This window comes from Boleophthalmus pectinirostris, unplaced genomic scaffold (genome assembly GCF_026225935.1).
Source record: "Boleophthalmus pectinirostris isolate CB_2022bp ecotype Guang Dong unplaced genomic scaffold, ASM2622593v1 HiC_scaffold_18, whole genome shotgun sequence".
NCBI lineage: Eukaryota > Metazoa > Chordata > Actinopteri > Gobiiformes > Gobiidae > Boleophthalmus > Boleophthalmus pectinirostris.
Window position 1 is genome coordinate 1,983,822 of NW_026571133.1, and position 141,679 is coordinate 2,125,500.

General features: G+C 41.5%; 1 protein-coding gene across 1 annotated transcript; it reads left to right on the forward strand.

Moving 5' to 3' along the window:
* The first annotated feature begins 37,602 nt into the window (after nt 1-37,602).
* rassf8b (Ras association domain family member 8b) lies at nt 37,603-106,862 on the forward strand. Its single transcript, XM_020929056.2, has 10 exons — nt 37,603-37,687; nt 75,794-75,964; nt 84,019-84,196; nt 84,919-85,088; nt 87,658-87,863; nt 89,193-89,396; nt 92,793-92,867; nt 96,282-96,404; nt 99,578-99,704; nt 106,747-106,862. Exons 2-10 carry the CDS (start codon nt 75,853-75,855, stop codon nt 106,860-106,862), a joined length of 1,311 nt encoding a protein of 436 aa, XP_020784715.2. The 5' UTR covers nt 37,603-37,687; nt 75,794-75,852.
* Nucleotides 106,863-141,679: the final 34,817 nt, after the last annotated feature.

Genomic DNA, 141,679 nt, shown 5'->3' on the forward strand with positions numbered 1-141,679 from the left:
CGCAAAAAGAATGTCTCAAAAATACATCCTAGAGGAAATCTGTGAATCCACAAATGCAAATCACATTTTACAAACTGAATTTTCAGTTTTACAATTTTTTTTGCAAATGAAAAAAGATATATTACAGATACACATCTATTTGTAAAGACTGAAATACAAGTTACAAATATTAAATTTTCATTTGTGTGGATCAAAACATATGTACAAGCCAATGACTCTTTGTAGCTCAACCTCTGTGCATTTATGAATATTAATGAGACAAAAATTATCTCACGTACGTCTGTTGTAAATGTCATATGAAAGACTTTTTTGTCCAGACAATTTTAGTTTTTGATTCATGCAACTGAAACCATAAGATGTGTCCTTTGTTTTGACCTGTAGGGGGCAGTAGTGCTGCATAGACAACTCAGGCCAGAATGACAAAAACTGTAGCCTGGTTTAAAGTTTAACAAGAACCCCACTATAATCATGTTTATATATTTATAATTATTTAAAACCAAGATTAAGAAACATAAATGATGCTTTTATTTGTATTATACAATTTAAGCCTTTTGTAAACTTTTGTAACAGTGAAAGAGTTCAGATCCTGGTACAATAGCTCCTTTGTTAGAGAAGTGGAAGAAGTCAAATTCCTAGTTCACAATTAAGCACTGTTACTTTAAACTGCTTGTCTCCATGGAGATGTTACTGCTTTACATTCCACAATATGGCATTAAACTTCTATATCTTACATTTATTCAATTACAGCTGTTTTAATTGCTAAAATTAATAAATAAAAAAAAACAAAAAAGAAAACATGCAGATCTAAGCAACGTGGCTTTATTGGTTTGAGAAATATTTATTTAAAGTCATACTGACGAACATATCAGGCAGAGCAAAGACATTTCCATAAAGACAATCGTGTGACAGACCCCACCAGAAATGTTACTGTAACAAACAGGCTGGTTTGTTACCCTAGAACCACACTTAGCACCTTCACCCTTCACTAGAGCACTTTAAAACACTGCACTTTCCTAGCACACAGCACTTTTAACATATTTGCACATCACAAAATAAATTGCACACAATTGGTTTTAAAAAATATTTATTGGCTTTCCTTTAACCATTTTTTTATTCCTGAGGCACAGTGACACTTTAATTGGAAGTTGCTTGTCCCTGGAGGAAAAGGGAGACAATAACAAATTACATTTTAAAATTGACTTTGTGCAATAAATATGGTGCAATATCTGTTTTAGAATGTTTTAAGTGTTGATGTGTTTAGTGTATTTTATTGTGTTTTAATGAATGGTGTGAATCTACTTTTACTTACCTCCCCTTTTTATCTTCTGTCCAGGTGTGAAAAGAGTCCCCCGGAAACGAGCTCCCTCTTTTATGGTTCCGGGCTGGACCACGTGTAACATTTTGTACAGGGGTTTTAGGTTAGGTGTTTTATTGGTTTATGGGTTTTAACATTTAATTGGTGTAATGGTTTTAGGGTTTTATGTATATAGTTGGTGGTTTTAATAGTTATCTGGGTTTTGGGTTGTTTTATGGAGGTTTAGGTTTTAATTTTACGCTAATGATAATTTTAACCATCCCTGTTTTAGCATAGTGGTTTTATCCAATCAGTAGGACTGGCATAAAAGGCGCCTTCAAGATCAGTCTGTGTTCTGCTGCTGGAGAGGAAACTGCTGCCTGCCTCCGTTTTGCACCCTGCACTTTTTGCACTTGCACTTTTGTAATCATTGAAAAAACAAAAGTAAACTGTGGACCACAAGTACCGGTCTGTGTCTGGATTTGTTTTTTACCTTGCTCGCTGAACCCCAAGCCGCTCACGGTCAACCGACGTTACAGTTACACAGTGCACCTTTAAATGCCCCATATTACGTTGTTTTCTGATTTGTTATGATGTTGTTTCTTCACCAAAAACACAACTATATCTATTTTATCTGTATATTTAGGCTGAGTTTTTTTTGTTTTTTCAGTTTTCGATTTTGTGAGATGCCGGACGTTTGGACCGCATACGGACTGAACCAGGACTAAACCAGGACTAAACCAGGACTGAACCAGGTCCGGGACCAGATCGGAACCAGACCGGGACTGAGACCGAGACCAAGACTGAGACTGAGACTGGGACTGAGACCAGGACCAGACCAGATCGAGACCTGGGACTGAAACTGGGACTGAGACTGGGACCAGACCGGGACCAGACCAGAACTGAGACCGGGACCAGACCGGAACCAGACCGGGAGCAGACCGGGACCAGACAGGAACTGACACCGGGACCAGACCAGGACCGAGACCAGGACTGAGACCAGGACTGAGACCAGAACTGAGACCAGAACCAGACCAGAACTGAGACCGGGACTGAGACCGGGACTGAGACCGGGACTGAGACCGGGACTGAGACCGGGACTGAGACCACGACTGAGACCAGGACCAGACTGGGACTGAGACCGGGACCAGACCAGAACTGAGACCGGGACTGAGACCGGGACTGAGACCACGACTGAGACCAGGACTGAGACCAAGACTGAGACCGGGACCAGACCGGGACCACCAGGATTGAGACCAGGACTGAAAATGGTTTAGTCCTGGTTCAGTCCTGGTTCAGTCCGTATGCGGCGCAAAAGTCCAGCATCGCAGTTTAAGTCAGTTTTTTCCATTATTCATTTAAACACAAAATCGAAACAAACCATTATCTGTTTTTTCATTTTGGTTTTGGAGACAAATGACGAAGAAAATTGTTGTTTTTTCGTTTTCTTATTTTTGCTTTTATATCGAAAAACAAATGAACGAATGACACACAGACTCATCCACATTATACCACGACTCAAAGCTCACAAGAGTCCGTTTTGCGTAATCCGGGACCTTTAACGCTGCCGTGAATCATGAGCCTGTTCGTGTAACATTGAGGTCACTGCAGTGGCACAAATAACAGGCCGTTGATATAAGCTTGTGTTTGTCGTGAGCTCTGTGATCTCTGAAGAATGTGAGGAATGAAGCCAGACTCAGAGCGAGGCGTTCAGGGACCCTGGGACTTACTACACAGCTCCTCTTTGACTGGATTTGAAATGTGAAAAATATGCACAGATTCAGACACTGTGCAGCATTATACAGCGACGTTCATATTTACAGCGATCACTTATCCAATCTAAAGCCTCCACAGTTTGGCCTTAATCCTATCAGATGTTCATTTACTTTTACGTTTTTTGTGTTGAAAAATGGCATTATTGAAGATTAACTGCACGATCTGATGTTTTAAATAATAACAAATAAGTATAGAGAGCTGTGGGCAGGGATAGGGGGTGGGGAAAAACTGAAAATTTCTGAGCACGCAACCCTCAAAAACTGGACAATACATGATTTTTCAAACAGGTATTGCCATTTTTCCATGCCAAGTGTTATGTGTTTCTGTTAGGTTTATCTAAACATTGTAAACAAGAAGAAAGACAAGAGATTAATTCAGTTTTACTCGCGAGGAGAACGGGCAGAGAGTGGGCATCAAAACCAACAGTCTCCACACGTTCTGATGACTCAAGGCCGTTCTCCTCCTTTTTATTTCATTAGGAGGCCCTAGTTACAGAACGATAATTCTCAAGGGGAAGGGGAAACAGCCAAGACATAATAAGAAACTGGTGCAGCTATGCATAGTACAAACACATAAAACATGATTAACAATCAGGAGGTGCCTTAGGTTTGGTCAGACACCATCATAACTCTTGCATGTGTGACAGTGGAAGTTGGCTTCATCTCGAGGTTCACTAGAGCGATAGGTCACTGCACACAGTTGTCAAACACACAGAGGTTATTCAACAAGTGACAAGTGATTGGTACATTATAAATCAAAGAATTGTAGTACATAAATGGTTAACTCATAGGCCTAGAATATCACACAAGTATTTAGCAAATATGGGATAATAAAATTATTCTGACAGTTTCATTCAGACAGGTTTCATCACACAAATCCTGCATATTCAATTCAAGTTTATTTTTATAGCACATTTAAAACAACTTCACATACAAGTCAACAAAAACAGAAACAGTTACATATACATATATACAGAAAACATGTGAAAACTGCAATAAAAACACCAAGATGATCTGACTCAATTGTACTAAATACCAGGGAGAAGAGGTGAGTTTGAGTCTAGTTGCAAACTGTGTTACAGACTGAGAGGATCTGACAGGAAGAGGATTGTTGTTCCACAGTCCAGGTGCTGCCATAGAAAAGGTTCTGTCACCTCTCGTCTTGAGTCTAGTTTTGGGCACGACCAACAGGAGCTGATCTCAGGGCTCTGGGCAGAGTACAGAGCTGCGGTATTTCCCTCACATAAACTGGACCTATAACAAGTTTACCAAACTCTCCATCTCACTCCAAATCAATAAATCCATTCAATTCTTCATCCTCGGTGTCACTTCTGAGCAACTCCGCGACTCCCAGAGGTAAACAGAGCGCCGCTTCCTCTTCTGTGTCGCTGTCGTCAGACTCAGCATCAGTTCCAGTTAGAATTATTCCGGTCTTCCTGAATCCCGACAGGATGGTTTCGGTGTCACTGAAGTCCAGGCTTTGTCCATCCATCCAGTGACTTCCAGGAAAGTTGCACGCACCCTTCTGGTTGCTGTGAAGCTGTGTTCTCCTTCCCCGCTTTCCGCTTTCCCTCTGTTTTACTGTATTGTACTGTATATTACTGCATAGTACTGTGTATTACTGTAGTACATTTGCGGACACCATATCACAGCACCGCATGTATCAACTGGAAAGAGAAAAGTATTTTCTAAAAACATATATTTAGGAGAAGTATCATCAAGTCTTCTTAAGTCACGGGGCTCAAGTCCGAATCAAGTACCAAGTCCCTGACCTTCAAGTCCAAGTCGAGTCCCAAGTTTTAGTCCATTTTATCAAGTCAAGTCTTAAGTCCTAAAAATAGTGACTCAAGTCTGACTGAAGTCCAAGTTACAACTCGCAAGTCCCCAACTTTGACACAGTGTCCACAATCACCCAAGACAAGAGGAGGACAGAGGGCCAGTATAGGAATATATAGGCAATACAGGAAGTGCTCCACTGTGTTTTTAAACTCCACACACCCTCACTAGAATTATTTGGATAATTTACGTCCTGGAATTGCCAAACTCTACTGAACTAAAGATAAAAAGTAGCTGAAGTTAACTTGAAAACTAATGTTTCATGACATCACAAGGTGGAACAGAGCATTTTGAGCTTTGATGATGTAGACAGACTAATAATAAAGAGTTGCTCAAACATGTGAATGAAACAAAACACAACTCCAGGTCTGTTTTTGAGGAAGTAACAACATTATAACATGACTTAAAGGTTGTATAGAGGATTTTCCAAGGAACGAGAAATCCAGCGACTGTTTGTCCTTTTTCAAATGTTGCGCATGCGTGAAACCCCCCCCCTCCCCTACAGCTCCTACGTAGAAACACCTTCTCCCGCCTCCTCTTTACGCCAGAAACAGGTTTGTTTACAGCCGGTGCACTGCACATGACTTGTAAAGAACTAACTACAGTGTTGGTTAGGCAAGACGGAGAAGTGAGGAGCGGGGGGAGCGGGTGTGCGGACATTTCGTTCGCGGACGAGAAGAGCGGAGCAGGGAGCAGGGAGCAGGGGAGAGGAGAGGAGAGAGGAGAGAGGAGAGGGGAGCGGTGAGCGGAGATTCCGTGCCCGGAGAAGTGAGGAGCAGGGGGAAGAGCGGATCGGGCAGCGGGGACAGGAGCAGGAAAGGGGTGCAGAGAAGGTTGCGCGGAGATTCCGTCCGAATGAACTAACTACAACACGCAGCAGCAAGCGGACTCTTTCTTTGCCTTGAAAATTACGTTTTCAGACATAGGATATCGCTTTCGTGTCCTGAAAAACGTTTGACTAGCTCTTGGAAATAAAGTACGTTTTCATAATAAGCAGAAGTGACCTGTCCAGGAGTAATTTGTGGACCAGTGTGTCAGTCTTTAGACCCTGCGTCTGCTTCAGTCGCGCCATCGCTGGAATGAATCTTCAAGAATCACCTTAGTTTGGCTTCGCTGCTTTTCCCCTTGTCTTCTTCTTTCAGCGACCTCAAAAACGGACTTTCTTTTGCGGCGAACTGCTCCTGGATTCTTGTCGCCATTGCAACAAACTCTGTGCGAACTGCGAGGAAGATATAGGTCAAAAAAAGCCGCTAAGAACTGTTGCGTTGGTGGAGTAAACAGCGTCTGTGCGTCTTGCGTCTGTGGACTGCGTGACAGACGTACGTAAACCACGTACCGGCGGCGCGCAGGCAAGTCAGTTACGCTAGAAACGTAGGGAGATTGATTGACAGCCTGTCAGCTAACAGATAACGAGGCAGTGTCGTTATCTATTGGCAAATGTTTAGCCCCACCACGTCCAGAGTTGATGAATTTTTATTCTCTTTTTTTTGGTCATCATAATTACAAGGCTACTGCATCTCTATAATCTATCATTGACAACTTGAAACAAAAAACAAAAAAATAAATCCTCCATACAACCTTTAAAGCACACAAGAGTCCATTTTGCCAAACATATTACTTTTATTATATTATTATATTGTGGAACATTTCAGGCAAAGCAATAACATCTCCACGAAGACAAGCAGGTAGCTGACCCTCCACCAGAAACGTTACACAGTGGAACTTTAAACTCAAAACTTTACGTGCTTTTCAACTTTGCACTGTGGTTTGTGGCGTTACCTCTTTCTCATTAGCTGTTCTCAGAATCGTTGGTCTGAAAGTACTTTGCTGAAATCTGACAGAAATCCTGTGATCTGCTAACATGGTGTTTTTAATTAGGCGACTCAGACCTGGCCCTTACAAAGACGGGATTAACTCTGCACACACACAATGGGGCCGCTCTTTAAACTACACAGCGCAGGTTCTACGATTATAGTGAAAAGTCCAGGAGCGTCGTTAGCAATGGGGCAAAAATAGTGCAAATTGGAAGGAAATCCGGTGTGTGACAAAGTAAAAGGATTTCAGATAGAGAATAAATTGCGATTTTTCTGACCGATATTACAACGGAAGGTGCACTAGGGAACTTTTCAGGTGGAGGGTCCGTCACCTGCCTGTTTCTGTGGTCATTGCTCTGCCCAGAATGTTCCGCAGTGTGACATTAAACAGCTCTACCTTATATTTATTCAATTACAGGTGGTTTTATAACTCAAAAATACCTAGAAAAACACATATTTTGACTTGTAACTTTGTCTGGTTTGGTCTCCATGAAGATAGAAAGGTTTAATTCCACACAAAGCAATAACATGTCCATAGAGAAAAGCGTTTGACAGACCCTCCACCAGAAAAGTTACACAATGCACCTTTGGTTTGCATTAAAATCTGATCCCGTCCACACTAGTTCGTATTTGAGTTGTTTTCGTTGTGGATGCAGTGTTCGTTCACACTAATCCGATGGAAAACGGCTCCAAAAACAGAACGATCTGGTGCCGCCAGCTCCCACGAATTCATCTGAGTACAGATTTGATCCGACACTGTGTGGACGCCTGAAAACGCTGATACGCTGATGTAGGTCTGTGCACCGTGAAGTAATTCATCGCCAAAACGCTAAGAGGCTAGAATATATGTCCATTCATATAAACGTGTGTCTGTGTGTGCGACCTGCAGACGTATAATCTCTGAAAAGTTTCACATGAACCATCTTCAACGCGACAGAAACACAGAACAGACTCACCATCAGCAGAACACCCCTCTGTCACAGAAACAACACTCATATTCCACTGAGTCGTGTCTTTCAGTTTGATAGAAGCTGAACTGCATCAGCGCACAATAGCGATCTGTTTTTTTAAGCGCTTAGAAAACAAATATGCTCAAAGCTGTGTAGATAGGGAAGGATTGCGGACACAGAAATGACATGTGTGGACGCAGATAGTTTCTGATACGGTGATTTGTTTCAGTGTAAACGTAGTCTCTGTGTTATTTTATGATTCTTGAATCAAACTCCTCAAGACTCCTCAGTATGGAGTAAGAAAGCTTTCAGAAATTTCAGTTCTGGTTTAGTCCTGGTTTAGTTCTGGTTTAGTCCTGGTTTAGTCCTGTTTCTGGTTCTGGTTTAGTCCTGGTTTAGTCCTGGTTTAGTCCTGGTTTAGTCCTGTTTCTGGTTCAGTTCTGGTTTAGTCCTGGTTTAGTCCTGTTTCTGGTTCAGTTCTGGTTTAGTCCTGGTTTAGTCCTGTTTCTGGTTCAGTTCTGGTTTAGTCCTGGTTTAGTCCTGTTTCTGGTTCAGTTCTGGTTTTAGTCCTGGTTTAGTCCTGGTTTAGTCCTGTTTCTGGTTCAGTTCTGGTTTAGTTCTGGTTTAGTCCTGGTTGGTTTAGTCCTGTTTCTGGTTCAGTTCTGGTTTAGTCCTGGTTTAGTCCTGGTTTAGTTCTGCTCAATAAATAAAGCCTGTGAAGTGATGACGTATTTTCGACAGTCGAGTCGCGTCTGTAAATTAGTGAAAGCATAATCGTAAATTTTCATTTCGTGATTGTAATTCTTGAAGTCATAACTTTTCAATTCTTATTCTGAGGGATAAAACACACACAACACGTTTTATGTACAACTGGACTCATTTGAGAGTTTACGAATATTTATTTTATGCTCAACTACAGAAAATATGCACAGATTTCTATGAACACAAATATTTCCGAAAGCTTTTTTACTGCATACTTCAAGACATGCATTCGGAGTTTGTTTGTAGAGGTTTAAACTAGGGTTAAAAGTTGTTTCAGTTTCAAATATCATCCAGCCTTTGCGTTTGTAGAAATGCTGTTAAATGAACCTTTTTAACTTCATTTCATTGTGTCCTTTGGCCCTTGTTACAGACGTCGCCTCCAGCTCAGATTCTCTTAAACCTGCTCGTCTAATCCAGGTTTACTCCGAAATCCAGCCTGAGTCTGAAGGGGAGATTACATCCTCGTGTCATTTACATTTTTATGAAAATTACAAAACGGATCTCCTCACTTCAGAGATAAACTTTCGACTAAAGCCAGATCCGAAATGTACAGCACAAAATTCATGTAATAGAAACAAAACAACAAGTAAAAGTGTGAAGTAAGTGTGGATTTATAAAAGTACAAGTGGTTGTTTACTGCTCCACGTCACTCAGTGTAAATGTGTGTGTTTAAGAGATTTAGTTGGTTGTTTTGATGGTGCACATTGGCAGGATTGTTGTGGCTATTGATACTTTTTGCAGCTGATTTCGTCGACATTTCCTGGTGGTGTGAGGCAAACTGGAGGCACTGCTCTGTCTGAAGCTCTGTGACTCAAGTTAGACTTTAATCTGAGCTTTATTTTTTACACAGTCAATTACAACTGCTCTTTTATCTCCTCTCTGTGCCCCCCCCCCCCTCCTCTCTCCTTTGTGCTCTCTTTCTCCTCTCTTTTCTTCTCTCTCTTCTCTTCTCTTCTCTGTGCTCTTTCTCCTCTCCTCTCTCTCTCTCTTCTTTCCTCTCTCTCCTCTCTTCTCTTCTCTCTCCTCTCTTCTCTGTGCTCTCTTTCTCCTCTCATTTTTGTCTTCTCTCCTCTCTGCTCTCTGTCTCTTCTCCTCTCTCTTCTCTCCTCTTTTCTCTCCTTTCTCTTTTCTCCTCTCTTTTCTTCTCTTCTCTGTGCTCTTTCTCCTCTCCTCTCTCTCTCTCTTCTTTCCTCTCTCTCCTCTCTTCTCTCCTCTCTTCTCTGTGCTCTCTTTCTCCTCTCATTTTTGTCTTCTCTCCTCTCTGCTCTCTGTCTCCTCTTCTCTCTCTTCTCTCCTCTTTTCTCTCCTTTCTCTTTTCTCCTCTCTTCTTTCTCATCTGTGTCCTCTTTCTCCTCCCTCTCTCCTTCTCCTCCTCTCCTCCCCTCTCCTCTTCTCTCTCCTCTCTGCTCTTCTCTGTGCTTTCTCCTCTCCTCTCTCTCTCCTCTCTCCTGTGCTCTCTTTCTCCTCTCCTCTCTCTTCTCTTTTATCCTCTCTGCTCTCTCCTCTCCTTTCTCATCTCTCTCCTCTCTCCTCTGTGCTCTCTGTCTCCTCTCCTCCCTCACGTCGCTTTTCTGTGTTCTCTATCTCCTCTCCTCTCTCTCTCTCTCTCTCTCTCTCTTCTGTGCTCTCTCTCTCTTCTCTTTCTCTGTGTTTCTCTCTCTCTCTCTCTCTCTCTCTCTCTCTCTCTCTCTCTCTCTCTCTCTCTCTCTCTCTCTCTCTCTCTCTTCTCTCTCTCTCTCTTGTGCTCTCTCTTCTCTCTCTCTCTCCTCTTTCTCTTTCTCTTCTCTTTTAGCTTTTTGGAACTACAACAGGTAGCTGATTTGGCAGTTTGGTGAGAAAAGCTGCAAAGAAAAGTACAAAAAAATAAAAATACCGAAATTAGCAGTGAGCTCTAAAACAGGACATCTCTGCCCAAAAACTCTGTCCAAAATCTACACATTTTTGAGACAAATTAAACAAAATAAAGGCGCTGTAGTTGATTTTTATTAGTCTAATCCATTTTGGAGTTTAAAATCCTTATACAGATTTCGGTGGGAGGCAAAATTCAGTTCCACTTTAAGCTCGTGCGTGAATATGTCCGTAATTATCTTAAACAGGCGACGTAAGCCTTTTCCTGCTCCAGAAAAAAAGCAAGACATGTCTGAGAAACCCACAGAAGAGACAGGGGCAGGTCCGGATGAGTCATTTCAGCGTCCGGAAACCCTCAACGCAGCAAAAGGAGACGGCGAGGAAATATAAGCCGGAGCTAAAGCTGGAAACAACATACAGAGAGAGCCATATGTGACCGAATAATGAAGGCAATTTAAAGAGCACCTGCAGAGAGGCCCCGCTGAGATAAGTCTGTGGAGCCCGAGTCGTGACTGTGGAGCAGGTCAGACGCGAAGAAAAGACGAGCACAAACGAAGAGGAAGGAATGAGAGGCAGAAATGGTTTCACTCTTAAAGGAAATGGACGTGAGAGTTTGATTTCAAATGCCATAAAGTTAAAGGAGCATCGCACGACTTTTCTTTGAGAGAGACGGAGTGTGTGTTTATTCATTACGAGTGTTTATGTTGCTCAAAAATACAATAATTCTCTCTGTGAATAAAGGCGCCTCTCCACAGATCTGACCTGTAATGTAGCCTAGAGTTGTTTCCCTTGAGATGGATCATTTTAATTAGGGCTGGGCAAAAATAAAAAATATTAATCACATTAATCGCATGAGTTCGAGTGTGATTAATCGTGATTAATCACATGTTATACGCAAAACCAATTAATGAATTAAAAAATGAATTAAAAAACCCTCAGAGCCTTCAAGGGATTCAGTGAGGAAAAAATATTGAAAGAATTTTTGTACTACTAATATATTTTTTCTATATTTTTTTATTCAGTGAGTAATAAACACAACACTAGCAATAATTTCTATTCTCTATTCTATTGTTATAAACTTGGACTGATATTTCTTGGGAAACAAAGGGTTAATTTAATGGAATGGAAATGGACCATTCACAGTTTTTCGTCCAGTGGTATCTGGGTAAATCAGTGACTCCCCCTGCAGCGCTGAACTAAACAAACACCTGCAGGACGTTCGGTGGCTGGAACGAAGATTGAGATTGACAGTTGTCTGAGCCAATCATATTTCATTGAGTTATGGGCGGGATCATGTCACAAAATCTTCCGGGTCTTCATGAATATCCTATAATAGCGTTATGTAAGCGAGACCACAGTGACAAAAACCGCACTGGACATCTGAATTTGGAGGCATCAGGGGCGTCTGGAAGAAGGAGAAGGAGTTCGCGAAAGCTCAGAGCCCAAGGCTGGTCCGGCCGGAGCTGGCGCCAGAGCCCACGGCCCGCAGAGGCTCGGACACTTTGCATTTCACGTGGTCAGAAAAAAGTGAAAAAAGTGTAAAGAAAAGACGTCAAACTTAAAGAAACGCTCGCTCAATTTTCATAATAAAAACCATGGAGCAACAGACGTTAACAATAAAAAAAATAATAATAATAATGATAATGAAAACTGCGTTAACGGCTTTAAAATAATTGTCGGTGATAACGAATTAATTAGTTAACACAAAATTAACGCATTAATGTGCCCAACCCTAGTTTTAATATCTGAACAAAGCAATAACATCTCCATGAAGACAAGAAGGCGACGGACTCTCCACACTGATATAAACACTTAAATCTATCAGAAAATGACTGAAATTATGTGTCCATGCAGCAGGATCATTTTACAAGTTATTTTAAAATAAACGACCTCTAGACTAGAATTAACCGTCTCAGAACTCATAAGTAGATAATAAAGCTGAAAACAAGATGAATAACCTGATATAAGTTTTAAAATCTTGGACAGATCAGAGAATTTTGCAATGCACCAGAAAAGTTTCGTAATGCACCTTTAACTGTATAAACATGTTCAAATCATATGTGGCTTTTACTGATAACAATTCTAATACTGATTTATTTTTAATTACAAAATACATTGGATAGAATGTTCCATTTATTTATGTTAAAATTTGGTGTTTTGGTTCAAGATGATTATCCAATCAGAAAGCAGAATGAATGACTTTTTCATTTTTGCTATCAATTTCAGTGCTGAAATCCATCCATCCATTTCCTTCTGCTTATCCAGAGCCAGGTCGCAGGAGCTCATGACCATAGGTGAGAGTAGAAACGAAGACTGACCGGTAAATCAAGTTGGTTTAAACCTTAAATATGCCTCTCTGTCATCTAAACTCTCACTCTGTAAACCCCAGAAGTGACAGTCATGAACCTAGTGCAGACAGTGCAGATCAGAGAGAATTCTGGATTTCCTGAGCTTTGCAGAGCCTGACTAAATTGAGAGACAATAATGACAAACTTAAAGACGTGTCTCTATCTGCAAGTCAAAGGGACAGTGCAGAATTTTGGACATAGGGCTTCAGTGATCCTTGGAGAGTGTTGGAGACACTTTTTTAAATAGTCCATCCAGTCCTTGTATTTGCAGAGGTCACTGGTGTTAGACTAGTGCATGTCAATGGTCATATTTATCCTGCCACTAAAAACAGTCTTACCCACTCCACAAAACACCCGAAGAAAATCTATTATTACACCAGACTGTCCATGTGAATGTCTGTGTTGATAGAAAAATGTCTGAAATAAAACCAGCCTTGCATTTGAAGGATTTATATCTGAGCAGCAGCAGCGAGTTGTACTTCCTGATAGAAAATTCGGCAGCGGCGGACTGATATATGAAAAAATAGTCCCTCAACATGTGACGGTTAGTTTTATTTCAAACATGATTCTATCAACACAGACATTTACATCGACAGTCTGGTGTAATGATAGATTTTCTTCGGACTGGATGGGATATTTAAAAAAGTGTCTCCACACGTCTCCAACACTCTGGCTCACGAGGAAATGAGGTCCTATGTCCAAAAGTTCCAGACTGTCCCTTTAAGACTCTGGAGACAGTTGCGACTGTAGTATATTTTTTTAAACCGTAAGAGCACAGGCTTCAGTTCCTTTAAAGCTTATCTTATAAAAAGTCTTTGGAGATTCTCAGTGTGCTTTATAATACATTATTCATTCACTCCAAATTCTCAGCAGTGGTATTTTTCTCTCTGTCTTTTCAACACTATCACCACCAGTTACTCTTGCACGGAAAAGGTGGGTGAAGTGTCTTGCCGAAGGACACAATAACTGTGATGATTTCAGCTCACTGCCCTTTCCTGTCTCTGATGTGCATGTTTTGAGTAGATGGGGACTGGACTGAACTGGACTGAAACTGAGAATCCACCAGAATCTCTTTAACAATATTTATTTTCACATTTCTGGCCCTGCTGCATTCGCACAGACTCTGTCCTCCTCTGATCCATGTTCCTCTTCTTCAAATTCTCTTCACACACTTCCTCCTCCAGAAACTATCCAGACATCATCTCCCATTCTCTTTTTCCTCTCTCCTTTCTGCCTTCTCTCTCCTCTCCTCTTTCCTCTCTCCTCTTCTCTCTGCTCTGTGGCCTTTCTCCTCTCTCCTTTGTGCCCCTTTCTCCTCTCCTCTCACCTCTATCTCTTTCTGTCATCTTTCCTCTCACCTCTCTCTCCTCTCCACTCTCTCCTCTGTGCCCTCTTTCTCTCCTCTCTCTTTCTCTCTCTCTCTCTCTCTCTCTCCGCTCCTCTCTCTTCTCCTCTCTTCTTTCTCCTTTGTGCCCTCTTTCTCCTCTCATCTCTCCCTCTCTCCTCTCTTCTCTTCTCTCTCCTCTGTGCTCTTTTTCTCCTCTCCTCTCGTCTCTTCTCTCTGCTCTGTTCCCTCTTTCTCTTTCCTCTCTCTTCTCTCCTCCCCTCTCCCTTCTCTTGTCTCTCTCTCTCTGCCCTTTTCCTCCTTTCTCTCTCTCTCTCTCTCTCTCTCTCTCTTCTCTTTCTCTCTTCTCCTCTCTCTCTCTCTCTCTTCTCTCTCTCTCTCTCTCTCTCTCTCCTCTCTGTCCCCCCTTTCTCCTCTCTCCCTCCTCTGTTTCTCTCTCTCATCTGCTCTCTCTCCTCTGTTCCCACTTTCTCCTCTCTTCTCTGTTCCCTCTTCCTCCCTTCCTCTCTCTCCTCTTTTCCCTCTCCTCTTCTCTCTATTCTCTCGTCTCTTCTCTCTCCTCTGTGCCCTCTTTTTCCTTTCCTCTCTCTCTCTCTCCCTCCTCTCCTCTCTTCTCTCCTCTCTCTCTCTGTCCTCTTTGTCCTCTCCTCTCTTTTCTCTTCTCTCTCCTCTGTGCTCTCTTTCTCCTTTCCTCTCCTCTCCTCTCTCTCCTCTCTTCTCTTTTCTGCCTCCTCTTCTCCCCTCTCCTCTCCTCTCTGCTCTGTTCCCTCTTTCTCCTTTCCTCTCTCTTCTCTCCTCCCCTCTCCCTTCTCTTGTCTCTTCTCTCCTCTCTGCCCTTTTTCCTTTCCTTTCCTTTCTCTCTCTCTCTCTCTGTCTCCTCTCTTCTCTGTTCCCTCTTTCTCCTTTTTCTCCTCTCCGCTCCTCTCCTCTCTTCTGTCTCTCCTCTCCTCTCTTCTCTCTCTCCTCTATTCTCCTCTCTCTCTCTCCTCTCTGTCCCCCCTTTCTCCTCTCTCCCTCCTCTCTTTCTCTCTCTCATCTGCTCTCTCTCCTCTGTTCCCACTTTCTCCTCTCTTCTCTGTTCCCTCCTCTCTACTTTGTGCTCCCTTTCTCCTCTCCTCTCTCTGCTCTCTTTCTCTCCTCTCTTCTTTCTCCTCTCCTCTCTCTTCTCTTGTCTCTTCTTTCTCCTCTGCGCCCTCTTTCTCCTTCCCTCTCTCTCTCATCTTCTTTCTTCTCTCCTCTTTTCTCTCTCTTTTCTCTCCTCTCTCCCCCCTCCTCTCTTTTCTTTCCTCTTGTCTCTCCTCTCTCCTCTGTGCCCTCTTTCTCCTTTCCCCTCTCTCTCTCCCTCCTCTCTTCTCTCTCCCTCCTCTCTTCTCTATGCCCCCCCCTTTTCTCTCCTCTCCTCGCTTCTTCCTCCTCTCTGTCCTCTTTGTCCTCTCCTCTCTTTTCTCTGGTCTCTTCTCTCTCCTCTGTGCTCTCTTTCTCCTTTCCTCTCCTCTTCTCTCCTCTCCTCTCTTCTTTCTCCTCTGTTCCCACTTTCTCCGCTCCTCTCTTCTCTTTTCTCTCTTCTCTTTCCTCTGCGCTCTCTTTCTCCTCTGTCTTTTCTCCTCTCTTCTCGGTGCCCTTTTTCTCCTGTCCTCTTCTCTTCTCTCCTCTTCTCTCTGCTCTGTGTCCTCTTTCTCCCCTCTCTCTCTCTCCTCTCCTCTCTCCTCTGTTCCCTCTTCCTCCCTTCCTCTCTCTCCTCTCCTCTTTTCCCTCTCCTCTCCTCTCTATTCTCTCGTCTCTTCTCTCTCCTCTGTGCCCTCTTTCTCCTTTCCTCTCTCTCATCTTCTTTCTTCTCTCCTCTTTTCTCTCCTCTGTGCCCCCCCCCTCCTCTCTTTTCTTTCCTCTTTTCTCCTCTCTCCTCTGTGCCTCTTTTCTCTCTCTCTCTCCCTCTCTCTCTTCTCTCTCCCTCCTCTCTTCTCTATGCCCCCCCCCCTTTTCTCTCCTCTCCTCGCTTCTTCCTCCTCTCTGTCCTCTTTGTCCTCTCCTCTCTTTTCTCTGGTCTCTTCTCTCTCCTCTGTGCTCTCTTTCTCCTTTCCTCTCCTCTTCTTCTCCTCTCCTCTCTTCTTTCTCCTCTGTTCCCACTTTCTCTCTCCTCTCTTCTCTTTTCTCTCTTCTCTTTCCTCTGTGCTCTCTTTCTCCTCTGTCTTTTCTCCTCTCTTCTCCGTGCCCTTTTTCTCCTGTCCTCTTCTCTTCTCTCCTCTCCTCTTCTCTCTGCTCTATGCCCTCTTTCTCCTTTCCTCTCTCTCTCCTCTCCTCTCTTCTCTCTCTTTTCTCTCCTCTGTCCCCTCTCTCTCTTTCCCCCCCTCTCTCCTCTCTATTCTCTCGTCTCTTCTCTCTCCTCTGTGCCCTCTTTCTCCTTTCCTCTCTCTCTCCTCTCCTCTCTTCTCTTTCCTCTGTGCTTTCTTTCTTCTCTTCTCTTCTTTCTCTTCTCTTCTCTCTTCTCTCTCCTCTCTTTCCCCTCTTCCCCCTCTCCTGTTGACAGCCGGAGTAAAACCAGTCCAAATGCGCCACAGACGGTCAAAAATCCCCGACAAACGTGAGCCGGTCTAATCAAATCAGAAAGTGTCTGATAATCAGGAAGTGCTTGGTTATCTTTCTAGCTGTTGATACCTTTACCCTGATGCCTAAACTCACCGAATAATTAAGATAAATACGGTAAGTGAGGAAGAACTTTGGACGGACCACTGCAAACTGTTTTCTTTTTTCTTTTTTTTTTTAAGGCGGTAAAAATCAGCCGCGGCGTCTTTAAGTGTCTTGGCCAAGGACACAGTGACAGGACGCGGCGCCGGGAGTCAAACCACCAATCTGCCTCCGTAATAGATCCACGACGCTAAACTCCTCCGCCGTACGGGACAGCTCTTCAAAAGAAACGACGCTTTTGTGCGCGTGTCCTTCTTTAACATTCAGGTCGATGCCCGTGTCCCTGTAACAGCGCGTGGATCTGCAGACCCGCGTTTGTGCTGAATCGGCAAAAATCACAAAAAGCTTTTCAGTTTGGAGCAGATTCACTGTCTCCCCCTGACACAATGATAAAAGAGGGCACCCGCTCACACTGTTGCCACATGTGGGACTCATCTTTAACCGCTTCAGACCACGAAATGAAAAATATATGAGGGAGCGAGAGTGTGATGCAGGCCGAGCTGGAGACGGGCCAACGCTGGAGTGGTATTAGTGCTACTTTATAAATATTACTCAAGGAAAAGTATAAAAGTAGAGATAATTAGTCAAAATGATGCAAAATTGTCCATCTATCCATTTTCTTCTGCTTATCCGGGGGCAGCAGTCTAAGCAGGGACTCCAAGACTTCCTTCACCCCAGACACTTCCTTCAGCTCCTCCAGGGGGACCCCAAGGTGTTCCCAGGCCAGCCGAGAGACTTATGCTACGTTCAGACTGCAGGGCTTAACGCTCAATTCCGATTTTTTTTGTGAAATCCGATGTTTTTGCGAGGTCGTTCACATTTCCAGTTAAATGCGACTTGTATTCGATCCGCTGTGTGAACGTTAAACGGCCCGAAAGTGTCCCGCATGTGCACTGGAGACACGATGACGTCAACCGCAGCGAGCGTCTCTGTGTTTACGGAAGTTGTCCAAACATGGACGCGAGCATTGAGCACCTGGAGATTTTAAAGTTCCTCTCGTACCGGAGCCAGAACATGAACAACTTACTTGTTTTAAGGAGGAGATTGAGAAGGAGAAGGACGAGGTTTTTGGTCGTGGTGTTTTGTGGGGCAGCGGCAGCGACGTCCGTTGAAAGGAACGTGTGGATGTGGAGACGGAGCCAAGAGTGGTGAGTGGTGATGTGCTTCACTTCAGTGACACGGAGTTCATTAACAATTTTCGCCTACTTCAGCGCAGAATAGTGACGTTTGTGGCTTGTTGATAACGTGTAGGTGGATGAATGTGCTTTGGCCGTTCAGACTGAAGTCACATGTCAAAAGATCAGATATGTATCGGTTTCAGGAGCACATATCCTGGGGCTGGGGCCTGGGTCACATTTGAAAAAATCTGATCTGTGTCGTTCAGACTGACATTAAAAGATCAGATACAGGAACATAGGGGCCAAAAAATCGGATTTGGGTCACTTCAGGCTGCAGTCTGAACGCAGCCTAAAATGATGCAAAATTGTCCATCTATCCATTTTCTTCTGCTTATCCGGGGTCAGCATTCTAAGCAGGGATTCCCAGACTTCCTTCAACCCAGACACTTCCTTCAGCTCCTCCAGTGGGACCTCAAGGCGTTCCCAGGCCAGCCCAGAGACATAGTCCCTCCAGCGTGTCCTGGGTCGTCTCTGGGGCCTCCTCCTGGTGAGACATGCCCGGAACAGTTCCCGAGGAAGGTCGCTCAGGAGGCATCAGGAACAGATGCCCGAGCCTCAGCTGCTCCTTTCGACGTGGAGGAGCAGCGACTCTACTCCGAGCTCCTCCCGTGTGACTGAGCTCCTGTAAATGTCTGTGTCGGTAGAAAAATGTTTGAAATAAAACCAACCTTGTATTTAAAGGATTTATGTCTGAGCAGCAGTTTTATTTCAAACATTATTCTGTCAACACAGACATTTACATGGACAGTCTGATGTAATAATAGATTTGCTACCACCAGGACTGAACCAGAACTAAACCAGGTCTAAACCAGGACTGAACCAGGTCTAAACCAGGACTAAACCAGGACTGAATCAGGACTAAACCAGGTCTAAACCAGGACTGAACCAGGTCTAAACCAGGACTAAACCAGGACTGAATCAGGACTAAACCAGGACTGAACCAGGACTGAACCAGGTCTAAACCAGGTCTAAACCAGGTCTGAACCAGGACAGGTCTAAACAGGTCTGAACCAGGAACCAGGTCTAAACCAGGACTGAACCAGGAGGTCTGAACCAGGACTGAACCAGGTCTAAACCAGGACTGAACCAGGTCTAAACCAGACTGAATCAGGACTGAACCAGGACTGAACCAGGACTGAACCAGGACTGAACCAGGACTGAACCAGGACTAAACCAGGACTGAACCAGAACTAAACTAGGACTGAACCAGGACTTAACCAGGTCTAAACAAGACTGAACCAGGACTCAACCAGGACTAAACCAGGTCTAAACCAGGTCTAAACTAGGACTAAACCAGGACTGAACCAGGTCTAAACCAGGTCTAAAACTAGGACTAAACCAGGACTGAACCAGGTTTAAGAAAGGTCTAAACCAGGTCTAAACCAGGTCTAAACCAGGACTGAACCAGGACTTAACCAGGTCTAAACCAGGACTGAACCAGGACTGAACCAGGACTAAACCAGGTCTAAACCAGGTCTAAACTAGGACTAAACCAGGACTGAATCAGGTTTAAGAAAGGTCTAAACCAGGTCTAAACCAGGTCTAAACCAGGTCTAAACCAGGACTGAACCAGGACTAAACCAAGTCTAAACCAGGACTGAACCAGGACTGAACCAGGACTGAATCAGGACTGGTTTGATATCGTATTGTGAAACATTCCAGACTAAGCAATAACATCTCCATGGAGAAAAACATTGGACGGACGCTCCACCAGCAAAGTTACACAATGCACCTTTAACAAAACAGTTTTTATTTAACATGTGACATTATTTTCCCTGCGTGTGTGTGTGTGTGTGTGTCGTGTGTGTGTGTGTGTGTGTGTGTGTGTGTGTGTGTGTGTGTGTGTGTGTGTTTTTCCGCCCACACACAGGATCACATGTAAAACCGGAGCAGACCTGGACTTGGTGAAGGTGCCCATTTCCTCGGCTTTTCCTGTGCTTTTTCTCTGGGAGCAGGAGATTTACACGTGACACATTTAAACTCAACATGTAGTTTTGGTTTGTTTGTGCGGCTGAAACAGCGTGTAACTTTGGCCGTGGTCTTGGTTTTACACAGACGCGGTTTAGAAAACACTGGACAAAACCACAGAACTATATATAAGAGAATATGCAGCTATAAAATACATTATGAGCCTGGGAAATTATGTCGCTTAAACAGTTTAGGGGGTTACTTATAGCACTGAGAAGTCTGGGTAGTATTCGTTTATTTGTTTTTCAAAATAAAATAAAAAATAAGAAAGTAAAACAAAATTTCAGCACAACAATTTTCAGTTTTCGTTTTTGTGTTTAAATGAATAATGGAAAAAAGTCAGTTTCCGTGACTTAAACTGCAATACTGGACTGAACCAAGACTAAAACAGGACTAAACCAGGTCTGAACCAGGACTAAACCAGGTCTACACCAGAACTAAACCAGGACTACACTAGGACTAAAACAGGACTGAACCAGGACTAAACCAAGACTGAACCAGGTCTAAACCAGGACTAAACCAGGACTGATCCAGGTCTAAACCAGGACTAAACCAGGACTGAACCAGGATTAAAACAGGACTGAACCAGGACTAAACCAGGACTAAACCAGGTCTGAACCAGGACTAAACCAGGATTGAACCAGAACTGAACCAGGACTGAACTAGGACTAAACCAGGACTGAGTGTCTGGACGGGCCTGGAGGTGCGCCCGCGTAGACTGTCGGGTGATCAGGATTGAGACCGGGACTAGACCAGGACCACACCAGGACTAAGCCAGGACTGATCCCAGGACTAAAACAGGACTACATCAGGTCTAAACCAGGTCTAAACCAGAAATGAACTAGGACTAAACCAGACCCCAGTCTCAGCCCTGATCTGGTTCTGGTCTGGTTCTGGTCTCAGTCCTGATCACCCAACAGTCTACGTGGGGGCACCACACAGACGGGCCCAGAGGTTCAGTCCTGGTCTAGTCCTGGTTTAGTCCTGGTTCAATCCGTTATTCGTTTTTTTCCATTTTTCATTTAAACACAAAATCGAAAACCGAAAAAACAAATCATTATCTGTTTTTTAATTTTTTTGTTTTGGAGACAAATAATGAAGAAAACTGTTGTTTTTTCATTTTCTTATTTTTGATTTTATTTTGAAAAACGAATGAACAAATGATACACGGTTTCTTAAATGTTCTGCTGTATATTATCCAAGTTTACTCAGAAGTTTTAAGTCATGTTATAATGTTGTTACCTCCTCAAAAACAAACCTGCAGTTGTGTTTTGTTTCTTCACATGTTTAAATAATCCTTTATTATTAGTCTGTCTACATCCAAAGCTCAAAATGCTCTGTCCCAACTTGTGATGTCATGAAGTGGTCGTTTTCAAGTTTACTCAAATGAAACAGAAAACGCACACTAAAGTTTTTGTAGAGGTGCAAATGCAAAGAGCAGCTATTTAAAAGTGAAAAAACACATAGCACACTCAGATGGCCGATGTCCAGAAGCTTTTCGGCAAAAATCCTTCGTCAGTTTGTTTCTCTTTTCTTTTACTTATTGTTTTCTTTTCTTTTCTTATTATTAAAAAATCTGACGAAGGCTTTTTTGCCAAAACATTGTTCAAAAAAAAAAAAAAAAAAAGAAGCTGGACATCGGGCCTCAGAATGTGCTATGCATTTTTGTACTTTTAGTTTTCAAGTTAACACCTCGAGCAGCTTCTGTGCAGCAGCTGTGGCTACAACCGCAGAGAGTGGAGTGAATGAATCATGCACAAAACTGTAAAGCGTCTTTAAGAGTGGAAAAGTACTGTATAACACTAAGCCTTTATTATTACCTCTGTTTGTTATTAATGATACGTCACAAAACCACAGAAAAATATGGCAGTACAAGAACTTTCTTTTCCCATAAAAAGACACTTATTATACTTCTGTCCTGTTTTAGTTGAGATTCAGTTCAGCTTCAGTCCTAGTTTAAAGGGCCCATGTTACGTTATCAGTGGCGGAGTCAGCAATTTGGGGGCCCGAGGTGAACTTTAGTGTGGGGCCCTCACTATAATGCACTGTTTTTTGTTTTGTTTTTTAAATATATGCCTATCATGTCAAATGGTTATGAGCTCTGGATAATGACTGAAAGAACAAGATCACGGATACAAGCGGTCAAAATGAGTTTCCTCCGCAGGGTGTCTGGGCGCTCCCTTAAAGATAGGGTGAGGAGCTCAGTCACACGGGAGGAGCTCGGCGTAGAGCCACTGCTCCTTCACGTCGAGAGAAGCAGCTGAGGCTCGGGCATCTGTTCCGGATGCCTTTCCTCGGGAGGTGTTTCGGGCATGTCTCACCTGAAGGAGGCCCCAAGGAAGACCCAGGACACGCAGGAGGGACTGTATCTCTGGGCTGGCCCGGGAACACCTTAAGGTCCTTAGGGGAGGAGCTGGAGGACGTGTCTGGGGTGAAGGAAGTCTGGGAGTTCCTGCTTAGACTGCTGCCCCTGTGACTTGGCCCCGGATAAGCGGAAGACAATGGATAGATGGATAAAAATATATTTATTGTCTGTTTTTCCCATTGTTCTTGAAACATGCACATCTCTATTTAACACAATTACAGTTTTGTTTACATCTAATTATACATCCATCCATCCATTACACATGATTATTATTATTATTTTTTAAAAGTAGTCTACCCTCATTTAATGTCATATTGACAGAAAATCGAATTGGTCTGAGGCATTAGTGGCACTGAGGGCAACTGGTCAGGGGCCCTCCAGGTTTGGGGGCCCTAAGCAGCCGCCTACTTTGCCTAATGGTACTGTAGCTCTGTATGATATTTTCTGATCTGTTCTAATGTTGTTTCCTCATCACAAACAGATCTGGAGTTAAGTTTTGTTTCATTCACACATGTTTAAAACACTCTGTTCCATTTTGTGATAATGTGTGTGTGTGGTAAATGGTGCTCCACTGTTTTTAAACTCCACACACCTTCACCAGAATCATTTGGATAATTTCAGATCTGGAATTGACAATCTCTACTAAACAATAAAGTAAAAAGTAGCTGTTAAGTTGAAAACTACCGCTTCATGACATCACAAGGTGGAACAGAGCCTTTTGAGCTTTGGCGATGTTGGGAGTAACTCAAACATGTGAATGAAACAAAACTCAAATCCAGGTCTGTTTTAGTTTTGTTTTTTTTGGTCTGTTTTTTGAAGCTATATTTGGTACTTCGATTTAAAGACGTGAAATGACTTGAAGCTCAAGGAAGATGACTTGGACTTGACTTGGACTTACAGGCCACTGACTCGAGATTCAACTTGGGACTTGACTTGGACTTGAGGTCAAAGACTTGAGACTTACTCCAGCCTTGCAAAACAACGACTTGGTCCCACCTCTGGTATGTTGTAATTTTATTAGAACAAATAGCGTAATTTTCATATAGGTTAGTTTATTTTTTATTAAATTTTTAGGGTAGTTTTATTTTTTGTTTAATAAGTACGTAAATTTCAAGTGCATACTCAGGGTTTTTGTTTAGTTTTCTTTGGCACAGCGGTGTTTATGATCGTGCGTACAACCCTTACATACTTTATAAATACTCATAAATAAATATACTTGGATTTTTTTTTAAGTACAATTTAGTTTAAAATTCATATAAATTGCAAAAATCGAAGCTATATTTGGTACTTCGATTTAAAGACTTGAAATGACTTGAAGTTCAAAGAAGACGACTTGGACTTGACTTGGACTTACGTGCCAGTGACTCGAGACTCGACTTGGACTCGTCTGTATTTGACTTGGGACTTGACTCGGACTTGAGTTGGACTTACGTGCCAGTGACTCGAGACTCGACTTGGACTTGTCTGTATTTGACTTGGGACTTGACTTGGGACTTGACTCGGACTTGACTTGGACGTATGGGCCAGTGACTTGAGACTCGACTTGGACTCGCCTGTATTTGACTTAGGACTTGACTCAGACTTGACTTGGACTTACGGGCCAGTGACTCGACTTGGACTCGCCTGTATTTGACTTGGGACTTGACTTGGACTTTACTTGGACTTACGGACCAGTGACTCGAGACTTGACTTGGACTTGTCTGTATTTGACTTGGGACTTGACTTGACTTGAAATTACGGACTAGTGACTCGAGACACGACTTGGACTCGCCTGTATTTGACTTAGGACTTGACTCGGACTTGACTTGGACTTACGGGCCAGTGACTCGAGACTCGACTTGGACTCGCCTGTATTTGACTTGGGACTTGACTTGGACTTGACTTGGACTTACGGGCCAGTGACTCAAGACTGGACTTGGACTCGCCTGTATTTGACTTGGGACTTGACTTGGACTTTACTTGGACTTACGGACCAGTGACTCGAGACTTGACTTGGACTTGTCTGTATTTGACTTGGGACTTGACTTGACTTGAAATTACGGACTAGTGACTCGAGACACGACTTGGACTCGCCTGTATTTGACTTAGGACTTGACTCGGACTTGACTTGGACTTACGGGCCAGTGACTCGAGACTCGACTTGGACTCGCCTGTATTTGACTTGGGACTTGACTTGGACTTGACTTGGACTTACGGGCCAGTGACTCAAGACTGGACTTGGACTCGCCTGTATTTGACTTGGGACTTGACTTGGACTTGACTTGGACTTACGGACTAGTGACTCGAGACATGACTTGGACTCGCCTGTATTTGACTTAGGACTTGACTCGGACTTGACTTGGACTTACGGGCCAGTGACTCAAGACTCGACTTGGACTCACCTGTATTTGACTTGGGACTTGACTTGGACTTGACTTGGACTTACGGGCCAGTGACTCGAGACATGACTTGGACTCGCCTGTATTTGACTTGGGACTTGACTTGGACTTGACTTGGACTTACGGGCCAGTGACTCAAGACTCGACTTGGACTCACCTGTATTTGACTTGGGACTTGACTCGGACTTGACTTGGACTTACGGGCCAGTGACTCGAGACTCGACTTGGACTCACCTGTATTTGACTTGGGACTTGACTTGGACTTTACTTGGACTTACGGACTAGTGACTCGAGACATGACTTGGACTCGCCTGTATTTGACTTGGGACTTGACTCGGACTTGACTTGGACTTACGGGCCAGTGACTCGAGACTCGACTTGGACTCGCCTGTATTTGACTTAGGACTTGACTCGGACTTGACTTGGACTTACGGGCCAGTGACTCGAGACTCGACTTGGACTCGCCTGTATTTGACTTGGGACTTGACTCGGACTTGACTTGGACTTACGGGCCAGTGACTCAAGACTCGACTTGGACTTGCCTGTATTTGACTTGGAACTTGACTCGGACTTGACTTGGACTTATGGGCCAGTGACTCAAGACTCGACTTGGACTTGCCTGTATTTGACTTGGGACTTGACTCGGACTTGAGATCAAAGACTTGAGACTTGCAAAACAACGACTTGGTCCCACCTCTGGTATGTTGTAATTTTATTAGAACAAATTGCATAATTTTGATATAGGGTAGTTTATTTTTTATTTATATTTTAATTTTTTTAGGGTAGTTTTATTTTTTATGTAATAAGTACGTAAATTTCAAGTGCAAACTCAGGGTTTTTGTTTGGTTTTCTTTGGCACAGCGGTGTTTATGATCGTGCGTAAACGGCGCATGGGACACCGTGACGCAGCAGGCGGACCACGTGACCCGCTGGCGTCTACTCTCCAAAAGCTCGTGTTTGGATGTGACTGTACCAGAGACCAGCACGACCAGCACCACCAGCACCACCGCAGACCCCCACCCCCCAAACCCGAGGCGAGGGGCGCGTGCATGCACCCACTTTACGCCGCTCCCTTCACGTCGGCAGCTTTCCGAGGGAGTCCGTCATGCTTTGCGGTGTCCCACTTCTGCGCGGGTGTCATTTACGAGTCGTGCACGTTTTTGCTGCTCGCGAGCTCACGCCGTACACCTCGTAGTTTACCCCGAGGAGGAGGAGGAGGAGGAGCGCGAGGGAAGCGTGTCGTTCGGATGTCCCGTGCTCTGTTTACATCCGAGGAACGACCAGAGCGCGCGACACCGAAGAGTCAGCGTAACGGGACCGACGCAAAACTGGCATAAATAAAAGCTCCCGTACGATTCCAGAACGACGCCGAGGCTGTTGATTTGACGTTTTGGCTGACGTGCGCTCGGAAAGGTACGTAAACAGTGTGTGCATGCAGGGAAGTTGTTGCAAATCTCCAAAAAGGCAATGCTGAATGTGCAGTTAAGAGTGGATAAAACGCCATAGCAAATAGGTTGCGCTCACTTGACTGGTTGATAGTTTTAAATGTCTTACATTACACAAAACTGACTAAAAATTGAGATTTAAGCCATGTTACCTCCTCAAAAACAGACCTGGAGTTGTGTTTTGTTTCATTCACACATGTTTGAGTAACATTTTAACACTAATCTGTGCATTTCCAGAGCTCAGAATGATGCTCTGTTGCACCTTGTGATGTCATGAAGTAGTAGTTTTCAAGTCAACAGCTACCTTTAGTTTAGTAGAGATTGGCGATTTCAGGGCCGAAATCATCCAAATGACTGTAGCGCAGGTGTATGGAGTTTAAAAACACAGTGGAGCGCTTGCCTGTGTTACCGCATGACATCACAAAGTGGACTCTAAATAAAGTAGGGCTGCTGGATTATGGAAAAAAGCATTATCACGATTATTTTGGTCAATACTGAAATCACGATTATTCAATTTAGTTATTTATTTTAGTTACACAGTGCATTTATTCAGCATTTCTCAAAAAAAAAACAAAAAAAAAAAAACATACACTTTGTTATTCATAATTTACGCAAAACTTTAAAACTGAAAATAAATATAGGCTACAAATTAGAACAGTTTAGCAATGTATAAACCATAAAATGATTAAAATATACTTTGAACATGAAATAAGGCACAGAAAAACATCAATGTATCCAAAATAAACCATATCCAGCTGATCTACATCTCTATATTCAAAAAAATAAAATAAATATACTTATTTATATTAAAAAATATACCAAAATAAACTTTGTTAAGCTTTAAATTGTTTCAACTTGATTATATGTTATGATATTGGAGATCGTTTGACACACAAATTGAAATCACGATAAAAATTCAGTTAATTGCGCATACTTGCATTAAAACCTAAATATGCAGGATTTGTGCGTTTTAACACGTGTGAATGAAACAAAACACAACTCCAGCTCTGTTTGTGATGAGGAAATTATTATTGCAGGTCTGGGGCAGTGGGTGACCAAAGTGGGACCCACCTTAGACAAACTTTATTGATCCACAAGGGAAATTATTTGGACACAGTAGCTCACACCTCACAATATATATGTAGGATGACCAGATTTTCAAAGTTCTAAACTGGGACACTCACCTGGGTTGGGATGGTTGGTATAAATAAAACTGTGAAAAGAGCGTGTAACATTGTGCATCCTCCAGTCACAGTCTGAGGTAGACAAGCTGCCACCACCTAGTGCCTCCGCTCAAGTTCATTTCTCTTCAGCGACTAGGTCAGGAATCGGAATAACCTAGACGGTTTGGAAGAACCCTGGAAGTTGTAGACCGCAAATGAGCGAAGAACTGTGAAACCATCACGTCAAACTCAAGCGTCTGTCTGTGTCCCTTTTGTGGAACGGCACAACAGTAAACAAAGCGACGAGATGGATGTAGACGAAGACAGACATTCTGTGTTGGCAACTATTCCCAAGATCGAGGATTTAAAGCCAGAACAAAGAGAATGTTTGGTGAATTTCATCAAGGGGAAAGACTTTATTGTCCTTCTTCCTACGGGATTTGGCGCATTACATACGTCACGACCAAACCGCAGCGACTGGTTAAATAAAAAATGTACCCAACCACTGTCGAGCGAACAAATCCTAATGCTCCGAGGTCAGACGGTTTCCACAAAATGAAACCGGCTGATGAATCAGGCTAAATTTGAGGGGCTTCTGTCGCTGCTTTTTTGCTTTATGGTCATTCGCAAACACGTATTTCTGTATTTTGGCAAAACAAATGACAGTTTTTGCTCCTCTTTACTGTTGACGAAAATCACACTAGTCAAAAATTGTGATCGTCCTGTTTTAGTCCTGGGTTAGAGTTGACGTAGTCCTGGTTTAATCTTAGTTTAGTCCTGGTTTCGATCAAATTGGTCAAAAATAGGGACACCTGGGACATTTCTTGTATAAAACTGGGACAAATCAGTGGTTTTGGTTAAATCTGCTGGGACAGGGGACACAGGGCTCAAAACTTGGACTGTCCCGGGTACACAAAAATAATATAATAATGAAGATATATATATATATATATATATATATATATAAATGGTAATAATAAATCTGTAATATTTAGTTTCCCATTGATGTAAGAAACCCAGATGCCCTAGAGGAAACCCACCCAGACACAGAAAGAACATGCAAAATACATTAAAGCTCCACCCAGCCTGGGAATTGAACCTTTGACCTTTTTGCTGTGAGGTGACGTTTGCCACTCAGACTCTTTTGTGAGCTTTAGGTTCTGCTTTGTGGTTTGGACGTCCACGTTTATGAGATTCTGAGTTTCAGTGGGACTTCTCTGGTTAAAGCTAAAGTAATTTTTCTGGTGGAGCGTTTGCCACCTGCTTGTCTCCATGGTGATGCTGTTGTTTTGCCTGGAATGTTCCACAGTAAGACATTATCGTCGTGGAGACAAGACAAGGTACAGGTCAGTCAGATCTGTGGAGAATTGACCACTGTAAGAATTCATGTTTTCAAAGGTATTTTCATCAGAAATAAAAACACGTGTGACTTAATAATTGCAGCATACTGTCGTTTAATGCCGTACTTTGGAATATTTCAAGCAAAGCAATAACCTGGAGACAAACAGCAGCTCCATATTGTCGCTTTAAACAGTAGTTAAAGGGTAAAAACAGAACTGGAGTTGAGTTTTGTTTCATTCATGCGTTTAACACCGACCTTGCAGATTCAGGCTTCTTCTTCTCTCAAACTAAAACACCCTGTTCCACCTTGTGATGTCATGCATTAATACAGGAAGTGCTCCACTGTGTTGGTAAATTACATACGCCTTCACTTGAATCATTTCCCGTCTAGACCACTGCAGCTCCCTCCTCTCCGGCCTTGACTCCAAATCCATCTCCTCCCGCCTCTGACTGGTGCAGAACACAGCAGCTCGACTCTTCACTGGCTTTAATCAAACATCAATACACGACCCCTGTTTTACTTCCCTTCACTGGGCCTGTGTGTGTTTTACAATCGATTTTAAGGTTTTGCTGATCACTTTTAAACAAGGACGTAGGTTTGGTCTCAGCTTTGGTGCGGACATTATCAGCTAAAACCCCATCCCCAAGTCCAAAATAAGTGAGAGGTGGTTTCGTTTTTTCAGTATGTGTCCATTGTCCTTCTAAGATGATTGTTTAGTGGATACAGCGATGTAGAAGTTTGTAGCAGATTTCTCTTTGCTTGTTGGTGATGAGAATTTTGTGAGGTCATGTCTGTACATTTTTCATGGAATATTGTCAGTAGAGTCGGGCTCTCACAGAGCACGAGTAGGGCTCCGTTTGGGAGGAGCACTTGTGGTGATAGTCGCGCTTTTTCTGCTGCGATTCATTATAATAAGGCAATTATAAGGCAAGTTTAATTGAAGATGAAGTCAAGTAAGTTCCTTTTCAAAAAATTTTCAAAGTTTGGTGCAGCGTCTTCACTCACGTCTGCTCAAGTCGACATCTTAAGGTGCGGCCCTGTCCTGCCGCATCCACAATTTAGACTCCTGAACTAAAATGTGTTAAATTAATAATATTGAGTTTGGAAAAATATCTGAATAAATTTATATTTTTGTTTATTGTAATACATCCTACCTACACGCCACAACTGAACAAAGCCCAGAGTCACTGTGAACGCCACAAACAAACAAAACCACTGACCCATCCAACTGTTGTGTTTCATTTAAAGTCCAGTGTGGTTTATTTGTGGAAAAAGTTCAAAAATAGACCATGTAATGACGCCTTATACGGATGGGCATTCGATGAAATTTTCTTAATCGATCGTCGGAAGAATTGACGATCGATTATCGATTAATCATTAACGTTTTTATATTAAAATGATCATCATTATTATTACTATCTGCACTACTAATCTGCATAAATAAATTCAACTTTACGACATATAAACCGTAACGACTCTAGAGCCACATCAGCCCGTTTGACATTATAATGTGTTTAATTCAGTTTTGCTCAACTCTCACAGAAACGGAACTTAAAACCGCATCGCTAATTTGCATAAACTAAGCCAAGATAAAACTACAGCTCTTGTGTCGCTGATGTGGTTCAATTTCTGTCAGATTAAAAGACATGACTCAGGTGAATACAGGTTAGTGTGACCATATTTGCGTTTGTCAAAACCAGGACACCGTACGGGGGGAGGGAGGTGGGGACTCGTCATCCACATTGAGCGACTCTCACCTGGTAAAACTTTTTCCCACTGGACACAGAAACATATGTGCTGCTTTATACACTGTGCACATGGACTCACACTTGTCCCGAACACAACAGAAAGCGTGGAATTTCTTGTACAAGTCATCGTTAAATACACATTTGTGCTTCGGCACGTTGCAGACTGACCGACTGTTTGTGTCTCGCTCCATCTGAGTGCAGAGAGACACATGTACAGACCCTGTTTGGTCACACTACACTCAGCAACCTACATTCGGTTTGTTGATTAAAATTAACGTAATTGATGAAATTCTTAATGATCAATTATCGATTAATCGACTAATCATGCCCATCCCTAGCGCCTTATAATCCAGAGCGCCTAATAGCCCGGAAAATACGGTAGTTCTAGCTCCGCTGTTTCCCGTATGTCTCTGGTTTGTTTAAACTATTTTCCACAACGAGAATCAGGAAGGCGCAAGTCACCGTGACGTGGTCCAGTAAGGACACAACTAGAGCTCCTACATCAGTGTTTTCAGGCGTCCACACAGTGCCGGATCAGATCTGTACTCAGATGAAGTCGTGGGAGCTGGAGGCACCAGATCATTCCGTCTCTGGAGCCATTTTCTATCAGATTAGTGTGAACGAACACTGCATCCACAATGAAAACGACTCAAATACGTACTAGTGTGGATGGCGCATAATAATTAAGTGTTACTCAAACATGTGTGAATGAAACAAAACACAACTCCAGCTCTGTTTCTGAAGAGGAAACTACGGAAGCCGAGAGATGTCACAACAAACGCAAAACGCCGCAACAAATACAAATGCGACAACATAACAAAAAGCCACAACAAACCAAAAGAAGCCACAACAGAAATGACCGTGGGACTCTATTTTAATGCAAACACCGCAACAAATACAAACACCACAACACAAATGTAAATGCTGCAACACATTAAAAAGCCACAACACATCAAAAAGCCACAACACATCAAAAAGCCACAACGGAAGTGACCACGGGACTCTATTTTCCGACAGACCGATCAAGCGGCAAGTGAAGAAGAAGAACTACAACGTGAAAAGTAAAGGAACGGAGAAGTTGGAAACAGAAGTAAAAGTATTTTATTGTTTTTTATCATTATTCATTTCACATTGTAGTTCTTCTTCTTCACTTGCCGCTTGATCGGTCCGTCAGAAAATAGAGTCCCGCGGTCACTTCCGTTGTGGCTTTTTTTGGTGTGTTGTGGCTTTTTAACGTGTTGCGGCTTTTTAAATGTGTTTGCGGCGTTTGTATTTGTTGCGGCGTTTGCATTAAAATAGAGTCCCGCGGTCATCTCCGTTGTGGCTTTTTTTGGTGTGTTGTGGCTTTTTGTTATGTCGTCGCATTTGTATTTGTTGCGGCGTTTGCGTTTGTTGTGACCCCTCCCGGCTTCCGTAGGAAACGACATTATAACACGACTTAAAGCTCCCGAGAGTCAACTTTGCATAATATTGGACCTTTTAAAATAAACTTAACCCAAAGTCCTCGCTCCTGTTCCGTCCGTAACCTTCAGAGACGGATTACGGCGGCGCTCTCGCGGTCAGCGGGACGGCGTGCGGCTCATATGAGTGAGTGGTGTGGATGTGAGGAGGCCGCCTGCCAATGATGAATCTCCTAATAGAGTCGAGCTATAAGTGCCCCGTCAGCAGCGCTTTTAATCAGACTGCCTTCCACTCACTCTCACTCCTCCCTCGCTCCCTCTTTCACTCCATCGTTTACACTGTAGCCCGGACAGAGGAGAGAGAGGGAGGAGAGAGAAGAGGAAGTGAGAGAAAGAGTCAAGGAGAAAGGGGAGAGAGAGAAGAGAGACTGAGAAGAGATAGAGGGGAAAGGAAGGAGAGTGAGAGTGAAAGAGAAAGAGAGGAGAGAGAAAAAGAGGGAGGAGAGATGGAGAAATAGGAGAGAGAGAAAGGAGAAGACAGAGAAAGAGAGGAGGGAAAAAAGGGAGAGATAGATTGAAATTAGAGGAGGACAGACTGAGGAAAGATAGAAGGAGAGAGAAGAGAGAGGGGAGAGGAAAGGGGAAGAGAAAAAAAGAGAAAGGGAAGAGAGATTGAGGGAGAGGAGTAAAGAGAGGGAGGAGAGAGGGAGAGATAGGAGAGCGAAAGAGAAAAGAGGCAAGTAGGAGAGGGGAGAGAGAGAGAGGGGAAGAGAAAGAAAGATAGAGGAAAAGAAAGCGGAGAGAGAGAAGGAGAGAGGAGAAGAGAGAGGGGGAGAGGAGAGGGCAAGAAAGAAGAGGGATTGAAGAGAGTTTGAGAAGAGATAGAGGGGAAAGGAAGAGAGAGGAGGCAAGTAGGAGAAGGAGAGAGAAAGAGAGGGAGGAGAGATGGAGAGATAGGAGAGAGAAAGGAGAAGAGAGAGAGAGAGAGAAAGAGAGAGGAGGGAAAGAGAGATTGAAAATAGAAGAGGAGAGGAGGAAAGAGGAGGCAAGTAGGAGAGGGGGAGAGAGGGGAAAGAGAAAGAAAGACAAAGAAAGCAGAGAGAGAGAAAGATAGAAGGAGAGAGGAGAAGAGAGAGAGAGGGGAAGAAAGAAGAGAGCGGGAAGAGAGATTGAGAAAAGATAGAGGGGACAGAGGGAGAGAGAAAGGGAGAGAAAAAGAGAGGTGAGGAGGAGGGAGGGAGGGAGGAGAAGAGAGGAGGAAGAGTAAGGAGAGATGGAGAGAAGCAGCAAAGGATAAAGGGGAGGAGAGGAAAGAGACGAGAGAGAGAGAGAAGAGAGAAGAGGGAGAGAGAGATTGAAATGAGAGGAGAAAAGAGGAGGCAAGTAGGAGAGGGGAGAGAGGAGGAAGAGAAAGAAAGATATAAAAAAGAGAGAGGAGAGAGAAAGATGGAAGGAGAGAGGAGAGGAAGATTGAGGAGAGAGAAGGAAGAAAGGAGAGAGGAGAGGGAGGAGAGAGGGACAGATAAAGAGAGAGAAGACGGGAGAGAGATTGAAATGAGAGGAGGAGAGAGGAGGCAAGTTGGAGAGGGGGAAGAGGAAAAAAAGACAGAAAAAAGGAAAGAGAGGACAGAGAAGGAGAGAGAAAGGAGGGAGAGAGAAAGATAGAAGGAGAGAGAGGAGTAGAGGGAGGGAGTCCTTGAGTACACGTGTGATTCAGACAAGGGCACAGCGGCCTGGGACACTGAAGTGAACCAGTTACAACACAAGAAGAAGGTAAAAAACCAACACTGAAAACAGTTACAGCACAGTTGGTTCAGTCCTGGTTTAGTCCTGGTTCAATCCTTCTTCAGTCCTGGTTCAGTTTTGGTTGAGTCCTGGTTTAGTCCTGGTTCAGTCCTAGTTCATAGTGATTTGTTTTGATCTGGTTTCGTCTTGTGATACTGGGGAATCCTGTTTCAGTCCTGGTTGAGTCTCGGGTTCAGTCCAGTTTGAGTCTTTGTTTAGTATGCAGGCTTTGTCTTGTGATACTATATAAAAAGTCCTGGTTCAGTCCTGGTTCAGTCCTGGTTCATAGTGATTTGTTTTTGATCTGTTTTTTTGTCTTGTGATACTGGGGAATCCTGTTTCAGTCCTGGTTACCTTATGTACTGGTTGAGACTTGGTTTTGGTCCTAGTTTAGTCCTGGTTTAGCCCTGGTTGAGTCCTGGTTTAGTCCTAGTTGAGTCTTGGTTGAGATTGCACGCGTTGTCTTGTGATACTATATAAGAAGTCAGGTTTCAGTCCTGGTTTAGTCCTGGTTAAGTAGTGGTTCAGTCTTGGTTAAGTCCTGGTTTAGCACTGGTTAGTCCTGGTTTAGTCCTGGTTTAGCCCTGGTCTAGTCCTGGTTCAGTCAATTTATGTGTGCGCGCGTGCGTGTGTGTGTGTGTGTGTGTGTGTGTGTGTGTGTGTGCGCGTGCGTCCTTGTGTGTGTGCGTATGTTGCGAGTGGGTGTATCTGTGTAGTTGGGCAGGTGTGGGGTTGGATAAGTGGGTGGTGGATGAAATGTGGGATTGTTAATCACTGTAAAGCACTTTGTGTTACGTTTTTGTATGAAAGCCTTTATAAATAAAGTTTGATTGATTGATTGATTGATGATTGATTGATTGGTTCAGTCCTGGTTCAGTCCTGGTTTAGCACTGATTTAGTCCTGCTTTAGTCCTGGTTTAGCCTGGTTTAGCCCTGGTTTAGCCCTGGTTTAGTCCTGGTTTAGTCCTGGTTTAGTCCTGGACTGGTTTAGCCCTGGTTTAGTCCTGCTTTAGTCCTGGTTCAGTCCTGGGTTAGCCCTGGTTCAGTCCTGGTTTTGCCCTAGTTTAGTCCTGGTTTAATCCTGGTTTAGACCTGGTTTAGTCCTTATTTAGCCCTGGTTTGGCCCCTGGTTTATCCGGGTTTAATCCTGGTTTAGTCCTGGTTCAGTCCTGGTTTAGCCCTGGTTTAGTCCTGGGTTAATCCTTATTTAGTCCTGGTTAATCCTGGTTTAGTCCTGTTTAGCCCTGGTTTAGTCCTGGTTTCCTGGTTTAGTCCTGTTATCCTGGTTTAGTTCCTGGTTTAGTCCCTGGTTTAGTCCTTATTTAGTCCTGGTTCAGACATAGTTTAGTCCTGATTTAGACCAAAACCAGTTCCCTTTTAGTACTTTCCTGGACATTCTAAACCTTTGAGAGCAGAGGACGGTTTTCTCCCAGTTTAGTTCAAGTCCAGACCTGATTTCTGGTCCGTTCGTCGTCTTCTAGTCTTTGTTTTAGTTATTTTTAGTTTTATGAATTCTTTTGCATAATAATGTTGCTGACTGTGTGTAAACCCTGATCTCAGGTGCGCTGCATAAATGTGACCGTCGCATCTTAAGCTTTGGGTCTTAAAGGGTGAACAGCTCAGCCCCTTTAAAACCTGATTAACTTCTGAGACAACAGACTCCCCACGCAGCTGGTTAATTGGTAATACTCTTCAGCGGCTGTGTTCACATGTAAACTGAAATCTGATTATATTCAGATTTTTGGACTTTTAACGTTATTTAGATGGAATCCACACCACAAATCTGATGTGTGGATGATCAGAAAGAAATGAGCTGATTTTGTTGTTTACATGTTATTTAATATTCTTACATGGCCTAAAATCTCGTCATAATCAGATTTTGAGTGTGCATGTAACCAAAGCCTAGCCTGATTCATCAGCCGGTTTCACTTGGTAGAAACCGTCTGACCTCGCAGCATTAGGATTCGTTCGCTAGACAGTAGGCTGGTACTTTTTTTATTTAACCAATCGCTGGCATTTGGACGTGACGTATGCAAACGGGGTTAACTGGTATATTAAGGTTTTCCCAAATCCCGTAGGAAGAAGGACAATAACGTCTTTCCCCTTGATACAATTCACCAAACATTCTATATGAGATAAAATTAAATTATGTCCACCTACTGTTAGGTGTCATACTGTTTAGACCTGGTTTAGTCCTAGTTTAGACCCAGTTTTAGTTCTAGTTTAGACCTGGTTTAGTCCTGGTTTAGTCCTAGTTTAGTTCTGGTTTAGTCCTGGTTTTAGTCCTAGTTTAGTCTGGTTTAGTCCTGTTTTTTAGTCCTAGTTTAGTCCTGGTTTCCTTTTAGTCCTAGTTTAGTCTAGTTTTAGCCCGGTTTAGTCCTGTTTAGTCTGGTTTTAAAGTCCTAGTTTAGGCCTGTTTAATCCTGGTTTAGTCCTGTTTTAGGTTTTAGTTTTTCCTGGTTTAGTCCTGGTTTTAGTCCTAGTTTAGTCCTGGTTTAGTCCTGGTTTTAGTCCTAGTTTAGTCCTTTAGTCCTAGGTTTTTAGTCCTAGTTTTAGTCCTTAGTTTAGTCCTAAGGTTTTAGTCCTAGTTTTAGTCCTGGTTTTTAGGCCTGGTTTTTAGTCCTAGTTTAGTCCTGGTTTAGGCCTGATTTAGTCCTGGTTTAGTCTAGTTTAGTTTCCTGGTTTTAGTTCCTAGTTCCTAGTTTAGTCCTGGTTTTAGTCTGGTTTAGCCCCAAAATGTGAAACAGGAACATTACCACCATGTAATCCATTTATTTCAATTAAAGTATCTGTAATCCAATTACCACTCACTGAAACAGTAACTGTAACTGAATACAGTTACTCATAATTTGTACTCTGATTGTGTAACTCCGGTACATGTAATCTGTTACTCCCCGACACTGCCCATAAGCAACATATTTACTGTACTGCCCTAGTCGTGAATGTTCATATGTTATGTACGTTAGCTTTATCAAACTTATATTGCAGTTGATTCAGGGGTGTTTGAATCCCACAAATCTCTCTCCACCCTTTGCTCTGTGATTATATTTGAACAATTATCCAACAGTTCAGACTCTGACTCATACACGCAGGATTAGTGTGGTCACGATACTAAACATTTCACTAATGAGTAGACTTGATACACAATGCCCATTCTGATACCACAATAAATCAAAAACAGAATTCCTACAATAGAATGTGGTTTTCAACATTAAATCATAGTAATTATATCTGTGTAATCTCCCTCAGTGGTCCATGGGCGTATACTAGTCTATGTGCTCTTATACTTGTTCTGATACATCTTAAAGGTTGTATAGAGGATTTTTTTAAGGGAAGAGAAATACAGCGACAGTCCTTGTGCGCGTTCAGAATTACTGTTGAAGTTTCCTGTCTAGAAGTAATTCAGCGACCGACGCGTCAGTTTTTAGACCCTTCGTCTGCTTCGGTCGCGCCATCGCTGGACGAGATCTCCAAGAATCACCTCAGTTTGGCTTTGCTCCTTTTCCTCTTCTCTTCTTCTTTCAGCGACCTCAAAAACGGACTTTCTTTTGGGGCAAAACCGGTCGTGGATTCTCGTCCGACATCGCGACAAACTTTGTGCGAAATGCGAGGAAGCGACAGTTCGAAAAAAGCCTCTAAGAACCGCTACGTAAACCACGTAATCCCCGCGCTCTGACGAGTCAGTTTACACTAGGGAGTTTGATTGACAACCTAACAGCCAATAGAAAATGAGGGAGCCTCGTTTTCTATTGGCTGATGTTTATCTGGCCTCAACACGTCCACAGTTGATGGTTTTTCGTTCTTTTTTTTTTTTTGGTCATCATAATTACAAAGCTGCTGCGTCTCTGTAATGGTATTTTTAATCTTTCACTGACAGTTTGAAACTAAAAAAAATCCTCCATACAACCTTTAAGATCGTTCTAAAGATATTCAGGAAAGGTTTCATTTCTGTGTCCTGTGAATGTGACTTTTTTTTTTTTTTTTTTACTATCGATCCCTGAGTATCTACTGGGTCCGTGTATCATTCTTTCTTTTGAATTTCAATTAAAAACGAAAAAAAAAAAAATAAAATGGGAAAACTTTTTTTTTTTAGTCCAATGAGGTTCATTTGGTCTTCCGATAACTTATGTTACTAGGTTCTTTTTTCAGACCATAGGTTTGTTTTNCGACGCAAAACTGGCATAAATAAAAGCTCCCGTACGATTCCAGAACGACGCCGAGGCTGTTGATTTGACGTTTTGGCTGACGTGCGCTCGGAAAGGTACGTAAACAGTGTGTGCATGCAGGGAAGTTGTTGCAAATCTCCAAAAAGGCAATGCTGAATGTGCAGTTAAGAGTGGATAAAACGCCATAGCAAATAGGTTGCGCTCACTTGACTGGTTGATAGTTTTAAATGTCTTACATTACACAAAACTGACTAAAAATTGAGATTTAAGCCATGTTACCTCCTCAAAAACAGACCTGGAGTTGTGTTTTGTTTCATTCACACATGTTTGAGTAACATTTTAACACTAATCTGTGCATTTCCAGAGCTCAGAATGCTCTGTTGCACCTTGTGATGTCATGAAGTAGTAGTTTTCAAGTCAACAGCTACCTTTAGTTTAGTAGAGATTGGCGATTTCAGGGCCGAAATCATCCAAATGACTGTAGCGCAGGTGTATGGAGTTTAAAAACACAGTGGAGCGCTTCCTGTGTTACCGCATGACATCACAAAGTGGACTCTAAATAAAGTAGGGCTGCTGGATTATGGAAAAAAGCATTATCACGATTATTTTGGTCAATACTGAAATCACGATTATTCAATTTAGTTATTTATTTTAGTTACACAGTGCATTTATTCAGCATTTCTCAAAAAAAAAAAACAAAAAAAAAAAACATACACTTTGTTATTCATAATTTACGCAAAACTTTAAAACTGAAAATAAATACAGGCTACAAATTAGAACAGTTTAGCAATGTATAAACCATAAAATGATTAAAATATACTTTGAACATGAAATAAGGCACAGAAAAACATCAATGTATCCAAAATAAACCATATCCAGCTGATCTACATCTCTATATTCAAAAAAATAAAAATAAATATACTTATTTATATTAAAAAATATACCAAAATAAACTTAGTTAAGCTTTAAATTGTTTCAACTTGATTATATATGTTATGATATTGGAGATCGTTTGACACACAAATTGAAATCACGATAAAAATTCAGTTAATTGCGCATACTTGCATTAAAACCTAAATATGCAGGATTTGTGCGTTTTAACACGTGTGAATGAAACAAAACACAACTCCAGCTCTGTTTGTGATGAGGAAATTATTATTGCAGGTCTGGGGCAGTGGGTGACCAAAGTGGGACCCACCTTAGACAAACTTTATTGATCCACAAGGGAAATTATTTGGACACAGTAACTCACACCTCACAATATATATATGTAGGATGACCAGATTTTCAAAGTTCTAAACTGGGACACTCACCTGGGTTGGGATGGTTGGTATAAATAAAACTGTGAAAAGAGCGTGTAACATTGTGCATCCTCCAGTCACAGTCTGAGGTAGACAAGCTGCCACCACCTAGTGCCTCCGCTCAAGTTCATTTCTCTTCAGCGACTAGGTCAGGAATCGGAATAACCTAGACGGTTTGGAAGAACCCTGGAAGTTGTAGACCGCAAATGAGCGAAGAACTGTGAAACCATCACGTCAAACTCAAGCGCCTGTCTGTGTCCCTTTTGTGGAACAGCACAACAGTAAACAAAGCGACGAGATGGATGTAGACGAAGACAGACATTCTGTGTTGGCAACGATTCCCAAGATCGAAGATTTAAAGCCAGAACAAAGAGAATGTTTGGTGAATTTCATCAAGGGGAAAGACTTTATTGTCCTTCTTCCTACGGGATTTGGCGCATTACATACGTCACGACCAAACCGCAGCGACTGGTTAAATAAAAAATGTACCCAACCACTGTCGAGCGAACAAATCCTAATGCTCCGAGGTCAGACGGTTTCCACAAAATGAAACCGGCTGATGAATCAGGCTAAATTTGAGGGGCTTCTGTCGCTGCTTTTTTGCTTTATGGTCATTCGCAAACACGTATTTCTGTATTTTGGCAAAACAAATGACAGTTTTTGCTCCTCTTTACTGTTGACGAAAATCACACTAGTCAAAAAATTGTGATCGTCCTGTTTTAGTCCTGGGTTAGAGTTGACGTAGTCCTGGTTTAATCTTAGTTTAGTCCTGGTTTCGATCAAATTGGTCAAAAATAGGGACACCTGGGACATTTCTTGTATAAAACTGGGACAAATCAGTGGTTTTGGTTAAATCTGCTGGGACAGGGGACACAGGGCTCAAAACTTGGACTGTCCCGGGTACACAAAAAATAATATAATAATGAAGAAAAAAAAATAAATAAATATATATATATATATATATATATATATATATATATATATATATATATATATATATATATATATATAAATGGTAATAATAAATCTGTAATATTTAGTTTCCCATTGATGTAAGAAACCCAGATGCCCTAGAGGAAACCCACCCAGACACAGAAAGAACATGCAAAATACATTAAAGCTCCACCCAGCCTGGGAATTGAACCTTTGACCTTTTTGCTGTGAGGTGACGTTTGCCACTCAGACTCTTTTGAGCTTTAGGTTCTGCTTTGTGGTTTGGACGTCCACGTTTATGAGATTCTGAGTTTCAGTGGGACTTCTCTGGTTAAAGCTAAAGTAATTTTTCTGGTGGAGCGTTTGCCACCTGCTTGTCTCTATGGAGATGCTGTTGTTTTGCCTGGAATGTTCCACAGTAAGACATTATCGTCGTGGAGACAAGACAAGGTACAGGTCAGTCAGATCTGTGGAGAATTGACCACTGTAAGAATTCATGTTTTCAAGGTATTTTCATCAGAAATAAAAACACGTGTGACTTAATAATTGCAGCATACTGTCGTTTAATGCCGTACTTTGGAATATTTCAAGCAAAGCAATAACCTGGAGACAAACAGCAGCTCCATATTGTCGCTTTAAACAGTAGTTAAAGGGTAAAAACAGAACTGGAGTTGAGTTTTGTTTCATTCATGCGTTTAACACCGACCTTGCAGATTCAGGCTTCTTCTTCTCTCAAACTAAAACACCCTGTTCCACCTTGTGATGTCATGCATTAATACAGGAAGTGCTCCACTGTGTTGGTAAATTACATACGCCTTCACTTGAATCATTTCCCGTCTAGACCACTGCAGCTCCCTCCTCTCCGGCCTTGACTCCAAATCCATCTCCTCCCGCCTCTGACTGGTGCAGAACACAGCAGCTCGACTCTTCACTGGCTTTAATCAAACATCAATACACGACCCCTGTTTTACTTCCCTTCACTGGGCCTGTGTGTTTTACAATCGATTTTAAGGTTTTGCTGATCACTTTTAAACAAGGACGTAGGTTTGGTCTCAGCTTTGGTGCGGACATTATCAGCTAAAACCCCATCCCCAAGTCCAAAATAAGTGAGAGGTGGTTTCGTTTTTCAGTATGTGTCCATTGTCCTTCTAAGATGATTGTTTAGTGGATACAGCGATGTAGAAGTTTGTAGCAGATTTCTCTTTGCTTGTTGGTGATGAGAATTTTGTGAGGTCATGTCTGTACATTTTTCATGGAATATTGTCAGTAGAGTCGGGCTCTCACAGAGCACGAGTAGGGCTCCGTTTGGGAGGAGCACTTGTGGTGATAGTCGCGCTTTTTCTGCTGCGATTCATTATAATAAGGCAATTATAAGGCAAGTTTAATTGAAGATGAAGTCAAGTAAGTTCCTTTTCAAAAAATTTTCAAAGTTTGGGTGCAGCGTCTTCACTCACGTCTGCTCAAGTCGACATCTTAAGGTGCGGCCCTGTCCTGCCGCATCCACAATTTAGACTCCTGAACTAAAATGTGTTAAATTAATAATATTGAGTTTGGAAAAATATCTGAATAAATTTATATTTTTGTTTATTGTAATACATCCTACCTACACGCCACAACTGAACAAAGCCCAGAGTCACTGTGAACGCCACAAACAAACAAAACCACTGACCCATCCAACTGTTGTGTTTCATTTAAAGTCCAGTGTGGTTTATTTGTGGAAAAAGTTCAAAAATAGACCATGTAATGACGCCTTATACGGATGGGCATTCGATGAAATTTTCTTAATCGATCGTCGGAAGAATTGACAATCGATTATCGATTAATCATTAACGTTTTTATATTAAAATGATCATCATTATTATTACTATCTGCACTAATCTGCACAAATAAATTCAACTTTACGACATATAAACCGTAACGACTCTAGAGCCACATCAGCCCGTTTGACATTATAATCAGTTTAATTCAGTTTTGCTCAACTCTCACAGAAACGGAACTTAAAACCGCATCGCTAATTTGCATAAACTAAGCCAAGATAAAACTACAGCTCTTGTGTCGCTGATGTGGTTCAATTTCTGTCAGATTAAAAGACATGACTCAGGTGAATACAGGTTAGTGTGACCATATTTGCGTTTGTCAAAACCAGGACACCGTACGGGGGGAGGGAGGTGGGGACTCGTCATCCACATTGAGCGACTCTCACCTGGTAAAACTTTTTCCCACTGGACACAGAAACATATGTGCTGCTTTATACACTGTGCACATGGACTCACACTTGTCCCGAACACAACAGAAAGCGTGGAATTTCTTGTACAAGTCATCGTTAAATACACATTTGTGCTTTGGCACGTTGCAGACTGACCCACTGTTTGTGTCTCGCTCCATCTGAGTGCAGAGAGACACATGTACAGACCCTGTTTGGTCACACTACACTCAGCAACCTACATTCGGTTTGTTCGATTAAAATTAACGTAATTGATGAAATTCTTAATGATCAATTATCGATTAATCGACTAATCATGCCCATCCCTAGCGCCTTATAATCTAGAGCGCCTAATAGCCCGGAAAATACGGTAGTTCTAGCTCCGCTGTTTCCCGTATGTCTCTGGTTTGTTTAAACTATTTTCCACAATAGCGTCACATGACTGACGAGAATCAGGAAGGCGCAAGTCACCGTGATGTGGTCCAGTAAGGACACAACTAGAGCTCCTACATCAGTGTTTTCAGGCGTCCACACAGTGCCGGATCAGATCTGTACTCAGATGAAGTCGTGGGAGCTGGAGGCACCAGATCGTTCCGTCTCTGGAGCCATTTTCTATCAGATTAGTGTGAACGAACACTGCATCCACAATGAAAACGACTCAAATACGTACTAGTGTGGATGGCGCATAATAATTAAGTGTTACTCAAACATGTGTGAATGAAACAAAACACAACTCCAGCTCTGTTTCTGAAGAGGAAACTACGGAAGCCGAGAGATGTCACAACAAACGCAAACGCCGCAACAAATACAAATGCGACAACATAACAAAAAGCCACAACAAACCAAAAGAAGCCACAACAGAAATGACCGTGGGACTCTATTTTAATGCAAACACCGCAACAAATACAAACACCACAACACAAATGTAAATGCTGCAACACATTAAAAAGCCACAACACATCAAAAAGCCACAACACATCAAAAAGCCACAACGGAAGTGACCACGGGACTCTATTTTCCGACAGACCGATCAAGCGGCAAGTGAAGAAGAAGAACTACAACGTGAAAAGTAAAGGAACGGAGAAGTTGGAAACAGAAGTAAAAGTATTTTATTGTTTTATCATTATTCATTTCACATTGTAGTTCTTCTTCTTCACTTGCCGCTTGATCGGTCCGTCAGAAAATAGAGTCCCGCGGTCACTTCCGTTGTGGCTTTTTTTGGTGTGTTGTGGCTTTTTGACGTGTTGTGGCTTTTTAACGTGTTGCGGCTTTTTAATGTGTTGCGGCATTTGCGTTTGTGTTGCGGCGTTTGTATTTGTTGCGGCGTTTGCATTAAAATAGAGTCCCGCGGTCATCTCCGTTGTGGCTTTTTTTGGTGTGTTGTGGCTTTTTGTTATGTCGTCGCATTTGTATTTGTTGCGGCGTTTGCGTTTGTTGTGACCCCTCCTCGGCTTCCGTAGGAAACGACATTATAACACGACTTAAAGCTCCCGAGAGTCAACTTTGCATAATATTGGACCTTTTAAAATAAACTTAACCCAAAGTCCTCGCTCCTGTTCCGTCCGTAACCTTCAGAGACGGATTACGGCGGCGCTCTCGCGGTCAGCGGGACGGCGTGCGGCTCATATGAGTGAGTGGTGTGGATGTGAGGAGGCCGCCTGCCAATGATGAATCTCCTAATAGAGTCGAGCTATAAGTGCCCCGTCAGCAGCGCTTTTAATCAGACTGCCTTCCACTCACTCTCACTCCTCCCTCGCTCCCTCTCTCCCTCTTTCACTCCATCGTTTACACTGTAGCCCGGACGGGAGAGAGAGGGAGGAGAGAGAAGAGGAAGTGAGAGAAGGAGTCAAGGAGAAAGGGGAGAGAGAGAAGAGAGACTGAGAAGAGATAGAGGGGAAAGGAAGGAGAGTGAGAGTGAAAGAGAAAGAGAGGAGAGAGAAAAAGAGGGAGGAGAGATGGAGAAATAGGAGAGAGAGAAAGGAGAAGACAGAGAAAGAGAGGAGGGAAAAAGGGAGAGATAGATTGAAATTAGAGGAGGACAGACTGAGGAAAGGAGGAAAGATAGAAGGAGAGAGAAGAGAGAGGGGAGAGGAAAGGGGAAGAGAAAAAAGAAGAGAAAGGGAAGAGAGATTGAGGGAGAGGAGTAGAGAGAGGGAGGGAGGACAAAAAGAGAGAGGGAGAGATAGGAGAGCGAAAGAGAAAAGAGGCAAGTAGGAGAGGGGAGAGAGAGAGGGGGAAGAGAAAGAAAGATAGAGGAAAAGAAAGCGGAGAGAGAGAAGGAGAGAGGAGAAGAGAGAGGGGGAGAGGAGAGGGAGAAGAGATAGAGGGGAAAGGAAGGAGAGTGAGAGTGAAAGAGAAAGAGAGGAGAGAGAAAAAGAGGGAGGAGAGATGGAGAAATAGGAGAGAGAGAAAGGAGAAGACAGAGAAAGAGAGGAGGGAAAAAGGGAGAGATAGATTGAAATTAGAGGAGGACAGACTGAGGAAAGGAGGAAAGATAGAAAGAGAGAGAAGAGAGAGGGGAGAGGAAAGGGGAAGAGAAAAAGAAGAGAAAGGGAAAGAGAGATTGAGGGAGAGGAGTAAAGAGAGGGAGGAGAGAGGGAGAGATAGGAGAGCGAAAGAGAAAAGAGGCAAGTAGGAGAGGGGAGAGAGAGAGAGGGGGAAGAGAAAGAAAGATAGAGGAAAAGAAAGCGGAGAGAGAGAAGGAGAGAGGAGAAGAGAGAGGGGGAGAGAGAGGGCAAGAAAGAAGAGGGATTGAAGAGAGTTTGAGAAGAGATGGAGGGGAAAGGAAGAGAGAGGAGGCAAGTAGGAGAAGGGAGAGAGAAAGAGAGGAGAGGAAGAGAGAGAAAAAGAGAGGGAGGAGGGAGAGATAGATTGAAATTAGAAGAGGAGAGAGAGAGGAGAGGAGGAAAGAGGAGGCACGTTGGAGAGGGGTGAGAAAGAAGGAAGAGAAAGGAAGATAAAAGAAAGCAGAGAGAGAGAAAGATAGAAGGAGAGAGGAGAAGAGAGAGAGGGGAAGAAAGAAGAGAGCGGGAAGAGAGATTGAGAAAAGATAGAGGGGACAGAGGGAGAGAGAAAGGGAGAGAAAAAGAGAGGTGAGGAGGAGGGAGGGAGGAGAAGAGAGGAGGAAGAGTAAGGAGAGATGGAGAGAAGCAGCAAAGGAGAAAGGGGAGGAGAGGAAAGAGAGAGAGAAGAGAGGGAGGAGAGAAAGAGACAGGAGAGAGAAAGGAGAAGAGGGAGAGAGATTGAAATGAGAGGAGAAAAGAGGAGGCAAGTAGGAGAGGGAGAGAGAGGAGGAAGACAAAGAAAGATATAAAAAAGAGAGAGGAGAGAGAAAGATGGAAGGAGAGAGGAGAGGAAGATTGAGGAGAGAGAAGGAGAAGAAAGGAGAGAGAGAGAGGAGAGGAGGAGAGAGGGACAGATAAAGAGAGAGAAGACGGGAGAGAGATTGAAAAATGAGGAGGAGAGAGGAGGCAAGTTGGAGAGGGGGAAGAGGAAAAAAAGATAGAAAAAAGGAAAGAGAGGACAGAGAAGGAGAGGGAAAGGAGAGAGAGAAAGATAGAAGAAGAGAGAGGAGTAGAGGGAGGGAGTCCTTGAGTACACGTGTGATTCAGACAAGGGCACAGCGGCCTGGGACACTGAAGTGAACCAGTTACAACACAAGAAGAAGGTAAAAAACCAACACTGAAAACAGTTACAGCACAGTTGGTTCAGTCCTGGTTTAGTCCTGGTTCAATCCTTCTTCAGTCCTGGTTCAGTTTTGGTTGAGTCCTGGTTTAGTCCTGGTTCAGTCCTAGTTCATAGTGATTTGTTTTGATCTGGTTTCGTCTTGTGACACTGGGGAATCCTGTTTCAGTCCTGGTTGAGTCTCGGGTTCAGTCCAGTTTGAGTCTTTGTTTAGTATGCAGGCTTTGTCTTGTGATACTATATGAAAAGTCAGGGTTCAGTCCTGGTTCAGTCCTGGTTCAGTCCTGGTTCAGTCCTGGTTCATAGTGATTTGTTTTTGATCAGTTTTTTTGTCTTGTGATACTGGGGAATCCTGTTTCAGTCCTGGTTACCTTATGTACTGGTTGAGACTTGGTTTGGTCCTAGTTTAGTCCTGGTTTAGCCCTGGTTGAGTCCCGGTTTAGTCCTAGTTGAGTCTTGGTTGAGATTGCACGCGTTGTCTTGTGATACTATATAAGAAGTCAGGTTTCAGTCCTGGTTTAGTCCTGGTTAAGTAGTGGTTCAGTCTTGGTTAAGTCCTGGTTGAGGTCTGGTTTAGTACTGGTTCAATCCTTCTTCAGTCCTGGTTCAGTCCTGGTTTAGCACTGGTTTAGTCCTGGTTTAGCCCTGGTTTAGACCTGTCTAGTCCTGGTTAGTCCTTTAGCCTGGGTCTTTAGTCCTGGTTTAGCCTGGTTAGTCCTGGTTAGTCCTGGTTTAGTCCTGGTTTAGCCTGGTTTAGTCCTGGTTTAGCCCTGGTTTAGTCCTGGCTGGTTTAGTCCTGGTTTAGCCCTGGACTGGTTTAGCCCTGGTTTAGTCCTGCTTTAGTCCTGGTTCAGTCCTGGGTTAGCCCTGGTTCAGTCCTGGTTTTGCCCTAGTTTAGTCCTGGTTTAATCCTGGTTTAGACCTGGTTTAGTCCTGATTTAGTCCTTATTTAGCCCTGGTTTGGCCCCTGGTTTGATCCTGGTTTAAGTCCTGGTTTAGTCCTGGTTCAGACATAGTTTAGTCCTGATTTAGACCAAAACCAGTTCCCTTTTAGTACTTTCCTGGACATTCTAAACCTTTGAGAGCAGAGGACGGTTTTCTCCCAGTTTAGTTCAAGTCCAGACCTGATTTCTGGTCCGTTCGTCGTCTTCTAGTCTTTGTTTTAGTTATTTTTAGTTTTATGAATTCTTTTGCATAATAATGTTGCTGACTGTGTGTAAACCCTGATCTCAGGTGCGCTGCATAAATGTGACCGTCGCATCTTAAGCTTTGGGTCTTAAAGGGTGAACAGCTCAGCCCCTTTAAAACCTGATTAACTTCTGAGACAACAGACTCCCCACGCAGCTGGTTAATTGGTAATACTCTTCAGCGGCTGTGTTCACATGTAAACTGAAATCTGATTATATTCAGATTTTTGGACTTTTAACGTTATTTAGATGGAATCCACACCACAAATCTGATGTGTGGATGATCAGAAAGAAATGAGCTGATTTTGTTGTTTACATGTTATTTAATATTCTTACATGGCCTAAAATCTCGTCATAATCAGATTTTGAGTGTGCATGTAACCAAAGCCTAGCCTGATTCATCAGCCGGTTTCACTTCGTTGAAACCATCTGGCCAAAAATTCAAGTTAATTCATCTGATATAAAAATGTATTGAACAGATACATATGTACTCTAGTTTATGAAACTGTTTACCTTTTTTCTGTACCATTTTTGGTTCTAAAGTTACATATGTTTTAAACAGACCATGTATGAAACATGGAACAAAAATTATTTCCCAAATTTCAAAGACCTGCAAATCATGTAAATAAACTGATGTATTTCATCATATCTTGTGTTATTCCATCTTTGAACTGTTGATGAAGGTACATGATTTTTCAAAAAAAAAAAATATTTAAAATGTTAAAAATTAGCTTGGTTTGAAGGACTGACATATTTTATAGAAATAGTTTCCTTTCATTTTGAAGTAATATTAAAGTATTCGGAAGAAAAAAGTTGACAAATTATGTAAAATCATGCACCTTCTACTTGTTTGAACAATTTTCCCTCCGTTACTTTTCCCTCCGTTTACCATGAACTTTCTTAATAAAAAATCTCATGAGTCAAAAAGTAAGAGGTTTTTCAACCTAATCTTGTACCATATGGTAGAAAACTATATGAAGCAAATATTCAAACCAGTTTGTTAAGGATATGTAAGTGAGAACCAAGAGTTTTCACTGTTTGGATTTATTGCCCAGAAAGTGCTGCATATTTCATTCCCTCCGTTACCGACATGAGTTTTTAAATTTTTTGTCAACAACTTGAAAGAATATCACAGGTTTAACTTGACCCTGTTGGAGTGTAACTCTTTCCTACATTCTGATACTTTACTTATTTCAATAGTCCCTCTAGTTTCTGAATAAGAGACATTTGAATGTCAAAAATCTGCCCCCGTTTCCCTCCGTTACCTCTTGACCGGACCCAGAACCTAAATTTACAAGATTTTTTAAAATTGCAAAATTAGGTGGGTAATTCATCGATCTTTTAATGTAAAATAAACATAACACACATAAGCAACATATTTACTGTACTGCCCTAGTCATGAATGTTCATATGTTATGTACGTTAGCTTTATCAAACTTATATTGCAGTTGATTCAGGGGTGTTTGAATCCCACAAATCTCTCTCCACCCATTGCTCTGTGATTATATTTGAACAATTATCCAACAGTTCAGACTCTGACTCATACACGCAGGATTAGTGTGGTCACGATACTAACATTTCACTAATGAGTAGACTTGATACACAATGCCCATTCTGATACCACAATAAATCAAAAACAGAATTCCTACAATAGAATGTGGTTTTCAACATTAAATCATAGTAATTATATCTGTGTAATCCCTCAGTGGTCCATGGGCGTATACTAGTCTATGTGCTCTTATACTTGTTCTGATACATCTTAAAGGTTGTATAGAGGATTTTTTTAAGGGAAGAGAAAATACAGCGACAGTCCTTGTGCGCGTTCAGAATTACTGTTGAAGTTTCCTGTCTAGAAGTAATTCAGCGACCGACGCGTCAGTTTTTAGACCCTTCGTCTGCTTCGGTCGCGCCATCGCTGGACGAGATCTCCAAGAATCACCTCAGTTTGGCTTTGCTCCTTTTCCTCTTCTCTTCTTCTTTCAGCGACCTCAAAAACGGACTTTCTTTTGCGGCGAACCGGTCGTGGATTCTCGTCCGACATCGCGACAAACTTTGTGCGAAATGCGAGGAAGCGACAGTTCGAAAAAGCCTCTAAGAACCGCTACGTAAACCACGAAATCCCCGCGCTCCGACGAGTCAGTTACACTAGGGAGTTTGATTGACAACCTAACAGCCAATAGAAAATGAGGGAGCCTCGTTTTCTATTGGCTGATGTTTATCTGGCCTCAACACGTCCACAGTTGATGGTTTTTCGTTCTTTTTTTTTTTTTGGTCATCATAATTACAAAGCTGCTGCGTCTCTGTAATGGTATTTTAATCTTTCACTGACAGTTTGAAACTAAAAAAAATCCTCCATACAACCTTTAAGATCGTTCTAAAGATATTCAGGAAAGGTTTATTTCTGTCCTGTGAATGTGACTTTATTTTTATTTTTTTTACTATCGATCCCTGAGTATCTACTGGGTCCGTGTATCATTCTTTCTTTTGAATTTCAATTAAAAACGAAAAACAATAAAATGGGAAAACATTTTTTTTTAGTCCAATGAGGTTCATTTGGTCTTCCGATAACTTATGTTACTAGGTTCTTTTTTCAGACCATAGGTTTGTTTTCATACATGACAGTTTCGACTGCTCCCTGTGCTCTTCCTCAGACTGGTCACGTGATGTTGCTGTGACGTGTCTGGTCAGCTGATTTATGGACGTCTGAACATCCCACAGCCCACAAACTCTCTGTGGTAAGAACATTGTTTGACAGAACCAACATCATAACAGATGAACAAGACAAACAGGAAGAAGACAGACACAATCACAACGCTCTGAGGCAGTGCCAATACCCAAAATGGGCAATAAACAAAGGAAAACAACAGGTTAAAGAGAAAGAGAAACAGAGCCAGAAAAACAAAAATAAAACAGACAAAATGAGCACAGGACATGGTAACTTTACCATACATCAGGGGCATAACAGAAAAAGTGCAGAGAGCAACGAGAAAACATGTGCCTATTTTAATTTTTATACTTTATTCTCTCTGGTTTATATAAGCGCCGCATGTGAATTCAGTGTCAACTAGGGCTGGGCATTCGATGAAATTTTCTTAATCGATCGTCGGAAGAATTAACGATCGATTATCGATTAATCATTAACGTTTTTATATTAAAATGATCATCATTATTATTACTATCTGCACTACTAATCTGCATAAATAAATTCAACTTTACGACATATAAACTGTAACGACTCTAGAGCCACATCAGCCCGTTTGACATTATAATGTGTTTAATTCAGTTTTGCGCAACTCTCACAGAAACAAAACTTAAAACCGCATCGCTAATTTGCATAAACTAAGCGAAGATAAAACTACAGCTCTTGTGCTGATGCGGTTCAATTTCTGTTGGATTTAAAAGACACGATTCAGGTGAATACAGGTTAGTGTGACCAGATTTGCGTTTGTCAAAACCAGGACACCGTACGGGGGGAGGGAGGTGGGGACTCGTCATCGACATTGCGCGACTCTCACCTGGTAAAACTTTTTCCCACTGGACACCGAAACATATGTGCTGCTTTATACACTGTGCACATGGACTCACACTTGTCCCGAACGCAACAGAAAGCGTGGAATTTCTTGTAAAATCATCGTTAAATACACATTTGTGCTTCGGTACGTTGCAGACTGACCGACTGTTTGTGTTCTCGCTCCTTCTGAGTGCAGAGAGACACATGTACAGACCTGTTTGGTCACACTACACACAGCAACCTACATTCGGTTTGTCGATTAAAATTAACGTAATCGATGAAATTCTTAATGATCAATTATCGATTCATCGATTAATCATGGCCATCCATAGTGTCAACCATGGATCTATAATAAAAACTATTTTTATTATAGTTCTGTGGAGTCACCTGAAGAAAATAGAGTTTATCGCTGCTTCCTCTTTCTCGTCACGGAGTTCAACATTTACCATATAAGTCGCACCAGCCAAAAAATGCATAATGAAGAAGAAAAAAACATATATAAGGGGTAATGTTTTTTGGGGAGTGAAATTTATTTTATAAAATCAGAGACCAGGAACCGACATTTCCTGTTGAAAGTCAAGTTTTAGTAATAACAATAGAAGAGAGAACAACAGACTGTTAACGTCACATATGAACAGTTCTTCAGATAAACTATAACATAAACAACAGAACAGAACAAGTTTAACAAACTCTCCATCTCACTCCAAATCACTAAATCCATTCAATTCTTCATCCTCGGTGTCACTTCTGAGCAACTCCACGACCTCTGGAGGTAAACAGAGCGCCGCTTCCTCTTCAGTTCCAGTTAGAATTATTCCGGCCTTTTTGATACAGAAGTAATGTTGTGATCGACTGACATGATACTGGACTGGACAGAGGCTCTTTCTTTTTCTTCTGTTGCTGACATGCGCAGTAGAGAGTGAAGTGACAGTGGTACAGGAGCACACAAGCCCAGAGCCTCTCACCGCTTCAGTGTGAAAAGTTCAACATAAGTCGCACTGGAATTTAAGTCGGAGGACCACCCAAACCATGAAGAAAAGTGCAACTTATAGTCCGAAAAATACGGTACTTTCTAAGATGTGAAAGTAAACGCGTCGCTTTAAAAGAAGACGACATGTTTGTCCACAGAATTGCAACGATTTTTCAGGGAAGTCCTCCAGCAGCAGAACTTCAAATAAACCAGAGAGAATCAAATATCTAAATTAAAATAGGCACCGAGACAGTTTTTTGATCGGTGTTTGAAATAAACTTTACATTAAATATTAGAAATAGAGGTCGAAATTTGCTTTTTTGCTTGACGCTAAAACGGAATAATGAAAAAACAAACTGTTTTCCCATTTTATTGTTTTCGTTTTTAGTTGAAATCCAAAAGAATGAACTGGTTTTAGTGTCGATTAGTATTTGATTTTTGGCACAGGTTGCAATAAAATAATTTCAGCATATCCTCTGATCCGTGTATGTTGTAAAGCTTATGAATACCTGAAGAAAAATCATATTGTGTCCTCTTTAAACTATAACAAACACGGCGTTTATAAGCTGTTGTTTACAAAGAGTACAGTAGAACCTCTCCTTCTCCTGCTGTAAATGTAAGATTAATGGCCGGTCAGGATTGGCCCGGGGCTCTGATGACTCTGGGTTTATTGTAGACTTTGCTAAACCTCCTCCTCTCCGCACCAGGAGCTGACAAAGTCCATTCGGAAGTAATCGCTAAAAACGGTTTCCATCGAGCAGCGGCCGATGCATCTCACAAAACACAGATTAAACAGGAGGAAATGCACATGCTGAATACAAAAGCAGCGGTTAGATTTTACCATTGTGCAAATTTAAAACGGGGAAGTGTGGTCGTGATTGAGACGAGGCCAGAACAGATCATTTTGTTTTGTTTATTTGCATTTTTTTGTGGTTGAAGTATTTTTTTTTTCACATATTGCGATTAAATTTCTGATTACTGTGTAAAAGTTTTCTTGTGGAGGGTCTGGCATCCGCTTGTCTCCATTGAAATGTCCCACAGTACGGCATTAAACGTTTCTATTTCCATAAATGAGTATGCGACACAGCCAGACCAAGTTAGAGGTCAGATCCGTGGAGAGGCAAGCCCACTCTCAAAAGTTCAAACGCATGATTTTCAAGGTATTTCTGAGCAACACTGAGAATTACCGTATTATTTGGACTATAAGTCGCACCAGCCAAAAAATGTGTCAAGAAGAAGAAAAAAACATATATTAAGTCGCACTTTTTGGGGAAATTTATTTGATAAAATCAGAGACCAGGAACCGACATTTCATCTTAAAAGTCAAGTTCTAGTAAAAACAATAGAAGAGAGAACAACAGACTGTTAACGTCACATATGAACAGTTCTTCAGATAAACTATAACATAAACAACAGAACAGAACAAGTTTAACAAACTCTCCATCTCACTCCAAATCACTAAATCCATTCAATTCTTCATCCTCGGTGTCACTTCTGAGCAACTCCACGACCTCCGGAGGTAAACAGACGCCGCTTCCTCTTCTGTGTCGCTGTCGTCAGACTCAGCATCAGTTCCAGTTAGAATTATTCGGGCCTTTCTGAATCCCGACAGGATGGTTTCAGTGTCAGTGAAGTTCAGGTTTTGTCGATTCATCCAGTGACTTCAGGAAAGTTACACAGCGCATCTTCCCGGTGTTACAAGTTTCTCATTCACTCCAAATTTCTTTCTGCTGCTCGATTAATGTTTTCGGCTGCAGATTTCACGACTTACAACAGGACAGCTCCTCTTTCTGCAGGAGACATGCGCAGCAGAGCCAAGGGAGTTAATGCAAAGATGAGCTTGAGTTGAGTTGTTCGATTTTTGAATGAAAAAAAGACAATATGTAAATTATGATTTTTGTATACAGGGATTTTTTTTTATGTTGCCGAAACAGTTTGTTCCTACATGAACTGCCTCTTTGCACTTAAAAAAAAAAAAAAACTTTGTGGAATTTGGCATATTTGTTTTTGCAGTAGTTAGTAGTAGTTATTTATTTTTCCTGTACACATATCCAGATATATGTTGTATATCGAGATAAAGCAAAATATATCAAGACATATTCTTTGCTCCATATCGCCAGGCCCTAATTTAAACTTTAAACTGATCTGATGCAGTTTGGCCCAGTTTTGTTGTGATGTAGATCTGCTTTGTTGCTCTTCTGGTCCTGGTCAAGTCCTGGTCAAGTCCTGGTCTAGTCCTGGTCTAAGTCCTGAAGTCGGGGAGAGGATGAAGAGGGAGAGAGGGGAAAACATCTAGAAAATTTGTTAAAGAACTGAGCTGATTTTAAGTGATTCAGTTGATTTCTTAAAGTCACTACAGTTTCATTGTCCAAAAAAATGGCTGCAAAATACATTTTACTCCTAAGTACTTTAGCAGTTTTACTTAGTAGACTTTTTCATGTGATACTTTTACTTTTACTTGAATAATCTTTTGCCACTGTATCTGTACTTTTACTTTTAATTTTTACTTAAAGAGTTAAACAGTACTTTTTTTGTTGTTGTTGTTGTTGTGATGTAGACCTGCTTTGATCCTCTTCTGGTCCTGGTCCAGTCCTGATCTAGTCCTTGTCCAGTCCTGAAGTCGGGGAGAGGATGACGAGGGAAAGAGAGAGGGGAAAAACATCTAGAAAAAATAAGAAATCAACTGAATCACTTAAACTCAGCTCAGTTCTTTATCAAAGTCACTACATTGTAATTGTTCCAAAAAAAAAAAAAAAAAAGACTGCAAAATATTTTAACGTTTTACTCTTAAAGTACATTTTTAAATAAGTACTTCATAGTAGTAGTAGATTTTTTTCTTGTGATACTTCTACTTTTACTTGAGTAATCTTTTGCCCCTGTATCTGAACTTTTACTTTTAATTTTACTTAAACAGGTAAACCGTAATTTTTTTTTTTTTTTTTTTTTGTGATGTAGACCTGCTTTGGTCCTCCTCTGGTCCTGGTCCAGTCTTGATCTAGTCCTTGTCCAGTCTTGATCTAGTCCTGGTCCTGTTACGGCCTAGGTTGTGTGGAAAAGCAGCACAATAAGTACTTTTAAAAGCCCTTACTATGTTTTTGTTCAACCCCCCACTGCAAAAAAAAAAAAAAAAAACAACACCCAAAAAAACAGACTTCCCTCTCCACAGACCTGACTTGTATTTTGTCCTGCCCACCACCTCCTTGTCACTATGGAGATTAAAACTCCCAACTTTCTGGACAATCTGAACCCTGTCCCGGTGACACAGAGCGAGAAAAGTCCCGCAGTTGCACGTTGCAGATTCTTGTGTAATAGTTGGGCCCGTGTTCCCAGGCCCTGTCATCTGTGAGGGGCCCGGGACAAAGCCGGGGGCCCCGTCACCATGGAGACGGATTGTTTGCACCCGCTCGTGCTTTTTCGGCCGTTCCCTTCAGCACGTGGCCCCCCCGCCCTCGTCTTTCGCTCGTTCCCGTCGCTGCCTCCTCTTCCTCTGGACTGAACTGTGTGGCTCTGCAGCATCGTCGGCCGCCGCTCTGTTCTGTTTTGTTTTGTAAGAGGCTGCAGTCGGAAACAACGGGGAGGGAGAGGAGGGGGAGAGGAAGAGGAGGGGGAGAGGAGAAGAGGAGGGGGAGAGGAAGAGGAGGGGGAGAGGAAGAGGAGGGGAGAGGAAGAGGAGGGGGAATAAAAGGCTGCAGTCTGAAACAACAGGGAGGATGAGGAGGGGGAGACAAGGGGATGAAGAGCGGGAGGGGGGGAGGATGAAGAGGAGGAGTGCGTGAACTGGGGAGAGAATGAGGAGGGGATGAAGAGGGAGAGAATGAAGAGAGGATGAAGAGGAAGAGAGGTGAAGAGGGAGAGAATGAAGAGAGGATAAAGAGGGAGAGAGAATCAAGAGGGGATGAAGAGGGAGAGAGGATGAAGAAGGAGAGAGGATGAAGAGGGGGAGAAGATGAAGAGGGAGAGAGAGAAGATGAAGAGGGAGAGAGGAGAGAGAGGGAGAGAGGATGGAGAGAGGGAGAGGATGAAGAGGAGGGAGAGGATGAGAAGACGGAGAGAGGATGAAGAGGGAGAGAGGATGAAGAGAGGGAGAAGATGAAGAGGGAGAGAGGAGGATGAAGAGGGAGAGAGAGGATGAGAAGAGGAGGGAGAGGATGAAGAGGGAGAGAGGATGAAGAGGGAGAGAGGATGGAGAGAGGGAGAGGATGAAGAGAGGAGAGAGAGGGAGAGAGAGGAGAGAGAGGATGAAGAGGGAGAGAGGATGAAGACGGAGAGAGGATGAAGAGGGAGAGAGGATGAAGAGGAGGAGAGGATGAAGACGGAGAGAGGATGAAGAAGGAGAGAGGATGAAGACGGAGAGAGGATGAAGAAGGAGAGAGGATGGAGAGAGGGAGAGGATGAAGAGGGGAGAGGATGAAGAAGGAGAGAGGATGGAGAGAGGGAGAGGACGAAGACGGAGAGAGGATGAAAAAGGAGAGAGGACGAAGAGGAAGAGAGGATGAAGAGGGAGAGAGGATGAAGAGGGAGAGAGGATGAAGAGGGAGAGAGGACGAAGAGAGAGGGAGAGAGGAGATGAAGAGAAGAGGAGAGAGGATGAAGAGGGAGAGAGGATGAAGAGGGAGAGAGGATGAAGATGGAGAGAGGATGAAGAGGGAGAGAGGATGAAGAGGGAGAGAGGATGGAGAGAGGGAGAGAGGATGAAGAGAGGGAGGGGATGAAGACGGAGAGAGGATGAAGAGACGGAGAGGATGAAGAGGATGAAGAGGGGGAGAGGATGAAGAGGGAGAGAGGATGAAGAGAGAGGAAGAGGATGAAGAGGGAGAAGACAGAGAGAGGATGAAGATGGAGAGAACCTGAAGACGGAGAGAGGATGAAGAGAGGGGATGAAGAGGGAGAGAGGATGAAGGGGGGAGGATGAAGAGGGGAGAGGATGAAGATGGAGAGAGGATGAAGAGGGGGGGAGGATGAAGACGGACAGAGGATGAAGAGGATGAAGAGGGGATGAAGAGGGAGAGAGGATGAAGAGCAAACAAACCTGAGCAAAGGAGAAAAGGTTCACAGGGCCGTACAAAAGTTGGAGATGCAACATGAACCAAACTGTGACATGGTTCAATTCAACTTGATTTATAACTTTGTATTTATTGAGTTTCAGATTTAGATTTGAGAATTATCGGCCGCACTGTTGAGGTTAAAGATTGTTGAAGCTCATATTAGTTTGTGTCTTGGACCTGGAGTTGTGTTTTGTTTCATTCACACATGTTTAACACTCAAACCCTGCTGTTGTTATAATTTGCCAAAAGGTAAATTATAACAACAGCATAACCCTGATTTAGACAAAGATAAAACATCTCCATAAAGAAGTGACCGTTTCAGCACCTTAAACTTGCCGTACAGCTCAAGGAACATGTAAAGATACTGTGTTTTTATCCTCGTTAGTGTCCTCTTCTCCGAGAGCAGAGCAGAGGAAAGGTGTGGTGTCTTCTCCAGTGTCCCTCCTCTCGTGGGCTCCTGTGGCATCTCGAGAATGAGGTTGAGGAAGAGTCTAAGATTAGCTCCGAGCTTCCAGACTTTGGGCTCTCGTCTGAAACCGGAGAAGAACTCTGGGGGGGAGCAAAAGTTCAAGTGCCGTGTTTACAGAGCAGACGCTTCAGGTCACGTTACCCTGTCACTGTCTCCTCTCATCAGAAACACACATCTGAGCGGCGTGCGTCTCGTCTGAGCATTAACGTCGGGGCTGGAAGACATTCTTGGTCGACTTAAATATGTCCTCTTTGGCCTGGGCTTTGGACGAAGTGACTAAAATGTGATGCTTCGTTGTTTTACTTCGATGTTTTCATCAGTTCATAAGTGAAAAGGAAGATTAAAAGTCATTCACATACCCAAGCGTACACAGAATAAACAAAAAAATAGTTGCAAATTCGTAGGGATGTTGTAACAATAACTGAAATATCGTGATATCGTATCGTCAAAAGTCTCACAATAATATCATGGACCATCACAATATATCGAATTACAATTGGCTTTGCTTAAATTAAGAGTTATGGTGCAGCAACAGCTAAAAAAAGACGCAGGGAACTACATAGACCATGATCCTTTGCTCCATTTCAGTGCAGACGACAAGAAGAAATAACAGTTCGAAGCACTTTTAAGTCTTGTCAAGGCATTTTAAGAGGAAAAAGTCGCATATTCACAATTTTGCCTCTACAAAATATCGTAATAAATATCGTACCGTGAGATGTATATCGTGAAAATATCGTACCGATAGATTTGGATATTGTTACATCTCTAATCGTGAGCTTTCCCACGATATCGCAATAAATATCGTACCGTGAGGTTCATACCGTGACGATATCGTATCGTGAGTCTTGGATATTGTTACACCCCATAAATTTGGGCTCCACACAGTATTTAAATCAGCAGCTATATTATAAAGTACATAATCTTTTTGTTGTTCTTTGTAAAGTGCCTGGATAACTCACTCCACGCTTTTCTCCATTCTGCAGTGAATCAATGAAACTAAACTATCAAATAAAACTAAAATGGCATTAACCATTAATAATCAATCAACTAAACTTCTGAAGACATAAAGGTCATGTCAGAATTGTTATTTTGGCATCAGTGCAATTAAATTTATCCACCAATCATATGGTTGCTGGTTCAAATCTCATGTGCATAATGTGATTGAATGCTAACTCTGGAGTAGGGCCTGATCGATATATCGGTTGGCTGATATTATCGGCTGATATGGGCACTTTGAGACATATTGCTAGAGTCCATGTGGGCATGTTATACCTCATTATAAAGCTTAGACTCTCTATATTTTGTGCATTTAAGTCCAATTTACAGACAGATAAATGTCCTAATGTGGCGCCGCATCAGTATTTACCGTACTGCCCCCAGGGTCACGTCACTCATGTGCATTTGTTTACAAGATCCAAGTGCGCAACACTGAGACGCTGCTTTAAACGCTCTTCGTGTCTGCGCCACGATACTGACTGGCTATAAATAAATGTAACTTCAGCACAGTTTAGTCCAGCAACAAAAATACTGCTGGTTTTTATTAAACTTATTAGTGAAGACTTGTGATCTGAGAGGAGCCTGTGTGAGCGCTGAGTGTTGGTTTTGAAGCTACATTTGGTTCTTTCTAATTGGTTAGAGCTTAACTGCTGCAGCTCCCACACATAAACAGACTGTTTTCTCTGACATTGGCCTCGTGTAAAGTGACTATAGTGGCTGCACACACATTATTGGACCTGCATTTATATGTAAATGAGCTGTGAATAGAGGTGTGAATGAACTGCATTTACACATATAATTAATTACCGCAGCGAGCACGCATTTACTGCTAAAGGCTGATAGCGGTAGTTTATTTACTTTCTTTACTGGCTAGAATGTGATGCAAAAATGTCATTAGGCCAAACTACTGTCTTTAAATATGACTGTAAAGAGGCAGAATAACAATAAATGTCACGTAAACAAACACAATTTAAAACCCAGTAGAGCCAGATTTAAGTTTTATAATCAACTGAAGATTTACAGTGAATTTTTACATCACAAAATATATCGACTTTTATATTGGCTATCAGCACCTCCCATTTTATTGGTATCATATCAGCCGCAAAAAAATCCATATCGATCGGAATTGAGTTAAACTTAAAAACAGTGAGTCCTTGAGCTTCATCCAAAAAGGTCCAAACCAAATGGCCCAAGTTATAACAAAGACATGACATTCGCTACTATATATTTCACTTTTTCGGTTCGATAATAGTGCTATCAACAAATAAAATAATAAAAAAAATTAAATATCTAGGTTGTGGTTTTAAAGGTAGAGGACAAAATAGGGGAAGAAGTAAAAGTTACAAACAGACGGGTGCGTTCATATTTGCCCATTAATCACAACAAGCACAAACTGTGATTAAACTGGGACTGAACCTGGACTAGACTAGGACGAAACCAGGACTTGAACCAAACTGAGCCTACATCTGGACTAAAATGGGCTCAAGCCAGCATCAAAGCGGAACGTATCCTGCGAGACAAACTCAAAATATGCAGTGTACATGGATTAGAATTGCTCTGGTGGGCTTGTGATGGGGCATCTGGTGTAAAAATCTGCGTAATCAGTTGATCTTGAGCACATCTTCAGGGGATTCAAACGTTTCAATATTTGTTGCTGCTAATAAAAGCTTTGGGCTCTTTAGAAATCCTTAGACTAGAAATAGCCTATTCACAGTCGTCCCTTTCCAGGCTAAACCCAGTGTCCCCGTGTTATCTATGAAGCGGCTCTAAATATAGATCTATACATTGAGAATGAACGGGGCTGGAAATAGCAGCTGGCGTGTGCAGTGGAGTAATTGGAACAAGCTTAGTCTCCTCGCCGCCTTCGTCTTTATGATTTATTTATTCACTTTTACACCGAGAGCGCCAAAGTCACGCTTAGAGTATGAAAAATTCAACTAGACACAAGCTGCTAATGGACCTATGGAAGGCACACGACTTAAAGTACAGGGCTGAACGATTGTAATTTATACCACGGTCAGTGAGAATTTCAATGGTTAAAATACTGCACAAGTAGTTCCGGCAACAGCCAAATCACCGTTCTATATCACTGCTCTATATCACCATAGTTGCCTCCAGTTGACGTAGTGACACTCACTGGAACTACAGCGGAAAAAATCCCTCTGGCCAATAAAGGATTTTTCTCATAGAGCCCAGTGTAATCACAAACTGCTCGTGTTCGTCTGAACAAGGGCACCTACAACTTTCAAAAATGTCGTATTTTGTCGCGATTTTGACCTATTTTTTAGATCATAAAGTTTTTCTCAGCTCAAAATCCTTCAGTTGTCTTAACAAACGCTTTATAATCGCTCCACTCTGCTCCGATCTGCTCCTCTCGCTCTGATTGGTCAAAGAGATCATGTGATACACAAGACCGCGCTCCGTGCATGCAAGTGTACCCGCGGGAGAAAAGAGCACTACTGCACATGCTCAACTGGCCCAGAGCCTACTTCCGAATAGGGATGGGCATTCGATGAAATTTTATTAATCGATCGTCGGGAGAATTAACAATCGATTTTCGATGAATCATTAACGTTTTTATATAATAAGTATCATCGTTATTATTACTATTACTAATCTGCATAAATAACTAAACTTTAGAACATATAAACCATAACCACTCTAGATTCACATTAGCCCGTTTGACATTATAATGCGTTTAATGCAGTTTTGCGCAAGTAGAAACGAAACTTAAAACCGCATGGCTAATTTGCATAAACTAAGTGAAGAAAAAAACTCTGCTCTTGTGTCGCTGATGCAGTTCAGCTTCTGTCGGACTAAAGGACACGACTCAGTGGAACGCAGACGCAGCTTCATATCTACGCCCAGAAACCTACATTCTGTTTATTGATGAGAAATGAACGTAATCGATGAAATTCTTAATGATCAATTATCGATTAGTCGACTAATCATGCCCATCCCTACTTCCGAATTTTCGGAATCTCTGTGCACCCCTCCCTTCTCCTCACTTCTTCTCTGTGCATGGAATCTTTTTTCACTTTTTGGGCAGCACTACCTAACCTAACCAATTTTTCGTGGGAAACACGACTTCCACTGTGTGGAAAAAAACTCATCCATCTCCAGAATGTTCCGAAGTATGGCTTTCTATTCCCATGGAAATGCGCAGGTGACATGCTTCCTCCAGAGAGATTATATCTTTAACATTTGAGAAAAGACTGATATACGGGGTTTCAATGGAATTTTGTAAATTCAATGAAAGTTTTGGAAAAGTCATGGAATTTTAGTATCTCTTTTGATACAGTGTTCTGTTAAGTTGTCATTAGGCTGCTATGATTATTTCCAAACGTATGCGCCTTTTGTTTAAAAGAGACGACAATAAATGCACTGACAGGATTTCGAACGTTAAAAAACTTTAAAACCAAAACATAAGGTGAGTGGAAAGAGTTCACATTTCATATTTAGCCCTAAAAGTCTGATTAATTCTACACATGTAGGTGCTGTAATGTCATGGAAAATTCACTTAAGTCATGAAAAGTCATGGAAAAGTTTTGAAATTTTGTCAGTGAAAAAGAGCGGGAACCCTGTAAATATGAAGTGACAGACTAAAACAAGAATCACCTTTCAGAACATGTTTGTAATTACAGGGTTAAAACCTTTTACAAGACCCCAAAAATATTAAATAATTGCCGCCTTTGTGGTTTTCAAATTGCAGCCATTTAAATTTAGATTTGCTTGAGGTACATTTTGCAGCCACAGTCCGCAATAACATTTTTACTGGAAGAAAGTTACACCAAATAAAAAGCCTGCATTTCCGAGGCACATTTTATTAGCAGGATATAAATGTGTTTTGCAAGACCTCTGTGTCCCCCCGCGCAAAACCAGAGACTGGAATTGGATTCCGAGCTTCCCAAATGTCTGAGCTGAGATCATATTAAAAGCCTGAATCATGTCCAGTCTCCAGTTTGTGCCCAGAATAAGTGAAAAACATCTGAGCATCTGGTCCCACAGCTGCTCGCTCCTGCAGCTCGGGCTTTGATACATGCTAACACCTGCTGGCATACGTTAATGGTTTTATCCAGAGAGCGGAGCAAACACGCGCTAAACTCACATCTGCACAAACAAACCGCTGAAGAGGAGTTTGGAGCAGGATTTCTGAAACGAAGGTCAGGGCTTTTATTTACTGAGATATTTGGAAAGCGTATGTTTGGTTCTTTACACTGAACGCCCTTCCTGTCATAACACAATATTCTCATTATCTAAAAAATTTAACTCTAATTTAAGTACAATGACCAGACCAGACGTTCCTATTAGGTCTGTAACGATAACAGATTTTGCTGGACGATTAATTGACCAAGAATTTATTGCGATAAACGATAATATTGACATTTTGAGACCAATTTCAACTAATATAATGACCATGGAATAAAAATGCAAATACACCCTTTCAAAGATCAATAAACTTTACTTTCTAAAGAACATTTAACACAGGAACTATAAGACAAACAAAAACAACAGGTCTAAATAAAACAGACTTAACATAAGACTAGCCTAATGTAGTCTGGCTCACAGCGAGGACATGTTCACAAAAATGCACTTAAATAAACCATTGTTGAAACAAATACGACCAAAGCAATAAATAAAATGGATTATTAAGTCTCTGTAACAAAATTGCCTTTCAAAAGTGATTTTAGTCATTGATTTACATTGGTATATAGTGGTCACTCTCTCTGTGGCTGCTGCTGTGGCCTTGTCATTTTTGGTCATTTAAATGTTCGTATTGACCCACGACACAGGATGCCTCTGTCCTGGCGGTTACACCCTTATCATTAGAAGGCCCCCTAGTCAGAAAGCCCACTAGTCAGAAGGCCCTTTAATCAGAAAGCCCACTAGTCAGAAAATCATTCCCTCTTCTATTGGTTTGTCAGCAACATTTCTCTTGAGCAATTGAATGTATATTTGATGAAAGCAACAGGGAATAATCCCTGGATATCAGGGAAGAATTAGTAAACATTTGGATGTACACCAATTAAAAATGGCTGCAACATCTAAATTTTTAGAGATATTGACAGGAAAATGCATAATCATGCATAACAGCATTAGCTAAGACCAGCATTACTTAATTTGTTGGTTTACAAACTCACCAATGCTATATTAAAAGAAAAATATTTAAAATCAGATTGAAATGAAGGTTGTAGAGCTCGAATTACTGAACATTTTGCAAGTTGTTGCCTGAAAATCAGACAATTATTAACCCTGTTACATTTAAGACAGACATGTCCACCCAAAGCATTATTTCCTCAAACATTTTTGCTGTATTTTAAGGGTTTAATATATTTATTACTTTTAATATTAACTTTTTAAAATACTTAAAACTTGAATTACAATTTCATTTGTAACAATTTGTAACTCTACCTGAACATGGATTTTCTGACTAGAGGCTCTTCTGTGATAAGACTGACCCCATCCTGTCTGGTGTCATGTCAGTTTCTTGTGGGATTTCAGTGGATTTCAGGCTCTTTCCGGGGACGGGGCTCGTCGTGTCGCTCGGGTTTGTGTTTATATCGGCTGTGGGGGTTTGAGATGTTTCTTCTCGTCGTTTGCGCTCGCTGAATTTGATGCACATGGCTGGTGTGATGTGTCCCGCTCACCGGTGTTGATTCAGCATCGTGACTTGTTTTGGCACTCGGCGATGAACAGTTTTGGTTCTGACAGCGGCGCTTGTGTTGCAGTTTCATGTTCACCACACAGACAGCGGCGCTTTCTGCTCTCAGGCTGCACGCGCATCCACTGTGTCGATAAGCACAGCACACTTTGGTTCAAAAGCGTCATTACACTTGTTAATCGAGAGGAGTAAGAGAGTGATAAAAGCCTTCTAACATTCACCCTCTTTGAGAGCGAGAGAGAGACGAGGAAAACAAACAAGCATGCAAATAGAATTTATCGCGGCCGGAAAAGTTATCGAGCTCATTAAAAGTTATCGTGTGATTAATTAATTTATTGATTATCGTTACAGGCCTAGTTCCTATTTACTCAGGACAGTCCCAGTTTTGAGCCCTGTTTCCCCTGTCCCAGCAGATTTATCCAAAACCTCTGATTTGTCCCAGTTTCATACAAGAAATGTCCCAGGTGTCTCTATTTCTGACCAGTCTGATCCTGCCAACAGAAAAGAGACAAAAAAACAACATCTGTTTATGTAAAATACAGAAAAGCTGCTTAAAAACGACAAAACACCAAGTAAATGTGATTATACAGGTACTAGACCAGGACTAGACTGGGACTAAACCAAGTACTAAACCAGGTACTAGACCAGGTACTAAACCAGGACTAAACCAGTTACTAGACCAGGTACTAGACCAGGTACTAGACCAGGTACTAGACCGGGACTCGCTCAGGACTAAACCAGGTACTAAACCAGGACAACATGAGGTATTAGATCAGGACTAAACCATGTCTTAGACCAGGACTAAGCCAGATACTAGATGAGGACTAAATCAAGTCCTAGACTGGGACTAAACCAGGACTAAACCAGGCACTTGACCAAGGACTAAGCCAGGTACTGGACCAGGACAAGACAGGAACTAAACCAGGACTAAACCAGGTAATAAACCGGATACTAAACCGGGACTAAACTAGGTACTAGGCCAGGTAATAGACTGGGACTAGACCAGGAGTAAAATAGGTACTAGACTGAGACTAAACTAGGACTGGACCAGGTACTAGACCAGGACTAAACCAGGACTAGATCTTCCTTAATCACGCACTCGTTTTACAATTTTATTATTACCAAGCAACACGAATCAGGGACGTTGAAAATCTGGTCACCGTATTTTAAATAAACTCAGGTCTGTTTGTGATGAGGAAACAACATTATAACATCAGAAAATAGCACACTCTGGTCATCTTTAAATCCGTATTATTCTCAGAGGTCCGTGTCCGTGCTGATATTCTAGAGTCCGTGTAACAGGAGGGAGAGGTGTTTTTTTTACGGCTCTGTGTGAAGTGAAGCAGCCTCTCTATAAAACCACAGTGTAATCCTGTATCCAGCGTCAGGCTCCAAACATCTATGACACACTTGAGCTGCACATGTGAAAATTAAAGGGACGCACACGTGTTTGGTCTCATGGTGCCTTCATGTCCCGTGGTAATTATCGTAAATACCAAGAACGGACATCAAAATTGCACATAAATACCCACTCACGTCGTCATTTCCACTGGAGAGCTGCAAGATTTTTATGATACAGGAGCTGCAGAGAGGAGATAAACTTTGACCTTTCAGCGCGGCGGAGAGCAGCGAAAATGCCGTGATTAACCTTAACCTTAAGCCTAAACCCTAAACCTAAACCCAAAACCCTAAACCTAAACCCTAAATCTATACCTAAACCTTATGCCTACACCCTAAACTTAAACTCTAAACCTAAACCTAAACCTAAACCTAAACCCTAAACTCTAAACCCTAAACTCTAACCCTAAACCCTATGCCTACACCCTAAACTTAAACTCTAAACCCTAAACTCTAAACCTAAACCCTAAACTCTAAACCCTAAACTCTAAACCTAAACCCTAAGCCTAAACCCTAAACTCTAAACCTAAACTCTAAACTTAAACCCTAAGCCTAAAGCCTAAACACTAAAGTCTAAACCCTAAACCTAAACCCTAAGCCTACACCCTAAACTTAAACTCTAAACCCTAAATTCTAAACTTAAACCCTAAACCTAAAGCCTAAACTTAAACTCTAAACCCTAAGTGCCGCATTCTATTAAATGTTCTCTGCTGCTGTTTATTTGGTGAGATGATGTATGCCACATAATTCTGTGGCATACATCATTTTAATAACATCACCATTTACACTTATTACTAAAATAAATAATAAAATATAAAAAAGTAATAAAATAAAATAATAATAAAAATATTTTTAAACATTTAACAAAACTAGGTACTAAGCACAGCCCGTAAAAGACTTACGGATTCAAAGTGCAGCCAGCGATTATTTCAGAAGTTGGGCACACTTCCCGGGCGGGCACTTTTAACGACCTTCATCATGATTGGCTCTTGTGGTTGCTATGATACTCGTGGTCGGATTTCCAAATGTGGAGCCTGGCTGTAAAATTTCTTCTGTAACCGTTCAGTATCGGGATCACATCGGGAGCGTCATTTGAGTGGATCTGAACGCTGACGTCACACTCGCTTAGTTCACTTCTTTATACACTCTGTGGTTTGAAGGCATACTCTCAGCAAATAAAACAACCACCACCACAACAACCACAACAACAACTACAACCATCACAACAACAACCACCACAACAACAACCATCACAACAACAACCACAGCAATAACTACCACCACAACAACAACAACCACACCACCACCACAACAACAACAACAAACAACAACAAACAACAACAACAACCACAGCAATAACTACCACCACAACAACAACAACCACCACAACCACCACCACCACAACAACAACAACAACAACAACAACCATCACAACAACAACCACAACAACAACTACCACCACCACAACAACAACAACCATCACAACAACAACAACAACAAACAACAACAACAACCACAACAACAACAACCACAACAACAACCACAACAACAACAACCATCAGAACAACAACCACAACAACAACAACAACCATCACAACAACAACCAAACAACAACTACCAACCACCACAACAACAACCACACAACAAACTACAACCACCACAACAACAACCACAGCAACAACTACAAACCACAACAACAACCACAGCAACAAGTACACAGCAACAACTACAACCACAACAAACAACCACAGCAACAAGTACCACAGCAACAAACACCACACAACAACACAAGCAACAACTACCACAGCAACAACTACCACCACAACAACAACCACAGCAACAAGTACCACAGCAACAACTACACCACAACAACAACCACAGCAACAATACCACAGCAACAACAACAACCACAGCAACAAGTACCACAGCAACAACTACCACAGCAACAACAACCACAGCAACAACTACCACAGCAACAACTACCACCACAACAACAACCACAGCAACAAGTACCACAGCAACAACTACCACCACAGCAACAACGACCACCACCACAACCACCACACAACAACAACAACAACAACAACCAACACAACAACAACCACAACAACAACTACCACAACACCACAACAACACAACCACAAACCAACAACAACAACACACAACAACAACAACCATCAACAAAACAACACACAACAACAACAACAACAACAACCATCACAACAACAACCACAACAACAACAACCATCAACAACAACAACCACAACAACAAACAACCATCACAACAACAACCAACAACAACAACCACAACAACCAAACAACAACAACAACCACAAACAACAAACCACCACAAACAACAACAACCACAGAACAACAACACAACCACCACAACAACACAACACCACACAACAACAACCACACAACAACACAACAACAACACAGCAACAACCACAGCAACAACTACAACCACAACAACAACCACAGCAACAACAAGCAACAACTACACCACAGCAACACCACACCACAACAACAACCACAGCAACAACTACCACAGCAACAACTACCACCACAACAACAACCAACACCACAGTACCACAGCAACAACTACCACAGCAACAACAACCACAGCAACAACTACCACAGCAACAACTACCACCACAACAACAACCACAGCAACAAGTACCACAGCAACAACTACCACCACAGCAACAACGACCACAACAACAACCACAACTACCACCACCACAACAACAACCACAGCAACAAGTACCACAGCAACAACTACAACCACAACAACAACCACAGCAACAAGTACCACAACAACAACACACAACAAACAACAACTACAACCACAACAACAACCACAGCAACAAGTACCACAGCAACAACTACCACCACAACAACAACCACAACCACCACAATAACAACAACCAAAACAACCACCACCATAACCACCACCTCAACAACCACCCCAACAACAACAACAATAACCACAACCACCACAATAACAACAACCAAAACAACCACCACCATAACCACCACCTCAACAACCACCCCAACAACAACCACCACAACAACAACAACCACAACCTGAAAAACATAATGACATACTGTGAAACATTCTGTACAAAGCAAATCATATCCATGGAGACAAATCCCTGTTTATATTTTGCCCACATATCAGACTCTTTTTTCCAGTTTGGCAGATGGCTGTAGATCCTTTCTGCATTGCTCCCTCTCCAGATTCCTCAGCTCTGTGCAGTGCAGCGTGTTGTGTTGTGTATTTTTATGTTGTGTTATGTTATGTTGTGTTGTGTTGTGGTTTTGTTGTGAGTAACAGCTGACGGTCTCTGCTGTTAAACTGCAGCAGCTGAAGGAGACGGAGAGAGTCTGACCTGAGGGAGCGCCGGTGTGGTCAGGGACGAGAGAGGAGCTGATGGAGTGAAAAAGACAATATGACAAAACATTTATCATGAGATCAATTACGCTTTTCTGTTTCTTCTTCTAGTTTTCTAGTCGAGTCAAATTTCCTGAACATATACTGGACTTTTAATCATCGCCAAAGTAAAAATCTCAAAAACTCTTCTGTCCTCACCCCCTTTTCTTCCTTTCCTCCTCTCTCTCTGCTCCTATTTCCTTCTCTTTCTCTCTTCAGCTTCTCTCTTCGCTCTCCACTCCTTCTCTCTCCCCACCCCCTCCCTCCTCTACCTCTCTTCTTCCCCCTCTTACAACCTTCTCTCTCTTTCTGCCTATTTTCTCCTCTCTCTTTCCATCGCTCTCCCTCTTCTCATCTCTACTGTCCTTCCTTTTTCTCTCCTTTCCACTTTACTCTCCTTCTCCTCCGCTCTCCTCCTCACCTTCCTTCCTTTCTTCTCTCTTCCCTGTTCTCTCTCCCCTCTCTCTTCTATCCCCATCCCTTCTCTCTCCCTCCCTCCTTTCTCTCCCCATCTCCCTCTTCTTTCTCTCTCCCTTCCACGTTACTCTCCTCTGGCCTCTCCCTCTCCTTCTCTCTCTACTCTCTCCCCTTCCTCTCTCACCTCCACCCCCTCTCCTCTCCTCCCTCTCTCTTCTTTCTCCCTCTTTCCCCTCTCTCTCCTTTCCATTGTACTCCCCTCTTTCCTCCCTTTCTCCCTCTCTCCCTCTCTCCTTTACCCCCTCCGTGCAGTGCGCTGTTGCATCGTCTCTCCTTGTTTCCTTGCCAGTCCAGTAATGACTGGAGCTGAACAGTTTAGGTGTCAGCACTTTAAAGCCTCTTGTTCTCCGCTCTTTCTCTCTCTCTCTCCTCTCATCTTTTGCTCTCTCTCTCTCTCTCTGCTCCTCTTTTGCTCCCTCTTTTCTCTTCTCCTCTTCAGCTCTCGCCTCTTCTGGTCTTTTTCTCTACTCTCCTCTCCTCCTCTTCTGCCCTCCCTCTCTCTCTCTCTCTCTCTCCTCCTCTCTTCTCTCCCTTTCTGCTCTCTCCTCTCCTCTTCTACTCCCTCTCTCCTCTCCTCTTCTGCTCCCTCTCTCCTCTTCTCTTCTGTTCCCTCTCTCTCCCCTGTCCTCTCAATTTCTGTTCCTTCTCTCTCTTCTTCCTCTCCCTCTCTGCTCATCATCTTCCTCTCTCTCTCCTCTCATCCGCTCCCTCTCTCCTCTCATCTTTTGCTCTCTTTCTCCTGTCGTCTTCTGCTTCCTCTCTCTTCTCTCCTCTCCTCTTCTGTTCCCTCTCTCTCTTCTCCACCTCTCCTCTCTCTCTCTCTCTCCTCTCCTACTCTCATCTTCTGCTACCTCTTTCTCTCCTTTTCTGCTCCCTCTCTCTCCCCTCCTCTCCCTTTCCCTCTGTCCTCTATTTCTGCTCTCTCTCTCTCTCTCCTCTTCTGCTCCTCCCTCTCTCTCCTCTCCTTTCTCCTCTCCTCTCTTCCTCTCCCTCTCTCTCTCCTCCTCTCCCTCTCTCCTCTCCTCTCTCCCTCTCCTCTCCTCCTCTCCCTCTCTCCTCTCTCTCTCCTCTCTTCCTCCTTTCCCTCTGTCCTCTACTCCTCTCCTCTCTCTCTCTCCACTTCTGCTCCTCTCTCTCTCTCTCTCTCTCCTCTTCTGCTCCCTCTCTCTCCTCTCCTTTCTCCTCTCCTCTCTTCCTCTCCTCTCTCTCTCCTCCTCTCCCTCTCTTCTCTCATCTTCTGCTCCCTGTCTCCTCTCCTCCTCTCCCTCTTTCCTCTATTTCTGCTCTCTCTCTCTCTCTCTCCTCTTCTGCTCCCCCCTCTCTCTCTCCCTCTCTCCTCCTTCTCCTCTCCTCTCTTCTGCTCCCTCTCTCTCTCCTCTCCTCCTCTCCCTCTTTCCTCTATTTCCCTCTGCTCTCTCTCTCTCTCTTCTTTGCTCCCTCCCTCCCTCTCCTTTCTCCTCTCCTCTCTCTTCTCCCTCTCTCTCTCTCTCTCTCTCCTCTCTTCCTCCTTTCCCTCTGTCCTCTATTTCTGCTCTCTCTCTCTCTCCTCTTCTGCTCCCTCTCTCTCTCCTCTCCTTTCTCCTCTCCTCTCTTCCTCTCTCTCCTCTCTTCTCTCTCTCTCTCCTCTCCTCCTCTCCTCTTCTGCTCTCCCTTCTTCTCCTCTCCCTCTCTCCTGTCGTCTTCTGCTGACACCACATCAGCAGATAAACTGTAGATTGGAGGAGCAGGTTTGTGTTTACAGTCGTGCACAACAAGTGAATCGAGCGCCGCACAAACGGAGCTACAAGCCTCAGCGCCGCAGAGGAGCCACGACTCTAATGAATAATATTCTAGTTTCGGAGATACGCAAAAGAAGAATATCCTCAAAAAGAGACGGAATATATCTCGTGTAATCTCCCAAACAAGAGTATAACCCACAGACTGTATACAAAAGTGGACTAAGAGAGTGAAGTTACAGGGGACAATTTGGAGCCAGGATCCATGTTAGGAATTTATTAGCGGAATAAAAAGCCCCAGGATCACGTAAAACATTTTAAGAGCAAAATGAAGACCCTGATAGCAGCAGTTATGGACAGAGGAGTGATGTTTTTCCAGTACAAAGTGAACTGAAGCCTGAGTAGAACAGTGAGTCTGTGGTATAAAGCCACATTTTTGCTTTTGTGGTCAATTTTAAAACACCAAATTATAACGCATAAATGGACCATCATGTTAAATGTTTTTGTAATTAAGAACAAATCAGGATTTGGGCCGCAAAAAGACATTTTAAATCAATCATTGATTGATTATAGTCGACTATTTCAGAAATATATAAAATAATGCTTAAAGGGACAGTCTGCAGTTTTTGACATAGGACCTAATTTCCTCATGAGCCAGAGTGTTGGAGACGTGTGGAGACACTTTTTTAAATATTCCATCCAGTCCTTGTATTTGCAGAGGTCACTGGTGCTGGACTAGTGCATGTCAATGGTCATAGTTATTCTGCCGCTAAAAACAGTCTTACCCACTCCACAAAACACCCGAAGAAAATCTATTATTACACCAGACTGTGAATGTCTGTGTCGACAGAATAATTTTAGAAGTTAAACCAACCTTACATTTGATGGATTTATGTCTGAGCAGCAGTGAGTTGTACTTCCTGGTAGAAAAGCTTGACAGTGGCGGACTGATATGTGAGAAAATAGTTCCTCAACATGCGACGATTCATGCGATGCAAGGTTAGTTTTAGTTCAGACATTTTTCTGTCAACACATTCACATGGACAGTCTGGTGTAATGATAGTTTTACTTCGGGTGTTTTGTGGAGTGGGTAAGACTGTTTTTAGTGGCAGAATAACTATGACCATTGACATGCACCAGTGACCTCTGCAAATGCAAGGACTGGAGGAAGATTTTAAAAAGTGTCTCCACACGTCTCCAACACTCTGGATCACTAGGAAATGAGGTCCTATGTCCAAAATTATGGACTGTCTTTAACTGGTTTATCCACAGCCTTCAAACCATCTAATGAAAGAAGAAGTTTCAGACAGATCAGTTCTCAGCTGGCAGAGCGTTTGTCCACTGATCCAAAGGTTGGTGGTTTGAATCCCACTTGACATCTTGACATAAGCATCACTGGTTGAGTGGTCAGATCCACTGACAGGTTCGGAGTCAGATGTGATTCCAGCAGATGAATGCTGTCATTGTGTCCTTGGGCAAAACACTTAACCCACCCTAGTGTCTGCGTACACTGGTGTATGCGCGTGTAAATGGGTGAGTGGTAAAGCGCTCTGAGTGTCTTGGAGGTGGCTGTATAAAAATGAGACAATTTATAAAGAAATGACACAGGAAATATGAATAACTAGAAAAGCAGTCAGAGAGCGCAGACCTCCGCCAAGGACTACCCCCATTTTTTATATAAATTGCGATAAAATCAGTCTTCTGGATCAGATCCGGATCAGCCTTTGGAATATGAAAGAGGATCCCATTGTCCATCCCTGAGTCAAATTTCATGGGGTTTGGTCAATAATTAACCGAGATATTGAGAAACAAAAGTTTTGGCCCCATTTACCGCAATGTTAACTAAAATTTCAAAGTGATCCAGAATCCAGGATTTCTTCCGGATCACCCCCAAAATGAAATCAGTTCTTCCTTTTCACATTTCCAACAAATCCTGAAAATTTCATCAAAATCAGTCCATAACTTTTTGAGTTATGTTGCTAACAGACAAACAAACAAACAAACAAACAAACAAACAGACACACAGACAGACAGACAGACAGTCAAACAGACAAACAGACAAACAAACAAACAAACAAGCAGACAAACAAACGCCGGCAAAAACATAACCTCCTTGGCGGAGGTAATTAAACTAATAATACAATAGCGTATTTTCTGCATCATAGGGCACGCTCTTAAGCCTCCAACCCCATCACGCGCCACACTCCAGAGCGCCCCATACACGAATCCACTCAGGTGTTCCAGCACGACCTCAGTAAACTACAAAGCCGCACCACCCGCAGAACACACAAACACACACGGAGCAGACAGCGACCGTGCAGTGAAAAACACCCACAGACACACTGATCACTCCACGCCGACGAGGAACGGAACGGAGGAACGAAGAGGAGGAACGGAGAAAGCGAGCGCAATGTGCCACTTCTAGACACGACTGAACAACTGAGTCACTGCGAACACGCCGACAATCCGTTGGTCCCAGACAGCACCCTCCCTACACGCCACAACTGAACAAAGCCCAGAGTCACCGTGAACGCACCAAACAAACAAAACCACTCACCCATCCAACTGTTGTGTTTCCTTTAAAGTCCAGTGCGGTTTATTTGTGAAAAAAAGTTCGAAAATAGACCATTTAATGACAGTGCGTCTTATAATCCAGAGCACCCTATAGTGTGGAAAATACGGTAATATTTAATAATACATAGTGCTGTCATGCGATTAAAAAAATTGAGAGATTAATTAATTATGATCTGTAATTAATTAATCTAATTAATCTCATTTTAATCTCACCTAAAAATTGCTGAGAAAAGCCTTCAATTTGAGGTATTTTCATTTAAATTCATTATTACATTATTGTGGCAGATCAAAAGCCTCATATAGAACAAAAAAAGTGACTTTATAAAGTCATTTATTGTTTAACAAATCTCTCCTAATTGGCTGTTGAGCCCAAGTCTCCATGAATAAGAAACTGTTTGCTGTAAAGTAGCAAAGACGAGGAAATCTGAACATAATAACTTTTGTCTACTTAAAGACAATAAAAAGTCCAGTCTTTCCTTAACCATATTAAAAATATTATTGATAGAGAAATGCTTTATATATGAGATCACTGGTTTTAGTCCTTGTTTTAGTCCTGGTTTAGACCTACTTTAGTCCTACTTTAGTCCTACTTTAGTCCTAGTTTAGTCCTGGAATGGATTAATCCTGGTTTTAGTCCTGGTGTTATTTTTGGTTTAGACCTGGTTTAGTCCTGGTTTAGTCCTGGTTTTAGTTCTGGTTTTAGTTCTGGTTTTAGTTCTGGTTTAGTCCTGGTTTAGACCTGGTTTAGACCTGGTTTAGACCTGGTTTAGTCCTGGACTGGATTAGTCCTGGTTTTAGTCTTGGTGTTAGTTCTGGTTTAGAGGCGCACAGGAGGAAGCGCGGTTTACGCAGCGTAGCGAGAAAACACGATCCACACGCGGCTCACGGGAGCACGTCAGTGTCCGCGCAGTAACTACGGAAGGAAACGTGGTCCGTGTGTTCTCAGGTTAATGACGATGATGAAGTGTGTGTGTGTGTGTGTGTTTGTGTGTGTGTGTGTGTTTGTGTGTGTGTGTCTGTTTGTGTTTGTTTGTGTGTGTTTGTGTGTGTTTGTGTGCGTGTCCCCTCATGTGGCAGGTCACTATAGGACAGTAGTGCAGACATCATGAGTCTATGCAGGTTGTTTTCACCAGTGACATTTAAGTTGTAGGCGATTTTATATTTGTTATTTTCTTTTATATTTCACGTCGGGAGAATAATTTCCAAGACACGAATATGTTTTTACCTGTGCACTGCTGCCTCTGTTCTACTGGCTCTACGACCTCGTCCATTGTGCGACTGACGCCGCCAACATTAACATAATGTTTACATCGCTCTTACTGCGCGCGTTTTGTGTGGGTTTCCGGCAATGAGTGGAATTACCGAAATAAAAAAATGTATAAATGTGTTTTTTTGTGTGTGTGTTGTTGTCCCAACAACACATAAAAACAGGTTTTACAATAAAGCAACTCACATACAGAAACAGTAAAGTTTAAAATGAGATCAACGCGATTAAAAAACAGAACGCGCTAAATATGACTGTAATTAATTAATCGCAATTAACGAGATAATTTGACACCCCTAATAATACATATTGTGTTTTTCATGAAGAGACTTTACTGTGTGTGTTTTATGTTCCATCAGGATCTTCTCATGTGGCTTCACTTCAGCTTTTGGGAACTTCACAGAACTATTTAGGAAAAATATCACATTCACTTAAGGCTTTTTGTGATCTAGAGCAGGGGTTCTCAAATTGGGTGAAAGTGAGTCTCCCCTTAGGGTAGGTAAAGACAGCCGAGCCCCTTCCTTCCCCAAAATCCCATCCACCACACAGACCTTTGAAGTAAATGCATCTTTTATGTTCCTGCAATAATGAGTTTCAATAACAATGTGTAATTTCTTTAAATATTGTATTTTCATATATTTTTAAAAGTGCATTCATAAACGATTTTTGCAACAGTGAATAATTTCCAACTTCATGCAGGCGACTTTTAACATCACTGAACATGAGCAGGCCTATTCAGATCAACAGAACATGCTTAACATTTGCAATCGGTGCCAAAACTACAGCTGACGACACCTGACGGCTAAAATCGACACGTCTGGGCCTAATATTAAGCACATGGTCTTGAACAAAATAAGCACCATGGACAAGTGTCTGATTAATAATCGACAACACTTAACAACAAACGACAACACTTTTCAAGGAACACAAAACATTAGACAGTCAAATATCTCGAGCTGCAGGGAGTAGCAATGTTTCTCCAATGTTACGGGACGACTGCATGATGCTTTTCTGTTTGTTTTTATTGAAAAACACTCATCTAAACTAAGCGATTAATTGGAGGAATTATTGTTGAATGAATCAATTCCAGCCCTAATCAGCATCTCAACTGGGTCATGTTTATAGAATTTTAAATCAGTCTTACATAGCAAATTGTGTACCAAAGTAGTTTAGAAAGCCTTGACCTTTAAATTACTCTGCTCAAGTTTTATGCAACTAACCTTTAAGTGAAACAGGTCTGAATAATCTGCTTATGCTGCGCCCCAGATCAGCTCATGCCCCCTTCAGCCTCTGTACTTCACCACAAACCCGCTCTCCATTCACAAGACTCTTTAGCTCGGTTTATTGCATTGTCGTTCTGTCCTTTTGTCTTTCAGGATGGACAGTGACACCCCTTTGTCGCCCCTGGGTGCCGTAGAAGAATGAGGGCGTCTGGATGAAGGCCATGGAGCTCAAAGTGTGGGTGGACGGGGTGCAGAGGATCGTGTGCGGGGTCACGGAGTTCACCACGTGTCAGGAGGTCGTCATCGCGCTCGCCCAGGCCATAGGTGAGAGAGAGAGAGTTATGTCATACTTTACTTAAATGTGCACTGTGTAACTTTTTGGTTGAGGGTCGGTCACCTGCTTGTTTCTATCGATATGTCAGGTGCTCTCGCTGGAATGTTCCACTGTTTCCACGTTTACATTAGAGCTTTAATAATTTAATTCTTAGTAAAAATGTATTTCGCTTTAAAAAGACCATCATTAATCGCTCACTTACAATGAATGATGGTCTATTCCGATTTAATTCATTTATTCCTTGATCATGTAAATGTTTGTTCTTCTAAAAAATCATTCTGGTCGTTCATGCTCGTTGTGTCGCCCTTCTGACGCGATCCGGACGATCCGGCTCCACCAGTCCTGACTTCGGACTTTCATCCACGTCTCTTTTTTTGATTTGTGAGCGGGATGTGGGAGTGGGCTGAGGTAGAGCAGCCGTTGACTCAGTTTGTCTTCTTCCTCCCTTTTCCGATACTCTTCCCTTCTCCTCCTCAGCTGACAGAGATGAGAGAATTCCCCAGCTTCTGATTGATTATCATCAGAACCACTGTGGAAAAAGTTTGGATCGTGTTTGTGTCCGTGACGTAACGACAAACCGAGACGACAGAAAAGCCGGTAGCAGCTGAAGTTTGTGTTTTCTTCCGATCAACGTAAATATGTTCGCGTCTCTGTCCAATCAGAATTCTTGTGTCAGTCAAAAAGTCTCAGTGCAGTTTAACAGGAGGACTGGTCAGGGAGGGTCAGCAGATCTGTGTCAGGGCAGTTTGAGAAGAGGAAAGGCCAAAAGTGTCCCTGCTCTGTGTCCTTCAGCATCACAGCAGCCTCCAGGGGGCACCAGGTGAACACAATAGGAAAGGTCTCACTCTTACTTCACTGATGTTTTGGTTGGTGAAAAAATGGTCCATTCCCTCAGAGTGTTTTCTCTGGAAGGTCTGCTGCCATATATGGTGTAAAAAACCTGTAGCATCTCAAATGTCCATAGCCAGCTCCTTAGGTTACATTTACACTGAAACGTATCACCGTATCGGAAACGATTTGCGTCCAGACACGTTGTTTCTGTGTCCGTAATCAAAGCTTTCACTATCCACACAGTAACGAGAAACTGCCTGAAACGCTTGTCACGTGACTCGGCTGGTGTCACGACATCACGACGTCACGTGGGTGGTAAAAACGTGGAAGTGGAGCACCGTGTCTGAAGTTGCAGGAGTCGATTTCAAGCCAAGGAAGATGACAAGTCTTTACGTGGACCGACTACGAGGTTCAGTTGTTACTGAGTAGTTCTAGCTACGCTGTTTTCCGTTTATCTCTGGTTTTGTTTAAACGAACCCAGAGAATGAGGAAGGCACAAGTCACAGTGATGTGGTTCACAACTCGAGCTCCTACATCAGCGTATCAGCGTTTTCAGGCGTCCACACAGTGCTGGATCAGATCTGTACTTAAATGAGTTCGTGGGAGCTGGCGGCACCAGATCGTTCCGTCTCTGGAGCCGTTTTCCATCGGATTACTGTGAACGAACACTGCATCCACAACGAAAACAATTCCAATACGTAATAGTGTGGACGGACCCTTAGCTAGGCTCTTGCACAGTCTCCATGGATACGAGAAAAACGGTTCATTTCACACAATCCATCCATATGGTGTAAAAAACCTGTAGCAACTATATAATACAACATAATATAACATAGGAATACTCAAACTTGCAAGAAACAATCAAATTAAACTTATTTATCAGGCTTGAATTCTTTCTATTACAGATAATTGCATTGCTACAAAATACTTAGCGCTCACCCCACCACTGATCTAACCTGTAACTTGGCGTAACTTGTCTTAGTGTTGTCACCTGCTTGTCTCCATGTAGATCAATAAGTTTTTACTGTGGGACATTCTAGTCAAAGCAATAACATCTCCATGGAGACAAGCCGATGACAGCCCCTCCACCAGAAAAGTCCCACTGCTCAACTTTAAACCAAAAAAAAAAAAAAAAAAAAAAATGAAGCCTTCTCCTTTTCTCACCCTTATTCAGATGTGCGTCTCATAACCAAAACACTCCATAAACATTTGCAGAGGATTACATAAATTCCCTCACAGCGACGTTGCAATATCTTAAAGCTTTAAACCACAAAAGACCAGATTAAGATGTAATGAAATCCTTCTCGCCTGGAATCCAAAACTTTCATTGAAACTGTGCGAGTGAAATCTGGTCTCACGTTGGGGCGGCAAGATGAATCAAAATCAAATGGAAATCGCAGTTTGAATGGAGCCAAATCACAAAGGCTGCAGATTTTGAGGTACTGTAATTTCCTTGGCAAAACAACAGAATCTCATGTCTTATTCTGCATAAAAACAGCTAATTCTGTAATATAGATCTGTACAAACATGTTCTTAAATGTGATTCTTTTATTAGTTTTGTCTATATTTCTTTTGGATGCGTTTAAAATGTGAACTTTGAACTGAATCCCATTGTTAAAACAAATCTAAACGCAATAATTGTACAGATAATTCTCCACTGGGACATGGCTGGCTATTGGTACTTTGCAGCTGACGTCATCAACATTCCCTGGAGGTGTGATACTAACTGTAGGCACTGCTCTGTCTGAGGCTTGTTAAGACTTTGGTTACATTTACAGTGGGATGAATCACCGTATCGGAAATGATTAGGGTCCAGACATGTCGTTTCTGTGTCTGCAAGCCTTCCCTATCCACACAGGTTTGTGCACATATGTTTACGTTTACCAGAAACAAAACTTAAAATCACATGGCTCATTTGCATAAACTGTAAGTGCTGATAAAACGGCTCTTTCCTTGTGCACTGATACAGTTAAGCTTCTTTTGGACTACAGGACATGACTCAGTACAATATGAGTGTTCTTTCTGTGACAGAGGGATGTTCTGCTGATGGTGAGTCTATTTTGTACTTTTATCGCATTGGAGATGGTTCATGTGAAACTTTTCAGAGATTATATAACTGCAGGTCATACACATAGACCTATAGAACTATACTTCGCCCTTTAACGCTTAACTCCCTGAAACTGTAGTAAATTGTAACAGCCGTTTGTTTAAACTGTTTTCCGCAATAGCGTCACATGACCGATGTCACAAACCCCGCGAATCAGGAAGCTGCAAGTCACAGTAATGTGGTCTAATAAGGACGAAACTAGAGCTCCTACATCAGTGTAGCAATGTTTTCAGGTGTCCACACAGTGTCGGATCAGATCTGTACTCAGATGAATTCTTGCCTTGTGCGTTGATGCGGTTCAGCTTCTGTCAGACAACAGGACATGACTCAGTGGAATATGAGTGTTCTCTCTGTGACACAGGGATGTTGATGATGATGATGATGATGGTGAGTGTGTTCTGTGTGTGTGTCGTGTTGGAGATGGTTCATGTTTTCAGAGATCAGACGTGTGCAGGTTTAGTGCAGGTTTAGTTATTTAACATCATTTCACTTTATTTATTTTGGCTTCTTTTGTGATGAAAAGACTTTTGGACACATGTGACTCAACTTTATGTTGCAGTGTTCAGGATACTGCGTTTACATGCACCATGACGAAACCGGGACACTCAAAAAACCCGATCAAACCCGGGACACTGATGTGCTGTAAACACACTCACTGAGAGGAACAGAGTCTCCAAGGAGCCAGAGCCCAAACGTGGAACTGTGAGGCACAACTCCAGTGTTTGTGTCAGACACAGACTCGTCTCTTCACACTACACACAACAACATACATTCAGTTTGTCGATTAAAAATTTATGTGATCAGTTACATTTTTAATGATGAATTATCGATTAGTCGACTAATGATGCCCATCCCTAATGCCTAGTAATGTATGCACTGTGTCACCATGGTGACTGCTGTGCATTCCATTATGAACGTACATGTAGAGCCCCCCTGAGTGATGCCACAGCAAAGTATCAATACTTTGTTTGGGTCCAGTATTGGCCTCTAGTGTCTGTCAGAAGCTCTGCTGGTATAGTCGAGACAAATTACTTTAAAATGAAAAGTGATCTGAGGACAGCGTTTGCACCGTCAGACCTGAGCTGGCATGAAACTGTCTGAGTCATGCTGCGGAGTTATTGACATGTTGTGCTGTAGAAGCCTTTGCTCGTCAATGCTGAGGTTTAATTAGACATATTGTACAGCCCATTAAATCTGCTCGGGGGAGGGGGGAGAGGGGGGAACAGTTTGTGCCAAAGAGACTGGATCAGGATCAAGCGTAAACTGCGCCGTAAGCACTCCCGATTCACAGCGAGAAGGTCCCGGGTTCAAAATAATCAGCTCAATGACAAATATGAATGATGAATAAATAAGTGTCACACTTTACTCAGTTTGCTCCACCTTGTTTCTATAAAAGTTTTTTTAAAGAGACTCTTCAGAGCTTGTAACCCTGTTGTTTCCTCTTCTCTTTTACCCACCCAAAGTTGTATTTAGAGAAATTCATGTACGTTTGAGTAAGCTTTATTCTTTTGTAATCATTTCTCTGAACTGCTTGTCTCCATGGAGATAGATAAGCTTAATGCCATACTGTGGAGCATCCCAGATAAAGTGATAACATCTCCATGGAGACGAGCAAATGAGTCCTTATCCAGAACATTTAGACACTGTACACCGTCTACTGTTAAGTCCCAGTTTTCATAACTCATTTTATTAAATCTAAAATAAGCTTGATTTGATATCTTTAATTATAATTTAATTTTAAAACACCCTAAAGCATCTCTGGATCTCATCGTTTTCATGCCAACTGTCACCAAAAAAAAGATTTCCCTTTCTGACTAATACGACGGTCTGTAACAGGACTATTCCAGGTCTAATCTGGGGCTAAACCAGGTCTAAAAGTGGACTACGTCATTTCCACTGTAGTTCTAAACCAGGGGAGTCAAACTCATTTTGGTCCGGGGGCCGTATCCAACAGACTTTAATCCCAAAGGGACCGAAAAAAAAAAAAAAAAAAGGCGTATATACCCCAAAGATAGTTCAAATATTTGTGCAGAGAAATGCAAATCTATTACAGAAATCTTTTTTAATTGATGAACTCTTTCTTTTACAACATATTATAATATTATGAACAACCTGAAACTTTAAGAAAAATACAATTTCGACATAATGTTTTAACATGAACTTGTTTGCAAACAGGAATAAGTAAATTTTTGTTGTAAAATCCTGCATTCGGCTCCACTTTTCTCATTTTGGACATTTTTCTGATGAGGGTGTCACGGTCAACAGTCAAAACGATCGTCCTTTAAGAGCGTTTGGAAAGAGACAAGTCTTCATTTGTGATGCTCTGGTGGGAGGGGCCACGTACAGAGACACTGGAGACGCTGCTGTGATAAACACTGCAGAAAATTAACAAGATTTTAATAGAAAATATAATGAAAATATTTTAGTAGAAAATCAGCCGAGGGCCAAATTAAAGGTCTTGGAGGGCCGGATCTGGCCTCTGGGCCGTATGTTTGACACCCCTGTTCTAAACCATTATTGGCCACATTTACATGATGTTTTTAAAATTCCGAATTAAGTACTAATTTAATAGTTCAGAATTTAAATATTCTCCATTGAGTTTACATAGAAGTAATAATTCCGACTTGAGGTTTACATGGAAAACTCGTTAAATTGTCTTTATTTAATTCTGCTCAGCGTCTGGGGGTGGGGAAGGTTCTGATTGGACAGAGACACAAATGTATTTACATCAACCGGAAGAAAACACACACTTCAGCTGCTACCGGCTTTTCTGTCATCTCGGTTTGTCGTTACACAAACTTTTTCTGCAGTCGTCCCAATGATAATTGGAGAATTCTCTCATCACGCTTTACGTCTGTCAGCTGAGGAGGAGAAGGGAGGAAGAAGCCAAACTGAGTCAACGGCTGCTCTACCTCAGCCCACTCCCACATCCCGCTCACAAATCCAAAGAGACGAGGATGAAAGTCCGAAGTCAGGACTGGTGGAGCCGGATCATCTGAATCACATCCCAACGAGCATGCGCTGAACGACCGGAATTATTTTTAAGAAGAATAAACGTTTACACGATCGTGGAATAAATTAATTTAGCTTTAAAATCAGGATAAACCCCCCACTTACTTTGGAATAAAGTTTAATTCTGAATCATCTTTTTCATTAGGAATTAAGGGTTTACATGGTCTTTTTAAAGCGGAATTAATTTTTATTCAGATTTTGGAATTAAAGCTCTCATATAAACGTGGCAACTATCCAAAAAAAAAAAAGACCAAACAGGGTAAAAAGAAACTGCAAATGAGGTAAACTCACAAAATGAAGAAAACAGCTCGTGTGCCACAGTTTGAGAAACATGGACACTGCCTGTACAATGCTAATCCTAACACGTAACACCATGGCAGCTAAATTTCCCACAATTCAACAGGGCCTTTCACGTATAAACAAGAGTTATAGCTGCTCACTGTCCTTTGTGCTGTCCTTGTCTTTTGTCCCGTCGCGACACTTTGATGGGACGGGCCGCAGGAAACAATGCTTTCTTTTACAGCCAGGGGGCCTCGCCGTGAAATGTGCGGGTCTGACTCCTGTTCCTCTTATCTTCATGTACACAGACTGAGAACACATATATCTACTCACACGCAGCCCTGAACCTCTGACCCGAGCCTTTTACACGGGACAATCTGCATTTGTGTAGCTGGACTTTCCCACTTTTCACATCCAGGACTAAAAAGGAAGAACAGAGAGTGGGAGATAACAAGAAGAATTTTGCTGTGTTTGTAATAGAAGTCATTCAGTTCATTTGTCAGAAGATTTGGGGTTTTTGATGATGTTCTTTATGTAACTGTTGCTACAAAACGTACTATAAATTGGATAAAATGTTTGTAACAAGGTTGTGGAAATAATCATGATGTTTCAAAGCATCAATCTGCCAATCTGCTGGTGGTTGTGGTTTGCAGCAGCCACTCATTTTGTGTTTAATGGCAGCATTTAAAAAGTTTGTTTATGTTTATGAAATTAAGATGGAAAGCTATTTATTTGTAGTTGAAGTATGAATAATATAAAAAAACAAACTCTAGACTAAAACTGGGATTCTTGTATTACCGTAATTTCCGGACTATAAGCCGCTACTTTTTTCTTGCACTTTGAGCCCTGTGGTTAATAAAATGATGCGCCTAATATTTGGATGAATTATTTGTTTGGCACATTGTCCATTCATATATGCGGTCTATGGCTTATCAACACCGCCATGTGATAAAATAAGTTATAATGCTAAATGAACATTAGTGAGTGTGATACGTCTTACCCGTATGGTGTTAAATGCAGGTGGGGGCGCAAATGACACGAAGAAATGTCTCAAACTTCAGTAGCCGCACATCCACTCATACCTGATCGACACAACTAACCCCGCCCCCGAGAGAGTCTGAAATCTGCTAAAATCCTCCAAGACACTGACATGATACAGACAGGACAGAGGCTCTTTTTGCACGAGACATGCGCAATAGAGGACGGGGAGAGACGGGGGTGACGCGCTGAGGAAGATGCTCGTTTGATTGTGATTTGAACAGTTATTTTGAACAGGAGGTAACGGTGACGGCAGCGTGACAAACTGACTCAATGCAAAAAGACGAGAAAAATTTTTAGCAGACGGCCTGAACTGGAAAATGCTCTTGAAGACATGGGCACCTGCGGCTTATATTCAGGTGCGGCCTATATATGTACAGTTTTAAAATTTAGTTAAAATTTTATTGATGCGGTGTATATTCAGGTGCGCTCAATAGTCCGGAAAATACGGTAGTTTAGTAATTCATATTTCCGTCTTCTTTCAAACAGGAATGTTCCTGGATGTACTTAAACTATCCACTGTGAACTCATACTTTGATTTGATTTGCAAAACATAAATTGCCAACCAGAGCCAGCAGTCAGCAGCCTTTCATCTTTGATTTGAGCACCGTATCTGCACCAACTGGTTTTAATCTCTGGTGGCCTGAGTGATCACAGCAGTAGGAGCTGTTCAGATGGACTCTTAGGAGTTTGTGAACTCACAAATACAGTGACAATCCATCTTTGTGGCCATGTTACTGAAACACACTTTGTCTCTCTGTGTCTGTGTTGCTTCAGGCCGTACAGGGCGCTACACTCTGATAGAGAAGTGGAGGGACACAGAGAGGCACCTGTCTCCCCAGGAGTTCCCCGTCGTGTCTCTGAATAAATGGGGTCAATACGCCTCTGATGTTCAGCTCATCCTCCAGAGGACGGGGCCCTCGATCAGTGAGAGGCCCACGTCTGACCGCACCAGGTCAGTATCTGTACAGGCGAGGAGGTGAGGTCACTGTGAGTCAGGATCATTCAGACTCCACATGCTGATTTAGTTTTCAGTCTATCAAATAGAGTTTTATTTTGATTTGTAGACTGTAATAGACTTACACTACTGGTTAAAAGTTTTAGAACACCTTAATTTTTCCACTTATTGCAATTCAAGTCATGCAAGTCCAATGAAGAGCTTGAAATGGAACAAAGGTAAAAAATGAACAGACAGAGGTTTTAAAAAAGACAAAAGATACAAAACACAAGTCCAAGCTCTGCCAAAACTACCTCAGAAAAAAAGAACAAGATGGTAACCTGGAGTGTCCAGCAGCACAGTGTCCAGACTTAAACCCCATGGAGCTGGTTTGGGTTGAACTGGACAGAAGAGTGAAGCAACCTACAAGTGCCACACATTTATGGAAACTTCTGCAACAGACTCGGGAAGAACTTTCTGAAGAATATTTGATTTCTGTTGTAAAAAGAACAAGCCACGAGTGTGTTCAGCTGTTATATCTGCCAAAGGTGGACACTTTCATGAATCAGAAGTTTAGAATACGTTTTGGTCAACAATAAAAAACTGGTAAAAGTGTGGAGTTCTAAAACATTTGACCGGTAGTGTATCTTTCTGCAGGACATACAGCGCAGACATATGCAAGAGTAAAACAAACTTGTGCATAACTTGTGTATTGCACCTCATGTCTTTAAATGTTGCAGGGTGCCGGAGAGAGGCTTTTACCGCCAGAGCCTGCCGCCGCTGGCTAAGCTCCGCCCCTTCGCCACAGACCGCTCCCTCAGACGCAAAGAGCCCAAACGGAAGTCCCTCACCTTCAGCGGAGGGGCCCGGGGGCTCAGGGAGATCTTTGGCAGGAGCAAAGACTCAGAAGGTACAGACTGCACACAGACTAATGGCTAAAGGATGAATCTGCGTTTTTCCCTGGACATTTCCGTTTTTCACGTCCTGTCCTGGCCGTCTGGTATGGAGTAAGAAAGCTGTCAAAAATATTCGTGCGCGTAAAATAGAAATCCGTGCGTATTTGGGAAATCCGTGCATATTTGGCTGTAGTTACGCATAAAATAAATATTCATAAACTCTCAAATGACTCCAGTCGTACATAAAATATATTGTGTGTATTTTATCCATCAGAATACGAATTGAAAAATTACGACGTCATGAATTACAATCACGAAATGAAAATTTACGATTACGCTTTCATCAGTACGAATACGAATTCACAGACGGAACTTTACTGTCAAAATCATCTTGATCGATGTTTCTTCTGCTCAATGAATAATGTCTGTGAAGTGATGACGTATTTTTGACAGTAAAATTCCGTCTGTGAATTCGTATTCGTACTGATGAAAGCGTAATCGTAAATTTTCATTTCGTGATTGTAATTCATGACGTCGTAATTTTTCAATTCGTATTCTGATGGATAAAATACACACAATATATTTTATGTACGACTGGAGTCATTTGAGAGTTTACAAATATTTATTTTATGCGCAACTACAGCCAAATATGCACGGATTTCTATTTTACGCGCACAAATATTTTTGACAGCTTTCTTACTCCATAGTCTGGGTTTTTTGTTTTTTTTGTAAAGTGATGGAAATTTCCGGGTTTTCATTACCTTTCATTGGGCCATTAAATTGACCGGCACTAGGGCACTGTGCACAAGCGTGGTGGGGCGTGTGACGTAATCCCTGAGCTCCTTCTCTGAGCTGGACATGGATAAAAAAAAAAAAAAAAAGTGCTGGTTTGCAGTAGTGCATTGCTGAAAAGGGAGTTCCCTGATTCTGACTCACTGTATTCCATTCATTACAGATCATCTTTGAGTAAAATAACATTGAGTGTAATTTATGAGTTGAGTTATTGTTGTTAAAGGGTTATTGTTAATATAGGCAAGGTATTTTTTTGTTATTTATCACTTATTTATTTTTCTAATACAGATGAGACATTATTTCTTTCATTCATTACAGAAAGTGTAAAGCGTCTTTGAGTAAAGTAACTTTGGGTATCATTTATTTCATGTTTGTCGTTATTGACGGGCCTGACCGCCGCCCGCGCCCTCGCTAAGGTGTCCTGGTTTCCACAAACGGAAATATGCATGAGTTCATCAACAACAACCCAAAAACTGTGACTCTGAGCATCTGGAAAAGCGCCATATAAAATGAATGCATTGTTTTTATCAAGTAAATCTTCCTTGAGCCCATGCTTTTCATTTTCATTTTCATTTTAAAGTGTGTTAATTAACATACAAACAATTCCATCTTTGGATCTGAACAAGTTCTCAAAATGGCGCCTATAAAAAAAACAAATATTAGTGTTTCATTTGAATTACATTCAGTATATTTGTCTTTGTGAAAATAGTGCTGGTAAATAGGGGTGTAACGATATCCAAGTCTCATGATACGATGTTGTCACGGTATGAACCTCACGGTCCGATATTTATTGCGATATCGCGGGAAAGCTCATGATACAGTGGGGAGGCTCATGATTAGGGATGTGACAGTATCCAAATTTCTCAGTACAATATTTTCACGATATACATCTCACGGTACGATATTTATTGTGATATTTTGTGGAGGGTAAACAGCTAAAACTGTTAATATTAGAGATGTAACAATAACCGAAATATCGTGATATCGCATCATCAAAGTTCTCACAGTAATATCGTGGACCATCACAATATATCCAATTACAAGTCTTTCTGCTTAAAAGAAGAGTTATGGTGCAGCAATAGCTAAAAAAAAGACAGAGGAACTACACTTTTAAGTCTTAGTTCTTTGGATTAAGTCTTGTCAAGGCATTTTATGAGGAAAAAGTCGCATATTAACAGTTTTAGCTGTTTTGCCTCCACAGAATATCACAATAAATATCGTATCGTGAGATGTATATCATGAAAATATCGTACAGAGAGATTTGGATATTGTTACATCCCTAATCGTGAGCCTCCCCGCCATATCATGCGCTTTCCCACGATATCGCAATAAATATCATACTGTGAGGTTCATACTCTGACAATATCGTATCGTGAGACTTGGATATCGTTACCCCCCGAGTTAATATGCAACTTTTTTCTCTTAAAATGCCTTGACAAGACTTAATCCAAAGAACAAAGACTTAAAAGTGTTAGAACTGTTATTTCTTCTTGTAGTCTGCACTGAAATGGAGCAAAGGATCATGGTCTATGTAGTTCCCTCTGTCTTTTTTTTAGCTATTGCTGCAGCATAACTCTTAATTTAAGCAAAGACACTTGTAATTCAATATATTGTGATGGTCCACGATATTATTGTGAGAACTTTGACGATACGATATCGCGATATTTTGGTTATTGTTACATCCCTAGTGGTAAAGAAGTCTTGTGGAAGTATTAACAAAATCATATGACATGTTGAAAGTTGAAGTGTACTTTTATATCAGTAAATTCATTCTTTCCTCGTGTGTTGTAGCCAAGCAGACGCAGCAGCGCGGGGTGAACCTGAATTTGAGCCGGGTGCTGGGGGGCAGTGGGGTGTCCTCTGCACCTGTCAGCCCCTGTCGGGAGCTGAGCCGCCTGGTGCAGAGACAGAGGGACCAGCTGGAGGCGCTGGAGAGCCGCCTGGAGGGCTGTGAGGGGGAGCTCCGGGACTGGGAGGAGGCCTTAGGAGAGGGACAGGTGAGGATCTACGGTACTTATTAAAGGTGCATTGTGGAACTTTTCTGGTGGACGGTCCGTCAGACGCTTTTCTCCATGCAGATTTTATTGCTTTGTCTGGAATGTTTCGCAGTATGGCAATAAACCTTTCTTATCTTCATGGAATTCAAACTAGACCAAGTTAACAGGTCAGATCTGTGGAGAAGTGACCCCGCTCACACTCAGAATGTCTGTTTTTCTAAGCATTTCTGTGCTAATTTGACAAAGTAGGGTTTAACTCATTGGGTGAACTGAGGTGGACTGACCCTACAGTTCATCATATTATTGATTAAAAAAAGAAAAAAAACATGCATTCTTACTGTGAGCGGCATCACCTCTCCACAGATCTGACCTGCAGCTTGGTCTGGTGGCATTACCTGCTTCCTTCAGTGGAAAGAGATCATTTATAAACACTATGCTCACTGGTCTCTCCAAACGAGCTGTGAGACGCTGCAGAACATCCAGAACATCCAGAACATCCAGAACATCCAGAACATCCAGAACATCCAGAACGCTGCAGCTCAGGTCCTGACTCGAACTAGGAAGTACGAGCACATAAGTCCTGGTCTCAGGTCTCTGCTCTGGCTCCTGTGCCTCAGAGACTTTAAAGCAGCTCTGCTTGTACAAGTGTCTCCATGGCCGAGCACCAAAGTCCATCTGTGACATGTTAGTGTCATATGAACATCTCACACTCTGAGGACCTCAGGGACCAACTCCTGCTGGTGCCCAGAGTCACGACTAAACAAGGGGAGTCAGAGTTTCAGGTTCATGCAGCTAAAACCTGGAACAGTCTGAACATGTGAGACAGACTCTTCTGTGACGCTGTTTAAATCCAGACTCAAAACATTTCTGTTTAACTGTGCAAATAACTGAAAGGTTTTCATTCCGCACTCTTCTCTCCAATTTATGTCTCTCTTTTTTTTATTTTAATCTTCACGATTATTTATGTTTTGATTTGTTTTTATTATGATTTTAATGTATTTCTTATTCTGTAAAGCACTTTGAATTACTTTGTGTACGAATTGTGCTGTACAAATAAACTTGCCTTGCCTTGCCTTGCCTATGCTGTGGAACATTTCAGGCAAAGCAATAAGATCTCCATGGAGGCAACCAGAAAAACTACATTTGCACCTTTTAATAAACAGTAAATACTTTTCCTGTTTTCATTTACCTGTTGTCTTCGTCATTATAGGCTTAGATTTAGACAAACTTTATCGATCCACAAGGGAAATTACTTCGACACGGCAGCTCACGCATCACGATGTATTATAATAACAAATGTCACTGTTGTTTATTAATTCCTGTTTCCAGCGGGAGAACCTGGAGGAGGAGCTGTCCCGTCTGGAGCAGCAGCTGATGAACACCTCCATGGAGCTGGAGGAGGAGTTTCTCTGGGAACACGAGCTTCAGCTGGAGCAGGAGACGGAGGAGAGGCTCAGACTGCAGCTGACCGAGCTCCAGAGCAGAGTGAGAGACTGTGAGGGCAAACTGAACGAGTACCTCACACACATACAGGTAAAGTACATAAACAGTGCGCAGGCTAAAGTGGGACTAAACGCCTTAACTCTGCCCACAACCGCAGTTCATCTGCATCTCGATTCTCTTTCCTTGCTTTCTTTTGCTTTATTCTCCTCCTCAATCCTCCATTTCTCAGCTGTCAATTAAATGCCCCATATTAAGTGGTGTCCCAAAGCTCAGAGGAGGCAAGGGGAGGAAACCACAGAGGAAACATTATTTGTGTCAGTGAGCAGCAGCAGAGGGTGTTTGACTTGTAAAATAATCCCAAATTTGACATTAAAACTAAGGCCTCATCCACACTAGTTCATATTCGAGTCGTTTTCGTTGTGGATGCAGTGTTCGTTCAAACTGCTCCAGAGACGGAACGATCTGGTGCCGCCAGCTCCCACGAATTCATCTGAGTAAGGGTCTGATCTGGCACTGTGCGGACGCCTGAAAACACTGATACTCTGACGTAGGACCTCCTAGTTGCGTCCTTATTGGACCACGTCACTGTGACTTGTGCCTTCCTGATTCGCTGGGTTCGTGACGTCGGTCATGTGACGCTATTGTGGAAAACACTTTAAACAAACCAGAGACAAACGGGAAACAGCGGAGCTACGACTACTTACTGCTTTCACGCTTGCCATCTTCCTCGGCTCGAAATCGGCTGCTGCAACTTCAGACACGGTGCTCCACTTTCTTGTTTTTACCGCCCATGTAAAGCCAGCCTAGTCAAGTGACGAGTGTTTCAGGCGGTTTCACGTTACTGTGTGGAGGGAAGGCTTTGATTGCGGACACAGAAACGATGTGTCTGGACACAAATTGTTTCTGATACAGTGATACCTTTCAATGTAAATATAACCTAAGGAAACAGACTCCTCTGTCTTCCTCTGCCCTTCTCTCTCCTCTTCTCCTCTCTCCTCTGCTCCTCTCTCCTCTCTCCTCTTCTCCTCTGCTCCTCTCTCATCTCCTCTTCTCCTCTTTCCTCTTCTCCTCTCTCCTCTTCTCCTCTGCTCCTCTCTCATCTCCTCTTCTCCTCTTCTCCTCTCTCCTCTCTCCTCTGCTCCTCTCTCATCTCCTCTTCTCCTCTTTCCTCTGCTCCTCTCTCATCTCCTCTTCTCCTCTTTCCTCTTCTCCTCTCTCCTCTTCTCCTCTGCTCCTCTCTCATCTCCTCTTCTCCTCTTTCCTCTGCTCCTCTCTCCTCTCCTCTTCTCCTCTCTCCTCTGCTTCTCTCCTCTACTCCTCTCTCTGCTCCTTTCTCATCTCCTCCTCTCTCCTCTTCTCCTCTGCTCCTCTCTCCTCTCCTCTTCTCCTCTTTCCTCTGCTCCTCTCTCCTCTGCTTCTCTCCTCTACTCCTCTCTCTGCTCCTTTCTCATCTCCTCCTCTCTCTCTTCTCCTCTCCTCTTCTCCTCTTTCCTCTGCTCCTCTCTCCTCTGCTTCTCTCCTCTACTCCTCTCTCTGCTCCTTTCTCATCTCCTCCTCTTCTCCTCTCTCCTCTTCTCCTCTGCTCCTCTCTCACTCTCCTCTTCTCCTCTTTCCTCTGCTCCTCTCTCCTCTCCTCTTCTCCTCTCTCCTCTGCTTCTCTCCTCTACTCCTCTCTCTGCTCCTTTCTCATCTCCTCCTCTCTCCTCTTCTCCTCTTTCCTCTGCTCCTCTCTCCTCTCCTCTTCTCCTCTCTCCTCTACTCCTCTCTCTGCTCCTTTCTCATCTCCTCCTCTCTCCTCTTCTCCTCTGCTCTTCTTCTCTTTCCTCTGCTCCTTTCTCCTCCGTTCCTTTCTCCTCTGTTTCTCTCTCATCTCCTCTCTCTCTCCTCCTCTCCTCTGTGGGTGGGACTTCCTCACCCACTTCCTGCAGAATCGAGGAGAGGAATCAAGGAGAAGGAAATGAGAAAAGAAAAATGAAATGCGGCCAAACAGAGCCGCTAAACTGGGCAGTACCTGGAGGACTAAAGGAGCCTGACTGTAATTAGGGCAGTTTTTAAGATGTTACCAAGTACTTAAACTTACAGAGGTCGTTGAAGTCAGCACAAACTTTGATTCAGGTGTTTTTAACCAGAAAGCTGCAGATTTACTTAATTTGCACTAAAACTGGCCAAAGATTACAATGTTATTAAAACACCATGTACACAGTTTAGTAGCAAAGAAAGTGGATTTAGTGTTTAGTTCCACTTTAAGTTCATGTTGTAGATTATTTCAGATGGAGGAAAGGGGCCTGTGTAATTCTATTGGAGATCCACTTGTTTTGAAAGAAAAATCCAAATTTATGATCCACAACCTTATCATTATTTGTTTGGGATTAGCTCCACAAACATTTAGACTTAATGTTCTTACAACCTGACAACATCATGTCTTAAAGGATGTATAGAGGATTTTTTTAAGGGAAGAGAAATACAGCGACAGTCCTTTTAAAAATGGTGTGCATGCGTGACACCACCTCCCTCCTCCACAGCTCCCTCAGTAGTTCAGAATTACTGTTGAAGTGACCTGTCTAGAAATAATTTAGTGACCGACACGTCAGTTTTTAGACCCTTCGTCTGCTTCAGTCACACAATCGCATCGCAAATGAAGGAATCTCCAAGAATCACCTCAGTTTGTCTTCGCTCCTTTTCTCCTTCTCTTCTTCTTTCAGCGACCTCAAAAACGGACTTTCTTTTGCGGCGAACTGGTCGTGGATTCTCGTCCGCCATCGCAAAAAACTTTGTGCGAACTGCGAGGAAGCGACAGTTTAAAAAAGCCTCTAAGAACCGCTGCATAATCCCTGCGCGCCGACGAGTCAGTTACACTAGAAACATAGGGAGTTTGATTGACAACATAACAGCCAATAGATAAAGAGGGAGCCTTGTTTTCTATTGGCTGATGTTTATCTGGCCTCACTACGTCCACAGTTGATAGATTTTCATTCTTTTTTTTTTTTGGATCATCATAATTACAAGGCTGCTGCATCTGTGTAATGCTGTTTTAAACTTTCATTGACAATTTGAAACAAACAAACAAAAAAATCCTCCATACAACCTTTAAATAATTGAATCATCAAGTTGAATAATGGTACCACTTTCCTTTCTGAAGCTATTTTGAAAACTTTTTTTTTTCATGCATGTTAACAGAGACGACACTGAACTTTGTGCCGGTTTTTGTTTCATGTGGAGAGGTGCAGTAATTACAGAGATATGAACCTTAAACCAGGTCAACAAATTTACAGTCTGACAGTTACAGATTCCACTTGAGAATTCTGCAGGTTCACAGGAAGAATATGCAAATCCGACTTGGGAATGAAATCAGTGACCTGTGCCTGCCACTGTGCCGCTCACTTTTATTCATGAAACATATTTGCAACCCAAAAAATAAATTGGTGATACTTGTTCTCTGTTCTTGTGATGTGCGTCTTAAAAATATTTGACACATTTGCTTTTTAGTCTCTGGAGACGAGCCTCGAACAGGAGCGACAGCAGCACGAAGCAGAACTCAACCAGAAAGTCAACGAAGAAGAGGTAAAACTTACACAACCTGAAAAATGGAAGTTACACTGTGTAACTGTGGTTCTGTGAATCCTGGATGTTCTCCAGAGGGCGCTGCTCCTGTAAACATCAAAAAGCATGTTTTATAGATCCAAACAGCACATTATGTCTAGTTTTTTTTTTATATAACTTTGTTTTTATTGGTTTTAAGTAACATTTCAAAACATACAAAAACAATATAAAATCAAAAACAATGGGTCCGGTCAAGTGGTAACGGAGGGAAACAGGGGCAGATTTTTTACATTCAAATGTCTCTTATTCAGAAACTAGAGGAACTATTGAAATAAGTAAAGTATCAGAATGTAGGAAAGAGTTACACTCCAACAGGGTCAAGTTAAACCTGTGATATTCTTTCAAGTTGTTGACAAAAAATTTAAAAACTCATGTTGGTAACGGAGGGAATGAAATATGCAGCACTTTTTGGGCAATAAATCCAAACAGTGAAAACTCTTGGTTCTCACTTACATATCCTTAACAAACTGGTTTGAATATTTGCTTCATATAGTTTTCTACCATATGGTACAAGATTAGGTTGAAAAACCTCTTACTTTTTGAGTAATGAGATTTTTTATTAAGAAAGGTCATGGTAACGGAGGGAAAAGTAACGGAGGGAAAATTGTGCAAACAAGTAGAAGGTGCAGGATTTTACATAATTTGTCAGTTTTTTTTTTCTGAATACTTTAATATTACTTCAAAATGAAAGGAAACTATTTCTATAAAATATGTCAGTCCTTCCAAGCAAATTTTTATCATTTTAAATACTTAAAAAAAAAAAATCATGTACCTTCATCAACAGTTCAAAGATGGAATAACACAAGATATGATGAAATACATCCATTTATTTACATGATTTTCAGGTCTTTGAAATTTGGGAAATAATTTTTGTTCCATGTTTCATACATGGTCTGTTTAAAACATATGTAACTTTAGAACCAAAAATGGTACAGAAAAAAGGTCAACAGTTTCATAAACTAGAGTACATATGTATCTGTTCAATACATTTTTATATCAGATGCATTAACTTGAATTTTTGGCCTTGATGTTTACTTCTGCTTGACCGGGCCCCAATGTAACAACAGTCTGGAGCTACAGGTTCTTATTTAAACATGCATTTAGTGTCGACATTTTTATGTACTATGTTGTTTTACTGGTGTCATTTATGAATATATTCCATTTTTCCCATTGCTCATCGTATTTGTACCTTTCAGTTTAAGATTATACGTTATTTTTTCCATCACTGAAATATTCTCCACAATCCTGATCCAGTCTTGTTGTGCAGGTGGATCTGGTTGTAACCACCTCTTTGTAATTCCCTTTTTAGATGCAGCTAAAACTATTTTTGTCAAATACATGTCCTCCTTCCTTACTACATCAGATATATTTCCCAGATACATCACCATACGTGTGATGTGTTCGGAATTCCATATCCCAGAATACTCGTTAAGGTTGTGTTTAATTGTTCCCTAATTTTCAGGCAACTCCAAAACACGTGTGTGTGATCAGCGTCCATTTCTCCACACAGCAGTTTTAACTTTCCAATAAAATGCCAATAAAGTGTTTGCTGACATCTAATGTTTTGAACACCAAAGTTTTTGTAAGACTAACTAAACCGGAGTGCGGTGAATCAATTCCTATTTGGATCAGTGCACATTGTTGTTGTGTCCTTGGGAAAGACGAATCATCCACACTGTCAGACTATGGATCAGGTGTGAGTGTGGGTGACAGTGGTGGCAGGACCGATGGGTATCGACATATTGATATATCGTATTGTTTAATGATGAGACAGTATCGATATCATGGGCTGCTGTGTCGATATATCGTCAAGAATATTTTTTGTTATATTTTACTAAATGATTTTGTTACAGAGCTACAGTTTTGTTGTTTGTTTAGAGCACAGGTGTCAAACATACGGCCCGGGGGCCAGATCCGGCCCTCCAAGACCTTTAATCTGGCCCTCGGCTGATTTTCTTCTAAAATATTTTAATGATATTTTCTATTAAAATATGGTTAATTTTTCTGTGGTGTTTATCACAGCAGCGTCTCCAGCGTCTCTGTACGTGGCCCCTCCCACCAGAGCAGCACAAATGAAGACTTGTCTCTTTCCAAACGCTCTTAAAAGACGATCATTTTGACTGTTGTAGAATGACAGCCTCATCAGCAAAAATGTCAAAAATGAGAAAAGTGGAGTCAAGTGCAGGATTTTCCAAAAAATTGACTTATTCTTATTTGTAAATAAGTTCATGTTAAAACATTGTGTTGAAATTGCATTTTTCTTAAAGTCTGTGGTTGTTCATAATATTATAATATTATAATATTTTGTAAAAGAAAGAGTTCATCAATTTAGAAAGATTTCTGTAATAGATTTGTATTTCTCTGCACAAATATTTGAACTTATTGTTATTTTTGAGGTTTATATGACATGAGTTTTCTGATCCGGCCCCTTTAGGAATCAAAGTCGGTTGGATATGGCCCCCGGACCAAAATGAGTTTGACACCCCTGGTTTAGAGGAAGGAAACTCGTTTATGCGACACATTTGACATTTTCGCAGTTTTGATGATTAAAATGTTTGTGTTTTATATGAACTTTGCACAAGAAGTGGTTTAACAAAGACTTTTAGTATCACAGACATGATTTAGCCTTTATTATTTATTGAACCACATCGAATTGATTTGAAATATATCATATCGAACTGAAAGTGCACTGTATCTAAATATGTATCATATCGTGGCCTATGTATCGAGGTATTTACCGTATCGGCAACTTCTTAATGATACCCAGCCCTACCGATGGCACAGATTGTCAGTCTCGCTTCTTTCAGTCTTCCTTCAGGCAGCTGTGGCTACAGAAATAATTTACCATTTCACCAGTGTGGAGTGAAGGAATAATGTAATTTAAATGATAAAGAAAACGCTTAATAAATTATAAATAAATGCATTATTATCACAAACCTGAGCACTAAAAAGGACTTTGTATTTTACCTAATCATCTGAAAGTGGCTGTAAGCAGAGTAATCGAGTCCATTCTTCAATATGATGGCGCATATTTTCGACACTAATTCAACAAAATATTTATACAATAGATTAAAGATACAGAAAATCTTTTACAAATGAAAGATACTGGCTTAAAGGAACAGTATGTAAGATTTTAAACTGTTTAAACTTGACCTACCTGTTTCCCCAGATATGAGGGAAAAAAAAAAAAAAAAGTTTAAATCAAATACAGCTTTTACTGAGAAAGAAAAAATCTCTATGTGCAGATTAAAACAGGAGCAATGCAGGTTCAGCTGTGATTGTAATATCTTGTACTTGTAAATCTGCAAGAACTCACTACAAACGTACAATCTGACCTGAGAGAAAGTTGAAAGTTGAGTTGTTTTTATTTTCCAGGCTCAGGTTCAGGTGGAGAAGCTGCGCTCGGAGCTGGAGGTGCAGAGTCAGGCCTCGTCCAGACTGGAGAGCAGCTGCAGAGCCCTGGAGAGCTCCCTCTGCCTGTCCACCAAGAGAATACAGGTCTCACACCACTCATGGATAGTTGTGTTCCTCAATACCTTCTGTACTTTTTATCAGCCATTTGGTTTTTAGTTTTAAATCAGGAAAAAAAAAACACACGTTCCATTGTGCTTTCTGCATTAAACTTCAGTATGTGTAACTCTTTAAAAGGACGTTGATCAAAACATATTTCTGTCTCCAGTCATAGTATTTGTTTGAGCCAAAAGAGTTACGTGCAAATAACTGCTGTAATTCTACTCAAAAGACTGTTGAAAAAGACTGAATTAATTTATATATTTCAGAATAATTGTACATCTTATTAAGTAATTAATTATGTTTTGCCACGTTGTCTTATATTCTAATATTATATTAGAGGATACATAATTAGTTAAATAAGTTCAAGTTAAATACTCACACATCGTTCAGTTTTTTTTGTACTTTTTAACCTCAGATTTTTAAAATTTGTTCTTTTTGTTCTGAGTAACAATTTTAGACAAAATCTGGACGATGAGAATTAATGTCGGACACAACAGGCTATAAACTGGAACTAAACCAGGGCTAAACCAGAACTAAACCAGGACTAGGTCAGGGCTAAACCAGGTCTAAACCAGGTCTAAACCAGGTCTAAACCAGGGCTAAACCAGAACTAAACCAGGACTAGGTCAGGGCTAAACCAGGTCTAAACCAGGACTAAGTCAGGGCTAAACCAGGTCTAAACCAGGTCTAAACCAGGTCTAAACCAGGACTAAGTCAGGGCTAAACCAGGACTAAGTCAGGGCTAAACCAGGACTAAACCAGGGTCTAAACCAGGCTAAACCAGGACTAAACCAGGTCTAAACCAGGTCTAAACCAGGTCTAAACCAGGACTAAACCAGGTCTAAACCAGGACTAAACCAGGGCTAAACCAAGACTAAACTAGGACTAAACTAAGATAAAACTAGTACTAAACCATGGCTAAATCAGGACCGAAAAAGGACTGAACCAGGGCTAAATCAAGACTAAATCAGGGTTAAACCAAGACTTAGTCCGAATTTAACCAGGGCTTAATCAAGACTAAACCCGGACTAAACCAGGACTAAACCAAGACTAAACAAGTACTAAACCAGGACTGAACCAGGACTGAACCAGGGTTAAACCAGGGCTAAACAGGACAAAACCAAGACTGAACAACTACTAAACAAGGACTTAACCAGGACTAAACCAAGACTAAACCAGGACTAAATGAGGACTAGTCTATATCAACACTAAACTTATCTCGAGCACTATTGACCCTAAATCCTCGTTTATTCCTCCACATCTCCAGTGATCCGTGCCTCCGATTTAAACACGCTCTCTTAGACTTTTAAATGTCTGTCTTAAATCCTCCGCCTCTAAAAGATTTGTAAATGAGAAAACGAGCTCCAGAGTTGTTTTCCCGCCCGACTCCTCACGAGGGAAACAGAAACGCTCGAACTCATTTAACACGCTCCAATATAGTGCTTTAATCTTGCTGTTGCTACTGGAGACGTGCCTGGATACTTGGCAAAATTTACTCACAATTTCTATCTCGGTTTTGCCAGTTTTTGTGTTTATTTACTTGTTTACTTAAAGGTGCGTTGTGGAACTTTTCTGGGTTTGGGTTCAGGGTTTGTCAAATGTTTTTCTCCATCTAGATGTTATCGCTTTGTCCGAAATGTTTCACACTATGGCTTTAAATCTTTCTATCTTCATGGAGATCAAACCAGGCCAAGTTACAGGTCAGATCTGTGGAGAGGCGACCCCGCTCACAGTCAGAATGTTGTTTTTCGAAGTATTTTTGAGCTATAAAACCAGCTGTGACTGAATAAATGTAAAGTAGAGCTGTTTAAAGTCACACTGTGGAACATTCCAGGCAGAGCAATGACATCGCCATAGAAACAAGTAGAAAAGTGACACAATGCTCCTTCTCTTTCAGTGCAACGTCTCTTTCTAACGTGATTGTTTTTGTAGCTGCAAAATACTTTGAAACACACACGTATTCCTACTGTGAATGGGGCGGCCTCTCCACAGATTTGACGTGTAACTTGGCTGGTTGGCGACTCCTGCTTGTCTCCGTAGCGATAGAGGATACCTTACCGTAAAAAAAAATAAAATAAATAAATAAAATAAAAAATTCAAAAGAAGCAATACTAAGAATATTTCCATGAAGACAAGGAAGTCATTTAATTTAATTTCTTTTCTTTATTTGTTTCATTCGTGTAAGATGAATATAAAATCATTCTGTTTCATACATCAGTGTGAATGAAAGGGAGCAGAAAGACGTGTAGACTTGTAATATCTGCACCCTTTTCACACACACAAAAAACATCAACGGTTCCATTTTCCAAAACTCTAAAAGTTACCATGGAGTATAAGTCGCACCAGCCAAAAAAATGTGTAATGAAGAAGGACAAAAAACATATATAAGTCACACTTTTTGGGGGAAATTTATTTTATAAAATCAGAGACCAGGAACCGACATTTCATGTTGAAAGTCAAGTTCTAGTAAAAACAATAGAAGAGAGAACAACAGACTGTTAACGTCACATATGAACAGTTCTTCAGATAAACTATAACATAAACAACAGAACAGAACAAGTTGAACAAACTCTCCATCTCACTCCAAATCACTAAATCCATTCAATTCTTCATCCTCGGTGTCACTTCTGAGCAACTCCACGACCTCCGGAGGTAAACAGACGCCGCTTCCTCTTCTGTGTCGCTGTCGTCAGACTCAGCATCAGTTCCAGTTAGAATTATTCTGGCCTTTCTGAATCCCGACAGGATGGTTTCACTGAAGTCCAGGCTTTGTCCATCCATCCAGTGACTTCAGGAAAGTTTCATGTTGCATCCTCCCGGTGTCAAAAGTTTCTCTCTCACTCTAAACTTTCTTTCTGCTGCTCGATTATCGTTTTCAGCTGCAGATTTCATGACTTGCAGCAAGACAACGGCTTGTTCTGCGGGAGACATGCGCAGTAGAGCCAGTGACAGTGGTATAGGAGGTAGAGTTCTGTACTATGATACAGACGCACAAGCCTAGAGCGCCCCCTCATGGCTGTCAATGTGAAAATTTTAATATATAATCCACACCGGAGAATAAATCGCAGGAAACACCCAAACCATGAAAAAAAGTGTGACTTATAGTCGGAAAAAATACAGTACACATTGTAACTTTAATTTGTGTGTTTGTGTGTCAGGAGAAGGAGCAGGAGCTGGAGCAGTTGACCAAAGAGCTGCGTCAGGTGAACCTCCAGCAGTTCATCCAACAGACGGGGACCAAGGTGACGGTGCTGCCCGCCCAGAGTTCACCAGAGACGGGCAACGGCAAGTGCACATCACCCCTCCAATCACACTCGCGCTCAATTCACTACAGTCATGAAAAGCTCCATAAATGTCCTATGTTAACCAAAACTGACTGCTGTGAGCTTTTAGGCATGTTGTAATGGTTCAAAATGCTCTGTTCCAGCTTGTGATGTCACGAAGTGCTAGTTTTCAGGATAACAGCTACCGTTTACCTTTAGTTCAGTAGAGATCGGCAATTCCAGGGGCTGAAATCATCCACATGATTCTACTGAAGGTGTATGGAGTTTAAAAACACAGTGGAGCACTTCCTGTATCACAATATGACATCACAAGGTGGAAGAGAAGAACTTTAAGCCTAAATATGCAGAGTTTGTGCATTAAACAAAACTACTCCAGGTCTGTTTGTGATGAAGAAACAACATTATAACATCAGAAAATAGTGTAATATTTGATTTTTAAAGGTGCATTGTGTAACTTTTCAGGTTTAAGGTCAGATTCTTGTCTCCATGAAGATGTTATTTCTTTGTCTGAATGTTCCACAGCATGGCATTAGTCTTGTTTGCCACGCAGTTATTACATTATATGAAAAAAAAAACAACAACAACAAATAAAATATGAAATCTTATCTAACATATCATTTTGGGACCTGAAGAAAAAAGTGTATTGCAATATTTTTTTTTTTTGTGATTTTCTGTCTGTTTGGAGGTAAATGAACACTTTAGCATTTTAGATTTTTTGTCATTTTATTTTTATTTATAATTTTATAACATGTCCACTGTAATGGACGCAAGGGATATTTTGGTGTTAAATCCACATGAAGTTAACAACCTAACAACTTTTCTGATGACCAACATCTCTGACAAGCTTCTACAGTCGCCTCAGAAGGTTTTTAGACTCCCTTTTACTGTTTAATTAAAAAAAAATATATTCTAATTATAGTGCAGCCACAAACTAACTCCTATTGAGTAGGGCAACCACACGTCCCTGTTTGCCCGGGACAGTCCCAGTTTTGAGTCCTGTGTCCCCTGTTCCAGCAGAAATGTCCCATGTGTCTCTATTTTTGACCAATCTGTTCCCTACCGACAGTAAAAAGACTCATAAACTGTCATCTGTTCTACAGAAAAGCTGCTTAAGAAAACGACCAAAACACAAAGAAAATGTGACTATACCGACTCACATTTTTGTTATGAATGGGCCGAGTGCAGAACAGTTTGATTCACATTCTTATTACTACCGACCGCTCCAAAGCTGAAAATCTGGTCTCCCTGCTGTTGAGTTCATTTTCTATCCTGGACCTGATAGTGCCTATAGGCGAGTTTCAGCTGACGTCATTGTTATTAAAAGCCCGCGTTGCTGCTGGGAAATATTTTGGTCGGAGGCAAGAAACACGATAGCGTCAAACACAGTGCGTAACCTCGCGTATTTCTCCCCGATAATGGTAAATTCCTGCTGCATTATCGGATGCACAAATAGAAGCACGGAAGAAGGAAAATGTCTTTTTCGTATTCTGAGTGAAAAGAACCACTAACGGTGAATTAAACGTCTTTCAAACATCCGCAGAGCAAACGTAGAAGATCCTAACAAACCGTGGACTCCAACAAGTTCAACAACACATCGAGACTCTTGGAGGTTTTCATCTTTTCTGCTGTGAATGGCCCAGGAGTTTCCACCAAGTCATTGTGGATATCGCCAAAGTGAATATTTGTCCAGGTAGTTGGCGATTCTGACCAGAAATTTGGTTTGTTCCACCTTTTGTCGGGGTTGAAAAGGGTGATTTGGCTCCGTCGATGCTTATGACCAATTTCTGGTCAAATGGTCTTGGGTCCTCTGCCGTTCGAGTGGATAAATAACCAGGATCAATACCCTTTACGTGTTTTCTCGCTCCGTCCGTCATGTTGAATTAGTGTTTCTTGCCGCCGACCAAAATAATTCCCAGCATGCAACATGCGCTATAAGACCCATTAAGAGTTTATCACAAAACACTTAAAAGACAGACTGGTTAACTCAGCGTCCACTACAGAGGACACAGATGAATCGGGTCTCAGGAGGATGTACAGTGTAAACAATAAGATCATCATCCTGAAAAGTTCCATATTGCGTCTTTTTAAAAATAAATAACGTGTCTAAAATATTGTTTATGAAGAAAATCTTATAAAACCCTTTCTCATATAGATACAGTGTTGGGGAGTAACAGATTACATGTACTGGAGTTATGTAATCAGAGTACAAATTATGAGTAACTGTATTCAGTTACAGTTACTGTTTCAGTGAGTGGTAATTGGATTACAGTTACTTTGTTGAAATAAATGGATTACACAGAGGTATTTTCCTGTTTTCACATTTTGGTGCTAAACCAGGACTAAAACAGGACTGAACCAGGACTAAAACCAGGACTAAACCAGGTCTAAACCAGGTCTAAACCAGGACTAAAACAGGACTAAAACAGGACTGAACCAGGACTAAAACCAGGACTAAAACCAGGACTAAAACCAGGACTAAAACCAGGACTAAACCAGGACTAAACCAGGACTAAAACCAGGACTAAACCAGGACTAAACCAGGACTAAAACAGGACTAAAACAGGACTAAAACCAGGACTAAAACCAGGACTAAAACCAGGACTAAAACCAGGACTAAAACCAGAACTAAAACCAGGACTAAACCAGGACTAAACAGGACTAAAACAGGACTGAACTAGGACTAAAACCAGGACTAAAAACCAGACTAAACCAGGACTAAAACCAGGACTAAACCAGGACTAAACCAGGACTAAAAACAGGACTGAACTAGGACTAAAACCAGGACTAAAACCAAGACTAAAACCAGGACTAAAACCAGGACTAAAACAAGACTAAACCCAGGACTAAAACCGGACTAAACCAGGACTAAACTAGGACTAAACTAACACAGTATGACACTAACTGTAGGTGGACATACTTGAAGGCAGCAGTGATCTCATATATAAATCATTTCTCTATCAATAATATTTTTAATCTGGTCAAGTAAAGACTGAACAAACAAGAATTTTCAGGATGTGGTTGCTACATTCATGTAGTTTTAAAAAACATGACAATATCAAGTAATCCAAAGTATTCAGATTACATTACTCACTTTAAGTAATTTAATGGATTACTGTTACAAACTACATTTTGGTGTATGTAATCTGTAATCTGTAGGGGATTACATTTTAAAAGTCACCTTCCCAACACTGTATAGATATAACACGACTCCTCTCACTGCGGCTGATGTTGGTGGCTGAGGTTTTTGCACAGTGCCCCCTTGTGACGGACGACAGAACTCAAAAGCCCCTTCTCGTTTCCTGGATCAGAATAACAAACATTTTATTTTATGGTTTATAGCCGAGTTTCAGACGGCATCACCGCAGTCTACAGGGCTGAAGTGGACCAAACACGGTATAAAAATAAGTTTAAATTGAATAAAGTAAAAAAAAAAGAAAAAAAGATGTGATTTAACAAAGGCTCAAATTAGGTAAATCATTAAACAAACTTCCAACTTAAATCAAACTGAACAAAACAAAACTAACCCGACCAGACAAAGGACAGAGGAATTACACTAAATAATTAACTAAAACTACTAACATAATAAAAATAACAAGAAGGCAAAATAAGTGTTATACAGAAAATAATAAGTGATAATAAAGTGACCTTAAACAAACTAGACAAACAAACTTAGTAAAACAAACTAAATAGTGCTCCTCCCCTTTGTTCGGCCACTCGAACAAAACAAAAAAAGAACAAGAGTAAGTAAATAATTCAGATTTATATTAACTAAAATGTGCGCACCCTAATTAGAATACAAGTCTAAATAAAGGAATTTAATTATGTGCTGTAATTAACTTAATATAAATGAAATGAAATGAAATAGTACTAACGCTGTGGAGTGGTGGCAGAGGTATCCACGACAAGGGCAAGAATATTTATTAATACAAATGTGGAGCAGTTAAAATGAATATTGTTAAATGCAGATTTCTGTTCTAATACAAAGAGCCCTTGAGCTTTGTCAGTAAAAGAAATAATCAGGTTCAACATTCGTGAATTTACGTTTTGAATATTTCACCCCTAAGAGCAAAGTATAAATTTGCTACATTCTGAAAGCTTTTTTGTATTAAAAGCTGTAATAGTTGGGTTGAAATTGTTAATTCCTATGACAATGTCCGTATTTTTCATCATTCTGTTCTTTTTTTTATCTTGTTTTTAACTCTTTCCCCCCGGACGCCGACTAGAACAACCCATACATATGTTACTAGTTCTAATGCATAATAAAAGAAAACAGACTTCCACAATGATTATAAAAATTTTTACACTCATGAACTTAATTGTAACACAGCATTTGTTGGAAACCTTAACTCTGAACTCTTCATTTCTGGATGTTTAAATGTGATTCAACTCATTTAAATAACAGCTCACTTGAGAGTTTACCTGGTCAGGTTGAAAACAAAAAAACTACATTCAGCATTTGTAATGTTCTGAGAACTATATTCATAAAAAAAAATAAAAAATATACTTTGTCAAGTATTTAAACAGACTTCATATCACCAGATACAGTAAAGCCAAGTGTGCACCTGTTTTTACCTGTTTACACCTGTGTGAACTTATTCAACTCATTTAGCTTATTCAACTTAATATTCAACTCATTTAGCTTATTCAACTAATTTGTATAATAATAAAACTCTTCCTCGTCAGTGTGTTCCAGTATTTGTCATTTTGGTTATTTTCTTGTGCAGAGCTCCGCATAAGTGTTTTTTTCTGTAGTGATTCTGTTATACATCGCATTGGAAAAAAAGACTGAAATATTTTAAAGGACTAACCTGAGAAACATCCAGATTTCAGCAATTTTGTTCATAATCGAGTATAAAGCTAAGTTTGTTCGGATTCGCAGGACTCCACACAGACGTAGCGGCATTCTGACCGAAAGTCTGTCGCTTCGCTGTTTTCCACTTTATAATCAACTTCAACATCATCACTTTGAATCTATAAAAGTCACTTTATCTAAACTTAAACATAAAAACCGTGCTCCTCATTATTTCTAAAACTGTGTGCCGCAGGTGTGAATTGCACGTGTTTCGTGTTGTGTTTGCCACCATCGTCACTATTTCGTAACTTCGAAAAAATGAAAACATACTTGAATCTATTGTCAGTCTAGTGTGGGTTTATTTCACAGTTCTGTTTAAATGTCATTTCTAAAGGTCGTCAAATCACGTCTTTTTTTCAAAAGTTTTAAGGAAACATCTTGTTTTTGGGGGAAAGAGTTAAAGATACTAAAATATGCAAAATGGATTCTTCAGCCATGTTCTAATGTTTTTACTTCATTAAAAAGGAGCCCTGGAGTTGTGTCTCGTTATAAACATTCATACATCTCCAAAGCTCAAAATGCTCTGTTCCACCTTGTGATGTCATTAGGGCTGGGTGTCATTAAGAAGTTGCTGATATGATACATAAATCAATACACAGACCGCGATACAATACATATCTCGATACAGCGCGCTTACGATTCAGTACGATATATTTCAATTTGATTCGATACGGTTCAATAAAAATAAAGGCTAAATCATGGCTGTGATACGAAAAGTCTTTGTTAAACCACTTCTTGAATGTAAAGTTCATATGAAACACAAACATTTTAATGATCAAAACTGTAAAAATGTCCAATTTGTTGCATTAACAAGTTTCCTTCCACTAAACAAACAACCAAACTGTAGCTCTGTAACAAAATAATTTAGTAAAATATACCAAAAAACACTCTTGGCGATATATCGATACAGCAGCCCACGATATTGATCCTGTATTGTAGTGACCTACAAACTTTGTCGCAGTGCTTTATGGGCAGGTTTTTCTTTGGGGACTAGTTATTGACAGAGAATCATTTTCAGGGGGCAGAAGTGTTTGAGACAAAACCCTGCACTTGTTATTTTGCCGGTTCTGATGAAGCTGAAACACGAGCCAACCTGTTCTCACGTATTTTTCACATAGTCACCGTTACAGTATCATCACATTAAATGGTACAATATATCGGTATTTCAATATTTTTGCACACTCCTAGATGTTTTATAGTGGTAGTTTTCAAATGAACAACTACCGTTATTTTCCAGAGTATAAGTCACACTTTTTGGGGGAAATTTATTTTATAAAATCAGAAACCAGGAACCGACATTTCACCTTGAAAGGCAAGTTATAGTAATAATAACAATAGAATAAAAAACAACAGGCTGAACAGGCGTTAATATGTTAACGTCACATATGAACAGTTCTTCAGATAAACTATAACATAAACAACAGAACAGAACAAGTTTAACAAACTCTCCATCTCACTCCAAATCACTAAATCCATTCAATTCTTCATCCTCGGTGTCACTTCTGAGCAACGCCGCACAACTTCAGTTGTCACAGGAGTCCAGGCTTTGTCATCCAGTGACTTCCAGGACGGTGCATCCGCCCGGTTGCTGTGAAGCTGTCTTCTCCTTCCCGCTTTCCAAAAGTCACAAGTTTCTCACTCACTTCAAACTTTCTTTCTGCTGCTCGATTACTGTTTTCTGCTGCATATTTCACTATTTGCAGCAGGACAATGACTTTTTCTGCCAGAGACTTGCGCAGAAAACTGATACACAAGTCTAGAGCCTCTTGCGGCTGTCAGTTTGAAAATTTTAATATATAAGTCGCAGGACCATCCAAACCATGAAAAAAGTGCGACTTATAGTCTGAAAAATACAGTACCTTTCATCATTAGTTCACTAGAAATTGGCAGTTCCAACGCAGAAATTATCCGAATGCTTCTAGTGAAGGTGCATGGAGTTTAAAAACACTGTGGAGCACTTCCTGTATTACCACGTGACATCACAGAGTGCAACAGTGTGTTTCCAGTTTGAGTAATATGTATGTTAAACTATGCAATGTTTTTGAGTTAAGCATGTGTGAATGAAACAAAACAAAACACAACTCCAGGTGTGTTTTTGTTTGTGACGAGGAAACGACATTATAACACAGCTCAGAAAATACCGTAATAACCTTTAAAACCCTTTTCATTTCTTCTTCTCTCTTTGTCACAGACGAGGAGTGTGGCTCTCTGAAGCGCCCGGGCTCGTCTCGTCTCTTACCCACCGACCTGCGCACGCTGCAGAGCCCCATCTCCTCCGGCTTCAACCCTGAAGGCATCTACGTCTGACCCCCCCGCCCCGCTCCCAGGAAGCACCCCGAGGCGAGGGGGGCATCACGCTGCGCCCCTCTCCTCCCTGTGCCAACGGAAAGCCTTTTAATGCTCCACTCCATCTCCTCTAATGTTGGGAGCAAACGTAAACAGCTCCTGAAAAATCGAGCGAGGAGGGTGGGAGAGACTAAGAGACGACGACCTCATGTTGTGTTCGCCTAAAGGAGATTTGCGCAAAGAATAAAACTCACTGTTAAAGCTGCGGTGTGTAACTTTTCTGGTGGAGGGTCCGTCAAACGCTTTTCTCCGTGCAGATTATAGATATAGTGCTTGGTCTGGAATGTTTCACAGTATGGCATTAAACCTTTCTATCTCCATTAGAGGTGTGCAAACATATTGAAATATCAGTGTATCGTATCGTTTAATGTAATGATACAGTATCGATATATCACCAAGACTATTTTTTGGTATATTTTACTAAATTATTTTTTTACAAAGCCACAGTTTTGTTGCTTGTTCAGTGGAAGGAAACTCTTTTATGCGACACATTTGACATTTTCACTGTTTTGATGATTAAATTAAAAAAAAAAATCATATGAACTTTGCACAAGAAGTGGTTTAACAAGACTTTTAGTGTCACAGTCATGATTTAGACATTATTTTTATTGAACTATATTGAATTGTACCGAATTGAAAACTCACTGAATCGTGGCTTATGTATCAAAGTATACTTTCTGCCCTACAAAGGTAGAACACCTTAACTCTCCAGAGTGTGAAACTGAGAAAAAATGACTTCAAAGTTTCTGTTTTGCCCACACAAAAGTATAATAGTCTGGGCTCCCAAAGTTTGACAACTAGTTGCTATAATGAAGAAATATTTGTATGTGAAAAATATTGAGCTCAAAATTGACCTTTGACTTTTATTTGTCAGTTCCTGTTCTCTGCTTTTGTGTCATGAACTGAAAATAAGGAGTCGTGCAAAAGGCAAAAGGCAAGACTGACATTATTGTGGTTTGCATGATTTTCCTCAGACTTCCTAGCCAGGTTGGTGCCACCTTAGTGCCGCCACTCAAATTAATTTCTCTCCAGCGAGTAGGTCAGGAATCTGAATACACTACACGGTTCGCAAAAACCCCAGAAGTGTGAGTTCGGGCACCAGCCAATCAGCGAAGAGCCATACATTCTGTGTTGGTAATGATTCCCGAGATCGAGGATTTAAAGCCAGAACAAAGAGAATGTTTGGTGAATTTTATCAAGGGGAAAGACGTTACTGTCCTTCTTCCGACGGGATTTGGGAAAAGCTTAATATACCTGTTAGTCCCATTAGCGGCTCACGACCAAACAGCAGCGATTGGTTAAATTAAAAAAGTACCCGCCTACTGTCAAGCAAACGAATCCTAATGCTGCGAGATCAGATGGTTTCCACGAAGTGAAACCGGACAGACTTCCCCAGATTTCCATTGATGATAAGAAACAACACCTCATGAAGGTCGAGTCATCATGGAGTTTGTTGGAAATGATACAGAAGAACTTTGGATTTCCTGTTTAGTGCTGATCAGGATCGTGCGGCGACACTTACACAGTTAAAACAGTTTGACTCACAAGTGACTTTGCAGTACAGTGTGTACAGTATGAATAAATACACACAATACTTTCACTTTCTAATTAGATACGTTTAATTGAATACATAGGTTTATTTATTTAATGTGTTAAGACCCTGTGCCAAGGCCGCAACAAAAAGAAGGAGTTGAGTTGTTAAGGATTTTAAAATACAATATATTTATTAACTAAATCACAAACCAAACATACACTGTCACTGCCTTTTGCCTTTGCACGACTCTGTATTTTTGACTCATGATACAAAAACAGAGAACAGGAACTGACAAATAAGGGTCAAAGTTCAATTCTGAGCTCAATATTTTTCACAATATTTATTCACATGATAAAGAAGGTCTCAGATACAAACCAAATGACATGAATTTTGAACTTCTGCCTTTGTAGAATCGTGTGTATTGGGAACTTCTCAATGAAACTGAGCCCTAATCCTCAAGGAGATCAAACCAAAACCAAGTTACGGGTCAGATCTGTGGAGAGGCGACCCAGCTCAAACGGTTTTTCTAGGTATTTTTGAGCTTTAAAACCACTTGTAATTGAGTAAATATAAAGTAGAGCTGTTTAATGTCATACTGTGGAACATTCCAAGCAGAAGAAGCAGGTGAACGGGCCCCCAAACAAACGTTAAGCACTGCACCTTTAAGGCAGGATTTATTGTACGCGTTGGGGAATTTGCCTTCTGCGTTTGACCCACTCTTCAGTGTCTCTGGGTTGAACCTGACAGGAACCGTTGGACCCGTCTCCAGATCTCGACCCAGTCTTGGAGGATTTGACGTCTTATGCATGTTGTAGATTAACGGGGGGGGGAACCGGAGCACGGGGAGAACATGCAAACGCCCGGGAATCGAACCTGGGACCTTCTCACTGTGCGGCGAATGTGCTGACCCCCCAACGCCGCCCTGATGTCAGAACTCGTGTTTGAACGTTACCGTGGACAAAACTTTTACTCTTGAAACCAGCATTCATCCGTTTGTTTACCGAGAGATGCAACTTTACATTTAAAGCTGTAATATGTAACTTTTCTAGTAGAGTTTGCCGCCTGCTTGTGTCCGTGGAGATGTCATCGCGTTGTCTAGAATGTTCCGCAGTCCAACATTAAACTTATTTATTAAATTTACTAGACGTAGACTTGGATTTAGACAAACTTTATTGATCCACAAGTGAAATTATTTGGACACAGCGGCTCACACATCACAATAAATATAATAACAAAGACAAAAAATATAAATAGTAATAATAAATTCTAAATAAGTAGCAAAAATATAGCAAGAGACAGGTCAAATAAGACAAACTTATATAAATATATATGTAAAAGTCAAAATAAAACAGAAAAATAAGTAAAAAAAAAAAAAATCCCAGCTTTATCAAGACGTCATAAGAAAACAGTGATATGATGATTGACAGGACAGAGGGTTATCTGTTACATAAGGCTGAGTTGTTGTGCAGTTGTAGGGAGTATTATCTGTTACATAAGGGCGAGATGTACAGTTGTAGGGAGTATTAACTGTTAAAGAATGAAAGAATGAAACTTGGAGAAATATCTGTGGAGGTGAAAATGGTTGCAATATGACATCTTGATTAAAGATTGCTCAAACATGTACAAAAAAAAATTATTCTTGCTGTGAGCGGGATCGCCTCTCCACAGATCTGACTTGTTACTTGCCACGGATATAGATAATTTTAATCCAATACTGTGGAACATTCTAGACAAAGCAATAAATGGAGTTAATATATGATGGAGTTAATATGATTAACTGAGCTTCAGGAGCTGGACCACGCCTCATCCTCCTCTCCAGCCGACCACCGGTCTTGGTCTCTAAACCATTTTTTTTACAGTCTCGTCTCGGTCTTGAAGGCGCTTGGACTGGGTCTTGTCTCAGATTCGAGGTCATATTTCATTACAGCCACTGCTGTCGGCAAAAAAATTCTTACCGCGTCATGTGGCTGAAGTTTACCTGATAAAAGTGAATCTGTATTTGTCATGACGTGCGTTTGTTAAATATTCAGAGGTAAATCCCACCACAAAACCAGTAAGAGAATGTAACTCCAAGTTAGGAACTTGACAAAACAGGTTTAAAAATCTTACCCACTGTCTTCACTTTATTCATAGTTTTGTCTAAAGTGCCAGTTGAAGTTCTCTTAAAGAAGAGGTTCTCAAACTGTGGGTGAAGCTCCACAAAAAGGGGCGCAGAGTGTTTCAGTGCTGTACAGTTTGCTTGGCTTATTTCAAGTTTAAATGAACATTAATCAGATCAAATGGAGATAGATTTATAAAAACATTGTGCCAAAATAACTGTAAAATACAAATAAATGTCAAAAATTACCAAGATGGTCTCGATGAGCCGTGGTCTCGGTCTTGTCTCAGTCTCGACCTTTAAAAGTCTTGGTCTTGTCCTGGTCTCGGGACACTGTGGTCTCGGACTAGTCTTGGTCTGGATTCGTGTGGTCTTGAGCTTTTTACAGTCGTGGACACCTTGGCTGTAACCGCGGGTCGGGTGGATGGCGTGACGAAAAATAATATTTTAATTCAATATTTAAAATAATATTTTAATTAAATTCGGGCGGGTGGTGGTTTAACTACTCAAATAAAGGTACGCTTTTGAAAACTGGTCAAAACCCGGCTGTGTAAATGGATGGATGATGAGTTTTGTGATGCAGTTGAGGATGAAAAAATAAAATAATCTGAGCACCTCTATAGCTTCTCCCAACCACGCCTTCAATTGCCGTATTTTCCGGGCTATTAGACGCACTCTTAAGCCTCTAACCCCATCAAAAAATGACCACGCGCCACAATCCAGAGCGCCCCATACACAAATCCACTCGGGTGTCCCAGCACGACTTCAGTAAACTACAAAGCCGCAAAAGACCCGCAGAACACGCAAACACACACGGAGCAGACAGCGACCGCACAGCGAAACACACCCACAGACACACTCATCACTCCACGCCGACGAGGAACGGAACGGAGGAACGAACCGAAAAAGCGAGTGCAATGTGCCGCTTCTAGACACGACTGAACAACTGAGTCACTGCGAACAACAGCGTCCCAGACAGCACCTCCCTACACGTGAACAAAGCCCAGAGTCACCGTGAACGAACAAACAAACAAAACCACTCACCCATCAAACTGTTGTGTTTCTTTTAAAGTCCAGTGCGGTTTATTTGTGAAAAAAGTTTGAAAATAGACCATTCAATGACAGCATAAGCGCTTTATAATCCAGAGCTCCTAATAGCCCGGAAAATACGGTACCCAAAAGCCTATTTATACGGCCTATCTCGACAACACCTCAGCTCTCTTGACCCCCTCCCTCCAACCCGTGTCTTTCGCCGATCTTTCAGTCCAAAAACGTCATCTTCAAGGGGTTCTGATTCAGCTGGGTGACCATTTTGGATAAGAAATTAAACCCCCACCCTGAGTCTCCCCCAATAAAACATCTTTATCGTTTCCCTTCGTTGTGGCGTGGTCCTTGCTGCTGAACGTCTCCATGGACACGAGCAGGTCCCCTCCACCGACCGAGTGGACATAGTAGACCTTTAAGAACAGTTTTAAGGACAGTTGTTGATGTGTATGCAAATGTACATATGAAGAACGTGTGCAATGACCGTAGCCATATGCGATTGCCTTACTGGTGCCAAAGCCGGATGTTCATGAAGCTAAAGGTGGAGGTACAGAAGAGTTAATTAATGACAAAAAATAAAAAATATGTTAACTGACGGTATTTTTGTAAAGTGTCCATGTTACGCTATTTTCTGATTTATGTTCTAATGTTGTTTTCTCTTCACAAACAGACCTGGAGTCGTGTTTTGTTTCATTCGCACATGTTTAACTCACAAACCCTGCAGATTTAGGTCGAGTTCTCCTCTTAAACCAAACATCAAACTCTAACCTGATTCATTGGCCGGTTTCACTTTATGGAAACCGTCTGACCTCGCAGCATTAGGATTCGCTCGCTCGACGGTAGGCGGGTACATTTTTAAAATTTAACCAATCACTGCTACTTGGTCGTGACGTATGTGATGCGCCGAATCCCGTAGGAAGAAGGGCAATAATGTCTTTCCCCTTGATAAAATTTACCAAACTTTAACTCTTCTATCTCGGTAATCGTTGACCACACAGAATGTATGTCTTTTCGCTGATTGGCTGGTGCCCAAACTCACACCGGGTTTTCTGCGAACTGTCTGGTGTATTCTGATTCCTGACCTAGTCGCTGGTGAAAAATGAAATTGAGTGGAGACACAAGGTGACACCAGCCAGGCTAGAACTTTAGTCTAGTGTTACGCAATTATTTACTTAGTTTTCAAAAATGTTAAATTAATTCTACAACAGATTGGACTCATATAAGAAAATGAGAAAATGTTAAAATTGATTATGTATCACTGAAATGTATCACCGTATCGGAAACGATTTCCGTCCAGACACGTCGCTAACAAGGCTAACCAGTATATTAAGCTTTTTCCCAAATCCCGTAGGAAGAAGGACAATAACGTCTTTCCCCTTGATAAAATTCACCAAACATTCTCTTTGTTCCAGCTTTAAATCCTCGAACTTGGGAATCATTGCCAACATAGAAAGTATGACTCTTTCAGAGTTTTTGCAACCGTCTAGTGTATTCTGATTCCTGAACTAGTCGCTGGAGAGAAATTAAATTGAGTGGAGGCACTAGGTGGCGCCAGCCTGACTAATCAAACTCAGGCCCAGGGACCAAATTTGGCCCACGATATAATTATATTTGGCCCGCGAGATCATATCAAAGCTACAGACAGGCTATAGAGACATTATTTATTTAAAATGTTGTTATTATTTTATATTCTGCTTGTTCTGGTTTCAATGTTTAAGCAAAACTATTATTAAACATTTATTTTAATAAGAAAAGGTTTAACATTACATATCTCGAAAGAAGAGAAAACATGCAGATGTTGTGGAAATTTTTCAATAAATATTTAGTTTGGCCCACGACTTTGTCCAAATTTTTTATTTTGGCCCCTGTGAATTTGACACAACTGCCACACACCTTCACTCAAATCATTACCTCCGCCAAGGAGGTTATGTTTTTGCCGGCGTTTGTTTGTTTGTTTGTTTGTTTGTTTGTTTGTCTGTTAGCAACATATCTCAAAAGGTTATGGACTGATTTTGATGAAATTTTCAGGATTTGTTGGAAATGTGAAAAGGAAGAACTGATTTCATTTTGGGGCTGATCCGGAAGAAATCCTGGATCACTTTGAAATTTTAGTTTAACATTGTGGTAAATGGGGCCAAACATTTTGTTTCTCAATATCTCGATTAATTATTGACCAAACCCCATGAAATTTAGACTCAGGGATGGACAATGGGATCCTCTTTCATATCCCAAAGGCTGATCCAGATCTGATCCAGAAGACTGATTTTATCGCAATTTATGTAAAAAATGGGGGTAGTCCTTGGCGGAGGTCTGCGCTCTCTGACTGCTTTTCTAGTTTGGATTGTTTCAGCCCTGGAATTGCCAAACTCTACTGAACTAAAGGTAAAAATTATCTGTTAACTTGAAAACTACCACTACATGACATCACAAGGTGGACCAGAGCATTTTGAGCTTTGGAGATGTAAACAGAACAATAATAAAGTGTTACTCAAACATGTGAATGAAACAAAACACAACTCCACATGTTTTTGTTTTTGTTTTTTTTTTGATCCTCTGTGAATTTGAGTTTGACACCCCTGACATAAACAGAAAACACTCTGTTACACCTTGTGATGTCATGTGGAAATACAGGAAGTGCTCCAATGTGTTTTTAAACTCCACACACCTTCACTAGAAACATCTGGTTGATTTCAGTCCTGGAACTGCTGATCTCTCCTGAACTAAAGGTAAAAGGAGCTGCTGACTTGAAAACTACCACTTCATGACATCACAAAGTGGAACAGGAATGTAGACAGACTAATAATAAAGCGTTACTCAAACATGTGAATGAAACAAAACACAACTCCAGGTCTGTTTTTGATGAGAACACAACATTATAACATGTCTTAAAGCTCACAAGAGTCAATTTTGTGTAATATGAGATGTTTAAATGTTTTGGTTTAAGTTACATAATTCATGACTTAAATTTTTCAACTTTTTTCCTCATTCAAAAGAGATAATATTTCATTTTAAATTGTTTATCTATGGCAACGGTCCTAATTTGTCATCGTTTTGAAACCTATGGACTGACAGTAAAAATAAATGTAATCACAAACATTTTTTTTTAATTTCACTGTTTGATTAATTTAACAGTTTTGATTTCAGAATCTTGTGTTTCTAATGTTACTGACGATTCATCCAAATACTATTTCTTACATCGGCCACCTCCTCGACACTGCAAAAAGTGAATTCTAGAGTTAAGATTACTGAGAAGGTTATTATTAGGTTTATTTTCTCATTAGATGTTGAAGTTTTACAAAAATTTCCTCTATCTGTAAATGTTCACTTCATATTGAGAAAAAGGCTCGAAGAAGACATCATTTTTTATTCAGTCTGTAAATTTTCGTGTTTTATTTTGATACATATTTTCTTGGAACCAGGAAATTAATATAGTTTATACAGATTTAAAATGTGAAAACCAAACTTATTACTACTACTAAACTACAACTACTACTACTACTACTACAACTACTACTACTACTACTACTACTACTACACTACTACAACTACTACTACTACCACTACTATGTCGTATCGTACTTTTCTCCTCCTCCTCCTACTATTTATTGTACTATTCTACTACTACTACTACTACGTATTGTACTACTACTACTACGTATTGTACTACTACTACTACTACTACTACTACTACTACTACTACTACTACTACTACTACTACTACTACTACTGTACTACTACTACTACTACTACTACTGTACTACTACTACTACTACTACTACTACTACTACTACTACTACTACTACTACTACTACTACTACTACTACTACTACTACGTATTGTACTATTCTCCTACTACTAGTACGACTACACATTGTACTACTGCTACTACATATTGTACTACTACTACTACTACATATTGTACTACTACTACTACTACTACTACTGTACTACTACTACTACTACTACTACTACTACTACTACTACTACTACTACTACTACGTATTGTACTATTCTACTACTACTACTATTACTACTACTACTACTACTACTACTACTACTACTACTACTACTACTACTACTACTACTACTACTACTACTACTACTACTACTACTACTACTACTACTACTACTACTACTACTACTACGTATTGTACTACTACTACTACTACTACTACGTATCGTACTACTACAACAACAACTACTACTACTACATATTGTACTATTTTCCTCCTCCTCTTATCGTACTTTTCTCCTACTACTCCTATTACTACTACTACTATTATTACTACTACTACGTATTGTACTATTCTCTACTACTACTACTACTACATATAGTACTACTACTACTACTTATCGTATTATTCTCCTCCTCCTCCTCCTCCTCCTACTACTACTACATATTGTACTATTCTCCTACTACTACTACTTTTAAACAGTTGCAGTGGTTTTTCCTCATTGATCTTCTACATTCAGAGCGTCCTGATTAATCAAAGTGATCAGTTTATAAACACTTTTCACGACCCTCAGAGAGCAGAGTGAAATTTTGACGTTATACAGTAATCTTAACAACAGCTGGCATGCTAACAACACACTTCCTGGCTCTTAGACCGCTTTTTAACTGGAGCAAAACTTATCCTGCTCAAATCACGTGGACAGAAATCTCTTCTCAAAACAAGATTCTGAATTCAAGTGATTTTAACTCATAATAAATTCACTTTTTGCAGCGTAGGTTTACAAATATACTGTAAAAATCTCCAAAATATCGTCCTTTTTTCAGGTGTATCCGATGTCCATAGATCTCGGCACTGGCTCAGCACTTTTATGAGTTTAAAATCGATTTGGAGACAAAACAAATTCGTCACAACTTTTCCGCAGACACAAATGGCCGAATCCTCCATATTTCAAACGGGAGACACAACACGGCAAATGGAGCGCGGCGTCTTTAGTGCCATACGTCTCACTCCACGCTTCACGCTTTCACCAAAACGCCTCGAAATGTGAGCAATGAGTCACCCACGTTGGGGCCAAACCTGGACCGCAGTACCGCGCATCGCCACTTGGGGGCAACATGACATAAAACTGGACTCAGGATCATTTTTTGTAGCATTTATTGTTGCTTCCTTTACACTTTACATTTCTAAACGAGTTAAATTTACCAAGAACTATTCATTTTCATACATATTTAAAGGTGCACTATGTAACTTTTCTGGTGCGAGGTCTGAATCTGCCTGGAAATGTCCGTGCTTTGTCTGAAATGTTCCACAGCATGGCATTAAAGCTACCTGTCTTGCAGTCGTTCGATTAAAGATATTTGTTTGTATCAATTAAAAAATAAATAAATAAATAAAATCCACGCTTCATTCTCTTCATTCTTCTTCTTCTCCACAGGTCTGACCTTTCTGGTTGGTATTTTGGTGTTTTCGCCGGCTTGTTTCCATGGAGATATGCCCCAGTGAGGAACATTCTAGACGAGGCAATGACGTCTTAAAGTTACAGTGCACTTTAAATTTGTTTAAGATGTTTCTGCTTAGATTTAACAGATTGATTTATTCAGACATGTTTGAGTAACACTTTATTATCAGTCTACATCTCCAAACCTCAAAATGCTCTGTTCCACCTCGTGATGTCATGTAGTAGTGGTAGTTTTCAAGTTAATAGTTAATTTTTTACCTTTAGTTCAGTAGAGTTTGGCAATTCCAGGGCTGAAATTGTCCAAATGATTGTAGTGAAGGTGTGTGGAGTTTAAAAAGTAAGTACGTTTTTAAAATTTGTTTATTTATTTATTTATTTCGGTCAGAGGTATATTTTGACATTAATTCACAGACAGTCATATTTAACATACACAGACTGAAAAGGTGCAGGCTGAAGCTTAAGTTTATTATGCCTTTACCCTTTATTCCTTTATCAGAGCGTCATCTTGACACCAGTTCATCTTCATAAAAACAGCGAGAGGAAACAAACAAATCAGAAACAGTACAACAAAGTCCTACAGCTACATCTGTGTGTCATTCGTTCATTCGTTTTTCAATATAAAACCAAAATTAAGAAAATGAAAAAACAACAGTTTTCTTCACTATTTGTCTCCAAAACCAAAATGAAAAAACGGATAATGATTCGTTTTTTCAGTTTTCGATTTTGTGTTTAAATGAAAAATGGAAAAAAAACATATAACGGCCGTTTCCTGTTTTGGATCAGTCCTGGTTCAGTCCTTATGCGGTGCAAAAGTCCAGCATCGCAGTCACGGAAGTCACGCAAACTGGAAACGGCCGTTATCCGTTTTTTCCATTCTTCTTTAAACCAAAATACCAAATATAGCTTTGATTTGTAGCAATTTGAATTTTAAGATAGATTATACTTAAAAAATCATGGTATATTTATATCTGAGTATTTATAGAGTATGTAAGAGTAAATTAAGAGTAAAAAATGTATTTTTTTCTTTTTAAATGTCTTGACAAGATCTTAGTGTGAATCATTACAGTCAGAATAGAAAGAATTCAGATTTAAAAGTGCTTCTCAAGTCTTTTCAAGGCCTCAAGTCCGAGTCAAGTCCCAAGTCACTGACCTTCAAGTCCAAGTCAAGTCCCAAGTTTTAGTCCATTTCATCAAATCAGTAAACGCCCACTGCTCTGAACTTATTTCTTGTGTTTTAATTTTTAAAATCGGTGATACATTTAGGATTCAGCAGCGTCGCGTCGTCATTTTGGTACAAATTACAAAAAAAACCTCCAAAAAACATAACAAACTTTAGTGTCATAACAAGCACAAGCACAATATGTTTTCTTTAATTGTTTTATTGCTCTACCGTAGAACATTTTACCAAACATTTCTACTTTTCCATTAGAAAAGTTACACGGCGCACTTTTAACATTTTAATTTTGCTTTTTTTTTTCTTTTCTTCTTCTGGAACCACAGTTGAGCGCTGTAATTTCCAGTGTTTATTGTGGTAAAGATGTATTATGGGAAATAAAAATGAAAGCGTGGTATTTTTAACTGCAGTGAGATACAACCAACACAAACCCCTTTAAAACAACGCATCTATAATTCAACACAATCTTCCTCCTCGTCCTGTATTTTCTGCTTTTATTGTCCTGAGAGAGAAGAGGATGTTTCCATTGTTGTGGTGAAAGACAAACTGCATTTTCGAGCTGTTCTACCCCGTCTTCTTTCTACAGACGTAATCTTGATTTATTCATAATTACAAAAACATTACACCTAACGTCAAGTTTTGGTTTTCAAGCCAATTAACCGAAGAGAATGAGCCTCACATGTCGTTTGTGTTGCCAGTTTCAACGCTGAAATCCTGTTGGTTTAAAAGTAAAACGCGTCTGTCTGATCTCAGTGAATCCGTGTGTCATTCGTTCATTCGTTTTTCAAAATAAAACCAAAAATAAGAAAAAGAAAAAAACAACTATTTTCTTCATTATTTGTCTCTAAAACCAAAATGAAAAAACGGAAAATGATTTGTTGTTCCCATTTCTGTGACTTAAACTCCAATGCCGGACTGAACCAGGACTGAAACAGGACTAAACCAGGACTAAGCAAGTCTCAGTCCCAGTCTGGTCCCGGTCTCAGTCCTGGTCTCAGTCCTGGTCTCAGTCCTGGTCTCAGTCCTGGTCTCAGTCCCAGTCAGGTCTGGTCCCGGTCTCAGTCCTGGTCTGGTTCCGGTCTCAGTCCTGGTCTCAGTTATGTCAAAATGGGCTGCCCGCAGATGGTCTCAGTCCTGGTCCTGGTCCCAGTCTGGTCCTGGTCTCAATCCTGGTCTGGTTCTCGTCTGATCCTGGTCTCAGTCCTTGTCTCCCGGTCTCGGTCCTGGTCTCAGTCCCGATGTTCTGTTGAAATGGGCTACCCTGTCGAAATGAGCTACCCGCAGCTGGTCTCAGTCTTGGCCCTGGGCCTGGTCTCAGTCCTGGTCTCAATCCTGGTCTCAGTCCTAGTCTCAGTCTTGGTCCTGGGCCCGGTCTCAGTCCTGGTCTCAGTCCTGGTCTCAGTCCTGGTCTCAGTCTTGGTCTGGTCCCAGTCTCAGTCTCAGTGTGGTCCCGGTCTGGTTCTGGTCTGGTCTTGGTCTCAGTCCTGGTCTGGTCCCAGTCCGTTCCAGGTCTCAGTCCTGATCTGGTCTCGGTCTCAGTCCTAGTCTCAGTCCTGGTCTGGTCCCAGTCTCAGTCTCAGTGTGGTCCCGGTCTGGTTCTGGTCTCAGTCCTGGTCTCGTCCCGGTTTCAGTCTCAGTGTTCTGTCAAAATGAGCTGCCTCTTTGAAATGAGCGACCCGCAGCCAGTCTCAATCCTGGTCCTGGTACTGGTAAGGTCCTGGTCTCAGTCCTGGTCTCAGTCTCGGTCTCAGTCCTGGTCTGGTCCTGATCTCAGTCCTGGTGTTCTGTCGAAATGAGCTGCCCCGTCGAAATGAGCTTCCTGCAGCCGGTCTCAGTCCTGGTCCTGGTCTGGTTCTGGTCTCAGTACCGGTCTCAGTCCCGGTCTCAGTCCCGGTCTTAGTCCAGATCTCAGTCCTGGTCCTGGTCCCAGTCCTAGTTTAAGTCCTGGTCTAGTCCCGGTCTCAGACCTGATCTGATCTGACATCTCCTGGCCCGTCTCGACACTCAGTCCTGGTTCAGTCCTGGTTTAGACCTGGTTTAGACCTGGTTTAGACCTGGTTTAGACCTGGTTTAGACCTGGTTTAATCCTAGTTTAGACCTGGCTTAATCCCATTTACTCCTGTTTTACCTCATCACATAGAATCTGAAACCCTCCATCCTAAATTCATCTTTGTACAAAAAAAAAAAAAAACAAAAAAAAAAAAAACCTGAATTTTCACATTATAGAACATTTTTACAAAGAAAAACCATTTGCTGACAGTGACACCTCGAGAGCCTGTGTGTAATTGCTTTGTCTGCGCCCATTATCCGTGCATATCCAAATAAGATGATCGGTCCATTTTTAGCTCCGGCGTTTGGCCCCGCGAGGAAAACGAGGCCGGGGCGAAGAGAACCGGGTTCAGACTCATTACGGATAAATGCGCCTTTATGATGACGGCCATTTTGACAAGTTAAATCACCGCGTTTCTTTCTTTTCGCCCGTCGGAGCGGCAGAATTACGGGATGCCGAGATGTGTTGAGAGCGGCTTAAGTACCGGCTCGGTCCAAATGGGCTCGGCCTGATTTTCGCGTCGCCGTTTTTGTTGTTTACGAGATCGTTTTTGTTAACATGCCAGCCGCTAATGACGCTATTTTTCACGCTGATCAGCCGTAATCGTTCCGAGGCGATTTGACTTTGAATTTCGTGTTAAAGGCGCACTGTGTAACTTTTCCGGTAACCATCTCCGTCTCGTGCTTGTTTCCATGGAGACGTCACTGCTCAGTGTGACTTTAAACAGCTCGACTTTACATTTATTCAATTACAGGAGGTTTTAAAGCTCAAAAATACCTAAAAAAACAACATTCTGAGTGTGAGCGGGGTCGCCTCTCCACAGATCTGACCTAAAATAAAAAGACCTGTGTGTTGTTTAGTTAAATCAGAATAACCCTACAAGTGATATTATTAATGTTCACTCTCAAAACATTAATATAACTCTTGATTTCAGGGTTAAACTGGAACTTGAGTAGCCTGATTCAACAGACGGTTTCACTTCGTGGAAACTGTCTGACCTCGCAGCATTAGGATTTGTTCGCTCGACAGTAGGCAGGTACTTTTTTTATTTAACCAATCGCTGCTATTTGGTCGTGACGTATGTAATGCACCAAATCCCGTAGGAAGAATAATTGATAAATTGATAAAATTCACCAAACTTTTTCTTTGTTCCTTCTTTAAATCCTCGATCTTGGGAATCGTTGCCAACACAGAATGTCTGGCTCTTTGCTGATTGGCTGGTGCCTGAACTCGCACTTCTGGGTTTTTTGCAAACCGTCTAGTGCAGGCGTGTCCAAACTATGGTCCGTGGGCCAAATGCGGCCCTCAGACAAATTTTTCTTGGCCCCCAGGCTTCCAGGTGAATTGACCCAAATTAACTTGCATCAATTAAAACTTTACTTTTTACTTTAAGTTTTTGAAAATCTACCTTGATAATATTTATATTATCAATTATATTTAATATTTAGTGGATGGTTTTAAGGATCTTAGCATAAATAAAGACTTATGACTCATTCTAACGTGTTAAACATGCACATATTTCAATTATTTACTGTACTGAGCTCCAGTCTGTGGCCCTCGATCGTCCCTCTGCTTCGTCTGTGTTTAGATTTGTGGCCCTTGATGAAAAAAGTTTGAACACCCCTGGTCCAGTGTATTCTGATTCCTGATCTAGTCGCTGGAGAGAAATGAAATTGAGCGGAGGCACAAGGTGACGCCAGCCTGGCTAGAAATTTAGTCCAGTGTTACTTAATTATTTACTTCATTTTCAAAACATGTTAAATTAACTCTAGAACAGACTGGACTCATATAAATGTTAAAAATGATTCTGTAAAATAATGCATCAGTTTTATATAGCACTTTATTGGACACTTTACAGAGCATTATTCATTCACTCCAGACCCGGTGGTGGTAAACTACGACTGTAGCCACAGCTGCCCTGGGGCACACTGACAGAAGCAAGGCTGTCAGTCTGCGCCGATGATATTTGTTTGTATCAATAAAAAAAACACGCTTCATTCTCTTCATTCTTCTTCTTCTCCACAGATCTGACCTTTGAGTTGGTATTTTGGTGTCTTCGCCTGCTTGTTTCCATGGAGATATGCCCCAGTGAGGAACATTCTAGACAAGGCAATGACGTCTTAAAGTGATAGTGCACTTTTAATTTGTTTAAGATGTTCCTGCTTAGATTTAACATATGTTTGAGTAATACTTTATTATTAGTCTGTCTACATCTCCAAAGCTCTAAATGCTCTGTTCCACCTCGTGATGTCATGTAGTGGTGGTAGTTTACAAGTTAACAGATAATTTTTTACCTTTGGTTCAGTAGAGTTTGGCAATTCCAGGTCTGAAATTATCCAAATGATTCTAGTGAAGGTGTGTGGAGTTTAAAAAGTAAGTATGTTTTTGTTGTTTTTTTTTTTTTTAATAATAAAGACACTTTACAGAGCAGCATTATTCATTCACTCCAGACCCGGTGGTGGTAAGATACTGTTGTAGCCACAGCTGCCCTGGGGCACACTGACGGAAGTAAGGCTGTCAGTCTGCGCTATCGGCCCCTCCGACCACCATCACTCACACACACACCACTTTCATACTAGGCAATGAAGGTAGAGTGCCTTGCCTAAGGACACAACAACAGGTTTTTTATGACTGGCGCATCCCTGTGGCTCCTGATTTTCCCGGTGGTCTTCCATCCAAGTCCTGACCAGCCCCAGACCTGCTGAGCTTCTGAGATCTGACGGGATCAGGCTTTGACAAGGAGGTACGGCCTGTAAGTTTACGTTTACACTGAAACGAATCACCGTATCACTGTATCGGAAACGATTTGTGTCCAGACAAATGTCAGACACTTCTGTATCCGCAATCAAAGCCTTCCCTATCCACACAGTAACGTGAAACTGCCTGAAACGCCTGTCACATGACTCAGCTGGGGTCACAACATCATGTGGACGGTAAAACAAGGAAGTGGAGCACCGTGTCTGAAGTTGCAGCAGCTGATTTCGAGCCGAGGAAGATGGCAAGTGTGAAAGTAGTAACTAGTTCTAGCTCCACTGTTTCCCGTTTGTCTCTGGTTTGTTTGTTTGTCTATTTTCCGCAATAGCCTCACATGATCGATGTCACAAACCCAACGAATCAGGAAGGCGCAAGTCACAGTGACGTGGTTCAAAAAGGACTACGACTGGAACTCCTACGTCAGAGTATCAGTGTTTTCAGGCGTTCACACGGTGCCGGATCAGATCTGAACTCAGATGAATTCGTGGGAGCTGGAGGCACCAGATCGTTCCGTCTCTGGAGCCGTTTTCCATCAGATTAGTGTGAACGAACACTGCATCCACAAGGAAAACAACTCGAATACGACGAGTGTGGACGGAGCCTGATAATCAGTTTTAACACTCCACTTTTTGTTGTACAGCTTCTGAGATCAGACAAGATTGTGGATTGACATTTCACTCAAAGATTTGTGTAAATAAAGTTAAATAAAGAATTGAATAGTTATTACTTAGTTCTGCTTTTCTTTTTTCTTATTTAAAGACAGTAAAAATCAGGTAAACTGCCTTAGAGTGGAGTTTTATTGTTGGGCGACCATAATGGATTTTCTTTTTTTTTTGTTTGTTTTTGTTTTCCGAGAACCAGAACCACAAAATTTAGGGGAAAAACATTTGCTAAGAGCTTAACGAGAACTGAACTACCTTTAAGTCACAATTACAGAAACCAGTCTAATTTAAACTAAACCGTGTACAAACCAAGACTTAAAGTTGCTTTGTCTGATGTTGTAAATGTGAAAAACAGAACTAGTTCAGTGCAAACAGTTTGCAGTGTTCAAAAGTTCTTCCTCACTTACCTCAGAGCAACTTAATTATTCACCATGATGAGTTTGTAAGAGCTTTTCTCAACTTTCAGAGACCAGAGTGAAGTTTTGTTGTCACAGTAAAGCAACCAGCAACATGTTTAAAGTGCACTGTGTAACTTTTCTGTTTGAAGGTCTAATATAATCTGTGTGTCATTCAAAAATAAGAAAATGAAAAAAACTAAGTTTCTCATTTCTGTGACTTAAACTGCGATGCCAGACTTTTGCGCCGCATACGGACTGAACCAGGACTAAACCAGGTCTAAACCAGGACTAAACCAGGTCTAAACCAGGACTAAACCTGGACTGAACCAGAAGCGTCAGGATGGGAATGGAGATGCACCTGCGTAGACTGTCGGGTGATCAGGACTGAGACCAGGACCAGACCAGGACTGAGACCAGGACTGAGACCAGGACTGAGACCAGACCAGACCAGACAGACCAGGACTGAGACAGGACTGAGACCAGGACTGAGACCAGGACCAGACCAGGACTGAGACCAGGACTGAGACCAGGACTGAGGACTGAGACCAGGACTGAGACCAGGACTGAGACTGGGACCAGATTTGGAATGAGACTGGGACTGAGACAAGGACCAGACCAGGACTAAGACCGGGACTGAGACGAGGACTGAGTCCGGAACTAAGACCGGGACTGAGACGAGGACTGAGACAGGGACTGAGACTGGGACCAGACTGGGACCAGACCGGGACTGAGACCAGGACAGAGACCGGGACTCAGACTGGGACCAGACCAGGACTGAGACTGGGACTGAGAGACGACTGGGACTGAGACTGAGACAACAGGACTGAGAGACCAGGACTGAGACCGAGACCAAACCAGGACTGAGACTGGGACTGAGAGAAGGACTGAGGACTGAGACGAGGACTGAGACCGGGACCAGATTTGGAATGAAACCGGGACTGAGACCAGGACCAGACCAAGACTAAGACCAGGACTGAGACCAGGACTGAGAACGGGACTGAGACCGGGACTGAGACCGAGACCAGACTGGGACCAGACCGAGACTGAGACCTGTTTAGTCCTAGCTTAATCCTGGTAGACCTGGTTTAATCCTAGTTCAAATCTTTTTTAGATCTGGTTCAGTTCTGATTTAGACATCATTTAGACCTGGTTTAGACCTGGTTCAGTCCTGGTTCAGTCCTGGTTCAGTCCTGGTTCAGTCCGTACGCGGCGCAAAAGTCCGGCAACGCAGTTTACATCACGGAAACAGGAAACGGCCGTTATCCATTTTTTCCTTAATTCATTCGTCCATTTTTTTCCACTTATCCGGGGCAGCAGTCGAAGCAGAGACTCCCAGACTTCCTTCACCCCAGACACTTCCTCCAGCTCCTTTATTAATTTAAACACAAACTCGAAAACTGACAAAACTAATCATTATGCATTTTTTCATTTTGGTTTTGGAGACAAATAATGAAGAAAATAGTTCTTTCGTTGTCTTATTTTTGGTTTTATTTTGAAAAACGAACGAACGAACGACACACGGATTGGACACCTGCTTGTTTCTACGGATTCTATGTCATTGCCCTGCCTGGAAAGTTCCACAGTGTGACTTTAAACAGCTCTACTTTACATTTATTCAATTACAGGTGGTTTTACAGCTCAAAAATACTTAGAAAAACAACATTCTGACTGTGAGCGGGGTCGCCTCTCCACAGATCTGACCTGCAACTTGATCTGGTTCGGTTTCCACGAAGTACACAACGGAAAAATGACACGACGCGCCTTTAACTACGAACTTCCTGATTATTGTTATTCCCGACAGACGTGCTCGAAGACATGTTTCGCTCAAATACACGAGGCCTTTAACCTGAACTGAACCGCGTCCAAACCCGAACTCAACCAGGTGTAAAGCCCGACTGACGGACTTTTCCTGCGCTCGTCCCCGCGTCCGCTTCATTGACATTCATCGAGGAGGAAATAGCCGAGCCAGCAGGGGTCACTGTTTGGTTTAGTTTCTTAATTGGCAGGAAGTAGTTGCAGAAGAGGGTATAAGAGGCACTGAAGCAGCAAGTGAGCTCCTAATGGTTTTCACGCTCCACTGGATGAAGGATAGTTATACACTGAGCCAATGGAGCTCCGGTGGAACTGACGAAGACGAGGAGAAGGAGGAGGAGGAGGAGGTGAGTGAGCGAGGAGACTGGCAAAAGACACAATATTACACAAAGGCTACGAGAAGCTAAGTTTGAAGGCGTCTTAATACGGCCATAAAAAAAAAAACTTTCACTCGTTAATGATTTAGTTCCAAAGGTGCGTTGTGTAACTTTTCCGGCGGAGGCTCTGGTCTGTCAAACTTATTATTTTGGAGAGTGTGGAAGTTTCAAATTGCCCAATGTTCGAACTACTCGTGAAAGTTTCTCTGTGTTTATATGCGGTGTAAAACTCCGGAACAGTCTGGAGATCAGAGGTGAGGGCTTGCGGGTCGTGACTTGGACTCGAGTCTGACTTGAGTCGCTATTTTTAGGACGTGAGACTTGACTTGATAAAATGGACTTGGGACTCGACTTGGACTTGAAGGTCAGTGTTGGGAAGGTGACTTTTAAAATGTAATCCCCTACAGATTACAGATTACATACACCAAAATGTAGTTTGTAACGTAATCCATTAAATTACTTAAAGTGAGTAATGTAATCTGAATACTTTGGATTACTTGATTTGCTGTAGAGAAGCAAAGACGAGGAAATCTTCACATAAGAAGTTTTGTCTGATAAAAGAAAATAAAAAGCCCAGACTTTGTTAAAAATATTATTGATAGAAGAGCAGGAGACATGGTCCACACAGCATGATTTAGTCCTGTTAAATCCTGTTTCAGTCCTGGTTTTAGACCTGGTTTAGACCTGGTTTTAGTCCTGGTTTAGTCCTGGTTTTAGTCCTGATTTAGTCCTGTTAAATCCTGTTTTAGACCTGGTTGTAGACCTGGTTTGGACCTGGTTTAGTGTCCGGCAATGAGTGGAATTACCAAAAAAAAAAAAAAGGAATACAGCCCAAAATGTAAAAACAGGAATTACCACCGTGTAATCCATTTATTTCAACAAAGTAACTGTAATCCAATTACCACTCACTGAAACAGTAACTGTAACTGAATACAGTTACTCATAATTTGTACTCTGATTACTTAACTCTGGTACATGTAATCTGTTACTCCCAAACACTGAAGGTCAATGACTTGGGACTTGACTTGGACTTTGGAAGACTTGAGAACCACTTTTAAATCTGAATTTATTTTATTCTGACCATAATGATTCACTCTAAGATCTTGTCAAGAAATTTAAAATGGAACATTTTGCATTTCTAGAACTCTTACCTATATCAGAATCAGAATTTATTTGTCATTTCAGTATAAAAAATACATAGAAATGTAAAACTGCACTCAGGTCCAGGTCAACAGCAGCACAAATAATAATACTAAGAATAAATAGTTTAAAATATTGTATGTCAAATACAGTCTTTAAAAACAGCCCCCACCTGCCCCTATTTTCTAAAAGTGTGTTCCAAATCAGTGCTGTCTTGTAAGGGGAGTCCGTGATTATAGGTATACAGAATTGTCTTATTGTCTTGTTGAGTCAAAACCGCTGCTACCTGGAGCTAGAGAAGCCACTACACCTCTGTGTGCTGCCATACTACGGTAGTATATAAATAAATCTATAAATACTCAAATATACTGTGACTTTATAAGTACAATTTATCTTGAAATTCATATAAATTGCAAAAATTAAAGCTATATTTGGTACTTTGGTTTAAAGACTTACAATGACTTGAAGCTCAAAGCAGACGATTTGGACTTGACTTGGACTTATGAGCCAGTGATTCAGGACTTGACTTGGACTTGCCTGTATTTGACTTGGGACTTGACTCGGACTTGAGGTCAAAGACTTGAGACTAAGGCCCCATCCACACTAGTCGGATTAGAGTTGTTTTCGTAGTGGATGCAGTGTTTGTTCACACTAATCTGTTGTAAAACATCTCCAGAGACGGAACGATCTGGTGCCTCCAGCTGACACGAATTCATCAGAGAACAGATCTGATCCGGCACCGTGTGGACGCCTGAAAACACTGATACACTGATGTGGATCTATGCACAGAGTAATTCACAGACAAAACACTAAGAGGCTAGAATATATGTCCATTCATATAAACGTGTGTCTGTGTGTACGACCTGCAGACGTATAATCTCTGAAAAGTTTAACATGAACCATCTCCAACACGACAGAAACACAGAACAGACTCACCATCAGCAGGACACCCCTCTGTCAGAGAAAGATCACTCATATTCCACTGAGTCGTGTCCTTTAGTCCGACAGAAGCTGAACCGCATCAGCGCACAAGGAAAGAGCTGGGGTTTTTTTTTTTGAGAACTTAGTTTATGCAAATGAGCCATGTGGTTTTAAGCTTAGTTTCTGTAAAACGTAAACAAATGTGCTCAAAGCTGTGTGGATAGGGACGGATTGCGGACACAGTCTTGCAAAACAAAGACTTGTTCCCACCTCTGCTGGATACACATCTCAAGCAACACCAAAATATTCATAAATTCAAGGTGTTACATAAATATACGGTCTGGTCTCAGTTTATAGAGCGTCATAATATTAGAGCAATATTTCCTTCTGTAGCGCGGTTTATGTTTTTTTTCCCCCTTTCCATCGCTGCTATGTGTCGTCCATACTACTTGTATCTGTTGTCCTTAAAGGGACAGTCTGGAATTTTGGCCATAGGAGCTCATTTCCTCGTGATCCAGAGTGTTGGAGACGTGTGGAGACACTTTTTTAAATATTCCATCCAGTCCTTGTATTTGCAGAGGTCACTGGTGCATGTCAATGGTCAGAGTTATTGTGAAAGAATTTCTATGTTATTTTAAATATTAAGAATCATTTAAAGACATAATCATTTGCATGTGTGATTAAAGTTATCAATAATTGTTTTTTGGGTTTTTCCATATATGCAATCATATGACCTAGTTAAAGAGTTCTCGACTCATTAAACTAATCTATTTATCTTCCATGAGAAAAACAGCTAAGGGCTTTCCCCATCATGTGTTTAACATAAGTTTTTGGGAGGAAACTGACCTGATTGTTTATCACCTGGAGCCTGTAATCAAGTGTGAAATGGGGGGGTGGTTTAGACTAAAGATTGTTAGCATGTGATCATGTAAAGATCGTGTGATATGACGTAATGTAATGTATTCTTATCTGTGAAATGAGTTCAATAAAACTGCGCTCTGAGAGCTGTTGAGCAGAGTAGGGGCAGGAAGCTGACAGACAGTGTCTGTGTTCACGCAAGTATTAACTAAACCGTCTCGTTTTGGTGTGTCTTTATTTAATGTATTTTGATGTCTTTTGGGTAAAATTCCCTGACAGTTCTCCTGCCACTAAAAACAGTCTTACCCACTCCACAAAACACCCGAAGAAAATCTATTATTACTCCAGACTGTCCATGAAAATATTTGCGTCGATAGAATAATTTTAGAAGTAAAACCAACCCTGTATTTGAAGGATTTATGTCTGAGCAGCAGCAGTGAGTTGTACTTCCTGATAGAAAGCACGAAAGCGGTGGACTGATATCACTTAGCACCAATCTTACCTGCAAAAGTAAAATTCCGCTGCTGCTGCAGAGAAAATAGTCCCTCAACATGCGACGATTCATGTGATGGTGGTGCTTGGTGCAGTGAAGAATGTTGAGCAAATCTAAAAGTTAGTGTGTCCAGTGGAGCGGAGATGAGGAGGAAGGAGGAGGAGAGGCTGTTGGGTAGAGGACAGAGGGTCCTGAGGGAGAGGAGGAGGAGAGGAGACGAGAGAGGACATGAGAGGTGGAGAGAGAGGAGGAGAGAAAGGAAAAGAGAGAGGGGAGACATGATAGGAGAAGAGAGAAGAGGAGAGAGAGGAGAAGGGAAAGGAGAAAAGAAGGGGAAGAGAAATGAGAAGATAGAGAGGAGGAAAGCGAGGAGAAGAGAGAGAAGAAGAGAGAGGAGAGAGAAGAAGAGAGAGGAGAAGAGAGAGGAGGAGGAGAGAGGAGAAGATAGTGGAGGAGAGAGGAGAAGATAGAGGAGGAGAGAGAAGAAGATAGAGGAGGAGAGAGGAGAAGAGAGGAGAAGAGAGAGGAGGAGGGGAGAAGAGAGAAGAGGAGATGTGAGAGGACAAGAGAGAGGAGAACTGAGAGGAGAAAAGAGAGGAGAAGAAAGGGGGAATGAGAGAGGAGACATGAGAGAGAGGAGAAGGGAGAGAGAAAAGAGAGGAGAAGAGAGAGTAGAAGAGAGGAGAGAGAAAAGAAGAGAGAGAAGAAGAGAGATGAGAAAAGAGAGAAGAGAGAGGAGGAAAGAAAGAAGAAGAAAGAGGAGGGAGAGAGGAGGAGAGAGGGGAGACATGAGAGAAGAAGAGAGGAAAAGAGAGAGAAGAGCAAGGAGAAATAGAGAAGAGAGAAGAAGAAAGAGGAGATGAGGGAGGAGCAGAGACAGGAGAAGAAAGAGGAGGAGAGAGAGGAGAAGAGAGAGGAGGAGAGAGGGGAGACATGGGAGAAGAGAGAGGAGAAGAGCAAGGAGAAATAGAGGAGAAGAGAGAAGAAGAAAGAGGAGATGAGGGAGGAGCAGAAAGAGAAGAAGAAAGAGGAGGAGAGAGAGGAGAAGAGAGAAAAGAAGAGACTGTTTGGATAAAGTGGGCCTAGAGGGAACAGGAGAGAGGAGAGAGGAGGAGGGAGAGGAGAGGGGAGGAGAGCGTCTACTACAGATATGAATCGTGCGCCTCAGAAGAGGAGGAGGAGGAGGTGACACAGACACAGGTAGGTCAACACCTGCTCTGATAACAGCAGAAGAGATAGAAGAAAAACAAGAGAGAGACACGAGGGAGACGAGATGCTCCGCTCTGATAAGGTTAAAGGAAACACATTACACTATTCTCTCTCCTAATGTCCTTTCCTCATCACAAACACACCTGCAGTTTTGTTTTATTTCATTCACACGTTTAACTCACAAACCCTCCACTTCGTTCTCCAGTTTAGTTCTTCCCTCAAACAAAAAAACACTCTGATCCAACTTGTGATGTCATGAGGTAGTACAGGAAACACTCCGCTGTGTTTTTTAAACTCCACACACCTTTACTGGAGTCATTTGGATGATTTCAGCGCTGGAATTGCAAATCTCTACTGTACTGAAGGTAAAACGTAGTTGTTAACGTGAAAACCACCACTTCGTGACATCACAAAGTGGAAGAGAGCATTTTGAGCTTTGGAGATGTAGACAGACTAATTATTAAAAAGGTTTAAACATGTGTGAATGAAAGAAAACGCAACTCCAGGTCTGTTTTTAAGGAAATAACAACGCTATAACATGACTTAAAGGTTGTATGGAGGATTTTTTTTTTAGTTTCAAACTGTCAGTGAAAGATTAAAATACCATTACAGAGACGCAGCAGCCTTTGTAATTATGATGACCAAAAAAAAAATAATGAAAATCTATCAACTGTGGACGTAGTGAGGCCAGATAAACATCAGCCAATAGAAAACGAGGCTGCCTCATTTTCTATTGGCTGTTAGGTTGTCAATCAAACTCCCTAGTGTAACTGACTCGTCGGAGCGCGGGGATTACGTGGTTTACGCAGCGGTTCTTAGAGGCTTTTTCGAACTGTCGCTTCCTCGCATTTCGCACAAAGTTTGTCGCGACGGCGGACGAGAATCCACGACCGGTTCACCGCAAAAGAAAGTCGGTTTTTGAGGTCGCTGAAAGAAGAAGAGAAGAGGAAAAGGAGCAAAGCCAAACTGAGGTGATTCTTGGAGATCTCGTCCAGCGATGGTGCGACCGAAGCAGACGAAGGGTCTAAAAACTGACGCGTCGGTCGCTGAATTACTTCTAGACAGGAAACTTCAACAGTAATTCTGAACGCGCACAAGGACTGTCGCTGTATTTCTCTTCCCTTAAAAAAAATCCTCTATACAACCTTTAAAGATGCACTGTGTAACTTTTCTGGTGGAGGCTCTGTCAAATGTTTTCTCCACATTGATGTTGTTGCTGCTTTGTCTGGAATGTTTCACAGTGTGGCATTAAACCTTTCTATCTTCATGGAGACCAAACCAGATCAACTTATAACTGTTCTGGCGGGGGGGTCCACTTCCTGCTTGCCCAGAATGTTCCACAGTATGGCGTTACGTACATTTTTCTCTACGGACACAGCAGGAGATGCCAAGTTCACAGCTGTGTCAGATCTGTGGAGGGGCGAGCCCACTCACAGAAGAAGAAATGTAAATGTAAAAAGTAAAGGCAAGACGGATGAGTTTAATGCCACACCAGGGCATACAAAAACACAACAATAACATCTCCATGGAGACAAGCAGATGGCAGACCCCCACAGAAAAGTTACCAGTGGTAACAGAAAAGCACACAGAGTGCCTTTAAAGTAACAGCAGAAACCATTTTGTGTAATACATAGAAACCATCTTTAAAGTGAAACCTTATAAGGATCTTTAAAGGTGCACTATGTAACTTTCTGGTTGGAGGTCCCTCACCTGCTTGTTTCTATGGATATTTCACTGCTCTGCCTGGAATGTTCTAGCCCAGACATGTCAAATTTGGCCCGCAATATAATTATATTTGGCCCATGAGATCATATCAAATATGTATTAGAGCTGCCCGCCGGCTACAGACAGACTATAGAGACATTATTTATTTACATTTTACTTGTTCTGGATTCAATGCAGGCAAAACTATTATTAAACATTTAGTCCAGTGAGGTTCATTTGGTCTTCTGATATTTTGTGTTATTAGGTTCTTTTTTCAGACCAAGAGTTTTGTTTCATACCTGACAGTTTCGACTGCTCATTAGGGGTCTTCCTCAGAGTCACGTGATGTTTCTGTGACGTGTCTGGTCAGTTAATTTAAACAGGTTTTGGCATCATCGGGGGGAAACAGGGAGGGCGTCCAGTACACAAAAAAAGGAACAGAATGCGAGAAGGAAACGAAGCGAAGGTGTGCACACAAGCAACAAAACACAAAGCAGAACAGGAACAACTCAAATCGGCCATCATCCGCCAGTTTCACTTCGTGGAAACTGTCTGACCTCGCAGCATTAGAATTCGTTGGCTCGACGGTTGGTGGGTACTTTTTTTTATTTAGCCAATCACTATCATTTGGTCGTGACGTATGTAATTCGCCAAATCCCGTAGGAAGAAGGACAATAACGTCTTTCCTCTTGATCAAATTCACCAAACATTCTCTTTGTTCCGGCTTTAAATCCTCGATCTCGGGAATCGTTGCCAACACAGAATGTCTGTAATCCGTGTATCATTCGTTCATTCGTTTTTCAATATAAAACCAAAAATAAGAAAACGAAAAAACAACAGTTTTCTTCGTTATTTGTCTCCAAAACCAAAATGAAAAAACGGATAATGATTCGTTTTTTCAGTTTTCGATTTTGTGTTTAAATGAAGAATGGAAAAAACGGATAACGGCCGTTTCCCGTTTACGTGACTTCCGTGACTGCGATGCCAAACTTTTGCACCGCATACGGACTGAACTAGGACTGATCCAGGTCTGAGACCAGACCGGGACCAGAGCGGGACTGAGACCGGGACCAGCGGTCCGAGCGGTTCCATGTCATCGTCTCCGCGCTGGTTCCGTGTGGGGAAAGTGAGAATGTTCTGTGGACTACAGGTCCGGACGGGCTGCTCCAGTCCTCCACGCTCAAGAACCGCGGCTGGTTCAGAGGTGGTGCAAAGATCCAACTGACGCTTTCACACCAACGAAAACGAACCGAACTAAGAACTTTTGGTTCAAATGGACCAGGTCCGGGACCAGACCGGGACCAGAGCGCTACTGAGACTGGGACCAGACCGGGACCAGAGCGGGCCTGAGACAGAGACAAGACCGAGACAAGACCGAGACCAGATCGGAGGCTCAGAGCCCACGGCAGGGCCGGAGCTCGAAGCTGAGGCTCGGACCCCGCGGAGGCTCGGAGTCAAAGCTTGGAGTCCGCCCCAGTCCTGCTCTGGTCCCGCTCTGGTCCCGGTCTGGTCCCGGTCTGGTTTTGGACCTGGATCAGTCCTGGTTCAGTCCGTACCCGGTGCAAAAGTTTGGCATCGCAGTCACGGAAGTCACGTAATCGGGAAACGGCCGTTATCCGTTTTTTTTCATTCTTCATTTAAACACAAAACCGAAAACTGAAAAAACGAATCATTATCCGTTTTTTCATTTTGGTTTTGGAGCCAAATAGCGAAGAAAACTGTTGTTTTTTCGTTTTCTTATTTTTGGTTTTATATTGAAAAACGAATGAACGAATGATACACAGATTGTCTGTCTTCGTCTACATCCATCTCGACGCTTTGTTTACTGTTGTGCTGTTCCACAAAATGGACCCAGACAGACGTGACGAGTTTGACGTCATGGCTTCACAGTTCTTCTCTGATTGGACGGTGCGCGGTCTACAACTCCTGGGGTTCTTACAAACCTGCTTCATATTCCTGACTTAGTCGCTGGAGAGAAATGAAATTGAGCGGAGGCACTAGGTAGCGGCAGCCTGGCTCGGAATGTTCCACAGTGTGACATTAAACAGCTCTACTTTACATTTATTCAATTACAGGTGATTTTAAAGCTCAAAAATATCTAGAAAAACAAGATTCTGACCGTGAGTGTGGTCGTCTCTCCACAGATCTGACCTGCAACTCGGTCTGGTTCGCTCTCCATGAAGATAAAACGGTTTAATGCCACGCGGTGAAACATTCCAGACAAATCAACAACAACATCAACGCGGAGAAAAGCGTTTGACCGACCGAAAAGTTCCACAGCGCACCTTTAAATCACTACAAGCACCCGAGCCCCTCACCTTTCCCCGTGTCCCCCCTCTGTCACATTTCAGTTTTACAGCGGTGAAAGTTGCTCTGTCTGATTCACTTTGGGATGAGCACTTTTGATAAGTTGGAGCAGACTTGGCTTATCTCATTCCGGGGGCTGTGAGTCATTTGTCTGTGGCGCCCCTGGAGGATAGAGCGGGTGATGCGTTGAGATGGGGCTGTGGGCCGGGTCAGGCAGACTGATTACATCTCTGACCTCCTCACACCACAATCATACTTAAGATCCACAACAGGCCGCAGTGTCCTCGCCTGTCCGCCATAGATTTATTTGTCAATCAATATTTATTTGTGTGGAACTTTTCGAGCGCGAGGTAAAAGTTCTGTAAAGAATGAAAGAATTGTGTGGCGGTATTGGGATAAAGAGTTGCCTTCAGCGCCGCGGGGTTTTATTGAGAATCGTAAAAAGTGGAATTTACGGCGACGTGTCACTTTATAGCGATGGTGTAACATTTAGAAAGACAACACTGTGTGACTTAATAGAAAATTTGCTGTTTTCTGTAGTTTTTTAAAGGTCCTATGTTACACAAAATTGATTCTTGTGAGATTTCAGTCATGTTTAATGTTGTTACCTCCTCAAAAATAGACCTGGAGTTGTGTTTTTTTATTCATACAGGTTTGAGTAACACTTTATTATTCATCTGTCCACATCTCCAAAGCTCAAAATGCTCTGTTCCACCTTGTGATGTCATGTAGTGGCAGTTTTCAAGCTCGAGAATCCGTGTATCATTCGTTCATTCGTTTTTCAATATAAAACCAAAACTAATGAAACGAAAAAACAGCAATTTTCTTCATTATTTGTCTCCAAAACCAAAATGAAGAAACAGATAACAATTAGTTTTTTCAGTTTTTGATTTTGTGTTTAAATGAAAAATGGAAAAAAACAGATTATGACCGTTTTTGCACCGCATACGGACTGAACCAGGTCTGACCAGACTGGAACCAGACTGGGATGGGGGAATCGGGGTCTCATTCCGGCTGGGCCAATATCTGGGTTTCACGTGACGTCACAGGGCTACGTTTGTCAGCGCGAGAAATCAGATGGAGGGCAGGAAGTGAACTGACTGGAGGAAGCTGTTGTGTCTTTGTCTAGAAAATAGTTGTGTAGTTTACAGTTATGGACTATATTTGGTTTAGAGTACTGAAGATTGTCATCCACAAAGGTCAGAAATGGGAAACGCCGACAGAACAACACCATAAAAAGTGGATTACAAATGTTTGCGGTCGGAGGAGCAGAATCCGCAAATGCTCGTGTCTGCAGTGACCACTTCGACAAAGATGGTTACAAAGCTAAATTGTTTTTTGTGGTTTACCTAAACATAAACGACTCATTAACAACTAACGGCTAACGACGTTTGTTGACATTAAATAGTTCGGATAGATGTTACTGCCGATACACTGCAGTTTTTTCCATAACAGTCTATACCAGGGGTGGGCAAATACGGCCCTTTAAACCTTTTAATCCGGCCCGCCGAACTGGAAGAAATTACAATAATAAACCTTGTTGATGTTTTATTTGTCATGTATTTCCAGCGTTTCCCAGTAGATGGCGCACTACATATACATTGAGGTGCGGCGTATTATATTGGCCGCAATGCTTTATGGGAAAGTGTTCTTACAGGAGTTATTCAGACCATGAGTGAAGTACTGATGTTCAAGATATAAGGCTGCACTGCTTCCATGTTAAGTAGGTAAAAAAAATAACATAGAACATTTGAAGATTCATAGTGTCCAGTTTTACTGCACTTATAAGTGTCTGTGTGTGATTGTGTAGCATTGGCTTTGTTATTGAGTTATTTTTAGTCAAATTTAAGAACAGTGAGCTCATGATATTTATTTCCGTGTCGTGTGCAGTGGAACAGATTTATACACTTTTATGTGTCTGAATCGTTCACAGAAATGTCGAAGCGTCTTAAGTTCTATAACGTGAATATGATGTAATGAAGCCGAGCTCTTAACACTTAACACGTTATATCTTGTCTTCTGTCCGGCCCTTCAGCCAAACTTTAGGACCCTATGTGGCCCGCGAGCCAAAAAGTTTGCCCACCCCTGGTCTATACACATAAAATAAGAGAAACCCTCACCCTGGCGAAGACCAAACGCATCAGGCTGAGGACCCATCCACTGACAAAAAAAAATTGTATGCCTCCAAACTTTTGTACGCCTTCATCTGTTGTCTGGTGTAGAACGATGTCTGGAGAACTAGGTAGTTTGTGATCTCCGCTCCTTCGATTGTCGGCAAATCTTTTACTTCGGTCGAAAATTCTCTCATTTTCAATAAGATCAGGGTCACGTCCAATATATTTGTCGACTAACTGCTCGTACTTTTGCCTCGCTACTGGCTCTAAATCCTTACAATAAGAACTCTTCTCCATGTCTGTGTTCTCCAGAGCCGTGTTTGTCGTGTTTGTCTTCACTTCCTGCCCTCCACCTGAAATTCGTGCGTCATCGTGATCACGTGACTGAAACCCTCCTATTGAAAATTGAGACGGAGCCCCCACCTTGAGTCTCTACCCAGCCATCTCTGCCTCGCTTCGTACATTATCAATAGGCGAGTTTCATTGTTGACAAAAGCGCACGTTGCATGCTGGAAATTATTTTGGTCAGCGGCAAGAAACACTAATTGAACATGACAGATGGAGGGAGAAAGCACGTAAAGGGTATTGATCCCGGTTATTTATCCACTCTAACGGCAGAGGACCCAAGACCATTTGACCAGAAATTGGTCATAAGCATCGATGGAGCCAAATCACCCTTTTCAACCCCGACAAAAGGTGGACCAAACCAAATTTCTGGTCAGAATCGCCAACTACATGGACAAATATTCACTTTGGTGATATCCACAATGACTTGGTGGAAACTCCTGGGCCATTCACAGCAGAAAAGATGAAAACCTCCAAGAGTCTCGATGTGTTGTTGAACTTGTTGGAGTCCACGGTTTGTTAGGATCTTCTACGTTTGCTCTGCGGATGTTTGAAAGACGTTTAATTTCTCCGTTAGAGTTCTTTTCACTCGGAATACGAAAAAGACATTTTCCTTCTTCTTCCGTGCTTCTATTTGTGCGTCCGATAATGCAGCAGGAATTTAACATTATCGGGGATAAATATTCAAAGTTACGCACTGTGTTTGTCTTTGTGTTTATCGTGTTTCTTGCCTCCGACCAAAATATTTCCCAGCATGCAACACGGGCTTTTAATAACAATGACGTCAGCTGAAACTATAAACTTCTTCGCTCTATGTCGTTGTTGGTGTAGTCCTAGCTGGTGAAATGATTTATAAACTGGAGCTTGGAGCTTGCCTGAAACTCCTCCCCCTGCCATAGAAGCTCTGTGATTGGGCCGACCTCTGCTTCTGTCCATTTTAAACCGTACAGCGGCAGCACCTCAAGATAGATTCTCGTGAGTTTGTGAACTGACAAATATCACAAGAATCCATGTCGCTGTGGATAGATTGTCAATCTGAGCCCTGACAGAAAAGTCTGGACAGTCTGATCTTACCGTTACTTTTTTTACTTCACTTATATTATTGTTTTAATGGAACTGTCTCGTTCTATTTCTCATCTCTTCTGATACAAACTCAGGTAAAATTGAGTCTTGCGGATGTTATATTGAAAATTGTCACCTGTTTCCTCTCAGTTTCTTGTTTGGAGCTTTGTAGTGTCTCCTTTTATCTGCTCAGCGCTGATTCAATCACAAACAGCCCACAATAACATCACAGCCTGTTACTGTTAGTGGAGAAATATCTGCACAGGTGAAAGGAGCTACGGAACAATTTATCTGAGAAGAAGTCTTTTTTTTTTTTTTTTTCTATTTCGCTTTGAAACTGTAAACACACTGTAACAACGAACTGTCTGTTCGTTTCAAAAGCACATGACAGTGTTTTATGTTTCTTAATTTGGTGGAATAATACCTGTCGTTGAAAATATAATTTACACTGATCAAGAAGCAATTTGTGAAGAGTGAAAAGTAAAAAAAAAATAGGAAACAGGATGTAGAGTTCTGTGTTGATGACGTCACACTGGGCTAATGGGCAGAAATTTTACATGATTTGATTAATATTTTTTGATGGACAGAATACAACACGTGGGTCCGGTCAAGCAGAAGTAAACAACAAGGCCAAAAATTCAAGTTAATGCATCTGATATAAAAATGTATTGAACAGATACATATGTACTCTAGTTTATGAAACTGTTGACCTTTTTTCTTTACCATTTTTGGTTCTAAAGTTACATATGTTTTAAACAGACCATGTATGAAACATGGAACAAAAATTATTTCCCAAATTTCAAAGACCTGAAAATCATGTAAATAAATGGATGTATTTCATCATATCTTGTGTTATTCCATCTTTGAACTGTTGATGAAGGTACAGGATTTTTCAAAAAAAAAAAAAGTATTTAAAATGATAAAAATTTGCTTGGAAGGACTGACATATTTTATAGAAATAGTTTCCTTTCATTTTGAAGTAATATTAAAGTATTTGGAAGAAAAAAGCTGATAAATTATGCAAAATCCTGCACCTTCTACTTGTTTGCACAATTTTCCCTCTGTTACTTTTCCCTCCGTTACCATGACCTTTCTTAATAAAAAATCTCATTACTCAGAAAGTAAGAGGTTTTTCAACCTAATCTTGTACCATATGGTAGAAAACTATATGAAGCAAATATTCAAACCAGTTTGTTAAGGATATGTAAGTGACAACCAAGAGTTATCAATGTTTGTATTTATTGCCCAAAAAGTGCTGCATATTTCATTCCCTCCGTTACCGACATGAGTTTTAAATTTTTTTGTCAACAACTTGAAAGAATATCACAGGTTTAACTTGACCCTGTTGGAGTGTAACTCTTTCCTACATTCTGATACTTTACTTATTTCAATAGTCCCTCTAGTTTCTGAATAAGAGACATTTGAATGTAAAAAATCTGCCCCTGTTTCCCTCCGTTACTGCTTGACCGGACCCAGTTTTTAACACTGTGTCTGTCTGATTTTCATTTGGTCAAAAGTAGGCTTGTCCCGATCCGATTACGTGATCGGAAATCGGTGCCAATCACATGACTGCGGACTCGATCCGGACTCGGACATTATGTGCTGATCAAGTATTGGATAAATAATATACGTATATAACACACAGGACACAACAGTTTTTCTGAGGCGCGGGATTTGCTCAGGGACGTCCCAGTGTCCCAGCGCCTGTTGCACTAGAGGTGCACTCGCAGTGGGACTCATGGGCTGTGTCGTACTCGAGCGCTGTTACCTGTGGTTCTGTGGTCCGTGTTCACACCTGCGTAGATGATGGTGTCGTTGCATGTGCACATGTTGCTCAGTGGAGTTGACGCTTTTGCCAGTGAGGGTCCGTTCATGGGCACGTGCCTATTGAGCGGTGGGATCGATGTTGCGGTGCTCCGCGGTGTGTTTGTGGATGTGGTGGCGGTGCGGGCTTTTTTTCTCCGAGTCTTCACTCTCTTTGCTGTCCACGTTAAGTGCAATACTGTACAGGTTTGTCTCATGTTTTTGTATATTTATAGAGACTTGTCATGTGGGAGCATGGGTGATATGGGCTTACACACATAATCTTACAGGAGAGTTTGAATAGGACATGTCTAAAGGCATGATTTTGATGAGGGGATGTTATAAAATGGTAGAAAACTAAACAAGATTGACACTGCATAATTCTCCTCTTTAGGAGCGTGAGCCCTGAGCCACACTTACACTCAGCTCACACCTGGTGTCACTCTGATACATGTTGTGTCTTAGAAGTACATTTAGTCAATAAAAATATCTCATTTTGTTAACCAAAATGTTTGTAATTTTATGTCATAATTTTAGTCTCTACAGTAACTTTTTATTTAGTTCTAGTCTGCAAAAATATGACATTGATGAAGACTACTACAAAATATTGAGTTGTGGATGTGGGGGCGGTGCGGGGGAGAGAGGCTGTGGGGCTTCTGTCATTTCCTTTATATTTGGTAAGATTTTGTATTATTTGGATCATAGACAAGCCTAAATGTTTCAAATGTAATGCACAAGCAAACATATAATATCAAATATACAAACTGTAGATTGTGCAGAGTCGAGTCTCAGGTCTGATCTGATTCTGGTCTGGTTTGTCAGCTTCCCAGACGTGACTCGCAAGTAACTCAAAAAAGAAAAAAACTTCAGGAGATGGAAAAGTCTACGTATAACTTCGTGAGTTCTTTTTAAACACAATGCAGTAAAGTGTGTTTACCTTGTTGACATGTTTCGGCTGCTAGCTGCAAGCCATCTTCAGAACTGTCACCGGTGTTGGTGGTGACGTGTCGTATTTCAGCTGTTGTTACTTCCTGTGGGCGTGGTCAGCCTGATGGACCTGCAGGTCGCTCAGACTGACCACGCCTCCCGTCGCCCGGTGTCTCTGGAGGAGGGTGTCCCAGGTGTGTGAAAGGAGGAACGCTCCGTCATCACGGTTAACGCTGTCCGTGCCTCGTTTCCTGATTTCAACGTCCTCCTTGATCCTGCGTTTGAACTTGTTGTTTTCCGATCCAATGACCCGAGCCCCGTCCCAATCCAGAATGTGGTTGTTCCTTTTACAGTGTCTGATGTGGCGGATTTTAGGTTTTCCTGTTCTGCTTTGTCTTTTTGTGTTCTGGTGAGTCTCCCTGACGTTTCCTTCTCGCATTCCTTTTGGTGTTCCTTTTTTCGGATGTGAAATGCCCGGCCTGTTTCCCCTATGTATGATTTATTGCATGATTTGCATTGAATTTCGTAGATGGCATTGCATTTTTGTTCTTGTGGGATTTTGCATTGTCTTTAAAAAGAA

What these genes read in the sequence shown, in the direction of transcription:
- rassf8b (XM_020929056.2), top strand. Translation starts at nt 75,853, where the DNA reads ATGAAGGCCATGGAGCTCAAAGTGTGGGTGGACGGGGTGCAGAGGATC. An exon ending in CCCACGTCTGACCGCACCAG is followed by an intron (nt 84,197 to 84,918) that starts GTCAGTATCTGT and finishes TAAATGTTGCAG; the next exon opens with GGTGCCGGAGAGAGGCTTTT. An exon ending in AGAAAGTCAACGAAGAAGAG is followed by an intron (nt 92,868 to 96,281) that starts GTAAAACTTACA and finishes TTTATTTTCCAG; the next exon opens with GCTCAGGTTCAGGTGGAGAA.